Source organism: Hydra viridissima, unplaced genomic scaffold (assembly GCF_058129835.1).
Source record: "Hydra viridissima isolate aposymbiotic clone 2 unplaced genomic scaffold, HvirCarnegie_v1 scaffold_14, whole genome shotgun sequence".
Classification (NCBI taxonomy): domain Eukaryota; kingdom Metazoa; phylum Cnidaria; class Hydrozoa; order Anthoathecata; family Hydridae; genus Hydra; species Hydra viridissima.
This window is the reverse complement of record NW_028324313.1, coordinates 587092-715401: the sequence shown is the minus strand read 5'-3', so window position 1 is coordinate 715401 and position 128310 is coordinate 587092. Positions and strand designations below refer to the sequence as shown.

At 33.3% G+C, this 128310-nt stretch overlaps 7 protein-coding genes, 1 long non-coding RNA gene and 3 pseudogenes across 10 annotated transcripts; all 11 read right to left on the bottom strand.

Annotated features, from left to right (window-relative positions):
* Nucleotides 1-13190: 13190 nt before the first annotated feature.
* Nucleotides 13191-15418, bottom strand: LOC149878674 (uncharacterized). Its single transcript, XM_090072048.1, has 2 exons — nt 14991-15418; nt 13191-14451 (listed from the first exon to the last, which is right to left on the bottom strand). The coding sequence occupies exons 1-2, from the start codon at nt 15416-15418 to the stop codon at nt 13191-13193; spliced, it is 1689 nt and encodes a 562-aa protein (XP_089928174.1).
* A 428-nt stretch (nt 15419-15846) lies between these two features.
* LOC149878673 (uncharacterized) lies at nt 15847-16332 on the bottom strand. The gene has a single exon (XM_090072047.1). The coding sequence runs from the start codon at nt 16330-16332 to the stop codon at nt 15847-15849; it is 486 nt and encodes a 161-aa protein (XP_089928173.1).
* An 8373-nt stretch (nt 16333-24705) lies between these two features.
* LOC149878672 (uncharacterized) lies at nt 24706-25400 on the bottom strand. Its single transcript, XM_090072043.1, has 2 exons — nt 25105-25400; nt 24706-24955 (listed from the first exon to the last, which is right to left on the bottom strand). Exons 1-2 carry the CDS (start codon nt 25398-25400, stop codon nt 24706-24708), a joined length of 546 nt encoding a protein of 181 aa, XP_089928169.1.
* A 3500-nt stretch (nt 25401-28900) lies between these two features.
* LOC145193311 (uncharacterized) lies at nt 28901-78808 on the bottom strand. Its single transcript, XM_090072042.1, has 13 exons — nt 78098-78808; nt 75351-75450; nt 64070-64661; nt 59089-59143; nt 58671-58945; nt 58407-58595; nt 58106-58283; nt 56220-56359; nt 53745-54469; nt 52801-53094; nt 52008-52668; nt 35778-35903; nt 28901-31810 (listed from the first exon to the last, which is right to left on the bottom strand). The coding sequence occupies exons 1-13, from the start codon at nt 78689-78691 to the stop codon at nt 29056-29058; spliced, it is 6684 nt and encodes a 2227-aa protein (XP_089928168.1). The 5' UTR covers nt 78692-78808; the 3' UTR covers nt 28901-29055.
* Nucleotides 40038-41547, bottom strand: LOC149878671 (uncharacterized). Its single transcript, XR_016447000.1, has 3 exons — nt 41425-41547; nt 40845-41074; nt 40038-40176 (listed from the first exon to the last, which is right to left on the bottom strand). It is a non-coding gene; the product is annotated as an uncharacterized LOC149878671 (long non-coding RNA).
* A 17519-nt stretch (nt 78809-96327) lies between the features above and the next one.
* On the bottom strand, nt 96328-97170 carry LOC149878670 (uncharacterized). The gene has a single exon (XM_090072038.1). The coding sequence runs from the start codon at nt 97168-97170 to the stop codon at nt 96328-96330; it is 843 nt and encodes a 280-aa protein (XP_089928164.1).
* Nucleotides 97171-97679: 509 nt separating this feature from the next.
* Nucleotides 97680-98156, bottom strand: LOC149878669 (uncharacterized). Its single transcript, XM_090072037.1, has one exon. It carries the CDS (start codon nt 98154-98156, stop codon nt 97680-97682), a length of 477 nt encoding a protein of 158 aa, XP_089928163.1.
* An 8482-nt stretch (nt 98157-106638) lies between these two features.
* LOC149878668 (uncharacterized) lies at nt 106639-108680 on the bottom strand (annotated as a pseudogene). The gene is made up of 4 exons (XR_016446968.1): nt 108633-108680; nt 107382-107469; nt 107201-107260; nt 106639-107105 (listed from the first exon to the last, which is right to left on the bottom strand). The product of XR_016446968.1 is annotated as an uncharacterized LOC149878668 (transcript).
* A 2285-nt stretch (nt 108681-110965) lies between these two features.
* Nucleotides 110966-118721, bottom strand: LOC145196404 (uncharacterized; annotated as a pseudogene). The gene is made up of 6 exons (XR_016446916.1): nt 118466-118721; nt 118027-118156; nt 112817-114309; nt 112449-112699; nt 112239-112318; nt 110966-112065 (listed from the first exon to the last, which is right to left on the bottom strand). The product of XR_016446916.1 is annotated as an uncharacterized LOC145196404 (transcript).
* Nucleotides 118722-120618: 1897 nt separating this feature from the next.
* LOC149878667 (metabotropic glutamate receptor 5-like) lies at nt 120619-123756 on the bottom strand. Its single transcript, XM_090072201.1, has one exon. It carries the CDS (start codon nt 123438-123440, stop codon nt 120768-120770), a length of 2673 nt encoding a protein of 890 aa, XP_089928327.1. The 5' UTR covers nt 123441-123756; the 3' UTR covers nt 120619-120767.
* A 1254-nt stretch (nt 123757-125010) lies between these two features.
* On the bottom strand, nt 125011-127022 carry LOC149878666 (uncharacterized; annotated as a pseudogene).
* Nucleotides 127023-128310: the final 1288 nt, after the last annotated feature.

Genomic DNA, 128310 nt, shown 5'->3' with positions numbered 1-128310 from the left:
TCCTCCAGGGGTTCCTTTTGGACGATGCGAAGCATGTCAGGATCACTTAACAATTCCAATTTTATTTTTGTCATTTTCAAACAAGCGTCCCAAGCCAACTCGGGAGATGTGTAATACCAGGCGGGGTTGAGCTTGTAATGTTTCATGCAAACGTCCCTGAAATTTTCGAAGATATCCGCAAGAATCAAAACGTCAGACACGTTTTACAAATCGTGATAATCCCTGAACGTTTTGCATTGAAACTCTTTCCAGACTGTTTGCGCATGCGCATAATTTTCGTCGCTAATATCCTCGTGGCAGAGTTTGGAGAAAAACGCTTCAATTGCTTTTCATGAACTTTATTGAATGAGTCAATCCAATCGTAAGGGTACACTCCTTTTTTGCGCAACAAATCAAATTTTTTTCCTTCAAAATATTTTGCGAGGTTTTTGAACTGTTCTGGCTTTAAATTCTTAGACAAACTGGAGGCCATGAATTTAAAACTGTTGATGAATCTCAATTCAACTTTTTTTTTCTTTTGGTTTTCCATCTTTTCCAATATAATCCCCAACTTTGATTTTTTTCGAGAAGCTGATGTACTTTTCCTCGTTGTTTGGAATGCAGGTTAATTTTCCACCAGACAATTTCTTGATGAACAGGTGGCTGTCGTAACCTGACAAATTGTGAAAAACAACAAGAACGAATTTTGGAATTTTGTATTTCAAATTGCAATCGTTGTGGGCAGCTCCTCGATATTTTCCAGTAAAATGGCAGTGATCGCGCACTTTGTCATTATCGAGAATTTTTTCTTCGCAAATGTGGCAAACTGTCGCGGATTTGAAATTTTTTTTATCTTCGAGGGTCATGACCATATTTTTTTCCCCGGTCTTTCCATAAAGTTCTTTTATTTCTCTTTCCAAACTTTCAACTAAATATTGGGCAACGTCATCGTTCTCGCTTGACGATGTGGAAATTGACGGATCACTATCGTTAACGGTTTCGTCAAAACATTTGATGTAATAGGAAAAGGAACTTGGAGCATGATTTTGAAACTTTTTGGTGTACGACTGGCTTGGGTCTTGTTCGCACGAATCCATCGGTTTGATGAAACTTTCAATGTCGGGATAAACCACAAGTCGAACTCTCGTTGACCTTTGTTTTTGTTCGAATTTCATGAACGAATTTTCTGGAGGAAGATCGACTCGAACTGAGCTGTGCTCTCTGCAATAGGCTGAAAGTCTTGAAAGATCTTCATCGCTTTTCATCACTTGCAAACAATTTCTGCAAAAATATTTTTTGCCGTTGTGTTTGGATGATTGGGAGGAAATGAGTCGACTCAGATTTTTGATCAGACAATAATGATTTGTTTTTTCGTCTGAAATGAGCAGCAAATCAATTTCATGTTTTCTGTTTAAACATTTCGATATTAGTAAAGGTTGAATGGATTTATATACGCACATGAAAACATTCACGCTGATTTCTGAATTATTTTTTTCAAATTTTTTGATTTGATTGAGTTTGACCGGAAATTCAATCCCTTCGCAATTCAACTCTTTCGATTTTTCGATCAAGCCTTTGTCAATTATTTCACCGTGTTTCTCTTTCATGTTCAAAAACCTTGAGACGCACCATTTGAAACATTCGTTGTCTTCGTTTTCCATGTTGATAATTGCTTTTTTGCTTGCCAGAAAATCATCGAGAGGAATGTAGGACCTCGCGTCAATTGGATTGTAATCGATCAAGTTGGTTTCCATTTTTTCAAGATGGCGGACACTATGCAATTCGAATCCATTTTGTTGTACTTGGTCATGTTTTCCAAAATTTCCTCTTTTGCTTTTTCGTAAAATTCTGCCAAATCCGTCGACTTCAAAATAATTCCAGCTTTTGATGAAAAAGGGACAATTCGATACACTTTCTCTCCAGTCGTAATGCTAACACTCGTCATCTCGCAAGTCAAAACAATTAACGCTTTTTTATTTTTATTTTCTTCAAGAATTTTCATCGCTCCGTCTTTTGCCAAATCTAGAAAGGCAGAAGCGTCACGATGATCTCCTTCTACTTGATGTGAAGATTGTTTGGCAGCATGCTTCAGCGTGTGATCGGTCAATTTAAAATCAATTTGTGGTTTTCTGAACACGAGCGATTTCAGAGACAAGATTCTTTTTTTCAATTCTCTTTTTGTATTTTTTAATCTTTTTTTCACCACCTCTGGAACGTACGGATCAACAAACTCAAGCACTTGGTTGAAGGAGTTGGAGACGGTCGTTGCAATTCTTGAAAACAAGCCAGGACGAGGAACAGGAACCGGTCTGGGTGTGATGACGCTCGTTGAATCGGAAACTCTTGTCACCTGATTTTGCAAGCGAGCTGGTCCGAATGAAATTATTTCGTTGGAAACAGGACGCGGAGCAGGAACCGGTCTCGTGTTTTTTATTGCTTCAACGAGATCAGCCTTTCGCATCTTTAAATAATTTTTCAATTTTTGGGCTTTGGCGATTTCTCGCAATTCTTTGACAGTTTTGTTTTCCATTTTATCTTGCCAAGAAATTTTTCTTAACCCAAAATCAATTTATTTTTCTTTGGCGATTTTTCGCATTTCGTTTTCCATTTTATTATGCCGAGAAATTTTTTTCCTCAGCAAATTTTTCAGATAATTTTTTGTGAATCTCATGTTTCATTTTTAAAAAGAAAAAAAAATTTTTAAATCATTTTTTTTTGGTCAAGAATCTCATGACGGTATTTTAGACCTAATGAAAAGCGTTCATGTTGGTTCCATCTGAAACGAATTTAATCAATTTGTCGGAAATGATCACTGCAAATATAACGGTGTTGTCTAGCACTGCAGTTCGGAATTTTAGGTTCACAACCAATTCGGCCGTTTCGGAAACAACTCTTTCCTTTTGCTTGCTGATGTCGACAAAAAACAATGGATACAAATTTTTATAATCAAGCAGAGTCAATCCAGATTGGCACTAAGTTCGTTAGTGCCGTAATATTTTTCGGAACGCTTTTGTCCGTGATTCTTCCGAGAGTCCAGGTGAATTCTGTGAGGCCAGCGGGAATGGCCTGCCTTTCGACTTTGTTTGCCTTAAATGCCACTGGAACGGAAATTTTCTTCGCCATTAAATCCATGAATTCGGATTTCTTCAAAATATCCAAGTCAATTCTAAACATAAAAAGTCTGATTTTTTTGATGTCGATCATTCCTGCTGCAACAGTCCCAGCTCTGTAAATGGCGTCGTCATATTCTTTTTTTATGAAGGTGATGGTGTGTCTGAATCCATAAACAACTTTGTCATAAGTTTCACAAAAACCAAAAATGTGCTTCAAAGGAATCCTGAACGAAAAAGATCCAATGGATGTGGTGTCTGCGAACAAGTGGTCTTGTCTGGTGGTGAATCCTAAATTTCCAGTTCCGGTGACGTTTGAAGCGTCTTTGTACCACATTTGCTTCAAACCATCTGCAATCTGAAAACCAAAAGGGTATTTCAACAATCCAAGCATGGTTGTTCCTTGACCTGGATACATGACTCTTTCCACTTGCTGTCCTGATAAGTCATAAGTGACGTCACTGAACAAATACATGATGGCGTTGTTCACCAGGGCAATGTTGTCTGCTGCTGTGTAAGCAGTTCCATCCGCTTTTTTCAAAACTCCTTCGACGAGGATGTAGGCCTCAGAAGGAAGTGTCTGCGCAGACTGGGAATCAATCTCAAAAACGATCGATCCTGAAGAATTTAAATCGAGGTTTGTGGGGAGGTAGGGGAGATGGGGGCGCATTGATCGCCGGGGCAGTATGATCTTTTGGCTTTTACTCGTTCATTTTTGCCTTACTAGAAGTGAGGTTGCAATTTAATTAACCATTATGCTTCCCTAATTGAATATTCGTAATATTTTTTCATAAGGTTATCAGCGTCAAAAAAAATGAAGAAAATATTGTTTTTCGTCATAAAAAGTGATTTTTTTAAATCGTACTATAATTCAAATATATTTTTATTTAGATATTTGTATGGGTTAACAACAATTTTATTTTAAATTTGTAAGTGTTAGGTGTATAATATAATATATAATTTTTATTTGGCTGCAATTTATACAGTAGATATTGCTATCAATATGTTACCTATACCTATTGGGGTACATTGATCTTTGACTATGCGGGGCCCATTGATCGGAGGATCAAAGTGCCCCATAGAAGACGAAGTGCCCCATGTTTTTGTTTATAAGCAATACAGTTAAACGAATGGAATTGTATTTATGATTTAAAAAAAAACTATATATAAACAAACAATAGCTTTTAGCATTTCATTTTTTAAATCTACTTATGTTATAAGCTAGTAATAATAATACTATTATTTTATAATATCAAAAGAATAATATTTAACATAATAATTCAAAAATATTTAACATAATATTATTATGTTAAATATTAGCATTTATTAAAAACATATGTTTTTATTGATATATTTTTTTACAGATCTTAAAATGGTTAGAAATAGAATTAAAAAAACAAATATAGTTGCTATACCAAGTGAAACAATGAAAGTAGCTGTTAATAAAGTTTTAGAAGGAACACAACTGAATGTTGTAGCACGTCAGTTTAACATAGATAGAATGACTTTAAAAAGATATTGTCGTAAAAAGAGGCTTAATCCAAATGAAGCTTTCAAGCCTCACTACAACAATAGACAAGTTTTTACAGCAGAAGATGAAAAAAGTTTATCAAGTTATTTACTAATTGCATCAAAAATGAACTATGGCCTTTCAACTAGGTCAACGCGATTATTGGCATATGAATTTGCTTTAAAAAACAATAAGATATGCCCATCATCATGGATCAAAAATAAAATTGCAGGCATTGATTGGTTGCAAGGTTTTATGAAAAGACAACCAGAGTTGTCTCTACGAACACCTGAAGCAACGAGCTTCGCTCGATCAATAGCTTTTAACAAACACACTGTAAGAGAGTTTTTTCAAAATCTTAAAACGGTAAGAAATCGATATAAATATAATCCTAACTGTATATATAATGTTGATGAAACTGGTTTAACAACCGTTCAAAAGCCGGTAAAGGTTTTAGCTGGTAGAGGAAGCAAACAAGTTGGAAGAATCACATCTGCAGAACGAGGAACATTGGTAACTGCATGTTGTGCCTCTAATGCTATTGGAAATTCCATTCCTCCATTATTTATTTTTCCTAGGGTAAAGTTTCATGATTACATGATTAAGGAAGGACCTCCTGGATGTGTGGGATTTGCAAATCCTTCTGGTTAGATGAACTCAGAAATTTTCATAGAATGGATTAAACATTTTGTTAAATATTCAAACTGTTCTCAGGAATCTCCAGTTTTGTTACTTCTCGACAGTCATGAAAGTCATATTTCTGTTAAAGGCTTGGAGCTTGCAATTCAACACGGAATTACAAAGATAAGTTTTCCTCCCCATTGCAGCCATAAATTGCAGCCATTAGATAGAACTGTTTTTGGACCATTGAAAAGGTTTTACAATTCTGCATGTGATAATTGGATGGTTTCAAACCCAAGACCAATGACCATTTATGATATTGTTTCAATAGTTCGAGAACCGTATACAAAAGCTTTCTCACCATCTAATATACAGACAGGATTTAGAGTAGCTGGCATTGAGCCATTCAATTCTGAAATTTTCAAAGATGACGAATATTTACCATCATCAGTTACAGATAGAGCTGCTCCAGATACAGTTACTATCACTCCTGTCAACAACATGGAATCTGAAATGATACCAGCACATGTTAATCACATAGAGTCTGAAATAACTATAGTAAATATTGAAACAAGTATTTTAAACAAAGTGTCAACAAGTGTTGCTTCTATAATCTCACCTGAGGTTTTAAAACCTTACCCAAAAGCATCTGCCAGAAAAAAAAATGTTAAAACTAGGCAGTTAAAAACAAGGATCTTGACTGATACTCCTGTCAGAAATGAAATTCGTTTGTCAAAAGAAAAGAAAATTTTGAAGCAAACCAAAAATCAACAAAAAGTCTCCACAAAAGATAAGAAAAAAACTAAGAATTACTTGCTTAGGAATAAAAAACAATGTAAACCAAAAGCTGCTTCACAACTTGACTTTCACAAATGATGAAATATTCTTAATCAAAATATTGTACTTTTAACAAGTTTTGTAAACTTAAAAGTTGTATTCTTATTTCAGTCTTTATATTTGAGTTCTTATAAATTTCAAGTTGTTGTAAAGTTTTAAACGTATATAAAGCGGGTAGCTTATAGCTGCTGTGATTTATACATTTTTTAATTAAAAATTAGACTAGTGGGTTTAACTGCTATATTTAAAAAATAATTAAAAAATTTAGATGTATTATATGTTATACAATATTACCCTTTGACTAAATTATTTACAAGATTTAGTTATAGAAGTGTTAAACGTTTAGATAATATTACGCATATAAGATCAATGTGCCCCAAGTCGGAGATCATAGTACCCCATAGTTTGGGGTACATTGATCTTTTGAGAGGGTTGTTTAAAAGTTAAAATTATTCATGTTTATCATTTTTTTTAAATCAAAATATTTATATATTCCAAAAGCCAGATAGTTCTACATGTGTTTCGTAGTTAATAAGTTTTTACATCTCTTTCAGGTTCTGCGCAATTTTCAAAACACTGCTACGGCAATCAATGCGCCCACATCTCCCCTACTCGAAAAAATCAACTTTTTCAATTCCGGTGTCATACTCTGGCTTTTCATCAACTCTTAATCTGTCGGTGATTATCATTTTTTAAAATGAGGAAAAAAAATTTTATGTCATTTTGAATCGTGAAAAAATTCACGCAATCAAAATTCCACTCCCCATTTTGACGAGATCTTGAACTCTGGTTGCATTCTTTTTCGTCATTTTCCTTTTTGCTTGAATGGACGAACCAAACATTTTTTTATGCAGCTTTTTCCATAGGATTAATCGGCACATACTGATCCACCTTTGCCGCGTCGTTCACAATCGTGTTGACCAATTGGTTCGGATTCACCGTCCCTGTCTAGGTGTAAACTCTTTCGATCGCTTTTTTTCCTTTGTCAATGGCAACATATTTGGCTGTCAATATGGCTGAAGAGGCCAATTCTTTTCCGGCAGACTTGGCTGCTGTGATTGCTTCTCTTCCAATTTCGCTTGCTGCTGCCTTTCTCAACAAGTGAAGAGACGATCTTGATGCGTTTGAAGCTGCCATTCTCCTCAAAAAATTTTTAATCGTGTCCACTATTCCTCCACCTCCGACGACGTTCTTTTTTAAATATCTTCTGTTGTTCACAATGAGCATTTTTAAAATGAGAAAATATTTTTTTAAATCCATTGGGTTTTCACGATTCGATGTATCTTTGAATCGACTTGTATTCCTCTTTGTTGATTTCCCCTGACTCAGCAGCTCGTCAAAAATTGCGACAGCTTCGTTTCTCTATGCGATATTTCCAGCATGACCTGTGGCGATGCTCAAGCTAAGTCTTTGCGCAAGAGCATTCGGATCGCTCGGAAGTATGATCATTCCGTGACCTTTTTTCCCCCTCGTTTTAATTTTATTTCTTTCCCAAATGGGTACAATGATTGTGACATATTTTTCACTTCTCGAAGCTTTTGGTATGGTTGGACGCCCTTCTATCTCCATTGCATGCGTTTCGATAAGGATATTTTCGTAATTTTTAAGGTCATCATCCGTGTACTTGCTTTTATCGGGTTTGGATCTTGAAATCAGCTCCAAAAGACCTTTTGTTCCCGCATACTTTTCTCCACCAACAATGACATTGTTTTTGTCGATGGTAATTTGCTCTCTTCCAATGTACATTTTGCCACCTTCTCCTGTGTGAATTCCAAACACTCTGTCTGAAGCAAATCGTTTGGATGCGTATTTCGTCAAATATTCCAACGCAGTATTTCCAACAACCATTCTTTCAGGAAGTTTTTCAACACTCTTGAAACTTTCAAAAGACGCCTCGATTTCTGGATAAGTCAAAGCCAATGGTTCAACGTTAACCACTCTCTCAGCGATGCTTTTCAGCTCGTTTTTCACCTTTTCATTGCTCTCGATGAGCGGTTTGTAAAACTTACTCAAATCAGCCTGATAATTTGCATCTGAAAGGTTGGTTTTGAAGCTCTCATTGTAAAGCTTTTCTCTGTTGGTCATATAATTTTTCACAATCTCATCTCTCTTTTTCGGGTCTTGTATTTTAAACCAGGACATTTTTAAAATACGGAGAAAAAAAACTTAAACAAAAACGAAAACTCGTTTGTGTTTAAGTTTATTCACCTTTTTTAAACAGGTTGTTGAATGTTTTTATCGCGTCTTCTCTTCCTTTTTGAATCAGCGACTCTTTAATCAAATTGTCAATGCTGCTTTTTGCATTGGTTCGTATGTCTTCAGTCATGGCTTTGAATTTTTGAAGCTCGCTGAGAATTAATTCGTACTCGGAATCGCTCACAAATCCGTCCATGAGCGATTTTGAAATGTGATCGCTAATGGTGTTCAATTTTGACTCGGAAAGAACTTTCAATTTTTTGTTTATCAGTTTTTTGTTCTGTTGATTTCCGAAAATGGACAAAGCTCCCATTCCAACAGCAATAGCCTCGCACGCAATCGATAATGGAGTGGCAACGACGGTTGACAAAAGTGCAATTCCCGTGATTCCCAAACCAATGCACATCGTTTGCAATCCATCATCTGCGAAACGAATAATCATCTCAGCTCGATGGTATTTTTTGCTGAGAGCCATTCTCTTCACTTTTTCATCCTCCATTTCTTTTTGGATCTCGCTTATTTTTTGAAGTCGATAAATGTGACCTCCATCTGATGGTGCTGTTGGAAGAACTGGGTAAATTTTTACAGTGCTTTTCAATATTTACATCTTTTTAAAAATCTTTTTTTTTTTAAATTCGAGTCGATGTGATTTATTTTACAAAGCTTTTCACCTTTTTTGACAATGACGTCTTGGTGGCTGTTGTTGCTCACATCCAAAATGACGTCATCCACAGACTCTGAAAAAATAACATCGTTTTTGTTGTATTTTAATTGATCGCTAATTTTGTTCATCAAAGTGACAACAGCAATTCCTTTCTCCAAATTCAATCCAACGGACAACGAGATGTAAGAAAGAGCTACAAATTTAATTTCTTTCTGAGCAAAAATCTCGTGCTGTCCGTTGGCGTTGAAATAGGTGGGATGATCCAACTTTTTTTTGACAACAATAATGTTTTTCGGATTTTTTTTGTTCCAACTCTTTGATTTTCTCCTCCAAATGTTCCAAATGAAAATTCAAGCTGTGAAGCTCTGCTGAGGCGCTGTTTTTAAACAACTTGTGAGGGGCATGCATTTTTTAGTATGAAAAGAAAATGTTTTAAGTCCTTTTATTTTCTTTTTTTTTTTGCGCAATTTCACAATTCATCATCAGATTCCACTTCTCCCAAATCCAAATCATCACCAATGATGCTTTGAATAGATGGTACATTTTTTGCAATGACCACTTCGGAAATTTTAACCTGAATGGACTCGATCTGTGCTCCGACAAAAACACCTTCAATTTTCAGAGGCGATGGCGTAACACTTTTGTCGAATGTATTCCAAAGAATTCGCTTTCACGAGCATTTTTTTTTCATTGACGTCTTTCGTTTTCTTTTTGAAAAACAGAGAAGACACTTCAATTTTTTTTTCCTTTTTCTTTGTGAACAACTTTCAGAAAAAAATTGGTGCTGCGTTTGGATTCTCAGATTTGTTTTTAAAAATGGACAAATCTTCCGTCATGATTTTTTTCGTTCTTCCTCCTTTTTTCAAAGTGGGCACCATTTCCTTGACTCGATTGCCAAAAAATTTTGATATTTTTTCAGTCACCTCAATAAACTTTCTTTCTTCTTCGCTCATTCCATTTTTTTCGTTAAAACCGAGAAAGGACATGGAATAACCATTCAGTTCTTTCTTTTCAAAACTGCAACTTTCAAACACACCCAGCGAAAAAAAAACGGGAATCCTCAAAATGACAGGACTTCTTCCAGTAATCATAATAAATAATCATAATAAATAATCATAAAAAATAGGAATCAAGGGTAATCATAAAAAATAGGAATCTTTTGGTACTGAATTGGTTTGGTTGCTGAATAAATTTCTCCAATTGATAATTTGCTCTCATCAAAATTTTCAATCGTCACAAAATTCATCTTTTTATAAAGAAAAAATTTTTTTTTTAAATCATTTTTTCAAACGGATCAATTCTTTATGATCCACCCACGAGTTGAACGAGTCTGGATATCCCAACCATTTGACTAATGATTTGCTCTTTGTTCTGCGAATTATTTTTTCAATTCTGAATATGTCTTGATAGGTCTTTTGCATTTCCTGCTCGTAAAAAGTTCCTTGAATTTCTTCACCGTTGGCGTCTGTGACTTTGTACGTGGGTGGATCCGTGTGCTGAATTTTTGACACTGTAAAAACCTCCTCAGTCCATCTCGGCGTGTACCCTTTTTCAAAATTGGACTTCTTTTTTGTGATCCTCACTTTGTCACCCATTGAAAATTTTGGTTCTGGTCTTTCTTTTTGCACATTTCCATTCAGGTTCATCCAGACCTTATTTTTATTCATTTCATCGCTGGCTTCAACTGGAGTCATTTTGATGGAAGAGTGCTTTGTGTTGTTGTAATTTTTCACCATTTCGTCCAAAACGTCAATTTGTTTTTTGGTGTTGTTTGCTGAAAAGAATTTGAACATTTTTTCTTTCATCGTTCTGTTCCATCGTTCAATGACGCAACTTTTTTCTTTGTTTTCAGTGGAGTATAATTGCACACCCAGCGCTTTCTCGTGCTTGTTATAAAATTCTTTTTCTTTGTCCACCCATATTTTGGTACACTTTCTGTTTTCAAAGATTTTTTTCAACGCTTCAGCCACATCAAGACCCGTTTTGCTTTTTAAAGGAACGATCCATCCATACTTTGAAAAAACGTCAATGACCATGAGCAAATATTTTACTCCGTTGTTGAATTTTGAAAAAGAGCGCATGTCAACCAAATCTGCAGCCCATATTTCATCGACGCCATTCACAAACACTTTTCTTTTTTTGAAATGATGAATCACCGGTTTGTGAAGCTCCTCTGCAAGCTGATCCGTCCATTTGAGATGACTCTCGGGAATTTTTTTTTTTTTGCGACACCCAGTCTGAATTTGGCTTTGGCTTTGATGATGGGAGTGATCAGTTTTCTTTCGTTAATTTCTTTTTGAGTGGGATTTTGAATGGAGTTCATTTCTCCAAGTATCATTTGATCTGCCAAATTTTTGTTATGAACGTCGTTGAAATATTTATAAGCCAAATCGTGATGGTATGCTGCATTGTCCACTCTGTCAACCGCTTTGCTCCACTCCTGATACATGTCGGTTGAAGTGAGCCTTTTGTCCAAGTTTGTACCAGGTCCTGCAAAATTCAATCCTGGAATGTGCATTTCTCCTGGGAATTTTGCCCAAGGAAGTTTTATTTTTTTTGAAAATTTGTTGATTGATTCCACCAAATCTCCCCCTTTTTAAATGATTTATGAAAAGGAACAAACTTGCATTTTGTCGTTCCGCAAACATCACAAGTTCCTTTGATCATGTTTCTGTTGTTTTTTGAGACTTTGTTTCTCAAATCGAACGTTTCTGTTTTCCTTTTGCATTTGACGCAGTACATTTTTTTATTTTAAAAAAAATATGATTCCCAATTTTTATTTTAAATAAAAATGGAAATTACTGATTTGTCATGGAATATTGGAAAGAGCAAAAGAAACAACAACGAGCTATTGCCGAGGAGCATTCGAGGAATCATCGTCGGAAAGTCAGGTTGTGGAAAAACAACCTGGATGGTTGGATTACAACCATTTGCAAGTTTTTAGGAAATCTCTTTTCCAACCCGAGTACAAAATACTCAAATATTCGTTCAAAAAAAATTTACCGAAAGAGGCTATTCTCGATTTGTTCAAGGTACAAAGCTATATCGAAAAATTGAATTTAAATCCTGAATGTGTCATCAACGACTCTTCAAAAGATTATTCTGAAAACGAGGGCATGGAGGGTCAGTTTTTCGAAACAGCTGACGACGTTCCCGAACCTGAAGATCTCGATTCAACCAAAAACAATTTGATGATCTTTGACGATTTGCAATTGACCAAAAAAAACAAGTGCGAAAAATATTACATCCGAGGAAGGGACTCCAACGTCAACTGCTTTTACCTCGCTCAAAATTATTTCATGCTCCCCAGACAAACCATCAGAGAAAACACCAACTTTATTTGTCTGAGATTCAAATTTTTTTGTCAAGATTCAAAAAATTTGGACCACATTTATCGAGACCACGTTTCGAACGACATGGGAAAAGAAGAGTTTAAAAAGTTTTACAGACATTGCTGGTCTAAACCTCACGGATTTGTGGTGATTGATTTGTCATCAAATACATTGGAAAATATCGAAGAAAAATACAATAGAAAATATCGAAGTGGATTTGACAATTTTTATTGTCCAAAAAGAGGCCAATGAAAAAAAAGATTTTAAAAAAAAGTGACGCCTATTAAAAATGTCAGGCATAATCATCGACGTGGATGGAAATTCCAACTTAATAATAACAGAATTTTTGGACAAAATTGTCTTTGAAAAAGGGAAAACTTATGAGATGGCTTTTCTCGGTCTAGAGACGTACAACAGCTTTCCAAACATCACCAGCAAAAACAATTCTTTCAGGTACAGCATGAACAACGGAGCCAAGGGAAAGCATCACCATTCCAGACGGGAGCTACGACATCATTGACATCAACAATTACTTACAAAAGTCCGTCTCAAACACAATCAAAAATTACGCGTCACAAAGTGCAAGCTACGTCACAGCAAATAAAATTAGCTACTCCCCTGAAAACATCAAAATTGGATCAAGTTCAAACACTTTAAAATCAACCATCAAACTTGGTTTGAATTATTTCACATCGTCTTTAATGAGCACCATACTTCCGACACCTGGGAGTTTCACGTTGCCTCTCTTTTCCCTTGCTTGTTGTCGTTCTTCCATTGCGTGCACGTACTCCTTCATCCATCTTTTCCTTAAGTGATCCTTACAATTTTTCACAAACTTGACTCTCCGTAGTGCGCAATCGTCCCTTGTTATTAAATCGATATCTTCTTCAAGCAAAACTGCAGATCTCCCCCTCATTAATACATTTGGCGTCAATACTTAATTATCGAATTGGTTCACCTTGGTAACAAAGTGGACTTTTGTTCATAGCGCATTCCACATCCAACAATACCTCTTCCAATTCAAAGAAGCTTAGGATGCCCTTACCGATTGTTTTTGACAAACTTTTCTTCATTATTCCAATTAATCTTTCAAACAAACCTCCCCACCACGGCGCTCTTGATAAATTAAACCTCCATTTTATGGCTGTGGTTGCAAGATAGTTTGCGAGATTTTCATCCTTCTTAAGTGTTAGTAACCACTTCCCTGTTGCCACAATTGTCTTTGCGTTATCACTAATCACCATTTGTGGTGGTCCTTTTCTTGCAACAAACTCCTTTAAAATTCTCTGAAAATCTCCTGCCGATAGATCGTGACAAAGTCTAAGGTAGACATCTCTTGTACATGCGCATGTAAAGAGTGCAACATGACATTTTTCGACCAACTTTTCTGCCGCTTTATACTTTAGCGAACCCGCAAAATCAACACCTGTAACCGTAAACGGTTCGATATCTTCAGTTCTAAAGCGTGGTAACATTGCTCTCGTTGGCAGTAACAGCGGTTTTACTCTATATCTCTTACATAGATTGCATTCACGAATGACCTTTTTTACGGCAACTCTTAAATTCTGTATCCAAAATCTTTCTCTTATGCTACTCATGGTATCTCCTACTCCCCCGTGTAATGTTTTCGCGTGATGATGCTCAATAATTCTGAGAGTTAGTTGAAATCCTTTTGGTACAAATATTGGATTATAACCAGAGACTTTTCCGTGACATCTCCAAAGCTGTTTTTCATCCTGTTTAAGTTCCACATCGGACTTTATTGCAATAGCTTCTTGTAAAAACTTAAGATTCATCAACTCCGCTTCTATCATTTCTTCAGCTTTCAGTGGTTCTGTTATTTTTTCTTTATTCCGACAATTGTAAATAAACCTTTTTATGAAAGATGATATCCTTATGATCTTCCAATACTTGTGTTTACTCAACATTTCTTTAAATATATGATGTCCCTTTATTTCTTCTGTTGCCATGCCGACGTTCTCTTTCACACTAATAGTTTCACATGATGCATTCGGCGCTTCAATTATTTCTGGTTGGATCGGCCAATTTTCTTCGTGTTTCAACCATATAGGTCCATTGAGCCACAAGGTTGATATTTTGTCAGGACTCACTCCTCTTGTCCCAAGATCACTTGGGTTTTCTTTTGTTGGAACATAAAGCCATTTTACTTCTCCATTCAATAATACCTGTTGAACTCTGTTCCTGATAAACTGTAACTAACTGCCCCTTTCTTTTAACCAGTAAAGTACCGCAGTACTGTCAACCAAATGATATACTTCAGTAACATTATACTTGTTTAATATCTTCCTAACATGATTCATTAACTTACTCAAGGTATGCGCTGCTACCAGCTCCAGCCTAGGAATACTAAGATCCCTTGGTGCAATCCGTGCTTTTACTACAAGTAGGTTTCTCGTTTTTGAATATTGATGGCTCGCTGCAATGTAGACGCATGCACATACTGCTGATTTACTTGCGTCTGAAAATCCATGGAGCTCCATTTCAATGATTGTTTCAAACAAAACGCTCCGCGGAATTGAAATAGTTATTTTAATTCTAATTGCCTTCATCCAGGTTTTCCATTCCTCTGAAAGTTCATTTGGAATTTGTTGATCCCGTCCGAGTTTTAACAAACATAGCCGGCTGTATAGTATTTTTCTAGTAATTAATACAGGTGCTCTAAATCCCAATACGTCAAAGACACTGTTGATGGCGGATAGCATTTTCCTTTTTGTTATCACTTTTTTATTTCCGATAGTGATGCAGTAAAGAAAATTGATAGCTGATCCGTTTCTTTGCTCCAAGGAATCCCAAGTATTTTTGTTGATTTAGCCTCAGCGTCGCTTTCCAATTTGGTTACGTTGCTATGCCATTTGTGTAGCTGGAAACCAGCTTCCATTAAGATTTGCGTTGATTCATTTTTAAACCTGATAAGCTCTTCTTCCTTTTCTCCACCTGCTTGTATATCATCGACATAAGTATCTTCTTCCAAAGCAAGCACCATTTTTGGATAAATGTCCTTGTTCTTTGATATATGCTTTTTATTCGTGGCGCCAAGAATGTAAGGGCTTGAACTTGAACCAAAAATCACCCTTGTAAATTGTAACTCCGTTAATTCCATTTTCTTTAAGTCCTTATACCAAATTAGGCGTTGTACGTCTCTATCCATTTCGTGTATTCGAATTTGTAGAACACCTTCTTTACATCAGCTAAAACGCAGAGTTTATTCATCCGATTTCGTATGAGTATGTCAAATATTAACGGTTGCAGCGATGTTCCCACTTCTAGACAGTCATTTAATGAAGGTGATTGAGCGTCTTTCCTAGCTGAACAATCTTAAACAATTTTCATTTTCGTTGACTCAGCATTTTCTTTGATTACCGCTTGATGAGGAACGTAGTGAGTAATTTCTCCCGTTGTTGTAGTACTTTTTTACGATGTAAAGAATTTTATTTATAACTAAGCGTGCTAGAGCGGTCTTTATTTCTTGTAAGAGAGAGGAAAGTAACAATATGCTCGTTTTTATATAACAACTAATAAAGAAGCGTAAGAGGCTTGAATGACTGCGCGATTGCGCGCAACATTGCCCGCCCAACATTAATTTTTAACTAAAAGTTCAATGTCATCTTCATCACAAAATTTCATTTGAATAACCTTTTTGTCCAGTGCTTTATATGAGGCTTCCAATAAATATAGCTTGTTTATAGGTCGTTCGATGACAATTGGTTTTCCATTATTAACGTACCTAACTTCTGCTGCTCGAATTTGCTTGTCATGTGATTTGATTAATTTCTGTACTATTCCAGTTTTCCAAAAACCGCGTTTAATATTTGGGTCATGAATTAATACAAAGTCATTTAATGCAATTTGATTTGTGTCATTTCTTTTTCTATGCTTATGATGTTCTCTTAGCTCTGTGATGTACTCTTCTCGCCAACGCTTCCAATAATGATTTAGTACACTCTCAAAATATTTACTACGTGTATTTAAATTGTACTCTATTAGGTCTTCCTTAATTGCTTTAAAGTTCATTGTTCTACCATATAAGATGTGGTTCGGTGTTAATGGGGTGTCTCCAGGCATTTCGTATGTAAATGTAATTGGGCGATTATTAACCCATATGTGGCTAGCGTCAGTTTAAAGTGACAGTCACATTATCCGATTTAATTTGCAAAATAACAAACATTCTTTGCATTTTTCGTAATAATTACGTCATGTGTGAATGTATGATGCTGATAATAAAGTAAACTGCATTAACTTTTTTTAATTTTTGCTCAGTTGGCACACTTTAGTAGCGTTGATTAATATTTTTCGAACATGAGTGTTTCGTCAAGAAAAAGGTGTGCATATATGTTTTGTTTTTAGTTGAAATATAGATTAAATATATTGTTAAATATCGTTTTAACATTTGAATATTCGGTATAGTCAACAAAGCTAGTCTTCTTAAATTTTTATGCGATTTCTGTGCGTCAGTTTAAACTGACACTAGCCGCAGGAGGATACAGGTTTTCAAACAGTTTATTCACCTCGGAATAGAAGGCATTTTCATCAGTTTGTAGACACTGTATGACTCCTTGTAAATATATGATCCTTATCTAATACAAAATAATTAAACTACAGCAGTCTGGTATTTATGTAAGCTACTGTGACCAACCTTATTTCCCTTCTGAGTTCTTATATTTGAAGGTTGAGAGTTGTTTATTGTTAATTTTTATTATTATTTTACTGCTATTTTATAATGACGTAATTTGTGGGAATGCTTTGACGTCATTTCAACATCAGAGCAAATAAATAAGTAATAACTAATTTTATATATTTTGCAGGTACCGGCTTCATGAGGTGCTACAATTGCTAGAAGATACAGACGATGAATGTCTTCAGAGCGCTGAAATATCAATTGTTCCTCCAATAACCTCTGGTGCAGACACTGACGAAGATTCTGGTGATGAGAATGAGGTGTGTGGAGATCCAAACAGTCTCAATCGTAATCAACTTCTGGCGGAAGCGACGATGAAACTACGAAGACCCAATGGAACTGATGTTATTGAAATGGAAGAGTCGGACGGTGCAGAAGACACTGCAGAGGAGGACAATACAGAAAATAATACACAGGACACTGCAGATGATATAGTGGAACAGGGTCCGCAGCACAAGAGAACAAAGAAACAAGTTCCGTATAAACCGTCATGGGTCAATAGCGACTTCAAGGAGGCCGTCAGAAAGGAAAAGTTTCCAAGGACCATACCCCCACCTAAAGTAGAAAACCATCTGTCACCAGTGTCATTATTTGAGTTGTTCATGACACCAGAATTAATGCTTAGAATATGCAACGAAAGCAAAGAATACGCTGCTCAAAAAGGCCATGACAATTTTGATCTGGACATTACATCACTCAAGCTTTTCCTATCAATTCTTCTAATAAGCGGCTATGCTCCTCTGCCTCGTCGCCCTATGTATTGGGAAACTGCGGGGGATGTACACAATTCCATGGTGTCGGCCGCTATGTCACGCAATAAATTCAATTCCAAAATGAGTAATATACATTTTGCCAATAACAACGAACTTGATATGACTGACAGGTTTGCAAAAGTCCGCCCTCTTATCCAGTCCATCAATGCTGCTAGCCTGGCAAACTTTCAGCCTGAACAAATCATCAGCATCGACGAAAGTATGATCCCTTATTACGGAAAACACGGTGCAAAGCAATACATCCATGGCAAACCCATCAAGTTCGGATATAAGATGTGGGTGGCAGCAACTCGTTTGGGATATGTAATCAATTTCTACCCATATCAAGGTGCCGGCACGACAGATAAAGATCTGGGCCTCGGTGGATCGGTGGTGGTCAATCTCACAAAAGATTTACCAAAACGTGACGGTAATTTCTTTCACGTTGTGTTTGACAACCTCTTTACCAGCCCACGACTGTTGCGCTTAATAACGGATAGAGGAATGGCCGCCACGGGCACTCTCCGTTCTAACCGAACTGAAGGTGCGCCATTGAAAAACATCAAAGCAATGGACAAGCTGCCTCGTGGCTCGCATGACGTTGCCCTGGATCAAAAGGCTAATGTATGCTTGGTACGCTGGCGTGACAGTAAGGTTGTGACAGTCGCATCAACTTACGCTGGTGTCGCACCACTTCGCAAAGCTAAGAGATATTCATCAGCACAGAAGAAGCGCATAGACGTTGATCAGCCTTCAGTAATGCAACAATACAATTATGGGATGGGCAGTATGGACCGCCTAGACCAAAATCTAGCTTGCTATATAATTCAGCACCGATCAAAGAAATGGTATTGGCCAATATTTAGATTTTGTGTTGATTTGGCCGTTCAGAACGCCTTCCAGCTGTACCGTATGCAGGAGAAAATACCTGGCGCCCTGGAGCATGATCTGCTGTCATTTCGACGTCAGATTGCACAAACCTATGTGCAGACACTATCAATGAAGAAGATTTCAGTGCCGTATCCGCCACCTCGTGTAGCAGTCGATCGACGAGTACTTACTGAAGTACGCACAGATGCTACAGATCACTGGATTGCTCAGGGTACACAGCGTCGATGTGTGGCACTCGGCTGCAAAGGCACATGAGTCTTCTACTGTGAGAAGTGCAATGTGGGACTGCATCTTGGTTGCTTTAAGGCATTCCACTGCAAATAACTGATGCCTGTTTTTGTCAATGAAATATAGTCTTTGCAACTTAACATTAATGTGATATTACAGTTATTATGTGCTATTTAAAAGTTCATGATATTTTTTGCATCCATTTTGTTGTTTCTGAACACTTTTGCGTCAAACGGGCAGTTTTCACTCGCTAGGTGGCCCTGTGAAACAATTAATAACAGTTATAAAACGTCAATGTGAGTTATGCTGAATCAGTTAACATTGCCATGTGATTCCTGGTTTCAGAGTTTGACTATTCTTCTTGTCATAGCCAAATATGACACGTGAGAAAACCTGTGCCCTCCTGCAGCTAGCGTCAGTTTAAACTGACACCTATATTTTCACCTATATTCACTTAAGTATATAAAAAATTATGAAACAGTTGATGAATATTGTTCATTTGGACCTAAATCACACCAAATAAAGACAAAAAACACATTTTAAAAATCATGGGTTTATATGGGTTAATAACGGCTTCAACTTCGACTAATATGGTCAGAAGTTCTTCGTATGTAAAGCGGGCATTTGCTATTACTTTGCAGAGGCAACGTTTGGTTGAAGCAACAAGTCTTTCGAAGAATCCTCCCCACCAGGGCGCAGCGGTAGCGTTGAAAGGCCATGATATACAGAGATGAAATGAAATCTTGAGTAATTTTAGATATGAATTGTGAGCCGTTATCGGAAATGATTTTAGTAGGCGCGCGTCGTTTCGCTATAAACCGTTGTAAACTTCGTACGCAAGGTTTAGCTGAAAAATCTGGAACGAGATCTAAAAACAAAGAGCGTGTAGAACAGCAAGTATATAAAAAAATCCAAACTTTATATAAACTATTGCCCTCAAAAATATCCTTAACGTATAATGGGCCTGCGTAGTCAACATATTTCCAGTATGAAATGTTAAAAGTATTTCGAATTTTTTGTACACGTTTTTGAATAAAGGGATGATAACTTTTTTTACTGTTATTAATCCAATGCAAAACAATAGTAGAATCAGTCTAGCAGACAACTTCTTTAAAATTAAAAATAGGAGAAAGTTCTTTCAAAGTAATAGACATAGTTTCTGCTAGTAACAACGCAGCCCTTAATTCTAGACGAGGAATAGTACTTTTCTTAACTTGAGCAATTCTAGATTTTGCTGTAATTAGTGAACAGTGGTATTGTTTATTCATAAAAGAATATAATAAAAAGAGATAAAAGCCGTCAGCATTAAGACTGGCATCACTAAACCCATGTAATGAAATGTCCAGAACTGTACTATTAGAATGATTAATGTACCACCTTGGAATAACGATGTTTTGCAGAGACTGGAATTACCGAAAAACGGTTCCTTCGGTAAATTTCGGTTCCTAATTTGATAAGGAACCGATAACTTCGGTTCTTTTCGATTCCTTATTTTAGGCAAGATTCGAAATTTCGGTAAATTTCGATTCCTTATTTTAAGAAAGAATCGAAATTACGGTAAATTTCGATTCCGATTCTGATAAAGAACCGATAACTTCGGTTCTTTTCGATTCCTAGCGGGAATTTTGGAATTGCTAAGAACCGCTAAGAACCGAAATTGGAATTTTGGTTCCAATTTCGGTTCTTAGCGGGAAATATCGCAAAAAATCAAAAATGCTACAAAGAATCGAAATTGTTACTAAGAATTGAAAAACTTGAATTTTTTTAATTTTTATTTTCAAAAATACAGTTGAAATACAGTTGAAAAATACAGTTATTCTAAATCACTATCAGTGAGATCAGTGACACTGTCCTTGCTGCCCTTGCGACTACTACTAGCACTGCTATAAGCTACGCTAGTAGAACTATCACTAGGTTCAGTATTAAATAAATCTTTAGATGCATCATATATAGGGTTTTTTTTCATTGGTGATTTTTTCATTGGTGATTCAAGTACAAGTTTCCTTTTTTTAGCTCTTTGTAGTACACTTTGAGACTGATTCATTTCAGAGACTGGAATTACCGAAAAACGGTTCCTTCGGTAAATTTCGGTTCCTAATTTGATAAGGAACCGATAACTTCGGTTCTTTTCGATTCCTTATTTTAGGCAAAATTCGAAATTTCGGTAAATTTCGATTCCGATTCTGATAAAGAACCGAAACCTTCGATTCCTTTCGATTCCCCGAAAAATACCGAAGAACCGAAGAACCGAAAAACCGTTTTTCGGGAACTTCAGACCTTAATGTTTTGAGAGAAACGGAAATCATCAACAATCGTTTGCCACACTATTAACAAATTACTCTTAAGCTTAGTGTCCCATCCTATTTTGTTCAAATATAGTTCCTGAAAAAAGATTTTGCACCGTACTATTACCGGATTTATCATACCGAGTGTATCAAAAATGCTAGCTATGAATCGTAATATTTCCCGTTTCGTTGGTGTGATCTTCGTGTCGGCTAACTTTGATAAATCAAATGTTATAATGTCACTTTCTTTGTTTCAATTTAAACCTTATACGTTGGTAGTGCTGAGAGGCTGAAAGCTTTGTTCATTCATTAAATTCTCTAATTCTTTACAGTTCGATTCAAATTTTCGTAGATTGAAACCTGTCGCTGAAGTTATTAAATGTAATGCTGTAAAAAGTACATGACCTGGAAGTCAAACATATACCATAAATATGGATTTGCCCAAACTGTTCAATAATAGCAGGTACTATAGTTATCAGCTTTCATACTTCAACTTTTGGATTCATATAAAAGACACGGCTTATGGCATCATGTGCGTTTTAGATGGGGAAAAAACCAAACTACGTCTCGTTTTATGAAAGCTATTTATTTTGGTCATTAACTTTCTAAAAACGGAATCTAACAGTGTGGATTATTTCTTTGCAGAGCAATTTAAAAAAACACGATGCTTTTTTCCTCAAAATTCGGTTTGTTGAAAATGGCACTTTGCTACGATTGAGTATAAGTTTTCTATATCAGAACGTAGCTGTCCAGGTTCAGATAGAGACTTTGCCACCACTTTGATATTTTTCACTTGTAAAACGTGCGAAACTATGTAAGTTATGCAAAGAAGACGATGCAAAGCCATGCTATTTGCAGCTCTTAACTTGACAGGTCGTTGAAGGTCATTGATATGGGTAAGAAAAATTTTTTGATTTGCCTCGGGACATTTTTGGATACATCTAAGTTGGGAATAAGCCCGGTTGCCTGGTTAATAGACAGTCCGGAATCATCTATTTTAAGAAAAACTTTAGTAGCCAATTACCATTTCGAGCAAGTCGAGCTTCAAACGAGGAGTACAAGTTGAAAAAATTACGAATGCAGATATTGAACCCCTAACGGGTGTGGTACCAATTACAGAGACAAAGAAGAAGGGCCTTTAAGCCATGATACATTACTTGGACAAAGAATATAGATTGTATTTTGAAAAAAATTTAGATGCCTATACTCTGGGACAATTCAAAACTTTAGTGCCGTGCAAAAGTTTTTTCAACAGCTTTAGAAAGCTGTAAATGATTTTTTAAACTTGATTGTTATTATGACAAAGTATACAAACAATACAAATAGTAATACTATACAAAATATTTTTAACATCAACTTCTTATCACAAAAAAGACGAATGTGATTGCTAAACAACAGCAGTAATCCAGTTTGTGTCTGAATAAATGTGTAAAGCTTTAGTCGATGGAGCAACATTTGCTTTTAAATACATTTAGACAGACCTCAAATTAATGACACTTTTTGTGGGTAAAACTGATTTACCTCCATCCTAATGTTTTATTACCTCATTCAAAGTTTCTAAAATAGTCATATTACAACTAATGATATCAAATTAACTATTGTAAAATAGCGAAAGATAAAAAGGACAATTTTTGAATTACACGATGAAAAGTTCCTCTATAGGACCCTTGAATCTATTCAATTTACACAATTTTTCGAATTATATGAGTTTGAAATGAAGGAGTTTTCTTGTCAGTGTTTACTAATAATTCCTGACCGGACCGTAGTAGTTTTTCGAACTAAATGATCTTTCGAATTATACGAGTTCGAATAACGTGAGTTTAACTGTAAAATGGTAAATATCTGACTGAAACTAAAAACATCTTTCGTATTTTTAAAGAAAAAACTTTTTTGCCAAACTGTTTTATGTTAAAACTATTGTAAAGTTGTTAATCTAATACAACGGGTTACCGCGTTAATTTTGCATAAAACGAGTTAACCCCATTTTACTTAGAATACAACGGGTTTTAGGAAATATTTAGCGTACAACGTGTTATCGCATTTACACTAAAATTGTGAAAAGCTCTTGTCATTAGTTCTTACGAAAGTTCTTAGTTTTGACAGATCTGATGCAACTGTTTTTATATTTGCGATTAGAAAACTATATTAAATCTCAGTGGGTGTTTGAACGTCCAACGACGTCCATATTGGACTTAGGACGTCTATTTAGGACGTCAAATGGACGCCAAGTAGACGTCCAAATGAAACACCTTTCGTCCGTCCATATTAGACGTCTACGGACGTTCTTTTGAGACACTTTTAGGACGAATTACGACGTCTGGCGGACGTCCAAATTAAACTTATGATCGTTGTATTTGGGCATTAATGACACTAAAATCTAGGTATAACTACTTTTTTTGCAGTTATTTATAAAAACATATTTAAATATTTAAATACAGACTAGATAATACAAATGCTATAACAAAAAAAAAAAAAGAACTTTTATATTATTCAATTTCTTGTTTTTGCAATTTAGGCATTGCTTAATTTAGCAAGTCGCCAACGAGTGTCTCGATATTGCCTACGTCAAAACCATCTTTTTTTGAAACGAATGAGAAGCAGTTTTTATAAGCTATCTGTAATGTAAGACTGATAAAAAATATAAAAGTGAATACGAAAGTACTCACGCTTATTTGTCATTTCTTTAAAAGAAACTCCATCATCACCTATATTTGAATATTTCCTTTTTAATTTACCAGTTTAAAAATCATCTAAAGTTGAAAATTCAATGCCAACATTTTTTTTAACCAAATCAAGCTGAAAACTAAGTAACACACTTGTGCTGCTTTCAATTTTTCTAATTCTAAAAAACAATATAGTTGAAATAAATACTAAGAAACCAAATAGTTTATCTGGAGTAACTTTAAATAAATCTTCTTCATCACCTGTATTTGAATATTTATCACTCAGCTTATGAGAAAATCAAGTGATCATAAGTTCATTAGAATGAAAAATGAAGTCTACAGTATCGGACAAAACATGGTGGACAAACTCAAATTTAGAACAAAAGTTGATCAAAAACTAAAAAAAACTAGTAAAACAATTGAACATATTATTTTTTATTTAGTTTATTATGTTGTTAACAAAACTTAAAACTTTTGAATCATACTAAAAATCGCTAAAAAAGTTTTAAAACATGTTTTCCCTAACAAACTACATTTTTCTTTGGACAAAACAAGGTGGACATTCAAAAAATCGACTGAAAATTCAAAAAAATACAAAAATTAACTTATTATTTTTCAAAAACCTTCAAAAGTTAACTTAATATTTGGTAGGACCTCCTTTACTTTTAATTACTGCATTCATTCTTTGAGGCAAAGACGCAATTAATGAGTCAACAATTCTCATATCAACCTCTCGCCAGGCCTTCTCGATTTGTTCAAATAATTCCTCACTGGTCTTCACATTTGCACGCTCAATCTTATTGTCAATTTTTTCCCACATTTTTCTATGGGATTCAAGTCAGGGCTTTGTGCAGGCCACTCCATTTTGGTGATATTCTTGTCCTTGAACCATTGTTTTACAATTTTTGAGGTATGTTTGGGATCATTGTCCTGTTGAAAAATCACTTTAGGGGCATCTCCCATTCAGCATGTGGTAACATAACATCTTCAATTATATCTTTGTAAACAAAGCGGTCCATAATTCCATTAATTTTGTGTATAGGACCAGTTCCTAGTGCTGAGAAACATCTCATAGCAGACGTTCCATGCTTAACACTCTTCTTGGTATATTTAGTATTGAATCTGGTGTTCTTTGGTCTCCAGACTCGCTTCTTGCCGTCGCTTCCAAAAAGGTTATATTTTGATTCATCACTAAAAAGTATGTTTTTCCACTGGTCTACAGTCCAATTTTGGTGTGCTTTGGCAAACGCAAGTCTTAGCTTTCTATTTTTAAAGGAAGTTAGCGGTTTCTTGGCAGGCATTCGAGAAAAGAATTTTGCTTCGTTAGCTCTTTGTCGCACAGTGCGATTACAGAGATTTGTAGTTCAAGATTTTCGGTTAATTTTGTGGATGACAAAAATGGATCTTTTTTAAGCTCTTTAACAATTATTCGATCTAGTCTTTGTGATGTTTTTCTTGGACGTCCGCCCCGATGGTTTGTTTTATAGCAGTCACGAGATCCAAATGATTTGACAGTTTTGCTTACAGTCGATTTAGCTATATTATATTTTCTACAAATTTGAGCTTGACGTTTTCCGCATTTAAAATCTTTAACAATATTTTCACGTAAAGCACTTCCTAATTTGTCGTAAGCCATTTTAAGTTGCAATTTACCCCATATATCACGAGTTAAATCTATTATTAGTTTAATTGAAAAAATAATTGGCCAGACGTTCCAAAACCTATTTTATTATTTTAGAGTAATGTTATGATAAAAGTGAAAACAAAAGAATGCGGTAAATTGAATAAAGACAATGAAATCTTATAAAAAAAAGCTTCGTTTTGATTTGTCCACCTTGTTTTGTCCAAGGAAAAATGTAGTTTGTTGAGAAAAATGTGTTATAAATTTTTTTTGTGATTCTTAGTATGATTCAAACGTTTTAAATTTTGTTAAGAACATAATGAACTATTTAAAAATTAATATGTACAATTGTTTTACTAGTTTTTTTTAGAATTTGATCAACTTTTGTTCTAAATTTGAGTTTGTCCACCATGTTTTGTCCGATACTGTACTTGATTAAAATAACTGAGTTTTAGAGTTTTTTAACTAACATTTATTTCAGCTTACTTTCACTAAAAATTTATATTTTATAGTTTATACCTTTGGCATTTTTCACTTGAATCGCTTTGCAATCTTTTAGTATATGTCATACGTTCCATTCTTTAGTTTTACGGGAAGACAGAATAAATGTAGCAGCTAGCACCAGTTATATACATTAACTTCACAAAAATTCCGCAAGAAAAAGTCAAGCAAGTTTTAAAAGCCGACAGTCGCTTTAAACTGACAATAATTCTTTTTGTTTGGATTTGTTTTTATCATTGCTTCATTTCTGGCTGGCAAAACAAATCTGTAAGGAAAAAAATTGGCTTGCCTGCTGAAGCGCGAGTTAGATATCGAGTTTATATATTATTGGCCAGCTCGCTCTTAAATTCAATAACAAAAAAAAGCAATTGGGGTTAAAAAAAAAAAATTTATTTTGACGTCAATTAGACGACAAAATTTGAAATCAAGACGAAACTCGACTAATTTAGACCTGAATTATCTCGCCACTCTTACTATGAATTATTGGCAGTTTAAAATTCAAAAAATGTTATTATTATATGTGAACACTTTTTAATTTTGCATGGCAAATAAAACAAAGAGATAGAGAGTTTAATGCCGTAAATAAAAATCGAAAGGAATGTTTTGCATCTTCTTATTGAAATGTTAAGACAAAAAACACTCCGTGAGTTTTACAAAATCATTTACGAAACGCACAATAAAGCATTAAAGTCACAGCAGTTTTCTGATTAACAGAGATTAAAAAACGCTTTTTTGACATTAACAGATTAAAAAACGCTTAATTTGTGCCATTCCGTCAAAAAAACTCGTGAGTGAAATGTGTTAACAAGGGATTGGTTTCTTTTAACGCTGTTTATCTTATAAGCTCTAACTTTCTCTTACAAGATCTCACTTTCTTTTGTATGCTCTCTGCAGTTTCACTGCATGACGTCGACAGTTTTTATTTGTTTGTTTGATATAAATTGACAAATGGAAGTAAAGAAATCTCCCAATTTAATTCAAACCAAGTTAATTTGAATTTTCATCTCACACTGAACTACAACTATTCTTTTAGCTCATTAACTCTTCACCTGTTTATCTGGCGATGTATACTGCAGGAATTGCCACCTTGCAAACAGCCTATCTGACTGGGGGGCTATTTTTTAAACAGCAGAATGGCGGAAAACTAATAAGTTTGGTTTAGTAACTTTATATTAAACCCAACAAACATGTCGATTTTACTAAATTACAAACTGAAATTAAAACAAAAGCTTTATTAACTTGTAACTTTTTCTTAGATGACATCATAGTAATCAAAGAAAAACAACAATCTTAAAAACAAAGTCATGATTTTAGACCGTCTGAGAAAAGTTGTTTTTTTTTCGTGTCATTTTCTTAAACGCGTGTGAAACAGCCGATAACACATAAAAGTATACAGGTAAATATAAACATTTATATTTAATAAAAATAAAGTTATATTTTTATTTTATATGTTTACATTTACCAATTATAAAGTTTATGTTCTGATTGAGCTTGAGGTTCCAAAATATTTCATACTTTTTGAGAATACTGGTCAGAAAAATCTTTTCTTGCCTCACCAACCAAACTCTTATGGAAAAATTTTGGACAAGTCACAAGATTTTCTGTAAAAGTATCTTTCTTCGATACGAATGTGAAGAAACTGGGAACAAAAATCTTCATACCTTTTCTTTTTTGAGAATGACTTTAGGCTTCCTAAAATTTCAGCTTTCATTTAAAAACACTCAAACAGATTATCTAAGTTCTTAAGTTCGAATATAAGTGTTCGAAACCTCTTCAACTTTGCGAGGTAGAAATAGTAGGTTATCCTAATTTACGCCTAAATAGGTCTACAGTCTTTTAAGGGGCATTAGTCATTCGTCTATATTTTAAAAAGGCTGAAGGTCGACCTGGTGTAAATTAATTCTGATATTTTTATTTTTTCACTTTTCATTACCCCAAGCATAGGTTGCATCTTGAACTTTTAACAAATCAGGAGATAATAACTTATTTGAGCTGAAGATATAAAAACTTATAGATAAACATGCGATAGTAAAATATTTTCTTTTTAAAACGAATTACAGTTAAAAATTGTCTTTAAACTGCGTTAAAATTAGGTTTACTGGCCTTGTAATCAGTCTGATCCACAATGTGCTTTACGTAACCTTGCATATTTCAGCCTTTCTCAACTTCCAAAAGTTTTCCAAGGTATTTTCTAAAAATTAACAATGGACAAGCTGGATGAAAGAATAAAATTTAGCAAGACCTTATTGTGAGATTAAAAACAATTAATTATTTAAAGTGATCGATTGTTGGTGAAAAAGAGATTAATTATTATTTAATATTTTTTCGCTTCTTGCTTTCGCAATGAAAATATCTGCTTAATACAATGATCTCATTCCCATAAATCGTGTTTTGAAGAGTGCTTGGTATTTATTTTTCATTGTACAACGACAAACATGGTTGGTCTGTATTAATCCAGCACCGTGTAATTTATACACAATAATGTAATTATCATATAATGATAAAAACATTTGGATTTTGCAACTTTTCCTTATACATTCTTGGCTTTTTCATATTATTACATTTACTGAAAAATGGGAATTTCACAAAAGCCCTGCTTCTGCTCAAATTTAAAAAAATACTTCAGTGGATTAAATAACATTGAAGGTGATTGGTTGAGCTGCTGTTTGCCAATATAGGACAAAGATTTGTAAATCCTGGTTTCCACGTATTAGATTGAGAAACTAAGTGTGATTTTCCAGGTGTGTAGTTAATTGATTGAAACCGTTTATTCGGATTTCTTGCCTAAATCACATATATAAGTAAGCCAACATGCATGAAATATAGCGCTGTTACTGACATGAACAAGGAATGAATTCATTCAAAAATCTAAACATTATTAAACCTACTAAAACTGCAACTTTGATGGTTGCTCTTTTAATGTCTTGCAAAACTAAGAAAAAAACAAACAAAAAAAAAATTATTTAAACATTTCAAATTTGCAATTTGAAGTACATGAAAAGATTAAAATAGACATCGCTAAGTCATTTTTTAAATAATAAGTGATCTAAAACGCTTCCTAATTTATAAAAAGTCTTAAAATTTTTTAAATCATTTCTGTGAAAACACTTTATGACATTGATTATATGCGGAATGAGGCTACCGATTAAAGTGCATTCAAAAAAACCTTTTAATAAAGCATATCCAGAGTGCTAAACCATAAAGGATGTTCACGATTTGTTTCCTTTGTTATTTCATCTGCATCAAGTCGAGATTCAATTGAAACAACATTTCTTAGATCAGATTTTGATATTTCATTACTGTTGTATTCATTTAAACTAAATGAAGAAACATCATTGCCAACGTTTGGTTCGTTCATTTCTGAGTTGTTTTGAAATGGAAGAGTGGAACATTGAGAATCGTTTGAAAATATGCTTGTAAAACTTACTTTCCGAAACTCTGCGCGAGAGTTTTTTTTTGGGTTCAACCAAATGATCTTTATTTTGTTGATAAACAAAATGCTCATCAAAAGAAAGTTTGTTGCATTTATTAACATGCAAACAGCAAACTTCAAGTCGGACCAAGCTAAATTACTTTGGATGAGCCCAACCATTACACTCAAGGCTATGTTTGACAAAAACAAAGAGTACGCAATATAGCTTGTTTCGTTATATTTCCAAGGCAGGTTTCTTCCTTTGAATGTCTGAAAGCCGCATATAACTGACAAAATGAACGAGTAACATAAGTAAACTAATGAGAAACTGGCTGAGTTGCAATGTTTGTGCACAGTCCACAATTTCTCATCTCTTACATCTGTAGTCTGTACTTTGTACCTGCTATAATGCACAACAAAAACTATTGCTGCATAAACACTGGGAAAGAATATCAGCAATATCACTACTTTGGATCTGATATACAGCATTTCTTTATTTGACAGCTTGCAATTACTACCAAGGTTGAAAATTGTGACGAGACGAGTAACTCTAACTAATAAAATGGTAACTATAGTAATGTGTAAAAAGCTGCCGAAATATATCCTTACAAAACACTTCAAATCCGTCTCATCACCAAATGCTAGAAGTGGTAACATGAACCAAATAAGATGCATCGCCAATTGAGCTAAGGACAACTCGTAGTTTGAAGAGCGGACAATCGGGGTCATTTTTTTAATAATAAATGTAGCTATGAAAAGCACTGCAGTTAAACCACCAACACCTGAAGCCAATAAGACTAACACTTGGCACTTCAAATATTCGCTGCTACCTAATTTCCAGTATGTGCGATTGAGCGTTATGCAATCACTCTGATCTATATTTGAATAATTATCAGCTTCAACAGCACACGCAGAACAATTGTTCGGGTGTAAGATGTCCGTTACTGAATTCTTTGGGCACTGCTCACATTCCCAGCAGCTTGAATTGTCTGTCCAATAGACTCTTTTTTGTCCTGGAGGGCAGGGTTTTGAACAACTCGAAATTATTTCGTAAAGTTTCACAGTTTCATTATTTTTAATTTCAAGTCTACTATTAGAAAGATTCGAGGAAGTCCACGACGCAGCCAATACAAAGTCAGATTTGTTAAGAGAATACAGTTCGAACGAGGCTGATGCCGCAAAATGATACTTGGAATGGAAGCTGAAGGTCTTTGTGTTATTTAGAAAAGAGAAACTAACTTCATTTATTTTCTCATTAAACCTGGTCCTGTTTTCAATGATTTGGTAAGTATTTGGTGAAAATATACTAGAATAACTATTTTGGTATTCGAAAAACGCTTTAACTAAAACTTCCACTGCGTTTTGAACAAACAGAGCGCCGCTAAGATCGAATGTTTTTGAAATATTTCCAACGTTAAAGTTTGGCGTGCTTTCGTTTAGTCCGTGTTTTTCAAATACTACTCTAAGCCACTGGCTTGAGTTTGTATAAGTGAGACTGTAAAAGTGTTGTTTGAAGTCCTCGTCTATTCCCTCGGTCTGAACAACTAAAAAAATTCTATTGTTTACCATAATTTCATTATTCAGAAACCAGGAGTTTCTGCCGACTGCTTTGCTCAGTATCCAAGTTCTATTGATTAACTTTTTTTTTTCTTCCGCCTTCTTTAAAAGATTCTGCGCCGGTGGAAACTGTGACCAAACCACAATTACTTTTGCTTTGCTTGTATTTAAACGCTCAACAATGTCAGAGTATTTTTCCTCGTCATAAACCACCGGGATTATAATATCTAAATCAATACTGTTGCTAGAGTTTTTTGTGAATTCTTCTTTGAACCGATCTGCTCCTTCTCTTCCGTACGAGTTATCCATAGCTATTACAGAAATGTAAGTCCATTGGTATTTATTTAACAGGTCTGCGATAAACTGCGCTTGAGATGCATCAGAAGGAACCGTACGAAAGAAGTTTGGATACAAGTCTGTATCATTTAATTCCAAACTTGTTGCAGCGTAACTTATGATTGGAATTTTTCCAAAATATGATACCAGTTCGTGAGCGTAAATGGAATTCGATGATTCTGTCGGGCCTACAAAGCCTAAAAACTTGTCATAAGTATTGGAACAATTACACTTGCTGTAGTTATTACTGGAAAGCAAGGCTTTTGTTACAGCATACGTTGTCATATCGAAGTTAGAAGCGTCATAAGAATCGTATATCACGTAGCCAAATATAATTCTGTTATGTAATCTATTTACCTTATCAACTGTGTACTTTAAGGCTTCCATCCATCCGATGGTTCTGTTATCAATTTTACTAGCCTCAGTACAGTTCATCGAAAATATGCCAGCTATTAAAAACTCGCCTGCAATATTGCTACGGACTTCTTTATCCATACATTTAATACATAGGGTTTCACTTAGACATAATAATATAACTGCAGCTGTAAATTGAGTTGCATTTTGCATAATGAAGAACTTTTTGTTTAACATTTTTCGGCAACTTCGATGTTTTGAATAAATATGTTATATAGTAGAAAAAAAAGGTTTGTTTTTGAAAACGTTGTAAAAGAAATGCCTTTCGTTACAATAAGCTCAATCCTTTTTAAATATGTTTGGATCGAAACCTTTTTTTTACTTCTACAAAAGGTTTACAATAAAAATACTTTAGAATGAGAAGGTTTTTTGAAATTCAATCAACTTTAATACTTTATGTGTATTTTTAATAACATAATCTATGTGCAGCTTAAGACGAAAAACTTCTAGAGGTAATTTTTTCACAATAAACTTAAAATAAAGATCAATTTAAACAAGGACTCAAATCCAAATATGAACAAGGAATGAATTCATAGGACAATCTAAACATTATCAACTCCACTAAAACTGCACCTTTCATGGTTAGTCTTTAAATGTCCTGCCAAACTAAGAAATCATGTAGAAAAAAAAAAAAAATTTCTTTAAACATTTCTAATTGGTAATAGAAAACTGTAGTTGTTCATTAAATTTATGTCAATTACTTTCTAAGTTTTATTGTAATTATGGTAACGTATGCAAACAATCCAAATACTATTAGCATACAAAATACTTTTAACATCAATTTTTATCACCAAAAAGACCAATGTGAATGCTAAATAACAGCAATAATCCGATTTGTCTGAATAATTTTTAAAAGTGTTAGTCAATGATGCAACCGATTTTTTTAATTACTTCTAGACAGATCTCAACTTAATCACACATTTTCTGGGAAAAACTGAATTTTCTTCCTTTAAACGTTGTATTACCTCATTCAAATCATTTTTAAAGTCGAATAACTACAAATAAAACCAAAATAAAAGAAACACCAGTTTCGATTGCTTTTTGACAAGATTTTGTTGCTCTCTTTGATGGTTTAAAAAAAAGCATTTTTATCAAAACGCATGATAACTAATAATCTTTAATCTGATTTAGTTTAAGTTCCAAACTTTATTGTAGAAAAAAATGGACCAATCGAAAGTGAAAAACTCTCCAGAAGTTAACTTAAACCATTTTGTTATGTATTCACTTGATAACTTTGGCAATATTCCAAATAAGAGTTGCATATACCATTACAAAAGTGTTTACTGATAAACACATAATTATGCTTGGATCGCTTGATTTGTGAATGACAAAAATCAATCGAAAAAAGAGCTCAAGAAAAAAAAAATTGTATTCTCCACAACAGTCTAGTTCAAACAAATATTTATTGCTTCTGCAATTAAATCCAGACCATGCTGTAGTTATTACTGGAAAGCAGGGCTTTTGTAACAGTATCCGTTGTCAAAGTGAGAAGCGTCATGAGAATCGTGTATCACGCAGCCAAACATATTTTCAACGACAGAGCAATCTTCAATGAAAAATTCTCAAGAACTAACTGGGTTTTGTGTCATGACGCTTTTGTTCAGAAAACATGTTTTGACAGTTTTCTTAAATATCAATAGCATATAAAAATAGTGGAGCAGCTAAAAATAGCAACAGGCCAAGGTAGCTCTGCACTCCAAATGGCTTTAGTAGGTTTGTCAACTGTTTTAACTGAGTAGTTATTTGAAATTCCAGATCTGTCGTTACTGATTTGATTGTTTCGCATTTCAGACGAGATTTTAGCTACTGACTTAGCTGCAAATGCAAACTCAGAAAAACTGTTTTTGGTCGGGTAAACTTATCACCAAACTCTGTCAATGCCAGTCAATTTAATTTCTCTTTCTTCATCAATGGTGTTGAATATTGTTTCATTTTTAGTGAATATATTCACATTTGTTTGCAAAACATTTTATTTCTTTTCTGTTGCATCGTTTTTGTATAAGTTTCTTCTGGATATTTTAAGGTTGGAGATTTTTGCCTTTTTTAAGATAGTATTTATGTTTGTCTATGTTAGTGTGTTTGGGTGCTTATGATTGAGTTGTTGGATTGTCCTATATGTTGTGTTGAAGTGTGTGGTTTGTGAATGGTTCATGTTCCTTGACTTCTAACAGAAACCTCCAATTTTCATTGAGTTTCATGAAAAGTTTGACAAAAATTCGTCTGTTTTTTGTTTCATATTGTTCATAAATTCTTTATAGAGTTGACCAAACTTAATATAAACAAAAAATCTTCTTCCGCAGCCATTCTGTTGCCAGGCGCGCATTAAATTTGTCAATAGCATATGCTTTTTTTAGGCTGCACTCAGTTTATAATTTTTGTAATTGGTCAAGTGCGGCTTTGTACCGAATTTTTCCTTCGAGTAACCCTAATTAACCGCCGAAGGGTCTTTCTGCGAACTGGGATTCCGTAAAAGCTAGCCCTTTAGCAATTGCATTACCAATTAAATTTGCAACTGATGCAGCTATCTTAAAAGAATACTAAAAATTTGTGACGAATTAAATTTTTGGGTATTAAAGAAACAGGTAACCTGTCCATGTTTACCATGAGCTGCCGTATGAACTCTCCAACAGTGAACTTCACGAAAAGCTTTCCAAGATTCTGCATGCAAAGTTTTAATTGTAGAACTGAAATTATCAAAGCTGCGATTTGGAATGAGATGTTAGAATTCTAGTCCGGATGGTTCAATGTTTACATATTCGTATCCACCATATAGTAACATTCGACTAAGAAACACTTCTAAAAGCTGCCTTTGAACTCAAATTATACAATATCCATCATGAAAGAGCATCACGTACTTTACTAGCATTAACTCCAGCAGAACCAACGTAAATGTCCTCGTAAGTGATCCGTCTCAATACCATCATCAAAATTTTGTTTTTATTTGGGATAGTTTCTTTCTCTCCAGTTGCTTAAAGATGACTGTGAATAAGGGATTTCTTTCAGGCCATACAAAACCATAAACAGCCATAAAGAAGAACAGAATTTTTCTGGATTTGGTCAATATTTGCATTTGGTTTAAAAGCTTTATGGAGCTTTAGGTATTTGAGATGTAATGCTAAATTAAAAAATTATTTCTTCTTACAATACATCAACGAACATTTGACATTCCTCCGACAAAACATTTATTTAACTGAATCATTTCCAAAAACCTGATTTATTTGATTTTATTTTCAAACGTTTTTATATTCAATTTGTAAGCAAACATTCAATTACAAAACATTTATGGTTTTAACCTTTGAACTTAGTTTTAACTTTTGGATTTTCTAAACAAGTAAGGCTTTTGGTTTTATACCACAAAGAATGCACTTAGGAGAATATAAGCATTGCATACATGTTTTGGAAAAAAACAAAAAATATACTTGGGAATGCTTTTTTTTATCTTAAGTTTACAAACTCAGCAAAAGAATTTTTAGAAGCTGAATCGAGATTTTTTCTACTCATTGGTTTTGGTTGTTCTGCAGAAACTGTGGAGATATTTATTGGGTATCTTAGAAACACTTATGAGCTCACTTTCTCATTGAAATTTTTTGGTTTTAAAATCTGACTGCGAATAAACTATTTACAGTATTAACTTTATATATATATATATATATATATATATATATATATATATATATATATATATATATATATATATATCTATATAAATTTCATATTGTAAATAGTTTTTGCATCAAAATAGTTAAATAGTGACTATTTTAAAATGCTTTTATATCAAAAAATTTTTGTTAGAATTTCCATATGTAGATTTTTCATTACATTTTTAAATTCGCCACCGGTGGCGAATTCACAATTCACAAATCATGGTGGCCACCATGATTTTTGATGAAACTCTGGTGGGAAAACAAATAAAGCTACTATTAAATATCAACCACAGAATAAAATTTTAAAACAAATCCACGGAAGTATTTTTAAGTACAGAAGCCAACAACATCTCCCCAAATGATAATAATATTGCTAGTTCGACAGCAGTTATTGCTATCGCCAATAGTTACAACATTTTATTTTTCACCCCGCTCTTCATCAGTTTAGAATTTCAAGGCAGGGAAACATGCTTTGGTGGAACCCATGACTTGTTCACATAAGAAGCAATGTTTGTACTCACCATTCACCTGTCTGCTGTGGTATATGATGTAGGATCTTTGCCGTCATCACCTTCTAATTCGCCAATAATGGCCTCAGTGAACGCCGACTGATATCCAGGAAAAATTTTTATTCCTGTTGCCAAAGACGCAATTCTTAAAGATTTTAGAATGTTACAAGGTATATCAGCTGCTGTTTGATATATTTAACTTATCTTGGAAATCTTAGAAGGCTGTTGCTATTAGATTTACTGCCATCGCTTTCCTCGCTGCTGATGCTAAAATCCTGCACTTTAAAAGTAGCAGAAGCTGTAGCAATTGCTAATTCTTTGAGTCTTAGTCATCTTTCTTCTTGCTTTTGCATTCATGCACTCTTTCTTCTTCTGGCCTAAATTATCCATTGCATTCTCTATGAGCTTACGGGGAAAAACGATTTTGGAACAACTCCACAGTGAGATTTTTTCCTTCTTTTCAAAATCAATCTCCGTAGTTCCTTAAATGGGTGGAGCTAAACGACGTCTTGTGGCTGACAAAGGTGAGTCAAAGGAGGAAGAACTAGACATAGAAGAAAATGATAAAGGAGGAAGAAATAGAAGCTTCCTATCAATACTTTTGACTAATGTAGTGGTAACGTTTTAAAATATCTCAAAGCAGCTTTATAAAAGGAGTCTTTAGAAAAAGTCATGTTAAATTAGCCGCATTTGGTTCTGTTGTACAATGTTGTACAGTACTCCTTGGGTCCCACGCTCCGTCCAATCACTGATCTATCCTTCTGTTTTGTATAGGGTAAAAGAATTCCACAACCAGTGCCACTTATTATCACGCCTAAGTTTGACTTGTATATTTCCATTAAACGCTCAGCATATTTAACATTTTTACGTACCACAACTCTGTTTTTCTCTTCAATGAGAAGAATAAATTGATTAATTAGTTTCAGAGATTTTAAAAGAGATGTTTGTAACAGATTGAAACTTACCAGGATCATCGGAAATGTTGGTTTCATCATAACTCACGTTTTCAGCAGCCTGAAAACACTCCATTGAGTCCTCCATGCACTCAAAGAAGATATCAACTATTCAACTAAACTTTTCCACGAGCTCTTTTAACATTATTGATCATCCGCATTGACAAATTAGTTTAAAATGTAGTGATGTGGCGAAAATGTAAAAAATGTAGCGAAGAGAAATGGATTCATGTTTACTGTTGGAGTTACGGATAAGATAGGAAATCTAACTTCAAATAAGTAAAATCAGGACTATATGTGGGTTTCCGAAACATTTGGCTACCATTGTCAGTTGGCATGTCCACTTGTTAGACTTTGAGGAGTTACTCCTGAGTACAATTATGTTAAAAACATAGCAATATAATGAGAGCATCGATTAAGTAAGAAAAGAAGGGTAAGATCTCTAAATCCTTAAATTGATTTCTGAAAGTAAGTTGTATTGGTAAAAGAGTACATTTAATTCATTCTTTTTACATTATTTTTACTTCAATTAAAGAGTACATTTAATTGAAGTTTAAATTTATTTTGATATACAAGTTTTTAAGAGCTGCTTTAGCTGTAGTCTAATTAATTCTGAAGTAATAAGTATTAATTAACTTTTTAATTCATGCACAATGGAATGTAACATGGTTCATGATAATGAGATAATTATAGATATCTTGTGAGCCTTATGTAAAGGGTGGTTAAATTTTAAGGGCCGATGTTGAATGTGAACCAAACCTAAACGTAAATTATTTTTCTGTATTTAATGTGTCATTTCTCAATTTCAGACTGACTCAATTTGAACCATGGAAAGTTACACAATCGAGCAACGCGTTAAAGTTATTCAGGCCTATTATGAAAATGGGCGTTCAAATCAAAATGCATATCGTACACTTCGTGTGTTTTTCGGTCAATTTAATCGTCCAAACGTGCGTACAATCGGAAAAATCGTGCATAAATTTGAGCAAACCGGGTCTGTTGGAGATGTGAAAAGACCAGCGCATGCTCATACAGCTCGTACTGCCAAAAATATCGCTACTGCTCGTGACAGTGTGGCTGAAGAGCCGTCCACATCAACTCGTCGTCGTAGCCATCAGTTGCACCTCTCACGCTCGTCGATGATGAGCATTATGCATAAAGACTTGCATTTACACGCTTACAAGGTGCAGTTGACCCAAGAACTAAAGCCCACTGACCATCTCAAACGTCGTCAATGGTCAGAATGGTGGCAAGAAAAGGCAACCATCGATGATCAATTTCCGACGAAAATCATCTTCAGTGATGAGGCCCATTTTCAGCTTAGTGGCTTCGTCAACAAGCAGAATTGCCGCATTTGGGCGAATGTTAATCCGAGAGTGATTGTCGAAAAACCAATGCACCCACAAAGAGTGACTGTTTGGTGTGGTTTATGGGCTGGCGGCATCATCGGACCATATTTTTTCCAAAATGATGCCGGTCTGGCAGTTACTGTGAATGGTGTTCGCTATCGTGAGATGATAACGAACTTTTTATGGCCCGAATTGGACCATATGGATGTGGAGGGTATGTGGTTTCAACAGGACGGTGCCACTTGCCACACAGCTAACGAAACAAAGGCTCTTTTGCGCGAAAAATTCAATGGCCGTGTTATCTCACATGGTGGCGATGTCAATTGGCCGCCAAGATCATGTGATTTGACACCGTTGGACTTCTTTCTTTGGGGGTATTTAAAAGAAAAGGTGTACGTTGATAAGCCAGCAACAATTCAAGAGCTAAAGGATGAGATAATTCGGCACATTAACGGCATAGAACCTCAATTATGCCTCAGCGTCATCGAAAATTTGCACCATCGGATGGAGGTGTGCCGCCGAGGTCGCAGCGCCCATTTGGCCGATATTTTATTCCATACATAATTGAATCATACCATATTATTATAATAAAAAGATGTTACAATAAATTCCTTAATAATTTGTGTTTTATTCAAATTTAACATCGGCTCTTAAAATTTAACCACCCTTTACCATAGAATCTTTGCCAGTCCTTCAATATGCTGCTACCAGTGCGTGATTGCCCTTCAGTATGCTGGTATCAGTGTATGATGTTACTTGATATTCTTTAGGATGGTGCCTCGTACAATTATATATCGATTTTTCAATATGAAACAACTATCTGACATCTTCGAGCTGAAGGTACCATTCATAAGTAACATCTGCTGTTTTTTGTTGCCAACACAACGTTATAGTTCTACATTTCTCTTCTGTCAATAACTTCCTTCTACAAATTTTTCCCATTCAATTTATACACGTTTATAGTAATAAAAAGGTCCTTAAATACTGTCATAAAAAAAATCACTTTCAGTTCAATCACCAAAGATCTTTAGTAAAACGATATTAACACTAAGAAACTATATTATGTAAATTCTTTTCCACCACTTTCCACAATTGTTTTCAGTTCAATTTCTTTATTGATCAAGCTGTGGTTTCATGATTCTTGTCAATGAAATAGGTTTAAGGATCCAAGTAAAAGAACTGTTAACTATTCTCTGCTGTTTTTTGTGATGAAAATAATTTACTCTCTGAAGCAATTAGACAATATTGATCTTTCTTCAAATTCTCTGCGACGTTGGCTTTTTCGGAGATGAGTAACAAATTAAAACACGCCATGGTCATAATTTTTACTTGGTCAAAGAACTCCTTCATCTTTATAATTTAACATATTGAGTGAAATTTTTTGGATTTTATTTTTAAAACTTGCCTATAGATTTATTACTTATAGGATACTCAATTCCAGTCATTTGTTTCATTTTCATGGCTTTTAAAAATGGTATCTATTTGTTTATTATTTTGATCTTTATGATATTTTGCACTTAATACAGACCAAAGGAAACATTTTTCACTCTCAATTTTTTTGTTGATTACAGCCTTTTTAAATGCCAACTTTTTGAAAGTAGTATGTGTAAGCTACCTTTTCAGGGACCCTACTTAACAGTGTTAATTTTTTGCGATACTATTGACTATCCAAGCCCTACCGTTTCCAGCAATTTCCTCAAAGTTATTGATAATACGATCAATCATGGTGTTATACAAGTCATTTAAATCATTTGCGTTTAAACTTAGTTTTTAATTAGAATGAAAATCACCATCTACTACTTCTAGACCAGTTTAAACAATGTCTGATGGTTTTACTTTCATTCCATATTTTTGAACCATTTTAATCCTTGATTTTGTGTAACGAGAAGATAATTTTTTACTGTTGATCTCACAATTTTGATAAAAATACAAAGATTGGTATTTATTTCACGATTATTTTATTGTTCTTTATCAATATCAGTTTGAATCTGTTGGAATGGAAGATCAGAATACAGCATTTGCAGCATTTCACAAGCGAAATTTCACTTCGCGTTGAAAATTTTGACGATTTTGCCATGTTTCATTTCTTACTGCTGTTTTCTTTCTTTCTCACGACCTGAAACAATAAGCAATTTATTAATGGTAAATAATTATTGGTTAACTAATTAATAGTAGTAATCTAGAAAATAATCTGCTAAAATGATAGTAAACACCGGATATGCTTTATTCTCTAAATATTTTAACTCTTCTAGATTTGCCATTTTTTCTTGTAATAATAATTATTTCGATAAGTTATTCAGTGAAAATAATATATTGGTAAATATTGTAATGGACCATTTGGATTCAACTCAGTACACCAACCTAAGTTTTTCTCCATCAGATTGACAGTTTATAAGTCTGTCACTAATAACAACTGCAAAAGCTTGTGTTTTTACTGAAACATTTAGTGAAAAACAACCCTTATAATGAATGCCAGTCATAAATTACTTTAATCTTTCCACTTGCTTACTTTAATCAATAGTGTTTAAAAGTCAATGGTATTATGTTTGGATTTGATACAAGTTCATCCATATTGTAAAAAATTGACCTGAATGAAACAGCATTTCCATATATACGACCAATTCTTTGTTGTCTAAAGTTAATGTTATAATCAGCAGCAGGATATCTAGTTGAATTTAATGTGACGTAAATGTTTGTCAGATTCACATTAACAAAGATGCCAGGATTTTAAAGCTAATCATTATCTTTACTAGTTTGAAATCCAATTATAATTAAACTACCTACCTCTGGTGATGATTATACAGAGAGCCTCCAAGTAAAGTTAGATGAACCAGGTATAGAAGAATCTCTGCAACAAACATTATTTAATGAAGAGACAGAAATTTCACAAATAAAAGAACTTGTGAACAGCAGTTATTTTAGATGTATCACCGGTAATTTTAGATATACCACCGGATATTTTTGATGTATCACCGGTAAAATTTCATGGAATTCCACAACGTGTAAAGGTTTCCCTAGGCAAAAGAAAGTCATGTCAAAAAAAGCTATTAGATATCCTCAATTTTAATAAGGCAGATAAAAGTTTTGACTTTAATCCCCGATTCATGACCTTTAAATAAAGCAGCTAAAGTATTTAACTCACCAAAATCAACCATAGCTAAAGCAAGAAATTTAAAGCTGAAAAGGGGATATTATTACTTCCAGAAAAAAACTAATATTGTTAGAATTCACCCAGATTTCAAAGCTTAAGTGTCTTAAAGACGCCTTTTTCCCTATGAAAAAAGACGTCTTAAAAATGCCTTAAAAAGGTCTACGTTGTCCGTTGAAAAGAGGTTTTACTCAATATTATTAAAAGACAACTTACTGAAGACAGCTTTAAAACGTCTTGTTAAAGACGGACTAAAGACGCTTTATTCAAGACAGTTTACTGAAGATAACAAACACACATAAGTCGTGTTTTAATCGTCTTAAAGATGTCTTTTAAAGATAAAAAAAGACATATTAAAGATGTCTTAAAAAATTCTACATTGTCTGTTGAACAGACGTTTTACAAAAAACTGCTTAAAATGATTAAAGACGTCGTACTCAAGACGGCCTAAAAACTTATTTAATTATATTTAAAGAAAACTGTATAGTATTAAGCAATGACATATTTAAGTAGCTACTACAGATTATAATGTGTATTGACAACATTAATCGGACCATTAAGCAAATTCAAGTTCTTATTGTGATTTATAGAAACATAAAAGAAGAAAAAGAAAGCTATTAAAAAAAAAAAAAAATAATAATTTAAAAAGGTACATGTAATTCAGTTAGTTAGAATGTTACCAAGTATCTTTCTATTTAACAATTTAAACAACATTTAATAACATATACAATATGTACATTAAAAAAGAATATTTCTTTTATATTGTTTTTTTCCGCGAAGGAGCATTTTTACAATACCGTTCAATTTGCTGTTTAATTTCATCATTTGAAACCTTTTCAAATCACCTTTTTACAACTTCTAAAAATCAAATAAAGCATAATGTAGGATATATTTGTCAAAAGTACTAGAAATAAAATTGAAATTGAAATTGATATTTAATTAAATTAAAAGTTGAATAATTTAAACTTCTTTTATATTACCTTCTATTAAGTCATATCATTTAGTTGACAATAAACCAATCTTTCCATCATAACCATTTAAGTTGAACTGTGTTAACAGGTTGTAAGTAAATAATCTATAAAACATATCGAACAAATATTAAAATTTATGAAAAATAGTAAACAATTTACAATTATTGATTTCCATAATTACTATACAAAAAAAAAAAAATTTAACATAAACAAATACGAAAAATGATTCTCTACAAATTATGATAAAAGAAACCTATTCATCACCAATCTTGTCAGTTGTTTAAAATCCTCTGCACCTAATAAACTGAGCTGTTTAACCTAAATACAAGTTTGGCAAAATAATCAAACAAAATAACTATTTTCACTTTTAATTTATATGGATAAAGTATTTCCAAATTACGTCAAACACAATCATCCTCTAAACTTTTGATAAAATCCTCATATTCAGTAATAGCTTCTTATTTCTTGATTGCAAAACTTTTATGAAATTGCATGTATGTATGTGTGTATGTATGTATGTAAGTTAAGGCACACTAGCATACTGTGGGGTTGTTTGTTTGTTGCTAAAATGAGCTCCTGGTTTTCAAGAGCCTTTGAAACCATCTTCAACATCATGTGCTTGTATTCTAAATTATATAAAGAAAATGAAAAAATAAATGTCTAGAATGAAAAGCATATATTAATACAATTTTAAAGTATCTGCAACTATTCTTTTTATACCTAAAAAAATCTGAATGTGAGTAGAAAAACTCATCACATTTTATTAACTCCAAATAAAAAAATCAAGTTAATGCAAAAGAGCTTGCTTCTAACTGACAAATTAGAGTCAAAAGATCTCTTTAATGGTTTTTTCAGCTCATATTTAAAAACTAGCTGAGGCAAAGGAAAATCAGTTAATTAGGTTTTTTATATACTGATTTTAACTTATTTGAACACCAGGGCTCTTTGAATTTTTTACTGCTTTCTTTGGTGTTTGCATATAATTTCCCAAAGGAAAATAAGATATGTCATTTTAGTGTACAATCATATTTAATAATATTGCAACATGTATTGTTAAAAAATGACTGTAAATATCTTTGCTAAAAATGACCCTTAAAACTAAAGGACAAGTGTATAAAATGAATTGTCTGAACTCTGTTGCTTTCCGATGATCAAACTGTAAAATGGAACATGGTTGTCAAGCAAATTCAGATGCCATACCGCATTAGCTTAATAGATTATCATATATTTTTCTTATTTGGGGATTTGAAAGTCTACAATTTTTTGGAGCTGACTTTAAAAAAGTAAGCATGGGTCTTACTACACCAAGACAAACCATGTGCATATAATCTTTAATATAATTGATAATTTTTACCGCAGATAATAAAAAAATCTATCATCATTTGATTTATAATAAAATTATTTTGGTAATTGGGGAATATTTACAGCCTAATAAGATTTTATTACTCATATACTATTTTTAATATTATTTATTGTTACATTATTATCTATTTATTGTTTATTAACTCATTAACTTGTTAAGTAACAGAAAAAGATTTTGTAAAATTAGCAAGATATAAGTAACCTTATTATAAATTCTGGGAGAACAAAAAATAGAAAAAATGCTGCTAAAATAGCATGAATTTTGAAAGAAGTATCATGCAATGAATCCGAGTCACTGAATAATATTTTAGTGTTTAATTCTTCTAGTTCTGTAAGTAGTTGTCAATCATGTCCAATTTCAACAAAACTTTGTTACCCGAGTGTTCTCCTAAAATTCCTGAAAAATCATGCAGGTCGGATGCTGGTAACAATTTAAATTTACCTTTTACTAACTCTATCTTTAGTTTAAAAGAACCTAGTGAAAACATTGAATGGAAAGCTTATTTGCATGATTTAGACAGTGATGATGTTTGTGGCAACAACTGCATCAAATTTAGATTTGCATAAAGATGCTATTAAAGAAATTATTGTTTTGGTTGATTTTGCAGAAAACTTTAAATTTGTCATGTTGGAAAAAATCCAGAGTTACCACTGGAACCAAGAACAATGCACACTAACACAGTAGTTACTTATACAAAACATGATCAGGGTGCTTCTTAACGTTAACCGACGTCTTTATGTTTTACATCAGACGACTTAGCAAATGATGTTGGATTTGTTTATTGTGTTATGAAAAGAACTGTTACATTTGTTCAAGAAATGTTCACCAATACAAAAAAAAAAATCCAATATTTTTCTGACGGTTGTGCTGGCCAGTACAAAAATCGCAAGCATTTCTTAAATTTATGCTATCATGTTGAAGATTTTGGGATTCAATGTGAATGGAATTTCATTGCGACATCACATGAAAAGTCACCATATGATGGCATTGATGGGACGTTCAAAAGATTTTTTTCGACTCCTAGTTTTCAACTTCCAACTAACTTTCAAAATCAGAATGCTGAAGAAATGTTCAATTTTTCTAAAGACATGTATATGTGGCATCCCCTTTATGTTTTTAATGGCTAAAGATATTTGTTCATTCCGTAAATTATTGACTCCCCGATTTAATAATGCAAAGACTTTACTTGGTACAAGAAGTTTCAATCAATTTATTCCAAAGGATGCAACAAATGTGAATGTCAAAAGAGTCTCTGAGCAGGAGGAATTCAATTTAACATTCAACCTTAAATGTTAAATACAATATCTCCAAGAAGTAAGAGCAGGAAAATATTACATCTACAAATACGCTTTGCGTAAGTGGGTCGGCTTGGTATTAGAAGTTGATGAAAACAATTAAAATACACTTGTAAAATTCATGCCTTCTCCTTTACACAACGCTTTTTTAAACTGGCCCAGCAGAGACGATTCTTGCTGTGTTTCAAACATCATATCATAGGATTACTAAAAAACACGTTCATTTTCAGCAACAGGCCACAAATCGCAGATAGACATAAAAGGTTTGCGTAAGGTCCATTTATTAAATTAACTCAACCATAGTAGTAGTATACTATTAATAATGGATAAGATTCAAGAGTTTCTAAATTAGTATTTTCTAACACTCAAACGTATTTTATTACTCAAATCTGTTTGATTGTTTATGAAAAAACTCAAATAAAAAACACACTAATTACTTTTTTAACAAATTACTATTTAAAATTTGTATTTTAAAAAAGAGTAAAAAGTATTGACAAAATCATATTAAAAAAATTTAATCGACAAAGAAAGGTGGGTTTGGTTCCCAAGCCACCTTTCTTGGTCTATCAAATTTTCCCAGATAGACTATAGATGAAATACAATTTTTATTTTTACTTTGTTTTCAGTCCTTTTATATAAAATAAACTTTACATTCTGATTCCTCATCCTGAAAACTATAGAGGTGCAAAATTTTACTTTGATCACATGTGCGGTTTTGAAATAACATAGAACAAAAACAACACGAAAACTAAGATGGCCGCCAACCGAAAAAATTCCCATAAATTGGTGATTTTGAAAATACGATATCTTAAAAACCAATTTGATTTAGCTGGAGTTTTACTAGGTAATCTATGTGATGTTGGTGATCATTTTGACAAAGTATAAAGAAAATCGGAGACGGCGGGTTACATGCCTAGATTATTTGTCCAAGATTCTCATGGAATATCTCCACTTTCTTCAGGTCTATTTTAACCACGTACTGTTGAGGATATAGTCAATAAGTGCGTCATTTTAAAAAAATATTCAAAAAAGATGAGGGTCAAAAATTTATTTATTGGCTTAACACATTTCCGGAGAAATGTGTTTATGCTCAGACAAACGGTCGAAAAGTAGAGTAAGCTAACTTCCGCCTTTGCTAATACTACTCTAAGAAAATGGAATTTAAATTCTTTGTGACAATCAGCTTCTCACAAATATTTACTGGTTCTGCAGATAATTCAAGACCTACATTCAACAAAAGCGCACGGGTTAATAACTCACAAAACGCGTCAAAGGGCGAAAAGCATCTTAGCTTTTAACAGTTTTTTTAATTATTTACAGGATTTGAAAACCGTTAAGCAGCAAAAGTGGTAGCAAGGCTAGGTAGCTTTGCATTTAAACTAACTTCAGTAGTTTTAAAAGCTGTTTCAGCAGAATTTCCATTTAGTTGAGCTGTTTAAGCTTTTGGAGTTTTCTAAAGTATTTTTTTTATAAGGGAAGGTTAATTGTTCAACCCGTTCTATCGTTACTAATTCGCTTGGATAGTTTTGTATTTAAGACGAGATTTTTATTGGTGACTTGCTTGCAAATACAAGCTCAGAAAAACGGTTTATTTGTCGGTTTGTTGATACAATTTGTAATCATTCAAGTTTATTGCTCTTAATTGTCGCTTAGCTTTGTGGCTTTATTTGCATCATCATCAACATCAATGAGTCTACTTTCAAACTATAAATTTTAAATAAAAATTTAAAATCAAACGTACGAGAAAAATGGAAAGTGAAAATAGAATAAGCAGAGATGGTATGAGACAAGTAAAACAAACAAAAAGATATTTAAAAAAACCACTAACAGAACGGATGTACCATTACTTTTTGCAAACTTGAAAATTAAAATTTTTTACCTTTTTGTTTGGTGTTTGGTGTTTCATTTTTAGGTTTTCTTTTTTTTTTTATTTTTTATTGTTAGGTCATTAGTAAGTGTAAATAACTTTTACAAATTGGGCACCTATGAACAGGGAAGCTTTTTAATGAGATTCATGAAAATCTTATTTGCTTTGCTGCAAATCATTAGTAGATACAAAATGCGGGTTCTAGCTCATTGATATCCTTATATATTGGGAGGTTCTATGTTTTTTCCAAGATGGCGGTTAAGATCCAAGATGACGTATAAAGAAGTATAAAAATAATCTTGCTATTTCTATATTTTTAAGATGTCGGTTTTTTACTAAGATGACACGGTTATCATGAAATCCAACATTGCCAACCTAGCTGACCCAAGAATGCCACATATATGGGGTGATAGTGTACACATACCAGTGTCACCTTGTGCAAATTTTAAAATCTTTTTGGTACGTCTGCGGGAAAAAAATGACTTTGAAGTTACAAAAATGGAAAAAATTTACCTTCTTTTTTGACATAGTAAAACTGCTATAAAATCCATACCGTTAGTCATAGACCAATAAAATTTGGTGGCAATGCAGCCTATGCCAATACCAAGATTCGGGTAAAGTTTTATTCCAATCCTTGCAGTATAACAAAGGTTAGGGTAGTTTTAGTGTTGATTTTTTGTTGATTTTTTCACTTACAGTGCAAAACTTTTCTGATTATGGCCTATTACAAGCCCCCAGGCCATAATGTGGGTAACACATGTGCTCTAGTTGAATATACCAACAACATTATAAAATAAGGATTTTCATGTTCTTACCAAAATTTTTGGTTTAGGGGGTCAAAACTGTTGTTCTTGATTGAGCCCTATTTACAGCATATGCACCTTTTTCTATATAAAACCTTATATGATAGTGCTATTAGTGCCCCATAAGCATTCTTTCAACTAAACCACTACCTTAGAAGTTAGTTGAGACATTTTTACCGATTTTTTGATCAAAATTATAAAAAATCTTGACATTTATTACTCTAGTAACTTTGCGCTTATTCTACACATGGATTTAGCCCTGAGGATTTGTGAGCAAAGCAAAGAAGCGTGTCAAAAACCTTTTGCATGTGATTTTTAACTGGTCAACATGTATTGTGTGTTGAAAAACCCATTTCATACATAAAATCAGCTAAAAATGCCTAGAATTTTCTTAGTGCTTTGTTTTCAAAATCATTATCAAATCTACAAACTGTAAAGTTCAATAAATTTACACTAACAGTGAATTAATTTCTAAAATTTATTCAATTCTATTCATTTCTTGTGAAATCTTGACACTCTTTAATTTATTTAACATAACATTTAAAGCACTGGTCAGCTTATTACTCTTAAAATGAATATTTTTTTTCTTATCATAAGATATACTTAAATTTAATTTCAAAGTTTTAAGTGTTTTAATTTTAGTCTTGATCCATTTTTGTTTTAACAATGATTAGAAAAAAAAAGGATTTTGCAAAAGAGGAATTAACAATATTAACCCATCATCAAGGGAATAAGAGCGTACATGATTAACTTGATTTTTGCTTTGGTTTTGTACGCTGTTACGTACATATAAAAACTTAAATAACTTCCTGTTACTCCAGGTACAGTATCAGCAAAAATTAATTACAATATTATAATTTTGTAAGTGATTAGTTATAAAATGATAGTTTTTGTAATTTTTGTTTGCTGGAGGTAATGAATGCAAATTTTCTATAGGGTTAAGTGCAGCAAGATTAAATTCTGCCACATCAACATTGACAACCCAAGACCTCATCAATGTACAAATTAACACTAGCCTCTCCAACAATGGGATCAAAAAATTAGTGAAAACTGTTCATCAGTCATCAGACAGGAAGTTGATTGAGCCCAACTTTTATGCCAATTTTTAAATGGCTGGTCAACAACTGAAGGAGTTTTTTACTTTTACAGACTTAAAAACCACAGATTCTAATGGTTGTGACACAACCCATGTTGTTGTTCACTGCAAATATTTGTCTGTTCTGGTTAATCAAATCATTCAATATAAAGAAACTCCAGGTGGCTACTTTGTTAAAATAGGCATTGATGGAGGCAAAGGTTTCCTCAAGTTTTGTGTCAGTGTTATTTATTGAGAGTTCCACAGAACAAGTTAAATCGAACTCACCACCTCAAAGGCTGTGAGTTCGACTTTTGCTGCTTTGGACTTTTGAGTTCCAGAGCAGCAAAAGCAGCAAGTGTGAAAAGACAAATTCTTGTGGCAGTCTCTGAAGATTTGCCAGAAACTCATTCAAATACTCAAAAGGTCTGGTCACTCATCCAGGATTACTACATGTGACATGAAAGTTGCCAGCATTATTTGTGGACTTCAAGCACACTCAAGCATGCTTCCTTGTTGTTGGTGTGATATTGACTCAAAGAACCTTGCTTGCAGAGCTGTCATTGAAGCTTTGAAAAAAGTTTAATTTGCTTGTGAATTCATGTTTTAGAAATGTACTAGAAAAGGATTTTTCTTTCAAGATCGATTAATTTAAAGCCACATATTTGGCAATCCAACTTGGAAGCATCACGCCCAAAATCCACATAGTATTCCACCACATCAAGTACTTTGTAAACATGAAACAATTGCCCTTAGGACAATTCAGTGAACAAGCTGTTGAGACCGCACTCAAGATTTTCACCTGCATTGGTCATGATACAAGAGAGATAAAGCCCACCCTGAATACAAAGAAAGGCTGTTCAGTTGTCTTGTGGATTTGAATAGCAAACTCCTTTAGAAAATTATAAAAAATTTTCATCCATTCAGCTTCATTTTAATGGATTAATATTACTTGTTAGAAGAGAATTTAAGCTCATAAGTAACCCTATATGATGAATTATAGTCAATTTAAAAAAAAATAGTTGAAACTTATGCCAATCTTATGTCAAAGTTTAGTGCCATTTAAGAATAATAAACTGACCAGTGCTTTAAATGTTATGTTAAATAAATTAAAGAGTGTCAAGATTTCACAAGAAATGAATAGAATTGAATAAATTTTAGAAATTAATTCACTGTTAGTGTAAATTTATTGAACTTTACAGTTTGTAGATTTGATAATGATTTTGAAAACAAAGCACTAAGAAAATTCTAGGCATTTTTAGCTGATTTTATGTATGAAATGGGTTTTTCAACACACAATACATGTTGACCAGTTAAAAATCACATGCAAAAGGTTTTTGACACGCTTCTTTGCTTTGCTCACAAATCCTCAGGGCTAAATCCATGTGTAGAATAAGCGCAAAGTTACTAGAGTAATAAATGTCAAGATTTTTTATAATTTTGATCAAAAAATCGGTAAAAATGTCTCAACTAACTTCTAAGGTAGTGGTTTAGTTGAAAGAATGCTTATGGGGCACTAATAGCACTATCATATAAGGTTTTATATAGAAAAAGGTGCATATGCTGTAAATAGGGCTCAATCAAGAACAACAGTTTTGACCCCCTAAACCAAAAATTTTGGTAAGAACATGAAAATCCTTATTTTATAATGTTGTTGGTATATTCAACTAGAGCACATGTGTTACCCACATTATGGCCTGGGGGCTTGTAATAGGCCATAATCAGAAAAGTTTTGCACTGTAAGTGAAAAAATCAACAAAAAATCAACACTAAAACTACCCTAACCTTTGTTATACTGCAAGGATTGGAATAAAACTTTACCCGAATCTTGGTATTGGCATAGGCTGCATTGCCACCAAATTTTATTGGTCTATGACTAACGGTATGGATTTTATAGCAGTTTTACTATGTCAAAAAAGAAGGTAAATTTTTTCCATTTTTGTAACTTCAAAGTCATTTTTTTCCCGCAGACGTACCAAAAAGATTTTAAAATTTGCACAAGGTGACACTGGTATGTGTACACTATCACCCCATATATGTGGCATTCTTGGGTCAGCTAGGTTGGCAATGTTGGATTTCATGATAACCGTGATGACTTACCTTTTTATTCAAAAAAAATTTCTTACCGTAAATATATTGTTAAGTTTTAAAAAATTCCACGGATCTGAAGGATCTAAAAAGCTTTCTTACCATAATGATCTTCAGCGATGTAATCGGGTCTTGTTTTGTAGTGACCGATGGCCAAGGTTCTGTGAGTGCCATCATTCAATAGGATCCTCTTGTCGTCGTTAGCGCTGAGTGCGACTTTGTTGATTTCTTCTGTGTAATTTTCATGGCGATGAGAGCGGATAACGTTCATGGTTGCAAGTTTTTCATTTCCATTCTTTAAGCAGTTGTAGTAATGTTGATGTTTGATATGATTTTTAACGACTTTCTTTTTGACTCCTTTGCATTTTTTGTGCTCTTCATTTTCTTTAGGTATGTAGTAAGAGTAGAGCTTGAGTCTAAGCCCAACAAATTGTTTGATTTGTTTTCCACCTGTTTCGTCTGTGAACATACCAATAACTTTTTTATTTTTTCCAACTTTGAACCCAACGTTTTCAATAGCAGGATGGTTATTAGGAAAGTCGCTCGTGTCAAATTTTTCAAGTACATCATCAGCAATGTCTTCGTAAAAATCTTCCGTTTCGATTTCGTAAAAGAGCGAGTCGGTGTCGGTCATGAGCAACTTGGCTTTATCGTCGTATTTAGGTTTGATGTAGTCATAGTGGTGTTCAAACATTAAAATTTTGCTGATGTCGAGGATGCTCATTCCTAAGTCAACAGGTTTGTTGTAAACCAACTTTTTTCTCTTCATGTGAACCGCGATTAATTTTTCATCAAAAATGATGAAGCTTTTGAATTGAGGTTTTTTGAATAATTTTAAGGCTTCTTTTTTTGTGGTGACAAGTCCAACGTCAACATGATTTTCGATATTTTCCATGGTTTTTCCAAAGACGGAGTTGCTAATGAGTTTGAAAAATTCCTTATCAGATTCGCAGGTAGCTTCTGTTCTTTTATCGGTGTTGAAACCGATGTATGGTTCCATCCAAGGTTCTTCTCTAAAGGTGAAACCTCGATGAATTTTGGTAATGATTAAACCCAATCGTTCATAAAGTTTTAAGTTTTCATGGTGGATGACGTATTTTATTTTATTGTTTAAATTGGGAACGAGTTTGTCTACTTTTCCAATGGTTAATCTTTCAGGGGCTAAAGGGTAATCATTGTGTAAATCGTGAAGGTGATCAGGGTAATCTAAATCAACCTCAAGAATGGACGGAACCAATTTCCAATTTAAAAGCTCTTCTTCAGTCATCCATCTGAATCCTCCAACGGGAAGAGGTTTGCTCATGGCCCATCCGTATAAATTGTTGGCGTCTAAATACTGGAGGAATTTGGACGGTTTTGAAGGATCGTATTTGTCCATGTATTTGTTATTGGCATTTCCAAGTTGGTTTGAGATCATGCTGATTCCACCGCGTATTCCTTTTTGAGTCATGCGAAGCATATCAGGATCGCTAAAAAGTTCTATTTTAGCTTTAGTCTTTTTATAACAAGCCTTCATACCAAGTCCAGGGCAGGTGTAATACCAGGCAGGATCTTGATCGTAATATTTCATGCACACGTCTCTAAAATTTTCAATAACATCTGTCAAAATCAGCACATCTGAGATGTTGTACAGCTCATGGTAATCTTTAAACGTGATGCATTCAAATACGTCCCAAACGTTTTGAGCATGTGCATAGTCTTTTTCTGTTGCTGGTTCATCGTCCAGTTTGGAATGGAATTCTTCGATAGGAGGTAATTGCGCTTCGGAAAACTTTTCAATGGAGTCCACCCAATCATAAGGGTAAATGCCTTTTTTTCTTATCAAGTTGAACTGTTTATCTTCAGGAAAATATTTTCTAACGTTTTTGCATTGTTCATCGGTTAGATTTTTAGTTAGTTTGTCTAAACTGAAGGGTAAGAACCTGTAGCTGTCAAGAAACCTCATTTCTTTCATTACTTTTTTTGGTTTTCCAGTTTCCTCATCAATATATTCTCTCACTTTGATGCTTTTTGAGAAGCTGATGTATTTTTCTTCATTGTTGGGTATGCATTTTAATTTCCCGCCTAATTTCTTGATGAATAAATGGCTGTCGTAACCGGATAAATTGTGTAAAAAAATGGGTATGAAACTTGAGATTTGATAATCTATGTTGCATTGGTTATGAGCAGCTCCACGGTACTTTCCAGTCAAATGACAGTGGTCCCACACTTTATCACCGTTAAGATCTTTTTTGCAAATGTGACATTCGGTTGTATCTTTAAACTTCTTTTCATCTTCATCAGTCACTATTTTATTTTTCTTCCATTGTTGTTGTCGTAAATCGCTATCGTTCCAAATTTTTGTAAGGTCTGCTTCAAGCATGGTGACAAACTTTTGAGCAACATCGTCCTCATCGCTTTCTGCTGTGTACATGACTGGTTTTTCTTTATAAATGGTTTCGTCAAAGCATTTGATGTAATAACAGAAGGAACTTGGAACATGCTTTTGGTATTTTTTGGTGTACGACTCTTATTATATTCAGTGTTGTCATCGATGGGTTTGACGAAACTTTCCAAGTCGGCATTTACCACAAAGGGGACTCTCATGGACATGTTGTAGTTTTTAAACTGAACGGTTGTCCCTTCTTTAGGAAGTTCAATTCGAACCGAGATGTGTTTATAGCAGTCTTCTCGATGTTTTTGAAGCTTTTCTTCTTGGTCATAAGCTTGCATACAATTTCTGCAAATATGTTGTTTTCTTTTTCCTTTTGTTACTGACCAGTCCTTTTGTTACTGACCAGTCGTTTCCTTTTTCCTTTTGTTACCAACCAGTCGACCTAAGCTTTTAATTACGCAGTAATGGTTAGTGTCTTTGTTTGAAATGAGCAGCAAATCAATATTATGCTTTCGATCTAAAATTTTGGATATTCGTAAAGGATGAATTATTTTTTCTTCGTACCCAAAGACGTTGATGCTAATATCTGGATTATTTATTTCAAACTTGTTGATACCTTGAGTAAGAGAGACAGGAAATTCCATTCCATTCCAATTTAACTCTTCTGATTTTAGAATCAAGTCTTCATCAATTCTTTCACCGTTTTTTTCTTTCATGTTAAGCGCCCTGGTGACACTCCACATAAAGCATTTATTATCACCGTTTTTCATGTTGGTGATCGCCTTTTTACTTTTTAGTTCAGGAGGTAGTTCCATGTAGGAAGAACCGCTGAAAGGTATCCAATCGATCATGTTAACTTCTACTTTTAAAATTTTGTTAACTCTCCAATTGGATCCTTCCTTGTTGTAGTTGGACATGTTTTCAAGAATTCTTTCTTTCAATGTTTCAAAACTTTCTCCTTTTTCTGTTGATTCAAGAATAATTTCATATATAGATGGGAAGACCACAGTGCGAAGATTTTCTTCTCCAGTAGCAATATTCACACGCGTCATTTCGCAGATTAAAACAAGGTTAATTTTTGTGTTTTTTTTAATGACTTTGATGGCAGCCTCTTTGACCATGTTTAAAAAGGCGTCAGGGTCTTCATATCGAACAGAGAGGGTGTAAGAAAATTGCTCAGTGATGTGATTTAGCGCATGATTAGTCAATACAAACTTTATCTTGGCAGCGATGTAATCGGGTTTACCAAATACGACGTCTTTGAGAGAATTGATTGTTTCTTCCACTCCATTTCTCACGCTGCTCACTGCATTTTTCTCCGTAGTTGGAACGTACGGATCAACGAGAGCATTTATTTTGTTGAAACCGTTGTAGACAGACGTTGCAATTCTTGAAAGCAACCCAGGTCTTGGTGCAGGAACCGGTCTAGGTGTAACAACGTTTGTTGAATCGGTAACAGGTGTGTCAAGGATGGATGTGATGTCTCTTGTTACCCGATTTTGCAAGCGAGCAGACCCGAACGAAATCAAGTCATTGGAAACGGGACGAGGAGCAGGTTTTGGAGCAGGACCATGTCAAATAATGGGTTTTGTATTTTTTATAGCTTCAATGAGCTCGGCTTTTCTCAGTCTTGAGATGCCTTTGAGGTCTAAGCCTCTAGCCATCTCTTTTAATTCTTTCATATTCATTCTATCCATTTTATATAAGGGAAAAAAAATTCTTTAACTCATTTTCATTTTTTTGCCAAGAATTTAAATTTTCAGCAAATTTAAATTAAATTTTATGGCGTAATCACTTCTATTTGATAACCGTGTCTATTGTCAAAGTATTTTCAGATCCCTTCTTAGATTCGCAAACTGGAAAACCATGATGATTTCTAAAACAAATTGTTGAACGCTTGAATCGCGTCTTCTCGACCTTTTTGGAACAGTGTCTATTTAGCCAATTCATCCATTCCGTTTTTTGTTTTGGATCGTATTTCCTCCGTCAACGCTTTAAATTTTTGAAGCTCGCCAAGAATCAATTAAAACTCTGAGTCGCTTATTTTTCCGTCCATCAACGCTTTGGAAATGTGCTCGCTGATCGTGTTCAATTTTGACTCGGCCAACACTTTTATTTTTTCGTGCTTTTCCGCTTTCAACGCCATGTTTTTGTTCACTTGACCTCCGACAATCGATAAAAAACCCATTCCAATAGCCACGCCTTCACACGCAATCGCTGCTGGACTGGCAATAATGGTTGACAAAAGTCCTATTCCAGTCGCACCCAAAGCTATGCACAAGCCTTGCATCGTATTGTCCACATTCGAAATGATCCTGAAAACGCGATGGTTCTTTTTGCTGAGATGAACTCTCTTTTTCCTCTCGTTGTCCATCTCTTTTTGGATTTTGCTTATTTTTTGAAGACGGTAAACGTGTCCTCTTTCATCTACAGGAGCCGTTGGAAGAGTGGGGTATATTTCTTTGTAACTGTTATAATCCATTTTTTTATTAAGGAGAAATAAAAAATTTCTTGGTAGTCTTTAGAATCTAAAAGAAATTCACGAGGCAAAGACTCTCTCCCTTTTTAACCACGACGTCCTTGTCGCTTCTGTTGTAAATTTCCATGACGACGTTCTCTACTAATTCTGAAAAAAGCAAAAAGTGACTGAAATAATTCAGCTTTAAATTTAGATCATGTCTCAAATTCACCAAAGCCATCCCGCTTTCCACTATAATTCCAAACATAAAAACAACCGTTTGCTTTGATAAACGATTCAGCTTAATGTCTCTTTGAGCAAATATTTCGCATTTGCAACGCACCTTTCTAGGAGGATGAACCAAATTTTCGTTAAAATAAACTGTGCCTTTCAACTTCCTCCCGTCATAATAAACGATTCTTCTCATCTTTTTAACAGTAAAGGAAACTTTTTTCTCAATCTTTCTCTTCTTTCTTTTGCGATATTTTTCTCCTCTTCGTCTTCTTTTTTCCTTTCAAGAAAATGCTGATACCTTTCTTTAGTATCCACTATTTGCAAAAGTTTATCACAGATTCTTAAAGGAGACATTTTTCATTTGTGCTGAAATTTATTTATTTTATTTTGCATAATATTTTTTTATGGTTCAGCTAAACCTAAGAATTAGGTGTAATAATAGGCTTGTCAGAGAATAAGGTTAAAGCTTCCGGATTGACCTACTTGTGCGTCGCCTGAGTTGAGCGTGACGACGAGCCTTCTTCCGGCTGCGACTCTTGGCATGGAATCTGCCTCTGCAAAATTTCTGTAAAAGGAAATGGTGGTGGTGGAGCCGATGGAGGATGTAGATTGGTACAACAGCCCTGAAGATTTTTTGTTAAACGAGGTTAAGTTTATCCCATTCCACGAAGACAAGTTAAAATCTTCCAGTCCAGACGAGGAAAAAAAGCATTTGCTGTCGGCGTCGTAACCAGGAAAAGTCTTGTATTTGTTTGCATTGTAAGGTGTCCAAGGGCTGAGGACAGTGCCGTTTCCAGGAGGTAAATTTCCGTCTTACATTCTGACTCGAGATTCCCACCAGTTTCCAGAGGAGCCGATGATGTGCATCCGGATGTATTTCAGAAAAACTCCATTTCCTTTTCCATTGGTGTTCAACAAAACATATTCGTTCCCGTAAGTGGTGTTGTGATATCTGAACGTCCTGCAGTACAATTTAACGGAGGAAAGGAGAGGAGGGATGGAGGTGAATGTGGAAATGAAAGGTTGAATCCAGTAAGTGATGGCTGCAGTATTATTATTGACCAATTGGATGGTCAAGCTTGTTGTAAACGGCAAGTCGACGGTAAAATATCCTCCCAAGGAAGTGGTGTTTAAAACGTTGCATCCCTGCAAAGAGTTGAAGTAAGCTGGTCCGCCGAGAGGGGAAAAGAGCAAGTCGCAGGCAAGGGCAGTGTTGTCCACTCCTATACCTTCTGTGGTTACTGCATAGTTCCCTACTCCGTCGGCCAATATTCGAAGAGAGACTTGTCCAGGTACGTTTGTTCCAGTTCCATTCAAAGCCAGCCATAACCTTCTTAGAATTCCAGGGCCGTCTACGTAGCTAAAGACTGGTGCTGTTATCGATCCTGCTACAGTTTGCTACTTTTATCCCAAGGACGAAAATCCTGAATTGGGAACAAGCCCTAAAACGTTGGATTTTTGTTCTGAAACGTCCACGTAACTTTTTGTCGCTGCATCTTGCGCGTTTGAAGGATCAAGCACACTGATCAGTTTATGCGAATTCAAATCCAAGTCCGCGGTTCCCACAATAGTTCCGCCTGACGCATGCGTGTTCATATAAATTTTGGTGGCTGAATCTGAGGCTAAAGTGGGCTCGGCTAAATTGGTTAATTTGTGTGACTTCATGTTAATATCTACGTAAGAAATATTCTTGTATGACACTTTTGTGTCCACATACCCTTTTGTCGCTGCGTTTTTTATAGCGGTTGGATCAGAGACGTTGATCAATTTGTGGGAATTTTAATCCAAGCTTCCCGTGATCGTGCTCGATCCGTCCACTTTAACATTCATGCTCGAGCTGACGTCCACGTAATTTTTGGTAGCAGCGTCGTGAAGATTGGTCAGCTCGTTCAAATTGATCGCTTTGTGAAAATTTAAATCCAAGTCCGCGGTTCCCACAGTAGTTCCACCACCTGTCGAATGCGTGTCCACGTAATTTTTGGTGGCAGCATCGTGCGAAGTGGTCGGTTCTGCCAGGTTATGATTTTGTGAGAGTTGAAATCCAAATCTGCAATGATGGTGCTGTTTCCATCTGTCCTGACATACAGATCGCTTGAAAGAGAGGTTGAATAAGGGTTGTATAAATAACGACCCAATTCTGATCTACCAAATTTGTCAATCATTTTTATATGCCTCAGATTTTATTTTTGGCTTTAAATCAGATCCGAAGGATCTTTGATTTTCTACCACAAGGTATTAATGACGTCCTGAAAGTCGTTTCCTTCATCCAATTTTTTCAAGACGTAAAGACACAAGTGACCGCAATAAGAGGTATTACCAAACTGCACTCTTTCGCTGTTATAATAAACGGGACTCTTCAAATAGTCAACCAGTTCGACAAGAGGAGGTTGAGCATAAGAATCAAAGCTGCATTTCTTATCACTGTCTTTGAACCAGCACACCCAATGAAATCCTCCTGTGCCAGAGTCTCCCGTATTCACAATGCCACATTCTTTTCTTCTCGGTTTTTTCGGCAATGTGTCTCTTTCAAAAACACCTCGAAAGTTTCTTATTTTCAGCTTTTTAACATCCTCTATCAATTGAAAGTTGGTCAAAGCCTCGTTTGGCAATTTTATTCCTTCGACGTTGATCATTTTTAAATTCGAGTAAAATTTAAAAAAAGGATCTTACATCTCTTCATCAGATTCATCCCTTCTGCAGCAAAGTGCGTTAACACCGGCTCCGTTATCCATCAACAATTTAACCACTTCAACATTACCGTGTTGAGATGCAAAGTGCAACGGCGTCCAATGGTGTTCATTTTTTGCGTCTACCTCGGATTCTTTTTGTAACATCAATTGAACGATTTCAACACGATTGCTTGATTTAGCAAACTTTAACGGCGTGTTACTAGATTTATCGATCGCGTCGATCTAGGCTCCTTTTTGCAACAACAATTTGACAATTTCAACACAATTGCTTATCACAGCCATATGAAGAGGCGTTCGATGCTCATCGTTTTGCGCGTCGACCTCAGCTCCGTTTTCCAATAGCAATTTGACAACGTCAACGTGACCGCGATGAGATGCCATGTGCAACGGCGTCCATTTGTGTTTATTTTGTGCGCTCACCTTAGCTCCTTTTTGTAACAGCAGTTGAACCAGTTCAAGATGGCCGTCTTGAGATGCATCGTGCAAAGGTGTTTCATTCATATTATCTTGCGCGTTGACCTTGGCTCAGTTTTCCACCAAAAATTTAACCACTTCAACATTACCGCTTATAGATGCTAAGTGCAGCGGTGTACTTTTGTTTTCACTTTGCGCGTTGCCGCTGGCTCCATATAGATACAAAAATTTAACAACGGCAAAATTACCTTGTCGAGATGCCGAAAGCAATAGTCTATCTTTTTCATTCGTAATAGAATTCCTCTTTTTTATATGAAAAGAAAAATTCTTATATCATTTTTTTACATTTCTTCGTCAGATTCAGTCTCTCCTAAATCCTAATCGCTCATAATGCTTTGAACAGAAGGAGCATTTTTAGTGATCAACACTTCTGGAAGCTTGACTTGAATGGACTTGATCTGAGAGCGAATAAAAACGCCTTCAATTCTCAAAGACGCAATAGCAAAACACCTTTGACGAACATACCCCAATGGATCTGCTTTTACCATCTTTTTGTTCTCCTTTTTGCAAAACAAAGAAGTGATGCTCTTTTCTTTTGTATACAACTTTCCGAAAAAGATGGGGGACGCGTTTGGTGATATCATCGCAGATTTGTTTTTAAAAATGGACAAATACTCTGTCATTATTTTTTTAGTTCTTCCTCCTTTTTTCAACAAGGCTGTCTTAAGACTGACTTGCTCGCGAAGAAATTTTGATATTTTTTCAGTCACCTCTATGAACTTTTCTTCTTCTGCTGTCATGCCTTTTTTCTCGTCAAAAGCAACAAAAGACATGGAATATCCCGTCAGCTCTTTCGTTTCCACACTGCGGTTTTCAAACACACCCAAAGAAAACAAAACGGGGGTTCTTAAAATAAATGGACCTTTTCCATTAGCATACTCGTAATACAGCGGAATCTTTTGGTACTGAATAGGCTTTGGGGCTGCATAAATATCCCCAGCCAATAATTTACTCTCGTCAAAATTCTCAATTGTCACAATGTTCATCTTTTTTAATGGGAAAGAAATTTTTTTAGATCATTTCAAAATTCAGCTCCTTGACTTGCTCCTTGACTTTATTTATTTTTCTTCTAGCATACTCAAATACATCTTTCAACACCATGCCACTTTTTTCAAAACGAATCCCTCCACGCTTTATTTTCAACTCAAATTCATCCTTTCGACGAATAATGATGAAATCCAAATCATTTTCAAAGCTGTAAATCTTGTAATGGTACTTTTCTTCATAAGGCGAATAATAATACGACTCCTCGTAATCTTCCGTCTTAAGGTACTCATTTGTAAAGGGCTCAAACAAAACCATCATCTTGCTCATTTTTTAATGGACCTGAAAATTTTTTCCAGTAAGGAAATGACCAATTACGCTCGAAAGCAAACTGATCAATTCTTTATTGTCCACCCACGAATTAAACGAGTCTGGATACCCCAACCATTTGACCAATGATCTGCTCTTGGTTTTGCGAACGATTTTTTCAATTCTGAATATATCCTGATGCGTCTTTTGCAACTCCTGCTCTTAAAAAGTGCCTTGAATTTCTTCACCGTTGGCATCAGCGATATTATACGTAGGAGGATCCGTATACTGAACTTTTGACACGTTAAAAACCTCTTCAGTCCATCTCGGCGTATACCCTTTTTCAAAATGAGACTTCTTTTTTGTGATTCGCACTTGATCACCCATAGAAAATTTCGGTTTTGCTCTTCCTCTCTGTTTACCATTCAGGTTCAACCAGACCTAATTTTTATTCTTTTCATCGCTGGCTTCCACTGGAGTCATTTTGATGGAAGAGTGTCTTGTGCAGTTGTAATTTTTCACCATCTTATCTAATACGTCAATGTATTTATTGGTATTGTTGACCGAAAAATATTTAAACATTCTCTCTTTCATCGTTCTGTTCCATCGCTCCACGACACAACTTTTTTCCTCGTTTTCAGTGGAGTACAATTGCAAACCCAACGCTTTCACGTGCTTGTTGTAAAATTCTTTTCCTTTATCTACCCACAATTTGACGCATTTTCTTTCTTCGAAAATCTTTTTCAACGCTTTAGACACTTCAAGACCTGTTTTGCTTTTTAACGGAACGATCCATCCATACTTTGAAAATACGTCGATCACCATGAATAAATATTTTACTCCGTTGTTGAATTTTGAAAACGATTGCATGTCAACCAAATCTGTAGCCCATATCTCATCAATGTCGTTCACAATGTCCTTCTTCTTTTAAAATGGCGGATGTGCGGTTTATGAAGCTCCTCTGCAAGTTGATCCGTCCATTTCAGAGGCTTTTTTTTTTTTAGAGACACCCAATCCAAATTTAACTTTTTCTTTGATGATGGGTTTGATAATATTTCTTTCGTTTATTTCTTTTTGAGTGGGGTTTGGAATGGGGTCCAATTCTTCAAGCAACATTTGATCTGCTAATTTCCTAATGGCAGGGTCTTTGAACTGCATATAAGCCAAATCGTGGTGGTACGTTGCATTGTCCGTTCGGTCTTTCGGCTTGCTCCAAGGTTTATACATGCCGGTCGAATCGAGCCTTAAGTCCGTTCTTGTACCAGGTCCTGCAAAATTCATTCCTGGAAGGTCATTTTTCTTGCAAATTTTTGCCCCGGAAGCTTTACGTTTTTTGTAAAATTGTTGATCGTTTCCACCAAATCACCTCCTTTTGTTGTCGAAAAAACAAACTTGCATTTGGTCGTTCCGCAAGAGTCATAAGTCCCTTTCAACATATGTCTGTTGTTTTTTGTCATCTCATTTTTCAAGTGAATGGTTTCAGTTTTCCTTTTGCATTTAACGCAGTACATTTTAAATACAAGAAAAATATTTTTTTTCCCAGTACAAAATGGAAGTCATTGATTTGTCATGGAATATCGGAATAACCAAAAGATACAACAACAAGCTTTTGCCAAGAAGCATTCGAGGAATCATCGTCGGAGAGTCCGGTTGCGGAAAAACAACGTTGCTTCTCAATTTACTACTTAGACCTGGATGGCTGGATTATAAGCACTTGCAAGTCTTTGGCAAATCTCTTTTCCAACCCAAATACAAAATACTCAAAAAAGCCTTTGAGAAGAAACTACCTAAAGAACTCATTCTCCAATTATTCAACATTCAAAGCAAAATTGAAAAGTTAAACTCCAGTCCTGAAGCCGTCATTAAAGAAACCTCTAAAAATTGGGAAGGAGAAACAGACATGGAGTGTCAATTTTTCGAAAATGAAGAAGACATGCCTGAACCTAATTCCTTTGACTCTACCAAAAACAATTTGATGATCTTTGACGACTTGCAACTCACCAGACAAAACACGTGCGAAAAATATTACATTCGAGGAAGACACTCCAACGTCTACTGCTTTTACCTCGCTCAAAACTATTTCTTGCTCCCCAGACAAACCATCAGAGAAAATGCCAACTTTATTTGCCTCTTTCCTCAAGACGATAAAAATATAAACCACATTTATCAAGATCACGTTCCCAGCGACATGAAAAAAGAAGAATTTAAAAAGTTTTGCAAATACTGCTGGTCTCAACCCCACGGATTTGCCGTCATTGATCTATCCTCCAAAAAAGACCATAGAAAATACAGAAGCGGGTTTCACGATTTTTATTTTCCAAACGTATGAAAAACATGTCTGGATTTTATTTGCTTGCAAAATCGAAAAAAGATATACCTAGCGTATCAAACAGCTCCATCAAAAATACTTTGAAAGACCCATCGAGCTGGATTTCAACAAACAGTACGAAACGGCTCTTGTAGGGCTCGAAACCTATCGAAGCTATCCCAACGTCACCTCTAAAAATAACGTTTCCAGATACAGCCCAAACGCTGGCTCAAAAGCTACACCATCTACTTTCAAGAAGGATCCTACGAAATCAACCAGCTCAACGAATACCTTCAAAATGAAATGCAAAAACAAGAAGCTTATACAGAGTAGACGGACTCACCATTACAGCAAACGAGTCTTCGTTAAAAGCCGTATTGACTTTTGGAAAGCCAACAGCAACGACAAGATACTGGGTTGATTTTAACGTGAATAACAGCATAGGATCGCGACTTGGATTCGATAAAAACGAATACACCTACGTTGAAAAAAGAGTAGACCCCGTTGACCCTAATAAAGTCACAAGCGTCATCAACACCTACGAGTCTGAAAACATCGTGAGAATTGAAGAAACTGCAGTGATCCGAGTCACTAACGACATTATCGGCTCGTCTTATTTTGACGGTAAAACAACAAACGACATTTACTCCTTTTACCCACAAGTCGTTCCCGGCGAAAAAATTGTTGAAAACCTTTTCACTTGATTTACCTTTCCATCGTTGTCAGCAAAATTTCAAGAATGGAAACGCAAATTGTTGACCAAAATGAACACTTGATCGATTTTAGAGGGGAAGATCATCGTCAGATACCACATCAGAGAAAAAATCTCATCCACTCTACACGATCTTTTCTCCGGAAGCGCTTTCAGTCGATGATTTTTTTTTTCCTTTTCTATTAAAAATGTATCAAAAGATCAAACTAAACATTTCGAAAGGACAAGCTGACAAAATTAAAAAAGCCATTCAAAACGAAACCGAAGTCAGCATAAAACTCACTCATCAAGACTTGAACGGTGAACATATTCTCGCTGTCACTAAAACCCAATTGAACAAAATTGCAAAAGCATACGTCAATGGAAAAGGTGCCACTCTTAAACTCATCAAAAAACAACTCATGCCCAACGCAAAAGTAGAAGGAGGATTCATCGGTGCCCTTTTACATTTACTAGGAATGATCGGAAGTACCATTGCCACAAAAGTAGTTCCTGCTCTTGCCACTGGTCTGCTTTCAGGTGTTGGAGCTTCTGCCGGTTCTGCCATGGTCGACAAAATCGCTGGACGCGGAATAGTTTACTTGAGCAAAAACGGAAAAGGAATAAAATTAACCGCAGCTGGTTCTGGCTTATACCTAAGTCCTTGGAATAAAAATACTCATGGCAATGGACTCTTCATTAAAACTGGAAAAGGCTACGAGCGTGTTGGTTCTGGTGAAGACGAGTTTTCCGGTTCTGGTTTACTGCTCGGACCCAATTCACCCTTCAATAGCATCCCCTTCTTAGGAGCCATTCTCTAAAAAATCACTTTTAACCAATTTTTTATTTGACAAGAATAAAAAATCAGAAAAAATACACTTTTATCATCCCCATTTCTCCTGTAGACGAAATCATTAACGTCTCTCCCACAAACACATCCATCACGCTCGAAAAAGAAACTATTTTTGAAACTCGATACAGCTGATCAGACTTACGCACCAAATCAAATTTCTTATCATCACTCTCTTCTCCAAATTTAAAGCTCTCACTAAAAACACCGCTTGTCTCCATTGAAAATATCAACACCCCTTTCTCTAAAACCACTCTAAATTTCACGTTTTGAACGCTTTCCGTCGTCACCTTAATATTATACGCAAACTGGTCTAAAGATCTCACGGCGATTTCCAAACTTCCCGCATTCAAAATCGACAAAGTCAACTCGCTACCACTTTTCACCGTTTTAAACACCTTACTCACATAACTCTCAACACCCATATGCAACGATTCCTCAAAATCAAACACGTACTCATCAAACCGATCTGCAAAAAGATCCACTTTAAACATTAAATTTATCGTTGTTTTTGTTCTCACACTTATTCCTTCATTACTTATTCGCAAACACACCATCCTCATGTTATTTAACAAAAGATCAAATAACGCTTTCACTTCACCTGCATGCTTTGTTCTCGCTAAAAACATTTTTTAAATAAGAAGAAAATAATTTTAAATCGGTAAGAAAGCTTTTTAGATCCTTCAGATCCGTGGAAATTTTTAAAACTTAACAATATTTTTACGGTAAGAAATTTTTTTTGAATAAAAAGGAAGTCATCTTGGTAAAAAACCGACATCTTAAAAATATAGAAATAACAAGATTATTTTTATACTTCTTTATACGCCATCTTGGATCTTTACCGCCATCATGGAAAAAACATAGAACCCCCCCAATATATAAGGGTATCATCGAGCTAGAACCCGCATTTTGTATCTACTATCATTAAAAACTTGTGTAGATTGAAGTGTTTAAAACTTTAGAACATTTTGGAAAATTCCAGAATATTTTAGGCAACTTTAGAACATTCAGTTGCAATTTAGAACATTCTAGATTAATTGAGAATATTCTAGAACAATTTAGGCTGTGTATATATAGCTGCTTATGTAATTTTATAGTAATTACAGAAGCAACGTATGGCGACGTTCAAGCCTGGCGATAATAGCATTCAGAAGAACAAAGATGTCTGGACCAATATTCTAGTAAAATTTGAAAACTCTCATAAAAGAAGAAGAATGGTCCCTTCGGAAGAATATTCACTGGAAGAAAAGTGCAAAATTTGCTCAAAAAGCAAATTATCGGACGCTACCATTTCCTTGGACCAAAAAAGGAAGTTTTCAAAGAAGTTACAAATTTGTTGAAGAATAGACTGAATTTTCCTCATGTATCTGATCAAGTTATACGTGCAAAGCTTGATAAAATACTGAAATGTTATGATGAATGTGTCAAGCGGGGAAGCTACAAAATAAAACTTTTGATATTACTTAAGTGGATGGCATATGGTTATCTTCCGAGGACAAGCGATTGTACCATCTTCAAGTGGAAAGCAAAGGAACAGTGGGATACTCTACAGGCCAAGCGGCTAGTGAAGAAACTATCTCTCTAAAAGACGAAAAATTTCTAATGGGTCATCTAACTCATCATCTTACTATCCTGGTTTTAGTGATTCGAACTCTGAGGCTGAAAACAGTGAATATGAAAACGATGAAGAAGAAGAAGACGAGGCTACTCCTACACCAAGCAGAAAACATCATAAAACCAAACTGCAGTCAACTTGGTAACCTACACAAGAGTATCAACAACGCTGCTAACATAGGCAACCAATTAGCTCGTGAAGGCATTAACACCCCAACTACATGTCAATCAACTATTTACAAGTAAACAATCAAAGAGGCAATCAAGCTGAAAAAAAAAATGATGAAAAAGTTGCGGATGAAAAGTTGGTCCTTACGCTTTGATAGTAATTTCATCGATGGAATTGATTATCAAGTGGTCTTCCTTAAAAATTAAAAGAAATTAAATTGGATGTCCTGGTAGATGGTATGGTAAAAACTATTTCTCAAGAAATTTCTAAAGTCCATGATGAATTTCACCGATGAAATTCAATACAGATGACTATTGTAGATACCACCAGTGTCAACATTGGAAAAAAGAATCGTGTTATTGTAATATTGCAACGAATGTTCACAGAGAAAGGCATCATCAAACCTCAGTTTATCAGTTGTCAACACCATGTATTAGATAGAATCCTCCGTTTGGTGATGGATGAAGAACATGGAAGAAAAACACAATCGCCAAACATCGAATATCCATTTGTATCTCAACTGTTAAAGAGTTCAACAACTAAAAACACAGTTTGATAACGGAAGAGAAGTAATTCTCAAAACATCAGGCTTGAGAGATGATATGAAATTTTTATTTCATCTCACTTGAGTGTTCCAATTTTTTGAGGAAAAGGGACATGTCCCATTGCTCAGGTTTCAGAAATTACCCAACATCAGCAATGCGAGGTGGAACTGCAGAGCTATACCAACAATCCTGGCCTTCATTTTAATCTCTTCAACTAGGACAGTTTTGTTGAGAGTATGTCGATTTATATTGTAGGCTGGGTAGAGAATTGGTCTACAGACCAACTGTACAACGAAAACGACTTTAATAACTTGGTTGAAGTACTGAATCTATACAAAAAGGCTTTGAGCTCTTTAAAAAATCACTGGAAACGAGAGCTATCCATACTACAGATCCCCAGAAGTAATCAATGCGCAGAGCGCGCAATCAAAGAAATAGAGGAAATGTATTCGTCATTCAAAAATAAAGACTAATTGCACCTTCTATTCCTCCTAAGCAACAAGCAAGAGCAAGAGCAAGGTCAACGGTCTGAGTCATTGTTGGATTGAAAACTTATTGTATAACATGACTATGACATTCTAAATACCTTTAAATACATAGTAGTACTTATGTCAAAATCCATTTTTCAATGGCGAGGTGAACGGTTTTCAAAAGATATACAATTAATAGTTCATTTTGTGCTTTTTAGGTAAAAGTTCATTAAACTATAGAACAAGAGCATGGGGTTAAAAAAATATATATACCCTAGTGACCACTCTTGTCAATAGAAAAAATCAGGTTTAAACACTTTTCAAGACGAATGTGGAGGGGTAAAAACTTTCAAGTTTAGTTTTTACGACGGGCAAATGGTTAAAAGCCACAATAATAGCTTTCCCAGGGATAAAAACCATTACAGTCGTGAAAAATTTGAGAAAGAGTATTTGAGTCCAGTTCTGAATATTAAAAAAATTTGCTCGGCTCATAAAATCAAAGAACCTGACTCAACTATCTCAAACAAGTTTTATTGACCTATTTTTTTCAGACTTTCCTAAGATTTCATTTAAAAGGCTAAAGGTTGCGATGTTCTTGATCTTAAAACAAATGATGTTCTTGATCTTAAAATCTCAAAACAAGTGATGTTTTTAATCTTAAAAGAAAGAACAACAATGTAAAGGAACTTTTATCAGTGAAGATAAAATTACACCATCGTAAGGTCGATGCGTTGCTGGTGTTATCAAAGTGATGCTGTAAAAACCACTTAACCCGGAATTAAAACAAGTACGATAACTATGGATCTAGAAAAGGTCGAACCACAAGCTATACTCTCCCATACTAGCATGTACTATTTTTGTCAACTTCCATAACTTTGGAATTCATCTAACAAACTCGACCAATGGCATCATGGGGGGTAACATCAAGGACAACTTGGACGGAGAGGAAACCAAACTACCTCGTATTTTATACAAGCTAATTATTAGGATATTCATTTTGGAGTGACAACTGTGCCGAGCAACTAAAAATTTTTTTCTCTACATTTGGCTTACTGTAAATGGCACATTTTCTTTATCAGAATGTAGCTGTTCAGCTTCAGATAGAGACTTTGCCAACATTTAAAAGGGCGTAAAGATATTTAAGTTATGCAACGTAAACTATGTAAAGCCATTTTGTTTGCAGCTCTAGACTTGACAGACAGTTCAAGGTTATTGACATGGGTTAGAATACGTTTTTTGATTTTGACACTACCTCGGCTACATACTTAGATGTATCTAAGTTGAAAATAAGCCAGGTTACCTGGCTAAAAGTAACAAAAGACAGTCCAGGATAAAAAAAACTTTAGTGGCCTATTTCTGTTTTAAGCATATCGAGTTTTCTATTTTTATCAGAATATGGTTTACCTCACGCTTCTTGCCTAATAAAAATTTGTTAAACAAAAAAAATTTTTTTTTATGGAAGCTTTGTGGTTTTTTTTTTGTTGCACTTAGGTTACTTAGCACCGCCTCATACCGAAAATCAACCTTCCCGACGTGGTTTCAATAGCGTTCACCACCGATCACTGGATTTCCCGATCTTCTGAGTTGTACCGAACATTCACCGCCCATTATGTCGACTCCCATTTTAAGCAACAGTTGCTTCTGGGGATAAAGAATTTTGAGGGTCAGCACACCGGTTAGGCCTTTGCAATTGTGACTGATTCGATTATTGACGAAAGTGATAGTCTGAGGCCAAACGTTCAAAAGTTCATGACAACTGATATCGCCTCAAACATATTGAAAGGTGTGACGGAGTGGAGGATCATTAATTACCATTTTAGATACCTTGATCATGTCATCAACACTTGTGTGAATGAGGCCTAAAAACAGAACAGGTGGCCGCTGCCATAGAAAATGTTAAGAAGTTAGCGGCTACAATTCATAAATCGACCCAGAGGAGAGAGAAGATGGAGGTAGCATGTGCTAGTCACAAGGTCCACTGCAAGTACATAATCTTGCCTTTTGAGACAGGATGGAACTCTTTATGCGACTGCTTTGAGTCGATTCTGGACATGAGACGTGTTCTGATGGAGGTCAAGGTCGAGCATGCGAAAGATACCTGGGTCCGGTATAATCCAATCGAAAAACAGTTTGACACTCTGGATGCCCTTCCAGTTCCACTTCTTGCAATCAAAAGAGTGTTTGAAAGATTCTGCTCCGAAAAGACGTTAATGCATTTGGTCAATGTCTACCTTCATCAAATTGAAAGCAGCTCTAAGAGGATCTCGCCGAATGCACCCCAAGTTTTGATGGTCTTCATCACCCTGTTTGAATACGCGCTAAAGCTGAGGATTCCCTTACATGGACGAGGGGTAAGCAATTTTCTCAGCAAATTTAAATATGGTTTACAATGGTTGGACGAAGTTCATAATTGTTTTATCATTTTTGTAGATGATCGAGTACGATTTGGCAAACTTCCTCCATCCCAAACTCAAAGGCCGACATTGAAGATGACAGGATGTCATATGACAGAGTGACATCAACGCTCAAAAAGATGTACCAGCAAGCCTCTCAGGTGTTGACTCTTCTGCTGCAAACCGCGATAATGATCCTTGGAATCCCGGTAACGTCTGCAGCGTCCGAGGGAGTTCGGTCAGCAGCCGGCAATTTCATCACTTCTCAGTGGTGAATTTATTACTTCCTAATCTGTTCTAAACGTAGTGCTACGATGTTCTACGAAGTTAGTAATAATTGCTTTATTTAAGGCCGAAAAACTCTTCTATACTTATGAGAATTATCGTCGAGTTAAAGACTTCAAGAGGTGTGCTACCTGCGTTTTCTGAAGAAGGCGACGATGCCGCTTGGTCCAACTTTGATGAGCTCCCGTTGTCACCTATGCCAGTTCCGAGTGGATACTCCGCCAAGGAGAAGGAGAAGCAGCAGCGGGAATCTCCAGCCCACGACCAGTCAACTTTGAGTTGAAATAAATTTCTAGTTCTTGGCAATACCTGGACATTGCTTACATTAACTTTTAACTAAAGTTTCATTTGAAATAAACTGCTTGACTTAATGCAGACGCTGCTTTTATGTTTGTTATTGTTTGGAACTATGTTTTTAAGATTTACCGGTTTTGAGAAGTTTTATGGTACAACCAATCAAATAGCTAAGAAACTTTAAACAAGTAAAACTTAAGTGGTGAAAGCTAAACTTAAATAGTTCGAGATGGAAAATTTAAATACAAATTGTGTAGCTCTTTCAATAGAGCGGTGTTCTAAATTGGGTAAAGCTTGTCATGAGCTAAATTGACATGTTCTAAATTGGGAAAACTTTTTCAAAGTTTGTTCGTGCGTTCAACTCTGACACCCGGCAAGAAATGACTTTCTGTTTTTATTTTTTTACTTTTATGTTAAAGCTTGGTACTGTTTATTTGTGCTGTTTTTTCTGTAGGAAATTATTAATCGGGAAAAGTTGCGAAATGTTCGGTATAACTTTGAAAGATAACACTAATATTAGCTGTTTGTGGTATTGAATCGTTGAGAACGCTTTTTAAATCTGATTTTTGATATTTAAGTAAGAAATCTTGTCATTTAATTTATTGAGGTTTCAATCGCAACCACCACAAAAATGAAAAACTCGACAAGTGATGGACTTTGGATTAAAGTAGATATAAGCTAGAAGATCGATGCCAAAGGTTCGATAGACCAATGGATCCAAACTTCCATTTTACATCTACAAATCGCTAAATTAAAACATAAATTATTTGGGCTTCCAGGAGCTTTAAGTGGGTACCACCATCACAATTGTCCGGTGGTACACACTATAAGCATTGTGCATGTTCTCGGGATACTCAAGTCCAACTTCTACAATTCGTATTTTAGGATTGATCAATACCTCATTAATGATAAACTTAATATATGCCCACTGGAGACCTGCCACTGGTAACTATTAATTCATAGCTCACCCGCATGGACCATTTGAGTTGAGATTTGTGATTCAATTAAAAGGTTTTGAGCTATCATACAGGTGACAACCTAAGATTTTACAACGTACACCTTTTTCTTGCCCGTCAGAAGAAAAGCTCAACTTTTGTCTATTTAAAGAATGAATCCCAGGACATTCCAGGCAAAGAGAAATAGTGCGCAAGATCAGGTAATAATTCTGCATTAATGGATCTCTCGCAAAACGATTCAAACACAACATTCTTGAGAGATTTTGTTTTTCATTTTTAAGTCATGCAACTATAGGTTTGCCGTCAGCAAACCTTAGTTCGACGAGTCAGGGAGATTTCCTTTAATATTTTGTATAAATGCAATTTAAAGAAAATCTATATTTAAAAAAGTAAAAAACTAGCAGTGATAAGGCTTGCAACAAACTTATAATTGCGTATTTTTTGACCCAATGCTTTGTGTTTAACTACCACTATGTTAAAGTGGGTTTGATGAAAAACTCGACATTTAATCGTCTGTTTCTCGTTTTTCAACGTTCATAAGTTCCTTGCAAAGTCAACAGGCTAAAACCAGACTTATGGTGATGTTTATTTTCGGCTGTACTCTGTTTATGTTTTTTGTAATTGCTCAAGTGCGGGATTGTGCTGCGTCACTTCTTCGAGGTAATCTTTATCAACGCCGAGGGCCTTTCCGGTAACCTAGGATCCTGCGAACGACTTTCCATGTGCAATGACACCACAAATTACGCTAGCAACTGATGCAGTAATTTCGATAAAATGATAAAATACCTGTAACTAGTTTAGTTGTATGACTATTAAAGAAACAGGTATCCAGCCCATATCCATTATGCACTGGCATACAAATAACAGCGCTAAGGTAAAATACATTACCAAACGTTTTATTAAAGTCAGGGCACGGTATCTTTTGCTATTACTTTAAAAGACTGAACGATATAAGAAAGGTTAGGATAGCAACAGCCATTGTATACTTATTGAGGAAATATGTTTCGTCTTGAGAATTTCACGCAATCATTTTTCAGTTAAGATGAAATTATTACAAAACTCCGCAACCCTATTTTCATCACTACGAAAAAAAATGCTTTTAAAGAGCCAAGCATCTCAAATGAGAGAAACTTGCACTTGCACGATATTAAATGATTGTGATGTAGGAATTATAAAGGACTGTAGGTTTTTCTTAGGTGATATGACCATGGATAACAAAAATGGACATTTGCTATATGTGAGTTGCACTATTTAAGGAAAAACAGAGTTAATTTTTGAATATCTAAAGAACTGTCTTTCTGCGTAAGAATTCCTGACGACTTTAACCGTAAAGTTTATCATTGAATACCAAAATCCTGCGATCATTTGAGAAAAGCAAATCCATAATGTTTTACTGGCTTTGAAAAATCATAGTTGAGAAAATCATCTGGATTTTCTCATGAAAAAAATGAGATCACCAGCGAACAAGCATTATATTTTGATTACCAGCGAAGCTGGTGATGAAAGAATAATGCAAAAATCCACAAATTGCTTATTGATATATTGGCGTTTGATCAGCGCACATACTTGCTACACTGTTGAGACCATAAAGAATGAAAAAGAAAGACAGAAGGTATTGAAGGTTTATTGATATATTGATGAATGCAAAGCTCAAGAGGATCTCAATAAAAAAATCACTTGCGAAACTCGTTATATCAGGTCGTTGTAACGTGGTGGCAACCTTATATAACGATAATTATTGTTTGGAACTAGATAAAACTATTTTAATCTTTATCTACCATTTGTGCAAATACAGGATTTTCCCTTTTCGCTGGAAAGTAATAAGAACATGCTGATCAGGGAGCAGAACCACAAGTTCGCGAGCAAGTAAAATTAGCCGTGGAACTATCCTTACACGGAAAAAACCATCGAGAAAAATCAAGCGCACAGACTGTGGAACCAAAAACGCTTTTTCTTGATGATCTAGTCTATACTATATTTGCATTTACTTTTGCAAGAATGATGCTAACGTTAGCACAACTCTTTGATCTTGCACCTGGGCATGCACTTATTCAAGCGTAAACACTTCAGCCACTACCAAGTTTCGCGACCACAAAATTAGCCGAAAGAATTGTTCCACCTAAGCTAACGACATGTTGAATCTTGTAGACTGCATTGACCTTCAATACTATAGGCTGTAGCTTTTTATTTCTCCAAATCAACCAGACGTAAGAAATTATAATATAAATTTGACTCGCCATTGGTAAACACTGGAGATACTTCCCATTTGAATCACCATTGTTAAACACTGGAGATATTTCCCATTTGAATCACCATTGGTAAACACTGGAGATAACACAAATTTCACTGCTAACACAAATTTCAAGTACGTTTGAAGAACGTTGGAAACGTTCTTAGAACGTTCTTAGAACATGGCCGACCGTTTCTAACGATCTACGAAAGTTTCTTGAACGTTTTTTGTTAACGGGATTCCTCCTAAAGCAATGCATCCGCTTCCTCGGCTTAGGGTTCTCTCCAGGACTAACTAACTCTTTCATTTGCTTCATACTGATATAGAGACACCATTTCTCTTTTCCAATGACGTTTCTGTATGAGAAAAGTTGTCAGTCCGTGGGTTTCTTGGTGTTGAACGTGGTTTTGAGCAGCAATGGAAAGTCACTTATCCTTGTGTATTTGAGTGAAACCCATTAATTAAAGGTAATGTGATATTGTCCCAAAATCACAATTCATCTTTTTGACCTATTCTCTGCATGTCTGGCGGATCTCGTTCATTGCGACTGATCTACCGGAACGAAGAGAATCGTTAAGGTCCAAACTATCGTGTTTGAACCTGACAAACCTATCCCGAGCAGTTTTCTTAGCAATAGGGTGAGGTTCTGCGTATCGTTTCATTTCCATATTGTTATCATTCCGATTTGATATTGGAAGAAAAAAAATCATCGGCATATACCGAGATTTAATCTAACTACAAAACCGGTTAAAATTTTTATAACGACATTACGCAGTAATCATTGCGATTACATTTTTTTTTTTTCCGATATCATATCAGTATGTAAACGATATGGAAATGAAACGATACGCACACCGTTACAATAGGGTCCTTTCCATACACGGCATAAATACGTTTTGGTAGCTTCACTTGTTTTTTGACCTCGATTAAATGCGAAAAGAAGGAGTCGTCGAAAATGGTTCTTTTTTTTTTCGGCTTTACAATCCATTTGACGGTTATAAAAAAAGACAAAAAAAAAAATAAAATTGGCAAAAAAGATTACTTTAAACTTTTAGAATGTAGCATGGGCTTTCAAATGGTCTATAACACTTCGCAAAACATCAAAAAGTCTTGTAGAACAAAGAGTTTCATGTAACGACGGGAAATTATAAAACAACCTAATATGTTAGCATTGGGATTGAGAAAGTAACACCATATGAAGCTCCATTAGTTGCAATACAAAAGCCAGAAACAAGGCCAGTAACACTAGCTGCTTCTTAGTGTTTGCTCAAAAGTCATTTTGGTGATGTCTAATTCACAAAAGAAGACAAAAAAACTGCTGTCACAATAATACTAATAACTGCCCTAGTAGTTAAAATAGTGTGAATAGGGCCCAAGATGATAAATTTTCTGAGACATTAGTGAAAAGGACATTGGTGGAAAAAGGGCTTTGTGGTGTGATTTTTGCAAAGAATGCCCATCTTCTGTTCAAATTTAGAAAAATACTTCAGTGGGTTAAATAACATTGAAGGTGATTGCTTAAGTTGCTGTTTGTCAATATAGGACAGCTTTGTACTTCCTGTTTTCCGCTTGTTATATTGAGATTTTAAGTGCGTTTTTCCAGGTTTGTAGTTAGCTGATTGAAGCTGATTGTTCAGATTTCTTTCCGAAAGCATATATATAAGTTATCTAAAATGAAATATAACGCTAATCTGAGCGTGAAAAGCATGATTTTGAAAAGATTAAAATAGAGACTGAGGTCCATCGTAAGTCTAAATGAGAGGCCCAAAACTTTAAAAGTAACGCAATCAAACCTTACTTCCATAAAAACCAAAGTTTCGTAAAGCTATTTAAGTTCCGAATTTTACTTCAAAAATGTAAAAATACTACAACTAAACTAAATACGTGTTTTAAATACTTGGGTGATTTAAGGCAAGTCTGGCTTTTATCAGTGTTCGGTTGCATTACAAAACGTTTCTTTTTAGCATAATTTTTTTGGCAAACAATTCACTAAACTTTTTACTTGGCAACACCAGGCTGTGATCAAATGAGAAATGTTGAACAGCTAATAAACAGGTAATAACTATAGGAAATGAGTCTCTTCCGCCGTTGTTAAGAAAAAAAATTGTATAATGATTAGTAAATAAAAATATTAGTAACGAGCAAACAATCTTGTGTAGCCAATCTTTTAGGATTGCTTGTTGACCTGTGTTTAAGAGATTTAAAATAGCCTATGAAATTTAGATTTTTAAAAAATTTTTGTAGCTGTTTCAAGCAAAACAAAAATCATTTTCTAGTTTGAAAGCTTTACATGAAAATATGTTAAACCAATTGTTTTGTAGCAAAGATTATCTTTTGGTTTTTGGTTTTTACTTGAAAATGAATTTAATGCTTCACTTAATCTTTTCTTACTTTTATGCTTCAATTTCTGTGTAACATCCTTGGTATATGCTAACACAGAATATCTTAAAACCTTCAAAATATAACAAAATTGCAGTTACACAAATACATACATACATACATACATACATACATACATACATACATACATACATACATACATACATACATACATACATACATACATACATACATACATACATACATACATACATACATACATACATACATACATACATACATACATACATACATACATACATACATACATACATACATACATACATACATACATACATACATACATACATACATACATACATAAATACATACATACATACATACATACATACATACATACATACATACATACATACATACATACATACATACATACATACATACATACATACATACATACATACATACATACATACATACATACATACATACATACATACATACATACATACATACATACATACATACATACATACATACATACATACATACATACATACATACATACATACATACATACATACATACATACATACATACATACATACATACATACATACATACATACATACATAAATACATACATACATACATACATACATACATACATACATACATACATACATACATACATACATACATACATACATACATACATACATACATACATACATACATACATACATACATACATACATACATACATACATACATACATACATACATACATACATACATACATACATACATACATACATACATACATACATACATACATACATACATACATACATACATACATACATACATACATACATACATACATACATACATACATACATACATACATACATACATACATACATACATACATACATACATACATACATACATACATACATACATACATACATACATACATACATACATACATACATACATACATACATACATACATACATACATACATACATACATACATACATACATACATACATACATACATACATGTTTAGTGTAGTTTTCATTTTTCAGCAAATGTAATAACAATAAAAAAGCAAGAATGTGTAAGGAAAAGGTGCAAAATCCAAATATTTTTCATTAATTATAATTGATGGAAACTACTGACAAATAATTATTTGCCTGTAGTCAACCTTGAAGTCTTAATCGGACTTAATGGGTCTAAATAAAATCTATACGGATATAAGAGAAAATTTTTAAATTTCTTCCCCAAATTCCATTTAATTTTTTTTATATACATCATACGATTACTACATTAAGTTTTGTATAAAATGCAAGGTGCTGGATTAGTACTAACAAACCTTGCTTGTCATTGTGCAATTAAAAATAAATATCAGGCACTCTTCAAACGCGATACATGAGAATGAGATCATGGTATTAAGCAGACACTTTGATTGCAAAAGTAAGAAAAGATAATATTAAATACTAATTAATCTCCTTTTCACAAGTAATTGATCACTTTAATAACTAATTGTGCTAAACCTCACAATAAGGTTTTGCTAAATTTTATTCTTTCATGCTTCTCCATTGTTAATTCTTAGAAAAATACTTTAGAAAACATTTGGAAGTTGAAAAAGGCTGATATATGTAAGGTTATGTAAAGCGCATGGTGGATCAGACTGATCTCAGGTCAGTAAAAATTAGTTTAATGCAACTTTAAAGACCATATTTAACTTTGTTTTGTTTTAGAAAGAAAATGTTTTACTTCCTTATACTTATATACAAACTTTTATTTCCTAAGCTCAAGTAAGTTATTATCTGCTGATTTGTTAGAGTCAAAAGAAAAAAATATCAGGATAAATATACACCAGGGTCAACCTTCGGCCTTTTTGTATTATAGGCGAGTGACAAATACCCCTTAAAAATGTCAAAAGACTTATTTTGGCTCAAATTAGGATAATCTACTACGCTTTTCTTATTTCTACTGAGCAAATTTCGAATTTCGAAATTTCGAACGAGGCTGATGCCGCAAAATGATACTTGGAATGGAAGCTGAAGGTCTTTGTGTTATTTAGAAAAGAGAAACTAACTTCATTTATTTTCTCATTAAACTTGGTCCTGTTTTCAATGATTTGGTAAGTATTTGGTGGTAATTTACTTGAATAACTATTCTGGTATTCGAAAAATGCTTTAACTAAAACTTCCACTGCGTTTTGAACAAACAGGACCTTGCTAAGATCGAATTTATAGGGAATGTTTCCGACGTTAAAGTTTGGCGTACTTTCGTTTACTCCATGTTTTTCAAATACTACTTTTAGCCACTGGCTTGAGTTTGTATAAGTGAGACTGTAAAAGTGTTCTTTGAAATCCTCGTCTATTCCCTCGGTCTGAACAACTAATAAAATTCTATTGTTAAACGTGATATTACTTTGCAGAAACTTGGAGTTTTTACCAACTGCTTCGCTCAGTATCCAAGTTCGATTGATTAACATTCCATTTGCTTTATCTAAAAGTTTCTGCACCGGTGGAAACTGTGTCCAAACCACTGTTACGTTTGCTTTGCTGTTTTCTAAGCGCTCAACAATGTCAGAATACTGTTTCTCGTCATAAACCAGCGGGAGTATAATTTCTAAATCGATGCTATTGCTTGAGTTTTTTGTGAACTCTTCTTTGAACCGATCTATTCCTGCTCTTCCATACGAGTTATCTAATGCTATTACAGAAATGTATGTTCAGTTGTATTTATTTAATAGATCTGCGATAAACTGCGCTTGAGATGCATCAGAAGGAACCGTTCGAAAGAAGTTTGGATATAAGTCTGTATCATTTAATTCCAAACTTGTTGCAGCGTAACTTATGATTGGAATTTTACCAAAAGGCGATGCTAGTTCGTGAACGTAAATAGAATTCGATGATTCTGTCGGACCTACAAAACCTAAGAAGTTGTTAGGCGTATCGGAACAAGAACATGTACTGTTATCATTACTGGAAAGCAGGACGTTTGTAACAGCATCCGTTGTCATGTCAAAGTTAGAAGCATCATGAGAATCGTAGATCACGTAGCCAAATATATTCCTGTTGTGCAATCTATTTACCTTATCAACTGTGTACTTCAAAGCTTCCATCCATCCGATGGTTCTGTTATCAATTTTACTGGCCTCAATGCAGTTCATCGGAAATATGCCGGCTATTAAAAATTCGCCAGTAATATTGCTCCGGACTTGTTTATCCATACATTTAATACATAGGGTTTCACTTGGACACAATAATATAACTGTAGTTGTAAATAGAATTACATAATTTTGCATAATAAGGACTTTTTTGCTAAACATTTTTCTGTATAAAGTAAGACAAAGCTCACTTTCTTTCTCTTTTACAAAAATGTGCAGTTTTAAAAAAGTGTGTTTTGTTTAAAACAATTTTTTTTTAAATAAGTTGTTTTCTTTTTTTACAATGTGCCTTTATAAAAAAAATGTCTTTTTCTACAAAAAAAAAAAACTTAATCCCTTTTAAATGTTTTTACCACTAAAAGCTTTTTTACTTTGACAAAAATTTTATAGTACCAATACTAACAAATTAGGATTTTTTTTTTTAATTCAATTACTTTTAATCCCTCTAAGCGCCTTTTTTATAACATAATTATAAAATTAATCTTAACTTTAAGTATAAAATGAATATTTTATAAACAATGAATGAAATTAAAATATGTACAAGGAATTCATTTGATAATTTGAACATCGACTTAATTTGCTCAATTGCATGTTGCTCTTTTGATGTCCTGCATGTGACATGTTTTGTAACATTTTGATGTCATGTAACAAAACATGTAACAAAAAGAAACTAATTTTTGTAACATTTGTTATTGTCAATTATTAAACCATGTAACAAGGCGCTCTAGGAAAATGAAAATTGTATTGTCCCTGACAGCCAGTTTAACTCAAACATTTATTGGTTCTGCAGATAAATCAAGATCTAAATTCAACCAAATATTTCCAAGAACTAGATTTCTTTGCGAAGGCGCATTCATTCAAAAAATGCGTCTAAGAACAATGCCCATTTAGTTCTTAACTGTTTTTTTAATGATTTACGGTATTTGGAAACTGTTGTGCAGCGAAAGTAGCAATAGTGCAAGGTAGCTTTGCATTTCAACTAGTTTCCGTGGGTTTAAAAACTGTTTAAGCTGAGTTTCCATCTAGATGCGTTGTTTAGGAATATGTTCAGTTTGCTATCTTATTTTTTTATACGGGAAAATCAATTTTTCAATGAATTCCACTTATACTTTAGTTATTTGAAATTCCAGATTTGTCGCTACTAATTTGCTTTGATTTCTTTGTATTTATAACGAGATTTTTACAGGGGACTTGGCTGCAAATACAAGCTCAGAAAAACTGTTTCTAATCTAGTAACTTAGTACCCGATTTTGTCAATGCCAATATAATCTGTTGAGTTTCTCTCTTATCTATGGTATTGTGAGGGCGGGAATTTTGTTGAATTTCTTTTATTTTATGTAATTAGTTAAGTGATACAAGTAGCTAGACACAGATTAGTGTGATGGCATTCAACAATGCATTAATACTCATAATAACGCATATTGAAAGTTACTCAAATGTTTCCTTACCAACTCTTCTCATAAGATTCTCTTTAAATTCTCCATAAATTCTTTTCATTAATATCTGTTTAAATCTTCAAAAACCCTTTTCTCATAAAATCCTCTTTAATATATCTTAAAACTCTTTTCTCTTAAAATCCTCTTTAAAAATCTCTTATAATTATTTGAAATTTTTTTCTCAAATAATCTCTTTAAAATCCCTTAAAACTTTATCTTTCTCTTAACATCCTTTATAAAATCTCTTAAAATTTTTTTCTCTTGAACTTCTCTTTAAATCTCTTTAAAAATAAAAACACTTCATCAAAATCTTCCATAAAAAAAAATCTAAAAGATTTTCTCAACCGTTCTTTTTCTATTTGTCCGCAGATGTTATTTTGAATTATCGGCCAGACAATAGATTTCTTTTTCTTCAAGTTCGTTCAGTACTTTTGCTTCAACTTTTGAGTCATGGCGTTTTACTAGTTTTCTTTTGATTAGTCTTTATATCAGAGTGGCTACAGAACTTTCTAGAACTTTACTAATTAAAATCATATAATTGTGTTTCAAATCGTGTTTGGGAAAACAGTTTTAAACATTAATGGTGGGACTTATTCATTTTTCATGTCATTAGATATGTCCACCTGATGTTTTTGGTTGGCTCGCTCTTTTCTTCGTTCCAATGTTGTATGTTTGAGTCGGGTATAACCTAAAGATAATGTTTACAATTTTCTCATCTTCCCTCCTCAGAGTATTGAAGCTTGTTTCATTTTTATTGAATATATCGTTCCAATTTGCAAAGTGTTTAATTTCTTTTCTTATGCATTGAACTTAGCTTTTGCATAGTTTCTTCTGTCTATTTTGAGGGTAAAGATTTTTTTTAATATTTTTAAGACAGTATTTATTTTATGTTAGGGTGTTCAGGTGTTTATGTTGGCTTGTCCTCTGTGTTGTGTGAGTATTTATGGTATTATATTGTGAGGAGGGAAGATGAAGAAAATTGTAAACATTATCTTTAAGTTTTACCCGACTCAAACACGCTACATTCGAACGAGGAAAAGAGTAAGTCAACCAAAAAAAACACCAGGTGGACACACATGTCTAATAACATGAAAAATGAATAAGTCACACCATAAATGATTAAAACTGTTTCGCAAACACGACTTGAAACACAATGATATGATTTTAATTAGTAAAGTTCTAGAAAGTTCTGTAGCCACTCTGATATAAAGACTAACAAAAAGAAAACTAGTAAGACTTGTTTTAAAGAATACCATGACTCAGAAGTTGAAACTAAAGTACTGAACGAACTTGAAAAAAAAAAAAAAAAAAAAAAAAAAAAAAAAAAAAAAAAAAAAAAAAAAAAAAGAAATCTATTGTCTGGACGAGAATTCAAAATAACACCTGCGGACAGATAGAAAAGGAACGGTTGAGAAAATCTTTTAGATTTTTATTGAGATTTTTTTTAGAGACTTTTATTTGGGGAGATTTTTGGAGCCCTCTCTTTGGAGAGATGTTTTTGGGAAAATTTTGATGAAATGTTTTAAAGAGAGTTTTGAAGATGAATTAAGAAAGAGTTATGAAAGATTATAAAAGAGTTTTAAGAGATTTTAAGAGGATTTATGAGAAAAGGATTTAAAAGAGTTTTAAGAGATTTTAAGAGGATTTATGAGAAAAGGATTTAAAAGAGTTTTAAGAGATTTTAAGAGGATTTATGAGAAAAGGATTTTTGAAGATTTTAAAGAGAATTTAATGAAAAGAATTTATGGACAATTTAAAGAGGAACTTATGAGAAGGATTTGGTAAGGAAATGTATTTGAGTAGTTTTCAATTTGCGTTGTTATAAGTATTAATGTATTGTTATTTGTATGAGTTGATATTAAGAGAATATATATATTGTTGAGAAATAATTGAGAATATTGATTAAGAAAAATAAGTAAGAAAAGAAGAAATATCAGTCGTAAGTATTTTTACTTTTGCTTTCATTTTAAGTAAGGCAACATTATCATTATAATATTTTTTATTATTGCTTTATTTGAGTAAACAATTTTTATTTAAAAAGTCTGATGCTCCTATCGCGCTTTTACCACATCTGCGTTACACACTAACAGTCCTACCTCACATTCTATCACTCTCTATATTTGCGCTACCATTACACTTACATAGAACCAATCGCCACAGTCACATTTTTTATCATCACATCAAATATAAATTAACATAAAATAAAAAAAAAAATTAATTAATTAAAATCAGCCGCCCTCACAATATGTATATATAATGGTATAATGGGTTCGAGTTCCTTGACTTTTAACATTTTAGACTTAACGTAAGGCTGAATAACAAAAATTAAATGATAACTAGATAACAATTCCACAATAGAAGTATTTACAATACTTACTTGTCTTTTTTTATTTTATCAAATATTCTCAAATAAGAATATTTGCAAATACTGTGAGGAGGGAAGATGAAGAAAATTGTAAACATTATCTTTAAGTTTTACCCGACTCAAACACGCTACATTCGAACGAGGAAAAGAGTAAGTCAACCAAAAAAAACACCAGGTGGACACACATGTCTAATAACATGAAAAATGAATAAGTCACACCATAAATGATTAAAACTGTTTTTTTAAATGTTTATTAAAAATGTTAATTCACTTTTACTTTTTCGAAAATGATTAATAATTAAAGTTCACTGATTTATGAAGAAATGAGTGAATAAAGTTGATCTCGGTAGGAATCTCCAGTGTGAGGGCGGCTGATTTTAATTAATTAATTTTTTTTTTTATTTTATGTTAATTTATATTTGATGTGATGATAAAAAATGTGACTGTGGCGATTGGTTCTATGTAAGTGTAATGGTAGCGCAAATATAGAGAGTGATAGAATGTGAGGTAGGACTGTTAGTGTGTAACGCAGATGTGGTAAAAGCGCGATAGGAGCATCAGACTTTTTAAATAAAAATTGTTTACTCAAATAAAGCAATAATAAAAAATATTATAATGATAATGTTGCCTTACTTAAAATGAAAGCAAAAGTAAAAATACTTACGACTGATATTTCTTCTTTTCTTACTTATTTTTCTTAATCAATATTCTCAATTATTTCTCAACAATATATATATTCTCTTAATATCAACTCATACAAATAACAATACATTAATACTTATAACAACGCAAATTGAAAACTACTCAAATACATTTCCTTACCAAATCCTTCTCATAAGTTCCTCTTTAAATTGTCCATAAATTCTTTTCATTAAATTCTCTTTAAAATCTTCAAAAATCCTTTTCTCATAAATCCTCTTAAAATCTCTTAAAACTCTTTTAAATCCTTTTCTCATAAATCCTCTTAAAATCTCTTAAAACTCTTTTAAATCCTTTTCTCATAAATCCTCTTAAAATCTCTTAAAACTCTTTTATAATCTTTCATAACTCTTTCTTAATTCATCTTCAAAACTCTCTTTAAAACATTTCATCAAAATTTTCCCAAAAACATCTCTCCAAAGAGAGGGCTCCAAAAATCTCCCCAAATAAAAGTCTCTAAAAAAAATCTCAATAAAAATCTAAAAGATTTTCTCAACCGTTCCTTTTCTATCTGTCCGCAGGTGTTATTTTGAATTCTCGTCCAGACAATAGATTTCTTTTTTTTTTTTTTTTTTTTTTTTTTTTTTTTTTTTTTTTTTTTTTTTTTTTTCAAGTTCGTTCAGTACTTTAGTTTCAACTTCTGAGTCATGGTATTCTTTAAAACAAGTCTTACTAGTTTTCTTTTTGTTAGTCTTTATATCAGAGTGGCTACAGAACTTTCTAGAACTTTACTAATTAAAATCATATCATTGTGTTTCAAGTCGTGTTTGCGAAACAGTTTTAATCATTTATGGTGTGACTTATTCATTTTTCATGTTATTAGACATGTGTGTCCACCTGGTGTTTTTTTTGGTTGACTTACTCTTTTCCTCGTTCGAATGTAGCGTGTTTGAGTCGGGTAAAACTTAAAGATAATGTTTACAATTTTCTTCATCTTCCCTCCTCACAATACAAATAATAAATGCAATCAAACGTCACTCATAAAATAATCTCTTACCACTTTTCGAACACAAGGCCAAAGTGTTAACATGTTATTTCTATTCTCAACATAAGGTACCTTCCTTTTCCTCTTTCGTTTCGTTCTTTAAAACAGCATCAACAAGTTATCTCGTGATTAGCACTAAACCCTGATTAATTCCTTCTAAAGTTGACCAGCTGATGCATAAACCCAAAGTCGTCTTGCCGAAGTACTTTCTGTGGCCAGCCGCGTAATAAACTTTTCAGTAGTATCTGCTTGTGTTTGGCTGATCTCAGTTCATACTTATTGTAATTGCTCAAGTGCTTAATTCTGCCGCATCACTTCTTCGAGGGACCTTCGATTACCGCCGAGGGCTTTTGCTGTAAGCTGAGATTTGCAATACTGAACTGAGAAATGCAGTTTCTACTTAGCGTTCACGCTAGTCCAATAGCAAATGTATTACCAATTCCATTTGCGACTGCTGCTGCCATCTTGATAGAGTGCTTAAAACGTGTAACTATTTCAATTAATGGGTATTAAAGAAGCAAGTATCCTGCTCATGTCAACCATGATATGCTGTATGCGCTCTCCAACAGCGAACACTAGTTGGATGAGTTATATCAACATGCGAATGTGTGTTAAGCATCACAATTATCAAACCATCCTGAAATGCAATGTGGTTTCGTGGAATCAACGTCTTATTATTTTTACCCATACTACGCTCCATGCGCGCTGTATAGTCAGCGAGCAAGGTATTGACTTCATAAAGAGTCAAACTCCAAATGTCCCAAAGCACGTCGAAGAAAACTTTTAGTGTTCCCAAATGAAAGGCAGCAGCAAGACGCTTAAATAGAGCTTGATGATTGGTAAATGACAGCGGTTTTCGCAGTTCTAGTTCTGACACTTTTGAGATCTTCAGCCTTATCTTCTAAATCTTCCTAAAAGAATTCATTAAGCTTTTTATTCAATATATACACAATTAGTTGGCGTTTTCAATTGATAGCAATTGATTAGTAGTCACCTGAATAAGACAATAACTTAAGCACACAAGAGTTTCGAGCAACACTGCTATGGCATGGGTATCTTTTATATAGTTAAGTTTTTTCATTTTTGATATAATCTTTTATATAATTAAACTTTTTTAACAATCATTTGCCTCTGATTCTATCATCTGTCTCCACTTCTATCATTTGCCTTTGGTTCCTATTGATTCTATTGTTTGGTGGAATAGTTTAAACGAACAACTTTTAATGTAAGATGCAGGATGCCAGGAGGGATGTTTCTTGGGCAGAAATAACAAATAATTTTCTTTTAACTAAATTCTGATCTTTTTCAAGTTAGGTTCTTCTCCTTCGTTTTATGGCTTGATTGATCTGCTTCGTTTATTAGGGTCGACATTTAACTTAGCAGCACGTGTCTCTGTAGAAGCGAAAGTCTGCTTAGTAGCGGAAGTTTTTTTAGTAGCAGGAGTTTTCTTAGTAGTGAGATTTTCTTAGTGATGTATCTTTAGAGCGAAAACTTTCTCCAGGTTTAATATTAAGCAGCTCCTTTCGTCCTGATTTGAGGCTTTTTCCTCTCTTACTTAAGAAACATGATTAATGTATTGCTAACAGAGTTTTCTTGTTTCTTTACAATCTTGCCTAGTTACTTTTTAATTACTTCATTTCTGTTCAGAGAGTGAGTCTCAATGGCTCTGAAACCTGCCATCAGATTCTGATTAGTCTTCTTCGGGCTTAAATTAGCCATCGCATTCTCTATGAGCTTGAAGGGAAAAAAGATTTTGGATCAACTCCACAGTGAAATTTTTTCAGCTTTTTCAAAATCGATCTCCATAGTACCTTAAATGGGCGGAACTAAGCGACATTTTGCTGACGAAGGTGAGTCGAATTGGGAGGAAGAAGTAAAAAATCTCCTATCAATACATTCGACTCGTGTGGTGGTAACGTTTTAAAATATCTCAAAGCAAGTTTAAAAAAGCATATATGGGTAAAACAATTCCACTACCAGAGCCACTTATCATCACAGCTAAGCTTGACTTGTATGTTTCCATTAAACGGTCAGCATATTTATCACTTTTGCGTTCTAACTTTGTTGTTCCCTTAAATGAGAAGAATAAACTGAAAAGCTTGTTTCAGAGATTTTAAAAGAGATGATTATGACATATTGAAACTTACCTGGATCATCGGAACGTTGGCTCATCATAACTCACGTTGTTTGCAACCCGAATTCTTTCCATTGAGATTTCAATGTGATCGAGGTAGCTATCAACTGATTCAACCAAAGTTTTCCACGAGCACTTATAATATTATTGCTCATCCGAATTGAAAAATTACTTAAAAATCTCAGCATGAAGGATTTACTCCAATCTGGTCCGCGCAAGTTGTCTTGCAAAGTGGAAACTTGAATTAAATTGATTTTTAAATAATGTTGGACAATAGACGAATTTAAAGGTTTCATGGGATAGCCCTAATTTCCAGCTAAATTGATTACTTCACAAACTTCCCTTTCTACCTCTTCTCTTAGATCTGTTTGACCGCCAGGTATCGTCGTGTTTTGGTTGTTGGTATGATTTGCTTTAGCCTTAAATGGAATGTTACTTGACGCCAGCCTTTCAAATGCTTAGATTCTCGGCTTTTTTGTATTTTAAAGCTCCCTTAAGAGATGTCGATTTTGTAATTTTTTACCATTCTGACTAAACTACTAATGTTTTTCTGCATATGTAAAATGAAGTCAATGCTTGGATTAAATAATGAAATTAAATGAAAATATTTCTCATTTAGCATTGATTATGCTTACTTTATGTCGAAAATCCTAAACATAACCGATACCTAAAATTTACCGACGCTCAAAATTGACAGATAGAATAAAAACAAGATCAAGTGCTGCCTCATGTTTCATCAAACTAAACTAGATTGTCTAGAATCACCCCGACTTTGTTAAACTTATAATTTATTGAATTTAATGTGTTTTAATTAGTTAATATACTATTATAGTATATTAATATATTATATTAATTTAGTTAATAGTGTGTAAATGAGTGTTAATACATTATGAGTATCGTGGTACAAAAATAATTAATTTTGAAGTTTCGCTGCGATTAATTTAATGGAATTTTTAGCTAAACTTTTTCGGCAATACAAGCCAAAGTTAAAAAGTGGCCATGGGCGCCGGCAGGCAAGGGCAAGTTGGGGCAGTTGCCCCCCCCCCCCTGGAAAAGCAAAATAACACATTTTGATACTCACAAAATTTCTTTTAACTGTTTATTTTGGTATCTTATCAATTTAACTCATTTATAGTTTACTCACCGTAATGTAAATGACAACAGTTTAAATGAAATATGACTATCGAATGCAATGACTTCCACGATGGCGGAAGCTTTTTTATAAAGGCATATTTTATATTTAAAAAAAAAGATGTTTGAATAAGTTTAAAAAAAAAAATGATAGAAATAGATCATAGAAAAATAAAAATAAATAGAAAAATGCAATAGATAAAGGAGAAGTATAGAAAACAAAAAGAAGAGAGGAAGAAAAAAAAGGAAAATAAAGGAAATAATAATGATAAAAAAGAAATCGAATTACAATAACAAAGTTCTTACGCAAACAAATAAACTTCGAACTAACGAAGAAAGAATTGGAATGCACTGATCAAATTTTTCAAATTATTTTTTAATGTGTCAGTTTCATTTACTTTTTTATGCTGTTGTTTTTTTGTTTGTTGGCAAAATGTTTCTTGTTTGTATTTTATTTCTATTTATTTTTTTCCTATTTATTGTGTTATATTCATTTTAATAATACTATTACCTTGTGTTTTTTGCTAGCTAAATGTTAATTATTACAATTATATATATTTAATTTGATTAACTTGAATTAACCTGCTGCATTTTAATTTTTGTTTAGTTTTTTGGAATATGTCTAATTTGTATTTAACAAATCAATGTTTTTAACAAATCATTATATTATTATATAATTTAGCATTATTTGGTATAATTAAGCATTATTAGCATTATGAGCGTTTGTCTGGGCTTTGCATGCTGAGCGTGCATCGTGAAAAATACGCTCCCGAAAATCTGAGTTTGTGGAACTAATTGTGAATAAATTTCGAAGTGAACGCAGACGACTACAATTTCTATTTACTGAATAACAATGATTTAACTCTTGTGTTTTTCTTTTTACATTTTCTTTAATTTTCTGTTGTCACTGGTTTAATAAAATGATTTGATTAATTAATGCATTTTTGTAGTTTTTGAAATATCACTTTTGAATTTTATTTTGCCCCCTCCCCCCCTTGAAAAAAATCCTGCCGGCGCCCATGAAAGTGGCTTATATTAAATGTTTAGTAATATTTATTATACCTGCTTAAAACGTCTAATAATAAGAATGAATTATTTTTGGGAAACTTATTGATAAAATTGAAAGAAAAAAAAAGTGTAAAATTGCCCAGTTACACGGTAACACAATTCCCGAATTGTCATAAACCTGTCTTTCTATATATCGCAAAATATGCATTTAAAATATTAGTAAAAACCTTTTGTTTTTTTTTTTGTTTAACTATTACTGCTATCTCAAATCATTCATGAGCAGATATCTTGGCATTTTATTGATGAAAAAACTTCAGTTGTCTTGAAAATGATTCTTTTTCGCATTTTAAAGTTATTTATTTTTTCAATTCAAATACTCTTTGAATGCAGTATGCGAACTAAATTGTTTTTTGCATTACCTGCAAAAATATTTCATTAAAAAGTACAACAATAAGTAGCATAAGCCATTACCCAGACAACACACTAGTATCGGCGCGATATCGGCGCGATATCGGCGCGATATCGGCGCGATATCGGCGCGAGATTCGCATTTAATCAGCTACAGATGTAATTTTGATGTATTTTTGATGGGCGGCTGCTAATCGGCAGGACGTAAACAAAAACGTAAAAATGACATTGGCTGATGAATAAACGATCTAGAACATGCCCTGAAAAAATACAACTAAGCCATATATGACATGTATAAAATATATTCTATAGTAAGGTATACCAATTAAGGTATATTTGATATAGACTCAATCAAATAAGAAAACAATAATATTATTTTAACAAATAATTATAACTATATTATAGGGGAGAGAGGGGCAGTTAAGGACAGAGGTAGTTTAGGACAATGGGAATAATCCAAAAAATACTAACTCTTCAACAAAGTTAAATATATTCGTCGACTGAAAATACTTTCACACGTAAGCATCATAGGATTTCTTTCACTGAGGCAGTCAGGTAGCTTTTCTACAAACGTTTTGTGGTTTTTGATATTTTTTCTAATTTTTTAAATTCTTAAGTGTAAGGATTTACAAATAAATTTACGCCACCCAAGGAATAATTTTTCTCATTTTTAGTGAAAGGGATATGCTCTGCGACGTAAATAAAAAAATTCAACGATAAAACATAAATTCTTCACAAAAAAATTGTGGAATGTTTCCTGAGATCAGGGTTTAGGCGGCATAGGACGACTTTCACGGGGCACATTAGGACCTGTTGCGCGGACCATGACAAACTTATCTTCAAATACAATTATACTAAGTTTAAAAATGGTGCGCAATTATAAAAAAAAATTGTGAAAGATTTACAAACGAGGAAAATTTAAAAACTGCAGTTAAACTTGTTTTTGATAAAACAATAAAGTTAAGAGAAGCTGCAGGTGTATTGGGTTCTCTAAAAGTACGTTAGCTGACAGAATAAAAATGCTCAGAATAGAAAATCGAAAAGTGATAGCTTTTCAAATATTCTGTGAATATAGTATTTACTAATGCAGAAGAAGCTATGTTAGAAAATTATATGTTGAAGCCATCAAAAATAAAGTTATGGTTGAATCGTATTTTATGTACGTAAACTAAAACAGTAAGAAGCGCAACTTTTTCATTGCGTAATTAAAAGTAATTAAAAAGTTCTTTCGTTTTCGGTAGTGTTCGGCAAAATCAAATATACGTCAAACCTTTAAAGATTTGAATTTGAACTGTTCTTTGAGGGGATAGATTTGAATTTGATTTGACAAATATCTGGAGGATTTGGATTTGATTTTCAAATATTCACTTTGTTCTCAATTTTTGCGTTTGAAAAAAAAACGCCAAATTTTACAGGCCCGCAAACATATATATCACTTTATTCCGGGGTCTTTGCAGTGGTTTCCGGAATGGCGGTCGCCTTTCAATAACGGAAAAAAAAAAAAAAAAAAAAGAGTTTTTAATTAAAGTTTGTTAATATTAAAGAGAAAGTAAAGAGCATAGAGAAAGAAAAAAAGAAAAGAAATGTAAACAAAGTACAAGATTAAAAGAAAAAACGTAGAAAAAAATATATGTAAAAATCAAAAGAAAAAATTGCAAATACAATTTAACCACAATAAAAATGGAAAAAGTAAAACAATAACGAATCGAAAAACATTCATTGAAAGAAACAATCATTCGAAAAAAGAAAATAATAAAAAAATATAATAATGGCTTGCTTGAAAGCAAAGAATTTTTTTTTTTAATTTTATTAATTTTCTGTGCGTTTTTGTATATTGTCTTGTATGTTTGTCTATTGTTTGTATTTTCCGTCGTGTATTCAAATTCAAATTTATTTTAATATTCGTTATTCTTATTTTCATTAATTATTTTTCATTATAATAGTTGCTATATGTCATTGTTTACTTTTACGTTTTATAAGTTTTAACTGTTTGTAACTGTCTAACTTTGTTTATGTAGCTATTGTATTTATAAAGACAAGTGACTTATATATAATTATTATTATTGTTATCATTATTATTAATATTATTTTTATTATTTAAACCATTATTATTTTAATCATTTTCATTAGGTGTTTACTTAATATTAGTATATTTACTATTTGTAAACAACCTTGAAATGTATCTATTTCAGAAATATATATTACATTCCTAATTATGTCGGATAATCCAGAACCCGAATCTTTTTCTGTTACAAAAACCACCAAACGTTCACAATCAATTGTATGGGATCATTTCACAGTTGATGAGCATGACAAAACCAAGGCCATATGCCAGCATTGTCCAAAGCACAAGAACAAGTATGCTTACAATAAAGGTGGGACAACAAATCTAATGAACCATTTAAATTCTCAACACAAAAGCAAATTACTTGGGGACAGAGAACCAAAGCAACGACGTTTAGATGATATGATAATGACACCAATCGTTTATTCTCCAGATCTATTCAATGAATACTTAGTTAGCTGGATTGTCAAGAATGATCAATCATTTAATGAGGTAGAGTCCAGCCACTTTCGTAAACTACTCACTCTACTGAAACCAAATTTGTCAATCATGAGTGCGCGCCAATTAAAAAGCCAGATAATGGACACTTACAACACCAAAAAACAATTGCTAAAGACCCTTTTTTTGAATCTTGACTCAAAGGTTTCATTCACCACTGACTGCTGGACATAACCCAACAACATTGCTTTTATGGGCATAACGGCTCATTACATTGACAAAGACTGGAACCTACATGCCAAAACTCTTGATTTCAAATCCTTGCCTGATTCCCATTCAGGTTCAAATTTATCTAATGCATTCTTGTCAGTTTTGATTGAATTCGGTCTTACAAGCAAAGGAATGGGCATTACCTTAGATAATGCTTCCAATAATAATTCATTTATGGATATTTTAAATTCCAAGTACGAAATTAAAACCACCTTTGAGCATATTCGGTGTTTTGCTCATGTGCTGAATTTGGGCGCGCAAGCAGGTTTGGATGTTTTGAAAGATGATCTTGTAAAACTTAGAACAGGAATTAAAAAAATCCGATCCAGTCCTCAATCATATTCTAGGTTCAAAGGTTTCCAGCAATCAAATTGCACCTTAAAACCAATACTTGATGTCCCTACAAGATGGAACTCAACAGCTGATATGCTTAAACGAGCAATGGAATTAAAAGTTGGTTTCATTGCGTATTTTTGCGATTTTGACTCAACTGCAAACAATCCAGACTGTTGTCTATCAATTTCAGCAGATGTTTGGAACAGGTTTGAAACAATTGTTTTGTATCTTGAACCATTCAAGGAATTTACCCAGCTCATTAGTGGTGATTCATATTCCACATTGTCTTTGGTGGTTCCTCTCTTCAATATTCTTTTGGATCACATTACTGAATGGATGACCACAAAAACCAACCCTGAAGATAATCTACACCGCTCTACAGTTGCAGCGCTCGCAAAAATGTCAAAATATTATAATTTGACTAGTGACTGCTTTACTATCTGCACTGTCCTGGACCCAAGATTTGGTATTGAATATTACAAAAATGATAAGGGCGCAAACAGCGAGTCGTATACAAAGATTATGGACACAGTCAATTGTGAATATCAAATCAATTATGCCCCAAGCAATGGTACAACTGCTACAAGCATTCAAAACGTTTCAAAATATACCCCGTTCAAATCGCGTGTTTCATCAAACCCATGTAATGAGTTTGAAAACTATTGAAATGATACAAGTAAGATAGATGGCGGCAATAATAGCAACATATTACTTTGGTGGAAATCTCGATCTGACAAATATCCAAACCTATCCAGAATGGCCAGAGATTACCTGGCCATTCCTGCTACATCTGTATCATCAGAAAGGCTCTTCTCATTAGGAAAAAATCTTATTACTGACAAAAGAAATCTTCTCTCTGCAGATACCATTCAAGCTTGCCAGTGCTTGAAGTCTTGGTTGGATTAAAAAGAATAAAAGAAGCTGTAATGTGTGAGAAATAGTAACAAATGCTGCAATATGAATAAAATTTATAGATTCAGATAACTAAAATTAATAAATGAAATAAGTTAAATAACGTTCAAATATACATCAAATCTTGGAAAGATTTGAATTTGATCTAAATTCAAAATAGGAAGATTTGAATTTGGCCATTTCAAACATTTGACGCATATTTGATCAAACTATTTGAATTTGTGCCGAACACTAGTTTTCGGATTATTTTTAAACAAAAGAGCTAGCATAATTAAGAATTTCACTAAATTTTAAGTTTTATTTTAAAGAAAAGTTTTAAATTGAAAATATTTGTAAAAGAGAAATATGTCTTTTTTGTTAAAAAAAACTGTAAAATGCCAAGACCTCAAGCATCTCGTTTTATTGTTCCAGATAATACATTATCTTAAAAAGAAAATGAACCTAACTCATTAATGAGTTAGGTTCATTTTCTTATTAAGATACAATATTATCACATTAGATCGTCTTTTATCAGACCTAATGGCTAAGATCAAGTGTAGCTGGTCTAGACCGGTGTGCTTATATTAAACTAATGCTTTTCTTTTTTTTTTTCTCGCCCGCTATTCAAAAGGGAAGCAAACTCAGGGTCGACGTGCTTCTGGGTTTTCCCCTGGAGAGGAATAAGCAGTTTGCAAGGCAGTTGCTGCAGGACTTAAAACACTACAATACCTCGTCTTTTATTAGATGAAAGTTCGGTCGCAAACAAGGCTTTAACTATTAATGAAGTCCTTAAACTAGTCATGTTAACTTATCTAGTTTGAATAAATTAAAAAAAAAAGAGATAAAATTAAAAAAATGATTATAACGAACTTTTATCTTAGAAGTACTCAAAGAACGTGATTTAAAAACTTATTTTAGGTCTTTACAATTGTTGCATAATTATGCGCTATTCAATTAAATACGCAAATTTGCGCTTTTTACTTTTTTAGTTTACGTACATAAAATACGATTCAACCATAAATTATGGTTTAACTTATTACCAAGCTAGAATTTTAGCATATGAATATAGTAATGCTTTCAAAAAATGTCCTGAGCTATGGGGCCGAAATAAAATTGCTGGCACTGAATGGATGAAAGGATTTATGATAAGACACAAAAAGCTTTCTCTGTGCAAGCCAGAAAATACAATATTCTATCAAGAGCAACAAGTATGGATTTCAACTCAACTTAGAAAGAGTACCCTGTAAGTCAAAATATTTTCCAGAACGGATATTTAAAATAGACGAAACAAGTGTCATGACTGATGTGTAGGCACCAAATGTCATAGCTCAGCGTGGTCAAAAGCAAGTTGGTCAAAATGTCTCAGCTGAAAGAGGGCAGCTTGTAACTATGTGTGCTATTATTAATGCAGTTGGAAACACTATACCACCAGCTTTTACTTATCCTAGAGCAAGATTTCAAGAGCATATGCTAATAAGAGGACCTAATGTTTGTGTTGGATTTGCTAACAACCCTAGTAGTGGATGGATGACAGGAGAACTTTTTATACGAGTGCTCAAACATTTAAAGTTCCATTCAAAGTGCAATAAAGAAAACAAGATTTTTTTATTACTAGATAACCACGAAAGCCATTGTACTATTAGTGCAATCAACTTTTGCAGAGAAAATGAAATTGTTTTACTTACATTCCCACCACATTGTACACATGGACTTCAACCTCTTGATGTTTCAGTATTGGGTCCTTTTAAACAAAAGCTTTCTGTATCTCAAAATGACTGGTTGTTAAATCACCCAGGAAGAACTATAACAATTCAGGATTTAGCCAGTATAATAACCCCTGCATATAATAGCTCATTTACACCAAATAATATTACTGCAGGGTTCAAAAAAGGTGGTATTTTTCCTTTTTCAAGAAATGCATTCACAGATGAAGATTTCGACTGTTTAGAAGTAACAAACCAAAGCCTTAATTACATCTCTTATCAATCTAGTAGTAATGACAATAATAAAAAAGCTACATAGATTTTAAAATTTTAAATGTTAGTGATCATTCTATAGTAAAACCTTTGAAGCTGCTGTGCCGAATAATGAGTCACTTAATGCATATAAAAACTCAACTGATGAGCAGTAACAGCCATCTGCAACAGTTTTTTCTCCTGAAATGATTAAACAATACGCAAAAGCACCTCCGAGAAAGAAAACATCGAGAGGCAGAAAAAAAGGAAGATCAAGAATTTTAACAGACACATCAGAAAGACCACCAAAAACAGAATCTTGAACTTACACAAAGCAGAAAATATTTAACAAGCTTATCAACCCCCCAGAAAAATTAACTACTGCAACAGTCTCTAGCTCTACCTGTGTGCACAATAAAAGTAATTCTTGTTTGAAAAATAAAACAAGTTTAAATTTTAAAGACAAGCCTGTTGTATACACAGAAAAATTGAAAACAGAAACATTAAATCATGCAGATTTTTGTTTAGTCCAATGTGCTTCAACAGTTAACAATGCAACGTTAGCTTTTGTTTGCAGAATTGAAGAAATAAATAGAAACATTTTGGTTGTTAATTTGTTGAATAAAAAAGTAGGATTAAATATATTTTACTTTCCTGATATACAAAATAAGTGGTCGGAGCCAATTGCAGAAGTCTTAGCTAAACTTCCTATGCCAAACAATGCAGGAAGCATTTCAAGAGGTTCTGGTATAATATTCAAATTTGATTTTTCTACATTTAAACTTGGTTGAATGTTATGAATTCTCTCAATTTGAACAAAAAGAAAAATTTTATGTTAATCTACAGTGTCCGACAAAAAAAAAAGCTTAGGTAAACTCTCAAAAAATTACAACAAAAAAAAATGACAATCAAATATTCTTTACAATATATACATATATTTAATACTATTTCAGGAAGAAATAATTCATTTCAATAGTGTATCTTTAATATTCTAGAAATATCTTTGGGCAAACTACAACCACATGTTTACGTCATTTTATTATTTGTCAATTAGAGCTTAACATGTCGAATTCCGGACAAATTTTTAGCGAGTTGTGAAAAAAAAAATTTATTGTGAGCGAAAACGTAATCTGATCCGAAGGTGATCAAGATTAATACCGATTGCGTATTATATTATATTTTGAAGATCAACACCGCATTTGTTACTTTTTAATCAACATACAAAACAATATTTTTACCCTATTTATACAATTTTTAATCGGTTAAAAAAAGATAAATTGGTTTTTTAATAATCATTATAAATGTGCTATATATGGCACACTCATGGTAATTTGTCACACAAAAGCACCCAGACACCACAACCACGCATAATTATAGGATCGGCATGTCCAAGTTACAAAAATAATTTTAACGTAAATTTCTTCTGATCATTCCCCCCCTTTTTGATAGACTCCAGTCTATCACACCTTTTTAATTATCGAACTCCAGAAGACACAATCTTGTAATTGGTCGTATAAATTCTTTTTCGCCAATTTTAACTTTTACAACTCTTACAAGTCCATCTTTTCCTTCTAACACTTCTGAAATTCTACCGAGCGGCCAATTTCCTCTAGCTGTATCCAGAGAAATGACTAATACAAAGTGATCTATTTTCATTTTTCGGCCTTCTTGATTCCATTAATACCGCTTTGATAAAGAGGGAAGCCATTCTCGTAACCATCTTTTCCAAAAGTGACGTAATAATTCTTGCACTCGACGCCAACTTGTTTTAGGATGATAATTTTTTGATTGACTTGAGTCAAAAGCGAATTGTTCTCCCACTTGTCCAGTTAAAAAATGATTAGGAGTCAATGGAACATCATCTTTTATATCCGCACTCTGATACGTTAATGGGCGGGAGTTCAGTAATCTCTTCGCACCTGTAAAGCCCGTATGGAGTTCTTCATCAGTAGTATCGGCCTTTTCAAGTATTCCAGATACTGCACATTTTGCAGCCTTGATCATTGTTTCGAACACACCACAAAGATGAGGTCCTAGTGGAGCGTTAAAGTACCACTTGATTCCTTTATCAGCTGTAGAGTTGGTAATTTTATTCTTATCTAAGTCATTGACAAGTTCTTTTAGTTCACGAGATCCACCAACAAAATTTGTTCCATTGTCCGTCAAAACTTCCCCTGGTAATCCTCTTCTATTCACCATTCGAAAAAAGGCATTAAGGAATGAATTTGTATCTAAATTATAAGCTATCTCGAGATGTACTGCCCGTGATAGCAAACAGGTAGACAAGCATAAATATCTTTTTTGTCGTGTCCTCCCTCTACCTTGTATAGTTAGAAATGGCCCAGCAAAATCAATGCCAATTCTTGAAAACGCACGTAGTGGTTCCTTTAAGCGAATTGCTGGCAGAGGGGCCATCAGTTGTTGAACAGGTTTACATTTTCTTCTTCTACATTGGATACTTAACATCGTAAGGCAAATATTAAGCATTTTGTAATCGACTACAAGAGCGTAATAAGCCATCTTCATCAATTTATGGACTTAAAGATATAATTTTGCTTGATACTGATATTGTTTTTCCTTTTTTAAGGTTGTTTTATTCTTCTTTGAAGCTTTCCTGTTGAGCGTTAACAATAATTTCCTTTTCGCTTTCATGATATTCATCAGCTGTTATATCACCTATCGTACGCAAATCAATTTTACACCGAGAGATATTTATAAATCGATACATCCATCCGTTTACTCTGACAAGTTTTTCCCAACATGAGAATCGATTTATATCAAGAAATTGATTTACTACTTCGGAATGCAAAATTCATTAACACAGCGTTTTTCTTTACTTCAATTGAAGCTTCTTGTGTGATTTCAACGTGATTCTGAGGCCGTTTTTCCTCTAAAGAATTCAGGAAACTTGGTCCATGCCACCATAAATTATTGTTTTTTAACTCATTCACTGATGATCCTCGAGATAATAAGTCGCTTATATTAGTTTTTGTAGGTATGTACCTCCATTATTTTAGTTCAGTCTTTGATTAAATGAGTTCGACACGATTAGCAAAAAATGGTTTCAACTTTCGACTGTGATTCTTTATCCACCATAAAACGTTAAGACTATCACACCATATAGTTACGTATTTAATTTCAAGCTTCAAGGCCTTAACGATTTTCTCTGTAAGTCGTAAACCGAGAACAGCTCCAAGTAACTCAAGTCTTGGTATACTGATAGATTGCAATGGACTTACTCGGGCCTTTGACATTTTGACTACACGGGTCACTTCTACTGTGTCATACAAACGTTGTTGATAAGCAACAGCACCGTATACTTTACAAGACGCATCCGCAAAAACGTGTATGGATCGATTTATAACTGTTGAAGTCGTTTGTAAACATCTAGGAATGTTTATCATAGAAAGATCTTTTCGTTCTTGAAACAATTGATCAACATTTTTCAAAATCCAATCCGGAATTCGATCTTCCCGCTCAATTCCGTCAATCCACAACTCTTGCATAATTATTATTTATTCGAATGATGTACGGTGATAAAAAACCCAATGGATCGAACAAAGTTGCCTTTTTTTTTTTTACCAAAAATCTTTTTTGTACCGCATTTTCTTCGGTTTTTTCGACGGAATGAAAAGTAAATAAACCAGGTTTTGTTTTTCAGACAATTCCAAGCGTTTTTCATGGCAGGTAATTCTCCAGAATCTAAATTTATATGCTCTGCATGATCATTTTCGGGTGTTACCTTAAGAACTTTGACCAAGTTTGAAAGCCATTTTCATGCAAACATTCCTGCTAAGCTCCATAGTAGAGTAAGTTCTTTCTATAATTGAATCCCTGTTTTTTTCATCAACCACAGAAATTATTGTATTGTCCATGCAAGTTGCTTCAAGAACAGCTTCAGAAGCTAAAGGAAATGTTTGTGCATACTTTCTTGCGTGTTCTTGTGTTACTAATTGAGCCATGAAAGGTCTCTTGCATGTCTATCTAAGCTTTTTTTTTGTCGGACACTGAATTAAAATGGAGAAATCAAGAGATATTGTGTTGATCACTTAAGTGGTACATATGACTAACCGTTGGTTGCCTACAGCTTAGGGTTTGGAACTGAAAGTGCCAAGATGAATTTATTGTAGCGGATTAACCATAGCATTTAATCCTTAAACGAAAAATAATTCATGACAACAGGTATAACCTAAGGATTAAGTTCAGTGATTAAGAATCCAGTATTGGTTTGGATGCAACTTTCAAGTGTGATTATCCTTTTTAGTATTATAAATTTAGTTAGTTGTAATTATGTTAAATAGTTGTAAAGTTGTAGATATTTGTAAAGTATGTAAGATGCATAAAAATATGTTTTTTTTTGTTTTAATATATAAATTTTTTACATTTCATGTGTGACCAATCGTTTTTAATACAATATGATCACCCTAAACTTCTTTTTACTACATATCACATCAATAATAAACATACAATAATTTTGTTCAACTTTTCAAGTGAAATACTTCACTGTGCGTTCTATTATTCGAAGTCTTCGTTATGATAAAATAAAAACTAGGTTGTGAATAATTTGAAAAGTTAACTTTTAGATAAAAAAAAAAAAAAAATCATTATTCAAGATGGCGAGTAACAGGGATTTGTTGTATAATTTTGTACTTTCAACTTCAGTTTAGAGCACTTTCCAAAAGATCCTACATGTCGTTGAATTTGTGTTACCAAGTACACATCAGTGTTCACTAAATAGTTTAAGTAATATGCTTTTATCCTCCTAGGACAAAAAGTTTTATAGATTTTTTACAAAATTATTTCATTTCTATAGGAGTTCTATAAAAATAATTGAGTTCTATAAAATTTCTATAGACAAAGTTTCTTGAAGTCTATAGAAATTCAAAATATTAAATTTCTAGACTTCAAGAAATTTCGTTTATAGAATTGATCAAATATTAGATCATAGAGATATTCTGCAAAAGAACACGTGTCTTGAGAAAGTAACGTCTATTGAGTTTTTGCTAAAGAAAGACTAAAATTATATATAGTGACAATATAAAGATTACTTTATATTGTGGATTTTTATATAAAAAGTTATTGTAACATATAATGGTTGATTTAAAGTTTGATATAGCTGCACTATTATTTATTTAAAAAGGTAAAGTTAGCCATATTTATATATATCATATATATATCATATATATATCATATATGTATTATATATATATATATATATAATATATATAGGTGATTCTCCAGAAAGGTAGCAATATACTGTCACCACTAGTTTTTTCTTTCAAGTTAATACTATTTTTATTTTTAACGGGTACAAATAATAAATTTACAGCTCATACAATGTTAAACTAATCTAACCCAATCCAAAATAGTAATTTCAGTGAATAAATTATGTTCCACAGACTGTGACAAGTCACGTCCGTGCAATGTCACCACCCAGACCTTTTGCTAATCCCAAGTAGTTTAATCTTTGATAGAAGTGCTTTACTTTTTTTTAATGCATAATAATTAAATTGATTAAATAAATAATTAAAAATACATTAAAATTAGAGTTGACATATTATTTTCCTTAAAAACATATTTTTAAAGTAACTTTTATGCGATTGAACCTCGTGTCACCAGCTCAAGTGTCACGCCTGTAGATAAAGTTGTTAACATCAAAAAAAAGCTGCAGGATGAAGCAGTAGTGCTCTCTGTTGCTGTCCTAGCTGAAATACCAGACATTTTTATTAAAGAGTAAAATTGAAGGAAGGTTTGGTGGAGTTATTTTGTGTTAATAAGCGTTGAAGCTTTAAAAGTTTATGTAGTAAACTTCTCACGTTTTAATGCGACTGTCCTTTTTTTCCAAAATTCTTTGTTAAGAACTGGAAATCAGTGAAAAAATGTCAGTTCCTTTCATGTATCTATTAGAACAACCAAACGCAGTTCATGAATTCACTATTTTAATGTTAACTTTTAAAATGTCATATAGGAAGATAAACTTTTAGCCCGAATTAGAAATGGCTTCCGAGCTTCACTTTTCAGATCGAAGTTAGACATCTACTATATATAATATATGATTGTTTTTTTGTTCTTTGTATTTCTTAACGCTTGTTAAAACCAGGTAAATATTTTCAGCGGTTTGAATTTATGGTTTTAAAACTATCATTAAAAAGTTTCCAAATTGAGTTAAAAGCAGCGTCGTTTTTAACGGAAAAATGGAATATTCAAATGTGAATTAGAGTACTTTTTCTTTTGTCAAAAATAAAAATGAATACCATTTTTTTCCGTTTCACACAAAGATCTTCCAAAAAAAAAAAAGGGGGGGGGGGGTGCGAAACCAGACTAGCGCCAAAATATTTTGTTTTTAGAAAAACAAAAAACAATATTAAATGCACAAAATCATGAAAATGTCTTTATAAACTGTGCTATCATCAAGTATGAACCTTTCACAACAATTAATAAGTATGCAAAACGCAAGCTAAAAACAAACGAGCTGATACGAATTGGTTCAGATCTATAAAGAAAATAATTATATAAAGAAAATAATTACGTCAAATACCTAAATACAACAAACTATTTAAAATTTTGATGAGTATTGCTTTTGTTTATTAAAATAGTGTTTAGCATTGTTTGAAATAAGACATTGTTTTAGTGTTCGGCAAAATCAAATATACGTCAAACCTTTAAAGATTTGAATTTGAACTGTTCTTTGAGGGGATAGATTTGAATTTGATTTGACAAATATCTGGAGGATTTGGATTTGATTTTCAAATATTCACTTTGTTCTCAATTTTTGCGTTTGAAAAAAAAACGCCAAATTTTACAGGCCCGCAAACATATATATCACTTTATTCCGGGGTCTTTGCAGTGGTTTCCGGAATGGCGGTCGCCTTTCAATAACGGAAAAAAAAAAAAAAAAAAAAGAGTTTTTAATTAAAGTTTGTTAATATTAAAGAGAAAGTAAAGAGCATAGAGAAAGAAAAAAAGAAAAGAAATGTAAACAAAGTACAAGATTAAAAGAAAAAACGTAGAAAAAAATATATGTAAAAATCAAAAGAAAAAATTGCAAATACAATTTAACCACAATAAAAATGGAAAAAGTAAAACAATAACGAATCGAAAAACATTCATTGAAAGAAACAATCATTCGAAAAAAGAAAATAATAAAAAAATATAATAATGGCTTGCTTGAAAGCAAAGAATTTTTTTTTTTAATTTTATTAATTTTCTGTGCGTTTTTGTATATTGTCTTGTATGTTTGTCTATTGTTTGTATTTTCCGTCGTGTATTCAAATTCAAATTTATTTTAATATTCGTTATTCTTATTTTCATTAATTATTTTTCATTATAATAGTTGCTATATGTCATTGTTTACTTTTACGTTTTATAAGTTTTAACTGTTTGTAACTGTCTAACTTTGTTTATGTAGCTATTGTATTTATAAAGACAAGTGACTTATATATAATTATTATTATTGTTATCATTATTATTAATATTATTTTTATTATTTAAACCATTATTATTTTAATCATTTTCATTAGGTGTTTACTTAATATTAGTATATTTACTATTTGTAAACAACCTTGAAATGTATCTATTTCAGAAATATATATTACATTCCTAATTATGTCGGATAATCCAGAACCCGAATCTTTTTCTGTTACAAAAACCACCAAACGTTCACAATCAATTGTATGGGATCATTTCACAGTTGATGAGCATGACAAAACCAAGGCCATATGCCAGCATTGTCCAAAGCACAAGAACAAGTATGCTTACAATAAAGGTGGGACAACAAATCTAATGAACCATTTAAATTCTCAACACAAAAGCAAATTACTTGGGGACAGAGAACCAAAGCAACGACGTTTAGATGATATGATAATGACACCAATCGTTTATTCTCCAGATCTATTCAATGAATACTTAGTTAGCTGGATTGTCAAGAATGATCAATCATTTAATGAGGTAGAGTCCAGCCACTTTCGTAAACTACTCACTCTACTGAAACCAAATTTGTCAATCATGAGTGCGCGCCAATTAAAAAGCCAGATAATGGACACTTACAACACCAAAAAACAATTGCTAAAGACCCTTTTTTTGAATCTTGACTCAAAGGTTTCATTCACCACTGACTGCTGGACATAACCCAACAACATTGCTTTTATGGGCATAACGGCTCATTACATTGACAAAGACTGGAACCTACATGCCAAAACTCTTGATTTCAAATCCTTGCCTGATTCCCATTCAGGTTCAAATTTATCTAATGCATTCTTGTCAGTTTTGATTGAATTCGGTCTTACAAGCAAAGGAATGGGCATTACCTTAGATAATGCTTCCAATAATAATTCATTTATGGATATTTTAAATTCCAAGTACGAAATTAAAACCACCTTTGAGCATATTCGGTGTTTTGCTCATGTGCTGAATTTGGGCGCGCAAGCAGGTTTGGATGTTTTGAAAGATGATCTTGTAAAACTTAGAACAGGAATTAAAAAAATCCGATCCAGTCCTCAATCATATTCTAGGTTCAAAGGTTTCCAGCAATCAAATTGCACCTTAAAACCAATACTTGATGTCCCTACAAGATGGAACTCAACAGCTGATATGCTTAAACGAGCAATGGAATTAAAAGTTGGTTTCATTGCGTATTTTTGCGATTTTGACTCAACTGCAAACAATCCAGACTGTTGTCTATCAATTTCAGCAGATGTTTGGAACAGGTTTGAAACAATTGTTTTGTATCTTGAACCATTCAAGGAATTTACCCAGCTCATTAGTGGTGATTCATATTCCACATTGTCTTTGGTGGTTCCTCTCTTCAATATTCTTTTGGATCACATTACTGAATGGATGACCACAAAAACCAACCCTGAAGATAATCTACACCGCTCTACAGTTGCAGCGCTCGCAAAAATGTCAAAATATTATAATTTGACTAGTGACTGCTTTACTATCTGCACTGTCCTGGACCCAAGATTTGGTATTGAATATTACAAAAATGATAAGGGCGCAAACAGCGAGTCGTATACAAAGATTATGGACACAGTCAATTGTGAATATCAAATCAATTATGCCCCAAGCAATGGTACAACTGCTACAAGCATTCAAAACGTTTCAAAATATACCCCGTTCAAATCGCGTGTTTCATCAAACCCATGTAATGAGTTTGAAAACTATTGAAATGATACAAGTAAGATAGATGGCGGCAATAATAGCAACATATTACTTTGGTGGAAATCTCGATCTGACAAATATCCAAACCTATCCAGAATGGCCAGAGATTACCTGGCCATTCCTGCTACATCTGTATCATCAGAAAGGCTCTTCTCATTAGGAAAAAATCTTATTACTGACAAAAGAAATCTTCTCTCTGCAGATACCATTCAAGCTTGCCAGTGCTTGAAGTCTTGGTTGGATTAAAAAGAATAAAAGAAGCTGTAATGTGTGAGAAATAGTAACAAATGCTGCAATATGAATAAAATTTATAGATTCAGATAACTAAAATTAATAAATGAAATAAGTTAAATAACGTTCAAATATACATCAAATCTTGGAAAGATTTGAATTTGATCTAAATTCAAAATAGGAAGATTTGAATTTGGCCATTTCAAACATTTGACGCATATTTGATCAAACTATTTGAATTTGTGCCGAACACTACATTGTTTTATATAAAAAATACTAAGAAGCTATTCTTCAAAATATTTTAAAAAACATGACATTTATATATCAGGGGTGGTCATTTTCAGGGAATTTTTGAAAACGAAGTACATAGGGGAAAGGTGCCTATGATGGCATAGCGCCTATGATAGCATACTAGTCATATTTCCAAAAATATTGGTTTTGGTATATAAGTGATTAGACCAACATGTGTATATTAGTAATTCATTACTTCTGGTGAAAATTCGTCCTTCTGTCGTAAATAATGCTTTTGTAATCAACAAACATAAATTTACGCATGTGGTGTTGTAGTTTTAATGCCCTCATATATTTAGGATTACGATTTTATTATACATCATACAAAAGTGAAATTTTTATGCATTTCATCTGCTGGCTTTGTACATTTATTAGAATACTTATTTTAATGCTATGTGTAGAATAAGGTAAAAACAGCTTGTTTTAATAAATATGGTGACTCTTTCCTATGATGGCATACCGAGAAGTTGCCATCCCTATGATGGCAAGCTGTGTCTACCTTAAAGTCTGCAAAATAAGTTGAAAAAAATGCCTGAAATAAATTTTAATGCGCATAAAAAGGTGATCAGGCTAACAAAAAGATGAAATACAAGAGTTTGAGAAACCAACACATTTGGAAATGAGATCTCCCCCATCAGAAGCTACCACATGCATTGGATCTTCTGTTTCAACGAAAGGATAAGATCTAGTATACAAAGTTGTGTCCAGTGCCTTTAGCAATCCCTAAAATTGAATTGAAAAGGGCATGAAAACGTGGAAAAACTGGACCGCTGAATACCACACCGGATATCCAAGAATTAAAAGATAAGGGAAAAGAAAAAGATAACAAAGAAAAGGAAAAATTTGCTAGAAAAACAAAAAGAAAGACGACTGTTGAAAAAAAATACTGCAGTGAGGAGATTAAAGGAAGTAATAATGTAATGGGTTTCGAATCTGATACAGCATTTTTGTATTGTTATGAACTTTATTTGCTGTCTTGCTCTAAAGAACCATGGATTTGTTGTCAAAAATGTAGATCTTGGTATCATTGCTTATGTGCAGGCATAAAGAGAAGTAGAAAAAAATTTATATGTGAACTATGCTTATAGACAAAATATTTATTTTTGATTTTCTTTTTTTGATAAGTTGTGTTTCCATTAATAAAAAACAAAAAAAATCTTGTTTGTCTAATTTCTTTAAAGTGTGCCATCGTAGGAGCAGTTAGTTGCCTATGATGGCATACATATTTTTTTTTTTAATGGTATAAACTTATAAAAAAGCAAAATAGTAAAAATATCGGAGGTTCATTATTATTCTGCATGCTAGAGGGAATACACCTATGTCAAAAATTATTTTTTAAGTTTTCAGATAATGACTCAGAGCAACGTTAAAGTTAAGTATGCCATCATAGGCACCTTTCCCCTACCCAGCTAAAGTTGGAGCAAATATGCTAAAACTTAGTCAAAATTCTTTTTAGGTTAATCGGGTGATTTTTAAGTCCCTCTCAAGACTAAAGTTGTTAAGAAATTGTACTTCAAAAAAGGAAAAAAAGTTGAAATTATTTCAGTTTTTTTTGTTGTTGTTGTTGTTATTTGTTATCTTTATTTTCTTTTAAAAGGGTAAGTCATCATGTTTTTTACATATTCTTGGTTAAAACGATATTTACGAAAGGAAAAAATGAAAGTTTTATGCTACGCAAGAGGTTATGAAATCAGCAAAATATGTATTTTCATTCTTAAAGTTCATTCAGATCGACAGCCGGAAAAATTCCCGCTTAAATCAACCAAAAAAACAAACTATTTTAAACTAAACAAGTAATTTACCTTTAATAAAAATCTTTACAAATACTGTTAAGACAAAAATTATGAATTAATTAAAATAACTATTTTAAAATGAACAATAATTTCCTAAGTCTACAATTTCCTTTTCTTCAGTTTAGAGAGTGGCATCAGGCTTTCTGATTTTTTTTTTTGTAATATTACTTTTTCCCACACCAAAAACCTTGAAAGTTGACCTTACTTTGTCGACAGTTAAAAGTCTGTTCTGCTTGTCATCTTCATTTTCTTATCTTTGCGCAAACTGCTGCATCATTCCGATTGCTCGTTCAGAATGATCATTGACAACAATTAATATTTTGGCAAAGTTTTCAAAATTCTTAAACGAGGAATGGGTGTGCCAATATTGGGGTGGAAGTGACAACCAGTCTCTCACTCTCTGATGTTTAAAAAAATGTTTAAAAAAATCTGGATACGCGTGTTAGCAAGAATAAGTCAGAGTGCTACCATTACACAGAACCAAGAAGCCTCCCAGACAGCCTCCTGTTAGAGGCCCAATGCTGGCCCAGTTCCGCTTGCGACAGCCGCGCGATGCCGGCAATTGATCACGGCCCAATGTCAAAACGGCCAATGGCCCAGCATCGCTAGCCAGCACTGGCCCGGGATCATTTTCCAGCATTCGTCCGTGATCGTATGCCAGCACTGACCCGTTACTTTTAACCAATATACATTCACTAACGCGCTATTATTAGCCATTTCTAATGTGATATCGCACAAAAAGCAAATACAAAAGTAAATATTTTTTGATATTTATTCCAGTTCAAATTGACAAAAATAATTTTCAATAGTACAGATATTATTGATAGTTTGAAATAGTGCTATTTATCCAACGAGTTTTTTCGTTCTTCTCAAGCCTTTCGTCCACCATTTCGATCTCCTGAAAGCTGAAAATACTCTTCAGCCAACGCTCAAACTCTTCGCTTGATGCTCCCGAGTTTAAATGATTTAGTTTTACAGCACCTAAATAAAAACTTCAACTTGACAAAATTATAAATATAACAATTGAACACATACAAATAAATATATATTAAATAAAAATAAAGATTTCTTCTTACCCAATAAAATCTTTTTCTTCTTCAAGTTTTCCACTGAAATAAGCAGCTCTTTTTTAACAGCTGTAAAAATCAGGATCTCTTAGAAATTTCATTCTTAAAATTCAAGTAAAATAAAAATAAACATTTACAAATATTACTTAAAATATCTGAAAGTATAAATTCTATGCATATTACTACTAACCAGTGCAATGAAGTCTTCCTTCACTCACTTTGGCAAGAATCCGTCTGACAGATGAACATCAATTGAATGTCAATGAAGACCCTGAAAACTAAAATTAAAAAGAAAAAATTAATGAAACTGTTTATTTTAACAATAGGTTAATGTGCATTTTATTGCATATACATACATATATATACTGTGAGGGCGGTGGATTTTATTACTTTATTGTCTTCTTATTTTATTTATATGTTTATGTTTTATTACGTTTGAGGGAAAGGGCAAGGGGAAGGTTTGAGTTTGGTGTTGTTTGGATTAGGTATATGGAGGTTGGGAACTAGGTTGATGGTCTGGAGAGTATTTGGTTAGGAAAGGGCTAGGTTTGGGAATAGTTTGGTTAGGAATGGGCAAGGTCTAATCAAAAAGGCTTAACTTATATTCGCCGTCCTCAGTATATCCTATAATATAAAACTCAACAAATTTTCTATTAATGTGTAACGGTAAGCACTCTTATCTTTGTGTGACGTAAGTGTAATGGCGCGGATATGCTAAGGTGCGCGGTAGAGTGTATCAAACTTTTCAATAACAATATTTAACGCATATAGTAATAACAACAATAATATTAATAATCGAAATGCAAACCAAAGTACTTACTACTGGTTCTTCTTCTCTTACTTACTTTTCTTAATAAATATTCTCAATTATTCTCATCGATATATATTCTCTTAAAATTAACTCATGCAAATATCAATAAATCAATGCAGATAATAACGCTTATTTAAAGTTACTCAAATATCTTTTCTTACAAATTCTTCTCGTGAGTTTCTCTTTAAAATCTTTATAAATACTTCTCATAAAATTCTCTTTAAATCTTTAAAAATCCTTTTCTCATAAATTTCTCTTTTAAATCTCTTAAAACTCTTTTCTCATAAAATCTTCTTTTAAAATCTCTTACTCCTCTTAACTCTTACTTTGCCGTCTTAAAATCTCTTCAAAAACTGTCTTCTTTTCTTTTTTTTGAGCTTTTTTATAGTTTTCGGTTGTTTACCGTTTTGCTACTTATTCATCATTTATTTATATGACAGGTTGAATAAGTGTCCGTGCGTACATCTTTTCTTGGTTGTTGTTATTTTTTACTTTTCTTTTCGCTTTATCATCTTATTCATATGACAAATTCAATAAGTCTCCGTGCGTACTTTTTTGTTGGTTGACTCACTCTTTTTTTCGTTCAAATATCATATGCTTGAGTCGGTAAAACTTTAAGATAATGTTTACAATTTTATCATTTTCCCTTCTCACAATACACATATAGTTATAGTGCATTTCAGAAAATGAGGAGAGTGACCATTGACAAAATAATTTAATGAATATAATACAAGTATCAATAAATTACAACCTTAAAAGTTATAAATTACAACCTTTAACTTAAATCCATGACTACATTGTAGTGTATATACATATATATATATATATATATATATATATATATATATATATATATATATATATATATATATATATATATATGTATATGTGTATATATATATATATATATATATGTGTATATATATATATATATATATATATATATATATATATATATATATATATATATATATATATATATATATATATATATATACTAAAAATACCAAAAGTAACTCAAAAATCAAATGCAAATAAAATACGAAATCAAAAACAATTTATTAAACATTTATGGGAATCATTTTTATGCCAATTACATTTACCAAAAGTAATTTCTCCATCGGCAGGTCTTGAATGCATAAATAAAGACAATGTTGTTATAAAATTGTTATTGTTAGGAAAGAAAACTTAAGACACAAGTAAAATTAAATTAAATAAGTTAAATATTTTCAATTACCACCTCATATAAAACTATGTATGAAATAAGCACATTAATTTTGTTAGTAATAATGTAAGAAAACAGACTTAGTGCAGATTTCAACAAATTAAATTACAACAAGTGAAGTAAGGGTGAAACAACAAAACCATCATCAACTTGTGGAATACACACTTGAGAATTCTTTCATCTAAAATTGCAATCTGTTTAACTTTATCTAAGTGTGATACTAAATGTGATTCTTAACAGACTTGAATCACACAGGTTTTTTTAAAATTAAAACCTTGCAAAAGACACAAAACTGGCCAAAATGATATTTTGCTACTTTTAAACAAAGGTTAACCATCAATATTCAAAAATTTTGAAATTTTATCATAAACATGGTTTAATATTTGTTAAACTAATTGCTGAACCAAAATAAAAATCACCACCTGCTCGATATGCAACTATAAAATTGCGTCGAGTTTTTTAAATAGACAAGTCAGATTAACACTAAACTGAACAGCCCAATCAGCTAATAGGGTATTCAAATCTGATGAGAATGTTTTATCATCATTATCATCACTAAAATTTAAATATGACCAAGTTCAGTTTCAACATTAACATTGTTATCTGAAAATATATTAACAACAGTTCCAAAAACTGAATCATTATTATCAACAACTTTTTCACTTATAGCAGGAAAATTGTCTTTTGTAGATATGTATGAGGGGGTAACAGTTATCTCACCAAATGAGTTTTGTAGATTAAATATTTCACAACAGATATCTTCAATAAATATTTGTTGCGAGCTTTTTAAAATAACTCTAACTATGTATGTAACAGGAACAATACATTATCCTGAAGTTAAGATAGAAAAATATATAAACATTTAATTTGGATGGTTCACTCTTATATTGAATTGCTAAAATGAGAAAAGTGACAATTGACAAAGTCATTTCATGATTACAATGTAAATAACAATAAATTACAACCAAGTTCACTTAAAATGAGTTTAAAACTAACTTAAATTAAATAAGATGTTTTTAATGACAAGTAATAATAAAGGAGCATATAATAATAAAAACAAAGATGAATTAATAACAGCAAAAACCACAACAAAAATAAACATAATAACAATATATATATTGTTGTTATCTTTTCTTTGTTGTTGTTATGCTATTATTTTGTTATCATCTTTGTATATATATATATATATATATATATATATATATATATATATATATATATATATATATATATATATATATATATATATATAAATAGGTAGTTCAATAAAAAAATCAAACTCATTTTTTTGAAATGATATATATCATTGGAAACAGCAGAATGAACGATTTCCAAAACTGCAATCCTTTTTTCTCTAACTAAATTTGCTAAAAATTTATCAATTTTTAAAGGTAAAAAATTTTGTGCTTCAAATTCTTTCAAAAATTGTGACCACGGATGTAACAAATTGAGAGAAATATCAGTGTTACTTAATTATTTATACAGATATTGACCACAAATTTTCAGGGTTGCTTGCTGCATTAATATATTACAAAAAAAGTAAAAAAAAACAGTGGCAGATTTACCCGGGGGCGTTTGGGCCACACGCCCCCGGAAGGCGGTTTTTTTTTTTTTTTTTTTTTTTTGAGCTTTTAAACTTTAAACGTTAAAGTTAGAATGTACAATAAAAACAAAATAAAAAACATTTACCATTCCAATAATAGCATTAAAAAAGTTATAAGGGATAGAAAATTCATAATTGGAAACTTCATTGTTTTTTCAATTGGTAAAAAAAGGGTTACATGAAGACTTTATATAATATATTATAATAAAAACCTCACCTAACTTTATTATAGCAATAAAAAAAACAATGTACATGAAAATATTGTTTGTACAGATGAAAAAAAACTTATTTTAAAGAAATGGATTGCAATTACTAATGTAGAAAACCATAAAAAATTTAAGATATTGTATCTATTGGAAGCTAATGTCTCCCAAAGCAATGTCAGCAAGAAATTCACTTATTAAAAATATTTTTCTTTCATTGTTCAAATATTCAACATTGATTAAGCTGTTGTTCTTTTTTGATGAAAAGGAATGAATACTTCCCATAAAAATAATATCTTTCCCCTCTACATCCCAAATATGATTTATGCTTCTTTGTAGCAAACCAGGATCTCTGTTTAATATCTGCCTGATAATGTCTCTTGTTTCATCAGAAAAATTGGCAAATGTTTTTGGTTCCACATTTTTGTCTTAATCTAATTTTATTGCTCTTTCTATTTTTCTCCTCTCCGTTTTGTCCCACTTTTGAGCAGTTTCTACTTGACGTAACTTGGCAGCAGCATCAATTTCAGACTTCCTCACAAGCAACAGCTTTCTGTTTGCTACTGCTTGTTTAATGGCAAAAGTAATGATATCTTTTTGTTTAGACAAATTCAACTGCATCAACCAATTAAACGTCTTATTGATTTTGCATTTTACTTTACCATCTAGAAATCCAGTGGTAGCATTAGGAGCTCTCTTACTCAGTGCATCAAACATACCCAGAGCTCTTTCGCTATGCATATTATGCACTGGTGCTTCTAGTGTACTGTTAATTACATCTCTACTGGGGTTGGATAGGGCACCAGAGAGATATGGCGCTAGTTGCCTCTTTAAAACTATAATAAATCCTTCGGCAAGAGACTTGGCAATTTCTTTAAAATAATTATCAGACTCTGCAGTTCTAAGTAAGACAAGTACAGTATCTGTTTGTACCAGCTCACAACTGAAACAATCCACAGGCAATGAAAGCAGGAGTAACGGGTCATTCTTTATTTCTGTAAGCCAACAAAGACATGATTTTAATAAAGGAACCTGTTAAATAAAAACAAGTTAACTTGTTAGATTTTTTTTTTTTATTCAGTACATGCATTTAAAATTTTTGCATCAAGTAAAATTTATTGAAGTATGCTTTTTTACTGTGGATATCAACAAAAATTAAATCTGTATTATCAACCTGTGTTAAATGTAAATTATGTTATATGTACCATTTCTAAATGACTTCTGTTCTCTTTGTTTTCATAAAATTGTGTCATCCATGGACCTGTCAAACATTTGCCATACAGTCCTGTGAAAAAAAGATAAAAATGTATTTGTTAAAAAAAAAGATATCTTGTTGACTATGCTTATGTAATAATTAAGAATTATTAAACTTATATAATGGATAGTTATAAGAAAAAAAGGACATGCAAACCTACCTAAAACTCTCAATTGAGTCATAATTTTTGGATTGTTAAAATCACCCAGGAGAGCAAGTCTCAATGCAGCTGCGCTACAGTATTTTTTAAGATATGTGATGAGACTGTGTTTCAGCTGGTAAACATTGCCTGCCATATGGAATAGAATATGCAGCCGATTCCCTACATACCGAACAATAACTCCAGGTTTCAGACCATTGCTAATTAATTATGTCTTAAAACCAGCTGGGTCACCAGATTTCATTTTGTATCTAAATTTCAAAAAGAATACCTTTTATTTATATATATATATATATCCGTAATTATCATATAATTATGTTTATTACTAATTCCTAAAACTAAAAATATATGGATATAAAAAAAGTTACTTTAATTTAGACACAGCATTAAGCATATTTGCAGCATGACACTCATTCCCATACACCTGGCTTGTAACATTGTAGCTTGAGTCAAGTTTGCATAGAATTTTCCGAGCTTCGGTTGCCAGACCATCTAAAGGATGAACATTGCAGTTGAGTTCAGTTAGTGGTTTGCAAAACATGTCACTGAGTTGTTGATTGATACAGTGATTTACTTTTGCTCTGTCTGTAAGAGTAGACTCAAAGGTGTTGCAAAATTTGTTAAGTATAATATGCTGTTGTATACCTGTAAATTTTGAATAAGTTGATGTAATGTCCTGAAAAGAATTTACTAGCTGCACCATATAGTCCCCTGATTTGCCACCTGCTAATTCAGCAATTTGTATTGTTAGCTGTCGTCCAGAAGTAGATATGTGACATTCGTTGACATGAACCCCAGCTTTAGTTGTTGCATCCCAAGAGAGTGTTGCTACAGCAGATGTAGAGTAATAGAGGTGTTCTGCCACTTGTATATCTGAGATAACACCTAATTCATATGCCATCTGTGCAGTCTGTGTTGGTCGGGGAACATACTAAACATGTGAACGAGTCAGCTCTTTGACAACAAAACAGATAACTTGCCCAGCATTTTTTATCGGTACTTGGTTTAGAAGGCACATATAGATGCACTTACGGATATGTGTTGTATATCTGACTTGCTTTTTATGTTGTCTTTTGTTATATGACTTTGTAGTAAAATGTGTGTTGGTGAGTTGTTCTGTGGGCGGTCCAGTTGACTTTTGAGATCATCCAATTCCAAGCCCTGATTGACAATGTCTTTGAGTTCTTCTTTTTTTTCTTTCAGCTTTTGTGTTAGCTTGACTATGTGTTTATCAGCTCTTTTACTTTTTCTCTTTGCATTCAAAATAGTCCTCTTAAAATTTTTTAATGTCAACCTTTCAAGACGTGCATTTAATAGAGAACTTTCTAGCTTCAACTTTCTCTTCTCTTGTCTGAGCTTGTCGATACATATTTTTTTCCTCTTAAGGTCTTGGGTTAAAGATTTTATGTGTACATTATCAGAACTTAGCAATTTTTTTGCCTTCAAGTATTTGATCTGTTTTCCCATTGTTTCTTTTTGCAGTACTAGGGATTTTCTTAAATTAGGACATTTCGAACAGTCTGTTTTCAATTTCTTTGCATTCTCTATGTTAACTGTCACCACATTTCCAGTTTGCAATACTTCCTCTACTTCCATTGGCATAGCTAATTGGGCTTTTGTTTTGGGGACTTCAATTCCAATAGGTTGATAATTTGATTCCAATAGATTTGATAATTTGCACCATAGTTCATTGAGCCTCTTTTTGAAATATTTAATTTCTAAAAAAATTCTCTTTAAGGCTATTGTAACAGCTCCAATATTACATTCATACCCATGTGAAGACAATATTTCATGCAGTCTCACACTAGCTTTTGTTATCTTTTTTTCCTCTAACAAGTAGATGTAGATTGCAAAACCATTTCTGAAAAGGGTGACATTTTTTGGGTCAGTGTTTTTAATGAGTCGGTCAGTATCTTTTTATTTTCAATTTTCAGTATGTTATTGAGTTGGTCATTATTTTAACTAAATGGTCAGTATTATATATTAACTGTCAGTTAATTAATTTAGTTATCAGTTTTTAATTAAATGGTCAGTAATTTAACCAAGTGTTCAGTTATTTAACTAAATGATTTGTATTTTAAGCAAAATTATCTGTATTTTAAAATAAGTGATCTGTATTTTAATTAAAATGATCTGTATTTTAAATTAAACGATCTGTATTTTAAACAAATATTTAATGATCTGTAACTTAAATAAAATGATCTGTTATTTAACTAAAGTATTATGAACTTTGACCAAAGTAACTAGATAAAATTTACAAATAAGACTGCCATTTCTATCTGAGCACTGAACAAAGAAAGTTTAAAAAAATGGAAAACTTTATTCCAGAATACAAGTCCTCTAGTGAAGAAGAAATTGAGACAATAGAAGAGCAAGCATCATTGAAATCAAGGAAACAGAAACGAAAACATGAATGGATAAGATGTGAAACATACCCGAATAAGAAAGATGCAATTGCAGGTAAACAGTTTTTAAGTCATCAGACAGCTAGGTCTCAGACAGATAGGTTCCTTACAGTTAGGTCAACAAACTTTTAGGCCTAAGAGCCATTTAGGTCTACAAACATATATATTCATTGCACATTTGGAGAGAGGAGATGCATTTTGCTCTCTCCCCTCTTTCCTCTCTCCTATAACTCTCTCTCTCTTTTCCTTTTCTTCTCTTTCTCTCTCTTTCTTCCTCCTCTTCTTTTTATTTAATTCTTCTCAAATATTTTTTCAGCGATAACAGCAGAAGATCAATGGAGTTATCATTATTCCAATTACACTAACGATGGAAAAAAATCATTCTATAGATGTAAAGCCATTCAAAGATGCAAAGAGCAATGTGATGCTGCAGTTTATCTGTTATTTGATTCAGCAAGTGACAATGTAATCATTTACAGAACTGAAAATGGACATGAACATGACAGTAACAATATGTCCAAAGAAGCCATCCCTATTTTTTTAAAGACTGAAATCAACAAAATGACTTGCTTATAAAACCAAAAAGAATTTTAAGAACCCTTGTAGATAATGGCCACCAAATCCAAATGAAACAACTCCAAAACTATATAACTGCTTACAAAAAGAAAAAATATGGTAGTATATCAATTTCTCTTCGTGGATTAGAACAATGGACAATAATAGTGTTCCCAACAGTGAGGATGAACCTTTCATAGTAAACTACAAAATAGTTTACTCTGATGGTTCAGATATCGAAGAAGAAAATGATGATGTCCTAGACAATTCAATATTTCGAATTTTTGTATCAACAAAAAGACTCTTATGTCAAATTTCAGGAAAAGATAAATTACATGTTGATGCTACGTACAAACTAAATTGGCAAGGGTTCCCTGTGTTACTAGTTGGGACCACTGATATGGATTGCCATTTTCATGTATTTGGAATGACCATGTGTTCCAATGAAAAAACTGCAGATTTCAAGTTTATATTTGATAGCATTTCTTATGGTTTGGCAAAAATCAACCAGGGAGGTTATGAACCTGAAGTATTAATCTCAGATGGTGCTGATGCAATTCGAAATGCATTTTCTGATGTTTTTGGCAAAAAGGATATGGTGATGTGTTGGGCTCATATGCGTCAGAATGTTAATAAAAAGACTGAGGCAATGGTGAGAAAACCCATCAAGATGTACTTATTGAGGATATAGACACATTGCAAAAAAGTCAGAATGAAGAGATCTTTAAGAAAGCTTCAGGTTTATTTTTGAAAAAATGGAAAACACTTGAACCATAATTTTCTAGGTACTTTGAATCAGAATAGTTGAATTCTCATCAAACTTGGTATGAAGGCTTTAGACAATTCACACCAAGTACTAATAATGCTCTTGAGTCATTTAATAGAGTGGTAAAAGATGAAGATACCTTAAGGGAAAGGCATCCATTTTCAAGATTTAAAGGGGTTGCGTTAGAGATGGTTGTAAAATGGTCAAATGAATATTCAACAAACATGAAAAAATACAGTCAAGAACCAACAATTACACTAAGTTTGTGGACAAAAGGTTATCAGTGGGCCAAGACCAACAAATCAATTTCATCAAAGCAAATGGGTGAATCAACTGAATATTATTTACCTGCAAATGATGAAATAAAAACTACTCAGGCAGAAATAGATTTCATTAAAGAAATAAAATGGAAGACTTTTGATTAATTTAAACAAAAAGCTTTTAAGGTCTGGACCTTAACTATGATCAAGAATGAAGAAAATTGGTCACATAATATATGTAGTTGTCCAGATTCATGTGCAAACATATTGTTGGTTTTGCAATTCGAATGAAGTATTGTAAACCCCCACTGGCAGCAAAAGATGTCCTTATTGGTGAAAAAAGAAAACGTGGGAGACCAAAAAAAGCTACTAAAGCATTACTAAGAGTCTGATCACATTTTCATATTGTTAAATATTTGGAGATCAAATATTTTTCAAAAGTGTATAAATAAAGCTTTTACTAACCAACTTCTGTTTTTACTGACCAATTTTAATATTTTATGACCAATTTTAATATTTATACTGACCAATTTTAATATTTATACTGACCAATTTAAATATTTATACTGATCAATTTTATTTTTATACTGTCTAATTTTAATTTTTATACTGACAAAACTAAAGTGAAATACCGACCATTTGTTTAAAATACTGACCCAAAATTGTATATATACTGACCAAAAAATACTGAACATTTATTTCAAAAAATACTGACCGATTCATCACAAATACTGACCAAAAAATTTGTACTCTTCTGAAAACTGTGCTGGCATTACTATCCACTTTAAAGGAGTCAACATAAGCATTGAAATCAGAAGCAGTTTTTTTTGTAGTGACTGACATGATTGCAAAGTTAAAAGTAATTGAAAATAAGTTGACTGATATATGATTATAATTTATGATATGGACAAGTGTCAGGTGACTTACAATTTATTATGAAATGGGCAGTATATTACATATTTATTTAGCTTAATAGTTGATGAGCAGTGGCGTATCTAGGGTATGGCAGGCAGGGCACGTGCCATGGGCGCCAACCTAAAAGGGGCGCAAAAGAGGCTTGGTTGCAATACAATAAGCGAGAATTACATAAAATAAATTAAGAAATAATATATTATATAAAGTAAATATGTTATATAAAATAAAGTTTGTGTCATCATTTATTAAAAAATTGTAATTAAGTACTTTATGTGGGGGAGGAGGGGCGCGAGATTGGTGTTTGCCCCAGGCGCTATTTACCCTAGGTACGTCACTGTTGATGAGGATACATATTTATTAAATTTTAATACTAGATGGGGAAAAATTAGAAACCAAGTGATTTTAAACAATAAATTTTATTGTTTAAAATCACTTGGTTTGACAAAACATTGTTTTTATTATAAAAACAATGTTTTATCACGCCCCCGGTTTTGGCGTAAAATAAATGAACATTTCAGAATATAGTAGCTTCACAGAGGTGTACTCTAAAATTGGCCGGCAATGAAATATTTTATAATATTATACATTTTCAGATAGGTAATACAATAAGCTAGAAGTAGGTACAATAATATTTGAGTTTACTAATCTACAAAAAAAGTTCTCTAAAGATTACTCACCTTATTTCATTGAAGAGATGTAACTTTAGAAAGGATTGTGTTAAAATTAAAACGAAAAGATCACTGTAATCAGCAGGAATCCTACTTTAAAAATGGCGTCATTTTTATTGGCAGTTTCCTTTGTAAATAACTAGAAAAAAGCAACAACCGACAGGTACTAAAAAATTCTGCCTTAGTTTGTAGAACGAAAATCAAAGCAATTTTTGTGACCCTTGTTTTCCGCCGCAAACGGTCGTTTGTTGAACTACCTATATATATATATATATATATATATATATATATATATATATATATATATATATATATATATATATATATATATATATATATATATATTCACACACACAAACATATATATATATAAATAATATAAAAAAAGGTGTTTAAAAAAAGACTTTATTATCTTACAGTTATTGTGATTAAAACTTTAACTTCTAACCTTTAAATAGCCTTTTCTTTAACCATTTCTGTTTTATTGTTAAATCAATCTTGCATGAATGTTATTCAAACTGTTTAAATATACAAACATAGCTAAACTTTATATAAAATTACTGTAACGATATGTGCTAACACAAGTGAAATTTACATTATTTTCATCATACGACATCTAAAATTTTTACAGTAGTATTTACTACTGCAAGAGTTAGGATGTAGCAATTGCAATTCTAATTACAACATAATTATAGGTTTTAAAAAAAAGCAATATTTTTTTTAATAGCAAACGTACATTTGCTATTATTATTACAATATGTATTGTAACAATAACATAATAAAAAAACAACAGCAAAAGCAAGAAATTTGCGAAATATGTCTTGTAAGCATTTGGCTTCGCGTCTATAAAATCATAATGGATGACGCAGAAAATATTCAAAATAATGACGATTATGGCAAAACGACATTCGGCCAAAACTCTGTAGCCTCCACAATCGGGCCATTGTTGGCCCAATATCAAATGCCATCGCAATGGCGTACGACTACTCGCCAGAAGTATGCCAGACTCGGGCCAGTACTGGCCCGTTTTTAATCTAGTCGTCACGGCGTGCGATGATTCACCGGATTTCTGGCCCACTATCGTAGGCTGTCTGGGTTCCTATACACCTTTAACCCAAACCTCCTAACCTATACGAAACACTAAAATCCTTAAATATACAGGCAGGAAACGCAGAAATGACCCGCCTCACAACATCATTACGTCAAAACTGAGCTTGCTCAACAAACGAAACTATCTAGCATTAAATTGCCGCCATGAAAATAAATTTTTAATAGAAAACTTTAATGCCATTATGGCAGACACTCCATAGCATTTTTTCGTATTTTTTGTCGTTACTTTTTTTAACGGTTTATAACATCTGATGATCGCTTTTGCATGTTAAGTTAAGTTAAAGGGTTGCTTTGAGCTCAATATCTAAATCTTCGGAGAGTAAATCCCCTTTGTCATGAACTGAGCATAAGAAACTTGGAGTTCGAATTTTGAAAACCATTTCAAGACCAAAATACATAATGTTAAGTTCAAGTAATTTAGAGTAACAAACTTTATATGGATGAGTGTGGGACTGATTTTAATCAGATTATTGGAGAACCATTTTCTTTTTCAAAACGATAATCCAAAGCATTCCTAAAAACCATGCAAATATCTTTTGCGTTTTCTAGAAAATGACAGACATATTGCAAGAATGATTTTGCCTTCCCAATCACCTAATCTTTTCCTTTATTTAATTTTAATGGAATGAATGAGAAATGTAAAAAGCAAATGCGCATGAGTAAAATGGGCGTGGCAAAAACTTAAAAGTGTGTGTGTAAGATAAGAATATTTATTAAGGAGAATGCTACTATATGTAAAGCGGGCATCGCCGCTAAAAGTGGCTACTTAGATGAAGACAAGTCAATAAAAAATCAATAAACTTAATCAATTTCTCTTTTTTTTCTTTTTTTTTCATTTAACTTTAAGAACTGAAAATTAAAGAGCTGGTCAAATAAAAAAATATATACGTTTTTAAAAAGGCCATCAGAGTTTATATTTCAAAGATAAAAAGCAAAACGAGATGAAGAAGAATTTAGAATTATAACTCTGCCCACTACTTTATTTTACAAATGAAGTACTGGGCAGAATAATGATTCTAATTTCTATCCACTCAATCATTATACTTACTACTTAATTTCTAAAATAAATAGTGGGTAGAATGACTTGTTCTCTTTAAACGTTATCTGTTCTGTTTAAGCGTTTACAAATTCAATACTTTTACATGATCTTAATCTAGGGCTAACTCGAGAAAATTAATCTAGGGCTAACTCGATTAATTTTATGGTACTGATATGTGCACCTGACTGACTGTTCTATAGTTATCTTTCTCTTGGAATCCAAAATGATGCGAATCCAAAAGATTACTTAACAACTTCAGAACAAAAGTATATTGTCTAACGATCAAAACTCGAGAAATTTTGTCAGAATGATGTTTGTTATAGGAATACCCATGTGGGAGAAAAAGAAGAGAACTGCATTATAATTGAGCCCACGCCGGTGTAAACTGACTGTAAATGCCCTGTTACTTTATGAAGCGCCCTATTTTTTCTTAAAGTTACCAACAAATACTATTTCTCATATTTTGGATTAGTATCACATAATTATCTACATTTTTGTTAGAACAGCTTTATATTAGATGAGCAACTAAACTATCGCTAAAAGCACATTTTTAAAAACTAATTAGAAAAGTAAATCCAGAGCATTGAATCATAAAGAATATTCAAGATCCAGTTCGTTCGTCTGCTGCATCATCATCAGATTCAGTCCAAATGACGCTTATTGGATCAGATTTTGATACTTCATTACTGCTGACTTCATTTAAACTAAATGAAGTAGCATTATTGCTAACGTTTGTTTTGTTTATTTCTGGGTTGTTTTGAACTGGTAGAGTAGAACACTGAGAATCGTTTGAAAAGATGCTCGTAAAACTTACTCTCCGAAACTCTGCGCGAGAGTTTTTTTTTGGGTTCAACCAAATGATCTTTATTTTGTTGATAAACAAAATGCTCATCAAAAGAAAGTTTATTGCATTTACTAATATGCAAACAGCAAACTTCAAGTCGGACCAAGCTAAATTACTTTGGATGAGCCCAACCATTACACTCAAGGCTATGTTTGACAAAAACAAAGAGTACGCAATATAGCTTGTTTCGTTATATTTCCAAGGCAGGCTTCTTCCTTTGAATGTCTGAAAGCCGCAAATCACCGACAAAATCAGGGAGTAACATAAGTACACCAATGAGAAACTGGATGAGTTGCATAGTTTGTACATACCGTTCTCATCTTTCACATCAACAGTTTTCAATTTGTATTTGCTATAATGTACAACAAAAATTATTGCTACATATACACTAGGAAAGAATATCAGCAATATCACAACTCTGGATCTGATATACAGCATTTCTTTATTTGACAACTTGCAACTAATACCAAGTTTGAAAATTGTGACAAGACGAGTAACTCTGGCTAATACAATCGTAATTATAGTTATGTGTAAGAAACTACCAAAATACATCCTTATAAAACACTTCAAATCCGTCTCTTCTCCAAAATCTAGAAGAGGTAAGATAAACCAAATCAAATGCATCATCATTTGAGCTAAGGACAACTCGTAGTTTGAAGAACGGACAATCGGCGTTAATTTTTTTATAATAAATGTAGCTATGAAAAGCACTGCAGTTAAGCCACCGACACAGGAAGCCACTAAGACTATCACTTGGTACTTCAAATATTCACTGTTGCCTAATTTCCAGTATGCGCGACTGAGCAGTTCGCAACCACTTTTATTTTGATTTGGGTAATAGCCTTTTTCAAATTCACACGCAGAGCAAGATTTTGGGTCTGAAATGTTTGTTATTGAATCATCTGGGCACGGTTTACAAGTCCAGCAGCAAGAGCTGGTTGTCCAATAAACTCTTTTTTGTCCTGAAGGACAATCTTCGGAACAAAAAGATCTTATTTCATAAAGTTTCACAGTTTCATTATTTTTAATTTCAAGTCTACTATTAGATAGATTCGAGGAAGTCCACGAAGCAGCCAATACAAAGTCAGATTCGTTAATAGAATACAGTTCGAACGAGGCTGATGCCGCAAAATGATACTTGGAATGGAAGCTGAAGGTCTTTGTGTTATTTAGAAAAGAGAAACTAACTTCATTTATTTTCTCATTAAACCTGGTCCTGTTTTCAATGCTTTGGTAAGTATTTGGTGGAAATGTACTTGAATAACTATTCTGGTATTCGAAAAATGCTTTAACTAAAACTTCCACTGCGTTTTGAACAAACAGGACCTTGCTAAGATCGAATTTATAGGGAATATTTCCGACGTTAAAGTTTGGGGTACTTTCGTTTACTCCGTGTTTTTCAAATACCACTTTCAGCCACTGGCTTGAATTTGTATAAGTGAGACTATAAAAGTGTTGCTTGAAATCCTCGTCTATTCCCTCGGTCTGAACAACTAACAAAATTCTATTGTTAAACGTGATATTACTTTGCAGAAACTTGGAGTTTTTACCAACTGCTTCGCTCAGTATCCAAGTTCGATTGATTAACCTTCCATTTGCTTTATCTAAAAGATTCTGGACCGGTAGAAACTGTGTCCAAACCACTGTTACGTTTGTTTTGCTGTTTTCTAAGCGCTCAACAATGTCAGAATACTGTTTCTCGTCATAAACCAGCGGGAGTATAATTTCTAAATCGATGCTATTGCTTGAGTTTTTCGTGAACTCTTCTTTGAACCGATCTATTCCTGCTCTTCCGTACGAGTTATCCAATGCTATTACAGAAATGTATGTCCAGTTGTATTTATTTAACAGATCTGCGATAAACTGCGCTTGAGATGCATCAGAAGGAACCGTTCGAAAGAAGTTTGGATATAAGTCTGTATCATTTAATTCCAAACTTGTTGCAGCGTAACTTATGATTGGAATTTTACCAAAAGGCGATGCTAGTTCGTGAACGTAAATAGAATTCGATGATTCTGTCGGACCTACAAAACCTAAAAAGTTGTTAGACGTATCGGAACAAGAACACGAACTGTAATTATTACTGGAAAGCAGGACGTTTGTAACAGCATCCGTTGTCATGTCAAAGTTAGAAGCGTCATGAGAATCGTATATCACGTAGCCAAATAAATTCCTGTTATGCAGTCTATTTACCTTATCAACTGTGTACTTCAAAGCTTCCATCCATCCAATAGTTCTGTTATCAATCCCACTGGCCTCAGTACAGTTCATCGGAAATATACCGGCTATTAAAAACTCGCCACTAATATCGCTGCGGACTTCTTTATCCATACATTTAATACATAAGGTGTCACTTAGACACAATAATATAACTGTAGTTGTAAATAGAGTTACATAATTTTGTATAATAAAGATTGTTTTGTGAAACATATTTCGGCAATTTAGACAAAGTATACTGATTTCTTTATTTCTATAAAAAGTGTATAATTTACAAAATAAACGTGTTTTGATATAAGGAACAAATACCTTTTTAAAAATGTTGTTAACGGAATGCTTTTGCCACAAAAAAAAACTAAACTTTTTTTCAATGTTTTTAATTATTTCTTTTTTTCTATAAAATGTAGTTTTGAAGAAATATTTGCAGTAAAGAATCAAGTTCTTTTTTAAAAAGTTGTTTCTTTTTTTTTTTTTTTTTTTACAATTTGTGTTTATAAAAAATGCCTTTCGCCACGAAAAAGCAACGAAATACGCAATCATCTTTCAATACGTTTTACCACAAATTAATTATTGTAACGATATTTACAACTGAAGTTTTTTATTAATTCAATTACTTTTAATCCCTCAGGCGCTATTTTTTAAGTCGTTATCTCTTTTTTCAGCTTAAAAATGAAAAGTTTCTAGAAGTAATGGTTAATCTACAGTTAAGCGGCCTAAAATAATTTTAAATTTATGCTTTAGAAAAATACGGCGGAGAGTGGAAACGTCATAGAGTATTTATTAAAGGCAAATTAGATAAATTTCAAAGTAGTTTTTTTACTTTCTTTTTGTTTTCTAATTTTGGAACTGTGTACTCTTTATATAACCTTTTTTATTGTGATTATGTTATTTTTATGATATGTTATTATCTTGTTATGCTATGTGCAAAATTGTTTTTGATTAGTTATAAATTATAGTTAAAGAATATAGGATATTATAGGTTAATATATGATATATATGATAAAGTAGTTTAAAATCAAGCGCGCTGCACTATTTTTATCAACTTCAAAAGTTGATTTCGTTTTTAAAATCACTCAGGCGTGCATACTATTAATCTATTTAAACGCATTTCTTCACTCTCCGCCGTATTTTTAAAAGCAAAAATTTTAAATTATTTTAGGCCGCTTAACAGTAGATTTACCGAAGTAATTAAGAGACGATTAATTTTACAAAAAATTTTCTAATAAAAAAAAGAATCAAATTAAAACATGGATAAGTAATGAATTCAAATAAAGAAAAATGAAAAAAAACACAAGGAACACATCGGACATCTAAATATTATCAATTCCACTTAAACCGCATTTTTTATTGCAGCTCTTTAAATTAGAGATAAAACAATCGAGGTCGATTTGTTTCGAAGTCGAAAACGAAGCTTCGACGTCGCTAAAAGTCGAGTGTGAACGTGTTTCGAAGTCGTTAAAAGTTGTATAAAATTTAATTAAACGGTTTTCAAAGTCGTATTACTTCGAATAAAATATATTTTCGCGGTTTTCAAAATCGTAAAAGTTGTATGAAATTTAATTTGACGGTTTTCAAAATCGTATTAGTTCAAATAAAGTATATTTTCGCGGTTTTCAAAATCGTAAAGAGATGTGTAAATTCGAAAATGGCGCGTTTTAAATTTGTTTAAAATTTCTAACGGCTTTCAAATTCACTTCCAAAAATTTAACTGTCTTCGAAATCGTTTGAGTAAACGAAACGAGTGCATACAAAAAGTAAACAAACGAACGTCGCGTGACTTCGTTCAGGCTTTAATCTCAATGACTTCAAGTTCAAGTTTAATGACTTCAACTTCAAGCTCTATTAGCAAAAATTTTAAAGTGAAGTGAACTGATAAGCCATATTTTAAGCTGAACTTGTATGTGGCTGTACTAGTACTGTTATGCTCTTCCCTTCTATTCTCCTAGACTCCTACTCTATCCCTTAGATTTGGAAAAAATCACATTCGATGAGAAGCTAACTATGTTCAGGTTCAAAGACATCGGTATAAAGTAAAGTGAAGTTTTAACTGGTTTGGTATATGCTAGCAATCTCTGCCCTTCTATTTCTTAATAATAAAAATTTGAAGTATACACTACAGTAACATTACAGAAATACAGAATATACAAAAGATATGCTAAAACCCTTTCATTTATTTAATAATTATTCTAGATTTCATAAATCCAATTCCTTAAACATGTGAAAAAATTATTTGCATATTATCGATTACCTAATCTAAAATAATCCTAGCATGCTTCCCTAGTAAAGAATATTTAGTTGTCCGCTTCCAGTCTTTCATTCTCATTTTTTTGTGCAAGTTCCTGGCCTTGGGAGCCTAAATGATGTCTGTCGCACCTTTCCAGTTCAACAATACTGGAGTTTACATTTTTAATGTGGCGGTATCATCATCATCATCATCATCATCATCATCATCATCATCATCATCATCATCATCATCATCATCATCATCATCATCATCATCATAATCATCATCATCATCATCATCATCATCATCATCCTAGTCTGAGTCATCATCATCATCATCATCCTAGTCTGAGTCATCATCATCATTTTGATTTCTGTCTGGAGCAGATCTTGCTGCCATTTGCTCTTCCATGGAGTGGTATTCCCAAATTGGTACAAAGGAGTTTAACAGATCGAAGTTCTCGTTGATGAAGACCAACTTCTCAGTGGTTTTTGGAGACAACCTGCATCTCTTTGGTGGACCACCTGTCCAGCTTCACTAAAGGCTCGCTCACTTGAGGCACTTAAGGCTGGCAGGCAATAATACTCCCGTGCAAGTCCTGCCAAGATGGGCATCTCTTTGCGATGTGTCCTCCACCAGTCGAGGACATTAACCTTCGAATCTATCACAGTTGTTTCTCTGAATTTTGCCCACTTAACGGAAATCGGAGGACCCTCAGCTGTAGCATTTGTCTGCCTGAATTGGCTGGACACAGTCTAAAAGAAAGGAAGGAAGTTAAACGTTTAGTAAACTTCGTATAACTTCGCTTTCTTTAATCTAAAATTGTTTAAACTCAAATAATTTTTAAAAAGTTTGTTTAACTTTGAACCGCCACCCCTCTTCCCCGTATGGCATCGTATCCTCAATCTAAAATTTTTATGACTTTGTTTGTTCGATTGCATTAAGATTAGTAGATGTATATTTAATTAGTTTTAAAGAAATTTATTTTATATTATACTTAATAGCTATTACCTTTGCTCCTGCCTTCCGGAATTCAGTCTCACCATCATCTTCAAGAAACTCATGGGTGATCTCATCTGAGACATTGATTGTACCTTGCTGGTTTGACATTCAGTCTGCTGTTGTAGGATGACTGGTTTTCAACTTGTCAAAAATCTCATCCCTGACACCATAAGCGTGCAGTTGTTGGCCTTTCAAGAAGGGGTGCAACAGGCAGCCTACAGCATAAGGCATGATGTCACATCCTCCTCTTGGGAATCGTTTCTCAAGTTCTATAATGAGCTAAACCATGAAAGGACCTACTCCAGTGACACTGTTTTTCTTATTTCTTTGACCCTCAGAGAAGCACACCTATCCACAAGATGAACAATGGCTATCAGTGCTCTATCCATTGTAATTTTCTTATCACTCGACATTGACTCAGAGATGACTCGGCATGTGGTCAGGAGTGGCAGAATGGTTGCAACCAGCTCAAATTGTTCATCCGCAGGAATGGGTGTGGTCCATTCCTTTTTCTCAGCCCGGAGAGCACACAGCACTCTTTGAAGATGGTTGATGTCTAGGAACATCATCTGGACAGAGTTCCATCTATTTGCACAAGGAGGAGTGATCTTTCTGTAGGGTACTGAAACAAAAACTAAAATAAAATTTCGCAAAAAACTTCGCATGAAATCGTAAACTCTTAGAAAACTTTGTTTGAAATTAAAATATATTTGTAAAAATTTGACATTAAGTTGTAAAACTTCGTATTCGTATCTACTTAAAAAGTTAAAAATATTACCTTTCATCTCGAGGCGCTTCTTTTTCAACACCCCTTCAGCAAGAGGAGAGTGATGGACTCGGGCGGAGATTATCCTGTATGCATCGATAGCAGCCTTGATATCAGGCTGTTTGTTGACAGTCCTTTCTAGGGCCATGTTAAGCTTGTGGTCAATGCATAGTCTCTGACTTCCTCAGTGCAGCTTTTATATTTTAAGCTTGATCACACACAACAACCCGCTTCTTGACCATTGTGAGTGACTCAAAACGTTTAACCAAGTTGTCCAACTGAGTAGCAATGTTCTGACCAGTGTGCTTACCTGGGAATGGAACAACTCCAACAGTTACCTTTCGTAGAACAAACTCTTTGGTGATGTAATAAAGATTCACCATGAATGGGTCCGTCATGAATGGATCGTTGTTGCGTGAGGTCCAGATGTCAGTGCTGATTGCAACTCGGTCGCAATGAGGAAGCTCCTTGTCAAACATGCTCTTCATGGCCATTTGCAGATTCCTATAGAGGAGAGGTAACTTGAAGCGAGTCATGCAGGCACCACTTTTAACCTTAAACCTCGAGTCAAAGTGGGCAAGCAGTCTTTGGAACGGGATAGAGTCACACAATTGTCAGTTGCAAGGTAAATCATGAGCTCCATGTCACCACGAAGTTGAGTGGTGCTCTGTGTTGGGTAGCACAGATTCTTTCTGGCTTTTAGAACCCTTTTTTTTTTCCTGTGACCTAAAAAAATTGTATACATTTGTTAACATTGAATTAACCCCGGATTTCGTTGTTTACATAAAAAAAAGTTGTATAACTTCGCTACATCGCATCGTAAGATCTATTATGTAACTAACTTACCAGTGCCAACTGTTTCCAATTCATCTTTTGCCTCTTCAATTTTGTCCTCCTTGGCAGCTTCTGCCTCATTCTGTATCTTTTGATTCTGACACATTTCGATGTACTCATCCTTATGGTTGGATCGCAGGTGACAACTCAGGGTCAATGTTGACCCATGAATTCATTTTTAGGTCCTTCTTGCAGATATTGCACACACCATAGGCCTTATCTCCTCTGTATTCCTTCAGGAAGTACTACCAAACCAG

Excerpts from the sequence above, each read along its gene's own strand:
- LOC149878673 (XM_090072047.1), bottom strand. The coding sequence starts at position 16,332 with ATGCCTGGAGACACCCCATTAACACCGAACCACATCTTATATGGTAGA.
- LOC149878667 (XM_090072201.1), bottom strand. The coding sequence starts at position 123,440 with ATGTTTCACAAAACAATCTTTATTATACAAAATTATGTAACTCTATTT.
- LOC149878669 (XM_090072037.1), bottom strand. The coding sequence starts at position 98,156 with ATGCAAGAGTTGTGGATTGACGGAATTGAGCGGGAAGATCGAATTCCG.
- LOC149878674 (XM_090072048.1), bottom strand. The coding sequence starts at position 15,418 with ATGGATAGAGACGTACAACGCCTAATTTGGTATAAGGACTTAAAGAAA. Across the intron at positions 14,452-14,990 it reads TCACTATCGGAAATAAAAAA|GAACAGAGTTCAACAGGTAT; the intron begins GTGATAACAAAA and ends ACAGTTTATCAG.
- LOC149878672 (XM_090072043.1), bottom strand. The coding sequence starts at position 25,400 with ATGGCTTACGACAAATTAGGAAGTGCTTTACGTGAAAATATTGTTAAA. Across the intron at positions 24,956-25,104 it reads CAAATCTCTGTAATCGCACT|TGATGAATCAAAATATAACC; the intron begins GTGCGACAAAGA and ends CATACTTTTTAG.
- LOC149878670 (XM_090072038.1), bottom strand. The coding sequence starts at position 97,170 with ATGGCTTATTACGCTCTTGTAGTCGATTACAAAATGCTTAATATTTGC.
- LOC145193311 (XM_090072042.1), bottom strand. The coding sequence starts at position 78,691 with ATGTTTAGCAAAAAAGTCCTTATTATGCAAAATTATGTAATTCTATTT. Across the intron at positions 52,669-52,800 it reads CATAGATTATCAAATCTCAA|TGAGAGAATATATTGATGAG; the intron begins GTTTCATACCCA and ends AAAGCATCAAAG. Across the intron at positions 31,811-35,777 it reads TCATATACCACAGCAGACAG|TTATTCAAAACATCGAAGTT; the intron begins GTGAATGGTGAG and ends TATATAACATAT.